The sequence below is a fragment of the Engystomops pustulosus genome, chromosome 8 (genome assembly GCF_040894005.1).
Source record: "Engystomops pustulosus chromosome 8, aEngPut4.maternal, whole genome shotgun sequence".
NCBI lineage: Eukaryota > Metazoa > Chordata > Amphibia > Anura > Leptodactylidae > Engystomops > Engystomops pustulosus.
The window spans coordinates 29,786,554-29,930,732 of NC_092418.1; the positions used below are offsets into that span (position 1 = coordinate 29,786,554).

Sequence of the window (144,179 nt, forward strand, 5' to 3'; positions counted from 1 at the left end):
CACACACCAATATGTCAGTGTGCTTGGTTTACCATCCTTCATCCTGGTGGTAGATTTCCTTAAGTCTTGCCAAACCGAACCAACATTTTTTTTTTCTGGGACAATACATTGGGCAATTGTAACAAACTAATAATTCCTGGATTCCACATCTGACTTTCCAGCTTAAGAGTACATTCACACGGAGTGCCATAGCCCGTCACTGCTCTACCCTCCTCTTTCCAAAGAGAAGCAAGCGGGCGGTGTCGTAACACGGCAAAATATAGGACATGTCCTAGATTTCGCTGTGTGCGGTCACAGTGAGGGGAGACATGTGCTATCCGCACAGGGACCCGGGCACTATAGATGGCCCGTATGCGATCATTACATTCCTGTGAATGAGCCCGTACTGTGTAGGCTGGAACAGAATCTGCTGAGCATGAAGATGTTAGGGGGGTTTTCCTGAGTTTCTGGGGAAAAAAAAAACTCTGGGGGCGGGGCAGAGTACTTACCTTGCTCACACTCTTGGGTCGGCCTGGTACTTCGGGTCTTCGGCCATGCACCTGCTTTGTCCAATGAGCGGCCACTGTGGACCACGGGACATCTCGTGTGACATAAAAGAAAGCGACTTTCTGTGGTGTGAGGAGGTCACTCATTGGTTCAGTGAATGCCAAGCCCTTCCTGGGTGATGTCAGAACTTCCAGTTCCGGGGCAAGCACAGGGCCGAGATCGCATGCCCTGCTCTGGCCAATGAGAGGCCTCCTTATATCATTTGAGTATAGGAAGACGTGATTGATCGACCAAGGAGATGGAATAGGGCAAATATTTTCCGTCTCCCCTGCTGCCAGTTTTCCATAACTTTATCAGTCCTGTTGGATACAGTAGAGATGCAGCACTACACAGAAAGTGCCTATGGGAGGGGCTCCCGTAGGCTACAGGAGGGGCTACTAGGACCATCAGTCAATCGAGTCCTCTTTATCTGTGTGAACAAAACCATAAACCACAAATAAAAAGTACAAAGAATCGGGAGAAATTTTTCAAAATATTTATTTTGAAAACAGATGTACAAATACTTGTAAGAACGAATTCTTGTAACACTGGGCATTTATAAAACAGCCGGTAGCCTAGGATGACAGAAGCGGAGCCAGGTCCATAAAAAGTACAAGTCGCCGTCAACATCGGTGCCGACAAATAATCCCCCCCGAACAGCAAATTATATTATTAATTAAAAAAAACATTGAAACCAGTAAAACAGGATCGGGCTCAGCATCGCGTAGGCCACTGCCTAGATACAATATACATTCACGTAACGAGTGGCTTGCAGAGCGCAATTCCAGGCTTGCAGAGCGCGACTTTGTGTAAGAACCTTATGTAACATGGAAAAAAAAAAAATCTATACATGATGCCTCATATTGTACAGCCCAATCACATGAACACTGCCTCCAGCATATGAAAGTACCGCGGCATTGTAGCCTCACCGCTATTAAAAAATATAAAATATTACAACTCCCTTGTATTTTTTTTTACCCCCCTCTTCTGCTTCGTGTATAGCAAGAACACAATAAGCGAAAAAAGTGGAGGAAAAAAATTCATTGTGTGTCTGTACAGGGTCCCCTTTGTGTTTTCCGTTCTCTATAGCTGCTATTTTCTAAGCTTTGAAATGTGTTTGAACTTGAAGAAAATCGATCTTCTCTTTGTTAAAAAAAAAATAATAAAAAAGCCTGGCGTTTAATGACACGAGAAAGAAGTGTTCAGTAAACATGATTAGCTTCCTTAGAGACCGCCACGTTGTCCCTAAAAAGCCCCTCGCATGTGCTGTAACGGTTGGATCGACCCCCCCAACCTTAGTGTTAGGTTTTTCGGGATGTGGCACAACCGGAAAAAAAAAAAAAAAAGTTGTACAAAAAGAAAAACATTTTTCACAGCTTTAAGCCCCTTTATTATCTAAAGGTTTTCTTGGTAGCTTAAGGGGTTAATTTAAAGGCATCAGATTCCACTTCAGAGCCAGGGATGCCACGCAGGGTCCATCCGGCACAAGTTATCCAGACTGTTGGCGGCGGCGACCAATGTGTTGACTTTGCTCTCCCCTCCATCGAACTGGGCCAGGTTGTGCAGCCGGGTGACGATGGCCGTGACGGCTTTCTGGACCAGTGACACCAGCTGCTGGCTGTCCATGTTCTCCGGCTGCCCGGCCGGCGATAGCGGAGAAGACGTGTCCTCCTGGGTCTTCTTGTGCCAGGCAATTATTTCATCCCGCAGAACGGTCTTCAGGATGCCGTCAACCTGAGCAAGACGGGGAAAAAAAAAATTTATATAATTTCATTTGAGCAAGAGGAGGAGACCGTATCCAATTCTGTTAACCCCTCCCTGACAAACACATATAAAAAGGGGGCAATAAATAGCCACAATACTCCCCCACTACAACTACTGGCTATCCCAAGCACATACCCGTTATAATACGGTCAATATTACTCCATTTGATCATTTATCCTGTGCCCCAAATTATGAGAAATCTTATGAAAATTAGGATATCAGTGCACTACGGGCGTGGCCATTAGAAAAAAATACCCCCTCAGCCAGACAATTTTTAAAGGAGGAGAAGGGCACTGTCAATCAAGACACTGGGCTGTATGAATATTATAGTCCCTACACTGGGCTGTATGAATATTATAGTCCCTACACTGGGCTGTATGAATATTATAGTCCCTACACTGGGCTGTATGAATATTATAGTCCCTACACTGGGCTGTATGAATATTATAGTCCCTACACTGGGCTGTATGAATATTATAGTCCCTACACTGGGCTGTATGAATATTACACTGGGCTGTATGAATATTATAGTACCTGGAATCACTTGCTACATCTGGTACATCTGGTACTAGAATCAGCTTCTGCTGCTTTCAATTTGTGGTTTCAGGACTTTTGGAAGAGCCTCAAAGGTCCTGAAATGTCTCTTGTGTACATACGTATTGTGAGCAGGAACAGATGTACAAGGATTTCAGGGGTGATGATCCTTCTCAGTATAAAATTTGGCTGGTGGTTTGGGTGGCCATGGCTTCCCCTAGAAGGTGTGGGCCCCGGACTACTGCCCAAACCGCACATATTATAATCCACTACTGATCCGAAAGCTGGGACCCCTTACGCTCCACCCATTAGAGAGTACGGGATCTCCGCTCTCCTAATCGATGGGACACCCCCACCAAGCATACTGATATTGCCATGGATTGGGGATAACTTCCAGAATTGGGACAATCCCTTTAATATGTGACCTGAATGCGGACAGTGAAATAAGGACTAATGGCAGATGTTAAATTGCATTTTTAAAAGGACAGTTACACGTTTTCCCAAGAATAATTTCAATACCATGTAAGCAACTATTGGTTTTATACATAAAATCTCAAAATAATGAGTAAAAGATGTCAGAGAAGAAGCGGGAACCGCTCTGCCAACCAATTATCTCCTAAAGGAATAGAAAATGGGCTCAGGGCACCTTTATGAAGGTCCGAGTGACTAGAACATGTAATATGAAGGCAGAGGGGCTCACGTGCAAGCAAAATCCACTTAGCAAAAAGCAGACGGGGAGCCCGTGCACAGCGAGCGCTAGCCTGCAGCTACTCCCAGCATGCAATAGTAATAGGAGCTTTGGGGTTTATTTCAGGCAGACATCTCCTGTGTGCACAGTCCGGCATCTTCTGTCCTACCCTTTGTAATAAAATCTATGAGCCAACGTTTCCCAATTGTCCGACCGGCTTCCACAGATTTGGCAGGAGACGTTAGCAGCTGCTATGTCTGGACGGTCCTACTAATCGGGCCAGAATTGTTCATACAGAGGATTTCAGCGGGAAGGAATTTGGGTGGAAATTAGATAATGTGCAAGAAAATGATTATGGCCTCCTCCCCTTGATACATTTCACCCTCCAGAAGATAGGGCTGCGCCCCACAACATATCCAGGAGAATTCCTGATTGATAAAAAGCAGTGGAGTCCTATCCCAGCAATGAGTTAAAGTAAAAATCTTCTACTTTTTAAGTTTTCTCTTTTTTTGTCCATAGGGGGCAGTGTTGCAAAATACGTCAGAAAATACGAGTGAAGCAAATCTCATAGAGGGACATTTACCTTGAAGTTTGGCTGTGCAAAGCAACGCGCCACAGCAATCATGGAGGCCGTCAGAGGACCGGACACGCCGATGGTTGTCAGAAACTCCGAAATGTTGGGGGTGAGACGGAACGGGACAGGGCGGTTAGCATCCAAGTCCCCAGTGGCGTCATTGATATCAAACCGAAAGTAGGCGACATTCAGCTTCCCAGTGTCCTGCAAAGGAGAAAGACATGAGTGAATATTTCCATGAGTCTTCAGGGCAGGGGCACAATTAAAGGGGTTTTGCCAAATGGATAGGAGTCTTGTCTGTGGGGTCATAATGGAGACGTGTATATGAACGGAGCACTTACAGTGCACCTGGTGAGTGATAGGTAATGAAGGGTGACTCCTACGACTTACCAATCTGCCAAGATTAACATTGCCAACATTTCGGATGCAGCGCTATCCTATCATTGTGTCATTCCAGCGCACTAAGCCTCCTGTATGTTCATCTCATGCCAGGACAAACATCAATATAATCCAGAGCACACAACAAACAACTGCTGATCCAGTCGGCAAGCAGCTGGCGCTGAAGGGGTGAGGCCTGGGGTAGGGGGGATTTGTACAGCCGCATTCACACACTCTACGCACCTGCGCTATCTGCAGCATCTCTGGATTCAGCCTGTTCAGATGAAAGACAAATTCTGCAAATCCGATGAGAGCCAGCTGGATGGTGAACATCTTGCGGAAGGTCCAGTAGTCGGTGGCGTTGGGGAAGGTATGAAGGGCCCATTCCTTCAGCATGCTGCGCGGCACCATGTTACCCTGCACCTCCTTCAGGATGTCTCGCAGGACCTGTAAGAGATCACATAGGAAGCCATCAGTGCAGGCCGCAGCCTCGGGTGTAATGTAGATGCTTCATCGGCACCGCCTCGAGAGTGAATGATGGAGATTGGTGATGTGTTGTGTTTGTGAGATGTGCCGGGTTATCGCTTTATGGCTTAGAGTGAAAGCTCTTGAGCTTCAGTTTTTTTTTTTACGGTTACAGCCTCTACACCCAAGACGTAGGAAATAAAAGGGACACATGGTAAGAAGATGCGGACAGAACAGATACTGAAAGAAATCAGACACAGACTACACACTGTGACATAAACCCTACAAGGTATGGTGGACTGTGATACTGGATGGATACTCAGTGCTGGCGAGGCTTCACTGGTTCAAGGGTTGCGCTAAGTTTTTTCACTGAAACCTCCACAGATGAGATAAATGGGGGATCTGTCCAATTCTATGCAAGTGTTGGAAAGGTAGTATCCAAATTTCAAAACTTGAATGGCCCCTTAAAGGTTCAAGGAAATTCAAGGAGCTCTGGATTTGGGACTGTATATGGAATATAGACACAGTGAAGGCTCCTTATCTTTATAGAAGGGACCTTCTGGTCCTCAGCCATGAAGTTTCTGTGTTATGATGACTGATGTAACGCTGCTCGATGCGATATCCCACTAGTACAATGCAGCGCAGTCTCTCCGGGCCGCCTGACACGTTATTATAGAGGGAGGGTAAACTGCAGGGGAATAATCTGCAGTATAAAAGTAGGTTATAGCTGAGGAGCGGGCGGCAGGACAACCTCTGCCGGATAATGAGAGAATAAAATCTTACGCACTGGAAGCCATTTTACACATTTTTTATTATACAATCCATTTGCTTCAATTAGAGAAATTGCTTTCTTTATTGGATATTAACATTTCTGTCATATTCCGACACAAGGTCTCATAACTCACAGGAGGCTGCGCATTAATCTGCTGCGTGTGTGGCGCTCACTCCAGGCCCGCTGCAGCATGGCAATACTTCACCCGCAGCCTGACCGGGGCCATATACGCTTACTGGGGTACACACAGGCCGGGCCACACAGGACACTTACTGGGGTACACACAGCTTACTGGGGTACACACAGGCCGGGGCCATACCCACTCACTGGGCTACACACAGGCCGGGGCCATACCCACTCACTGGGCTACACACAGGCCGGGGCCATACCCACTCACTGGGCTACACACAGGCCGGGGCCATACCCGCTTACTGTGGTACACACAGGCCGGGGCCATACCCGCTTACTGTGGTACACACAGGCCGGGGCCATACCCGCTTACTGTGGTACACACAGGCCGGGGCCATACCCGCTTACTGTGGTACACACAGGCCGGGGCCATACCCGCTTACTGTGGTACACACAGGCCGGGGCCATACCCGCTTACTGTGGTACACACAGGCCGGGGCCATACCCGCTTACTGTGGTACACACAGGCCGGGGCCATACCCACTCACTGGGGTACACACAGGCCGGGGCCATACCCACTCACTGGGGTACACACAGGCCGGGGCCATACCCGCTTACTGGGGTACACACAGGCCGTGGCCATACCCGCTTACTGGGGTACACACAGGCCGGGGCCATACCCGCTCACTGGGGTACACACAGGCCGGGGCCATACCCGCTCACTGGGGTACACACAGGCCGGGGCCATACCCGCTCACTGGGGTATACACAGGCCGGGGCTATACCCGCTCACTGGGGTACACACAGGCCGGGGCCATACCCGCTCACTGGTATGAGAAGTGGGCACCCACCCTGGCACAAGGGAATAACCAGTTCAGGGGAGGTTAAACAGATGAGGCCTATAGGGATGTATAATAATTTATACCCATATAAATAGGAAAGATGGACAGAAAATCATTAGATCAGTGATAGATACATTAGTCAGATATGATGGAGAAGAAGATAAGTTTGTAGATACACTGGTAGACGGATTACAGTATAAAGATCAGTGAGATGCAGCAGATTTGCAAGTTTTAAAAAAATACACGAAACCTTAAGAAATTCCCACTTCAAACTTTTGAAAATTTGGTGTAGGTGGGAAAAATATGCCAAATGTGTTATATATACAGGACATCTCTATCCATGTATACTGCTCTATGAATAGCGCTGGCACCTGTACACGTGTACGTAGTCACCGCTGACCATATGACCATCACTAGCGATGACTACTCTTATTATCGTCTTATGTTGAGCCGGTTTCCAGTGAAATGACACTGAAGTGACGCGGCGGCATGAACCGCGGGGCGATTAGGAGGTGGCGGGTGCCGGACACCTCCAGATTCATTAATCACAGATCTCGTACCTGATGACTGGCTTGGGTCCCTCGCGCTTGAACCGTGGCTAATCTGTCGTAGTAGCGTGAGATGGGGTTGTCGTGCTCGATGCCCTTCTTGGCGCAGCGCTGCTTGTAGATCTCCACCAAGGAGAGAGAGGAAGGATTGTCTTCTACCAGACGCATCTGCGGGGACACGGCCACCACACGCGGCACTGCAAGAGACAGAGAGGAGGGAAAGATTAATATACGTCATAGCCAAACAGAACCAAAGGAGACAAATTACCCCCGACATCAACAACACGGCGCGTGCTCAGCATCATTACTTTCTTTTTTTAGTTCTAACGAATCAAAAGGTGATTAACAAAAATGATCTGTAATAGAACTTATGTGAAATATCCCATCTACACTTGTATCCAGCCAGGTGATATCTGTCTTTTCTCTCTTCTAGATCCTCCTTTCTTAGGATTCTGAATTGACCCACTATTATTCCTCCTGGAAATGTATAACTGATAACCGGATATTGTAATTCGACTTGTCCAAAAGTACTAAGAGGTTATCCAAGGTAGTGAAAGCAAACGTTTCAGAGCAGGACTGAGGTCACTAGGTCACGTATCTGACCCTTTCACCCCCCCCCCCCCCCCCCGACCCCAATGTCTTGCTGTAGGAGGCTCCACTCTCTACAGGAGCTCAGGCTGCAACTTGTATGTCTATGCAACACTGGGGAACATAACCAGTCCCCCTAAATTGGTATAAATGTGGGAGCGTTGCATGGACAAGGGGGTCAGACATATGGTTTGCTTTTATAACCATCTCTGAAGCTGCCATTTCAATAACAGCGGGTCCGGATCTATAACACAAGTTCTCAAACCTTCCAAAATGGCCCCTTTAATAGCAAACACCATACTGGGAAGGAGAATACTAACAAGAACACTTCCAGGAAGAATAACAGAGAAACCCCACAATACAGAATTCACAAGGAACATAACTATGGCAGAGGTTTCCTGTTCTCATGGAGCGCTGGTTCTGTCCAGTGTGCCTTGCAGGGATGGCAGAAAATAAATTTTGCTTACTCAGCATGGCGCATACATCACATTACGGAGCGTCGCTACAGCAGAATAATTATGGAAACCAGTTCAAAAAGTAAGAAAAGGAGGTGGTAACATTTGTAAGCAGCAGAACATTTCCTGTGGTTAGGGGATAGGCCCTATAAATATCATTACTCTGATCCCCCACAAGACGCTCGGGTCGCCCTATAGACGAGGTGATGTTCCTCACATTGCAGAGAGACATCACTACCCCCCGCTGTATTACTGACTACTAAACAGGCTGGAAACTGCAGCAGGTACAGACTGTCATCCCGCGATTACCATCCGCATTATGGGATTAGCGCAACCGTTCCGTCCTCTCACATAATCCATAATAAATATTTACCTGCTCAGGATTACCGGACCGGACAAAACAATGTGCCGCATAGCGTCTCCCACTGAGCTCATGCTTAAAGGGACACTGCCAGGAGCGTGGGCCCTGCTCCCAAGAGCTTACAGTCTATATATGTATACTGCCCTAGGTGGTGGGCTGGTTCAGTATTACATACAATGGTAGGGATATTACATATATGCCCACTGTATGGTATATGTGATGATCCGTACTGCACAGTGTGTGGACACAGGGATAGGAAGGAGTTACAATCAAGGGCTGTAATCCAGGCAGATGAAATGGCTGGAGATGTGCTATCTTTCTGATAATTACAGGCTCATTAGCGCTCCGGGCGTCACGTGCCGTCTCTTCATTAGTCAGCCGGATCCGGAGCAGCGGGTAGAGAATACCCATCTCTGCAGACGCAAGGCTCCGGCTTATAATGGAATAAATAACCCCACATGAGCTCCGGCACCATCAATAATTTATTAACAATAAATACGGATAAAATGATCTCTGTAGAAGAGGCGGCTATCTGCATCTCCTGCTACAATCTGCATCCGATGCTGCAAGTACCTGGAGTGATGCCATCTATCAGTGGTAACCTGTGGCGTGTAGCGGGTGCTGATACCACTCATACACAGGTAGAGGTGTCACTGATGACACCAAGTATCCCATCCGGAGATGTGCGGCGCTACCAGTCTGACATCCACTTATCCCTCGGCTCTAATTATCAGCATGAAGGGACTGCTAGAGGAGACATTGCTCATGAATATGACCGGCTCTAATCATCACTAGCGTCCCATAAGGGAACATTTGTACCAGTCATATAATGGCGCTTACTCCGGTCACAAAAACAGTCCATGTAATAGGACCCTTGGGTTGTGAACGTATCACATACACTGCTTGATAGGCAGAAATTACCAGGCAGAATGCTCTAGAGCAGGAGGAGCTGAGCAGATTGTACAGTGTCCTATCTGCAGGCAGCATGTTCTAGAGCAGGAGGAGCTGAACACATTGTACAGTGTCCTATCTGCAGGCAGCATGTTCTAGAGCAGGAGGAGCTTAGCAGATTGTACATAGTGTCCCATCTTCAGGCAGCCTGTTATAGAGCAGGAGGATCTGAGCAGATTGTATATAGTGTCCTATCTCCAGGTAGTATGTTATAGAGCAGGAGGAGATGGGCAGATTGCACATAGTGTCCTATAAGCACGCAAAATGTTATAGAACAAGAGGAGCCAAGTAGACTGACATAGTGTGTTGTATTCGGAATAAGAATGAGCTACTCACCGGTAAAGAAAAGATGGCGCTTTGTGGTCTCCTTTCTCTTTTCTAGACATGGATTGAGGAGGCGCAGCAGCTGTAGGACCCGCTCCTCCCTCCGGGACTCGGTCAGGCAGGCGTCGTTCATGACCAGGTAAGGATAAATCTTTCCATTGTGGCCTCGGATGTAGAGTCTCCGGGCGGCCGTGTTGTGCTTCTGGACAATCTCCACTCTGGGCATAAACCTATAGGAAACGAGTAAATATCACCATGGATGAAGGGCATTAGCCAAGGTTTTTTTTTTAACCTGTTTGTCCTCAAATTACCATCACTACAAATGCTGTAAGTTAATCCACTATATAATGCGGTGGGGTTTCTTTTAGATGGATGGATAAGAACTCAGATCTGTATCTCTATGGGTTAAAGCGAGGGAGGGGGTATATGAAACAGCGGGGATGGCGGGTTTAGTCTTCTTGGTTTCGGAGTCCAATCAGCAGAATGAGGAGAAGCTCTTGTTCTTGGTGAAGGTGCTTGGAAGACTGACGCGCTGCCAAGTAGTAAATGTAATCAGCGAGATGGGAAAATGAGGCTCATACATGTTCCCACTTACATCTATTTCTTGGCCTCGGATGTATACGCCTTCAAAAATCTCTTATTTTACTTATCCGCAAGCGGAGGTACTGCAAGTGGCTACTACCTAGAAATACACTAAAAAGTCCTCCAGGAATGTACATATTAAAGAAGAAGGTACTGTTTGTAGGTTTGGGAGGTAAGGAGGTGGATCAGTTCCCTTTAAGATGTGTGGCAGAATAGTAAATGTCCATCGCACACGTTCTAATGACATTCTATGGAGTCGGTACATGTCTAGTGCCTATTCTTCTGCAGTATGTGTGTCCTGGTGAATAAGATTCATTTTCTCCAGCCTCCCTATAAAACATTCCTGTGCCCCGGCCTGCTGGTATCTGTCAAGGACTTCACTTGGGAAGCCATTAGTTGGCCGGTTTCAATTTTTCTTTGTATTCTAGCATTTTACTATCTAGAAAGGACAATGCCCCAGAACTGTCATAGCAACGAGAGAAATGAGAACACATTTCCAGAACAATCAGGTATGAAGGTAACGCTTAGAGTGGCACCCCAAATGGCCATGTTAATACACAATTCATCACGCTCTGACAGCCGGAAGGTCACAAAGTTACAAACACAAACTGGCTTCAAAGACATTATGACACGTGTGATCCGCATTGTGCGGGGACCGCGTTCTCTAGGTGACGGGTTTATTTTACCTGGCGATCTTGATGTAGTAATGTGTAGGCTTTGGCATGAGGAACTCTCCAGGAATCTCCACTTCTGCCGTCTGGGCGGAGAAATTACTGAGGAAGCGACATTTCTCCTCGATGAGGAAGAACTTGGGAAGCTGCTTGGTTTTGGCTTCCAGGATCTTAATCCACTTCTTGAGTTTGGAGATGAGATTGTGCAGTTTCATGGAGCCGGGGACACTGAAGTCAAAGTCTGAGGAAGAGAAAGGATATCGGGTGAGGATGATGACAAAGAGGAGACGTCATTTGCTTCCAAAGAGAAGATGGAAACATTACACCCTATATAGCTCAAATCCACATTGTTCTACATTGTATTCCTAGCTAGATAAAGCTTAAAGGGATTGTCTTAGTCTAGATACAGCTGCTATATACAATCATTGTCCAATCTGTAGAGGTCCGACTACTATGATCCTCCACGATCGCTACAGAAAGCAGAAGGTTTTGTATCTGCCAAGTGAAAATAAGAAATCCAACTTCCCGATCCTTCGTCTATCGGGCGGCCATGATTGTGCAAGATTTTATTCTCCTTAAGATGCAGTACCCCTTTAAATTCACATTTTACAAAGTCATCATCACCCTGTCCCCTGCAGGGATCGCTGGGAGCAGACGCCAAACCTGAACCCTCATGCCATGCATTTATAGGGAGTTATTCATCTGTTCCCGGTTTTAATGATGCCATCACTATGTGCGGCTGTGGCACGTATCAGAGCGGGTTTTATTAGGAAGGCTCCCGCACACAGCTGCACAACGCTCATTAAACCCGCCCGACGACGGACTTAAGATTATTAAGAAAAAAAACATCTGCTGCGATGTATCCTCCAGAGGAAAGCCGGTCCCCCGGAGCACCATGCCCACCCCTCCTCCGCTTCCACCAGTCCTGCAATATCTTCCAATATATAGATATAAATAGACCCTTAAAAGGTTAATCAAGCACGTCGTCCTCCGAAGGGTTCCTTCTATTCAAAACTGCATTTCCGGAAGCGCCGTAGACCCATTAAACAGAAGGCAGGCAACATTGCAGAGCATTAACCGCAATTGAATTTCTGATCGTGTGCAAACAATCCCCAGGACTGGAGGAGAAGACGCGGCTGCCTTTTAGCCTGCTGGCCTTCATCCATTAAATTTAATCACATGGTTCACGTCTTCCATTATCTACTGTCATGCAACTGTTGTGCCACACAGCCTGCATCATGAAAGGCTTAATGGGCTCCAGATATGTAGGTCATATTTAAAGCTGGAAGCGACTTTAAAGTGAATCCCATCAGCCAATTTCCATATCACAGCGACTATACAACGCCTGAGAAATCAGCGCGCCACCAGATGCCCTGCAAGTCAAAGGAGGGCTAAAGGTGCCGACCTAGGGTGCCCACAGTAATGCGAATGGACTGTGAAATGTACAGCAAGGTTATCCCAACATCTATTGAGAGCCCAGAGACCCACGTCTACTTTGGCTGTGGTTGGATACAGATCAAATCAAAACAAAGACGTTGAGGGAAGAAAATATTCGCACGTTACCTGTAGTAAACTGGCTTTTCAGCTTCTGGAAGACGGGGTCTTGCGCGGTGGCCTGAGCTCTTCGGGCCAAAGACTCGGAAGCTGCACTGGAGAACATGGTTGAGACGTTGGAGACGTTCTCCAAGCCCACACCAAAGGTACTGACCAGCTTCTTGACAAAGTTCAACGTGTGGGGGGTGATTTTAGCATCAGACACAGCTCCGCTTTTCTCAAAGGCCACGGAGTAGCATTTGGCCAGTCCTTGCTGTAACTGTCTGAGGACCTGAAAGAAGAAGAAAATCTAGTTGGACCAAAAACTCTTGGAGCCCAATATCCAATAGGTGGGTGCACTAGTTGTATAACCTCCAAAACCCATGACTCCATACACACCTCTTCATGCCAGTTCTCTCGGAACCAAACCATCTGGTCTACGATGCCTTCCAATGATGACAGCAGGGTGGGATGCAGCTCTCTCTGCATGTGCATAATGCGGCTGCATCTCCACATGGGTGCTGTGGCTCGGATGGGTCCTGGGTCGGAGGCAGAATGGGACTGGGTGCCTACAGAGCTTGGTTGGTGCTGTCCAGAGTCTGCAAAAGAATAATAAAGCATGATCACAGGTGCACTTGTAGTCACAATTCCCCCCCTGATGCAAATTTCAGGTTTTGCCTTTATGCAAATTAGCTGCTTAGTCTGTAAATATGTCAGATCACTAGGAAGCAGGAATGGTATATCAGAAGAGCATATAAAGTCCCTTTTTGGGCTGTTTGTTTGCTTGAACACTCCCTTTAATAATTTTTGGACTGGGCATTAAGATGTTAACAGAGAAAAATAGAATCTAGCCACTGATCTAGTCTTTTTGCTATGAAGAACTGAAGCAATTTTATAGGGCGACAGTATTATTGCAACCAGAAAATTTTATATACGCCTATAATGCTGCAAGAATAAGCACTGAAACAATAACTGGATGCTGTAAGTCACTGGGTGATCCGCGGGGACACATTAAAAGGCTTTCCTATTAAAAACTCTACACAGTCGCTTCACTTGTGTCTGTATTTGGGTAAGCAGGTTGTAAGGAGACCATTACAGCACCTTAAGGGGATGTCTCCTAGTTCTAACAGGGACTTAAATGTGCACAATAGAGGGAAGAGAATGACAATCTGGTTACCGTCAATGTAAACCATATTTTTGGTCCATTTTTAAAAATACAAAACCAGATATACGAAGCAAATAACCTATTAATTTAGAGTACAAAAAAAAAATCTGCCTGTCCGCAGTCTCCACTAGAGGGAGCTCTTTACATTACTGCTTTCTATTACACTAAAGCTGCAATATGCAGGAGGAAAGAAGCTTAGGTATTTAAACTTTGATTGTCCACAGGAGAGGGGATAGCAAACTGATCTATGGGGGTCTGACTGCCAGGACCCCACAATTACAAGAACGGACCCCTGCAGTTAACAAGTTAACCCCCGCTTTATCTAATTAGTGAGAACGAAACTCCATTCTTGTGATATACAGGGGGAGGGGGATCTATTTGAGTCATTGGTGGGGGATAATAAATAAAAGTTGGTACAATCCAGTTATCGGGTATTTTGGTTTTATAAAGTGACCCCAATTTTCGCAGGAGAGGGGAGATCTTGGTGATCAGCGGTGGGTCCAACAACTAAGACACTGTTCACAGTGAAGGGGTCCTTTAAACTCTAGTGTTAAAACTATTTGGGGTATAAAGGAGATTGGAACATTTGGAGGAATATAGTTCTGACCCCGCCAAAGACAGGCAGTGACCCTCATCTAAATGTACGACTGTCAGGATCCATCTTCAGCTCACTACTAGAACAGCCCCATAAAAGGAATATGGAATCAGTCTATGATATAAGAAAAAAGTAATGACACCTCAAATAAATCCCTGTCCGTAAGATTTAAGAGAAAACAACATTTAGCGAGAAGCAAAAATCCATTTTCCGTCCTTTTTGCCATCTTTACGCTGCGTCAGCACACAAATGGGAGGCGTGAAATGACTTCCTCTCCCCGTGTAATAGATGTGTAACATCAAGAGATTTGCTTCTCGGAAGTGGGAGACTCACCGCTTTTGTAACGCTCCCTCTGCTCGATCTTCAGGGTTAAATACAAAGTCCGGATGGGGAAATACACGGCTTGTGGATAGACTCTGCCGACCTGAGAATGGAAAAATCAGTTCAGACGTTATGGTCATTTTGATGGAGGGAAGAGGTGGAAACTGGCGGGGTAGGGGGTCGGGAAAGATCACAAAACAAAACCAATGGGATTATGTATATAGGCTGGAGATATAGGAGAGATGAAGAGAGACAGTACACAGAGAGACTAGACAGTCTTACATCAGACTGCTGGAGAGAGAATCTGGTGCAGCCTAAACTGATTGTTATCCCCCATTCCGATCGATGGGGGTCCCAATGCTGGGTCCCCACCCAATAAAGAGGATTCCATTCTTACTAACAGATGAGGTGGAAGGTTGATTATGTATCTTGCCCCTCCACTCAATACTATGGAAAATACGGAGAACAACCCTCTGTATCTCCACTACTTTATTAGACATGGAATGGGAGTGATGGAAATAACACAGTGCTGTCCTCTACCATTTACTAAACTCCCACAGTAATGACTGGAGCAGAAGGACACATACTCCAGTAGCCATCCCTTTAATTAGTGAGAATGGGAAACCCCTACTCACCAGATTTCTGGGGGTCCCGTCCCTGTGATCAGTGGGGGTCTCAGCTGCTTGGTGTAGTAGAGTATAAATTAGTAGACTATGATCAGGGCTGCTAGGTGTAGTAGTGTATAAATTAGTAGAATATGATCAGGGATGCTAGGTGTAGTAGTAGACTATAAAGTAGCAGAATATGATCAGGGCTACTAGGTGTAGTAGTGTATAAAGTAGTGGAATATGATCAGGGCTGCTAGGTGTAGTAGTGTATAAAGTAGTGGAATATGATCAGGGCTGCTAGGTGTAGTAGTGTATAAAGTAGTGGAACATGATCAGGGCTGCTAGGTGTAATAGAGTATAAAGTAGTAGAATATAACCAGGGCTGCTAGGTTTACTAGTATATAATGGAGTAGGATATGATGAGGGCTGCTAGGTGTAGTAGTATATAAAGAAGAAGAATATGATGAGGGCTGCTAGGTGTAGTAGTGTATAAAGTAGTAGAATATGATGAGGGCTGCTAGGTGTAGTAGCATATAATGGAGTAGAATAGGATCATGGCTGCTAGGTGTAGTAGTATATAAAGTAGTAGAATATGATGAGGGCTGCCAGGTGTGGTAGTATATAAAGTAGTAGAATATGATGAGGGCTGCTAGGTGTAGTAGTGTATAAAGTAGTAGAATATGATGAGGGCTGCTAGGTGTAGTAGTGTACAAAGTAGTAGAATATGATCAGGGCTGCTAGGTGTAGTAGTATATAACGGAGTAGAATATGATGAGGGCTGCTAGGTGTAGTAGTGTATAATGGAGTAGAATATGATCATGGCTGCTAGGTGTAGTAGTTTATAATGGAGTAGAATATGATCAGGGCTGCTAGGTGTAGTAGTGTATAATGTAGTAGAATATGATCAGGGCTGCTAGCTGTAGTAGTGTATAATGGAGTAGAATATGATCAGGGCTGCTAGGTGTAGTAGTGTATAACGTAGTAGAATATGATCAGGGCTGCTAGGTGTAGTAGTATATAATGGAGTAGAATATGATCAGGGCTGCTAGGTGTAGTAGTATATAATGGAGTAGAATATGATGAGGACTGCTAGCTGTAGTAGTGTATAACGGAGTAGAATATGATGAGGGCTGCTAGGTGTAGTAGTGTATAATGGAGTAGAATATGATGAGGACTGCTAGCTGTAGTAGTGTATAATGGAGTAGAATATGATGAGGACTGCTAGCTGTAGTAGTGTATAATGGAGTAGAATATGATCATGGCTGCTAGGTGTAGTAGTGTATAATGGAGTAGAATATGATCATGGCTGCTAGGTGTAGTAGTATATAATGGAGTAGAATATGATCAGGGCTGCTAGCTGTAGTAGTGTATAATGGAGTAGAATATGATCATGGCTGCTAGGTGTAGTAGTTTATAATGGAGTAGAATATGATGAGGACTGCTAGCTGTAGTAGTGTATAACGTAGTAGAATATGATCAGGGCTGCTAGATGTAGTAGTGTATAATGGAGTAGAATATGATCATGGCTGCTAGGTGTAGTAGTTTATAATGGAGTAGAATATGATGAGGGCTGCTAGGTGTAGTAGTGTATAATGGAGTAGAATATGATCAGGGCTGCTAGCTGTAGTAGTGTATAATGGAGTAGAATATGATCATGGCTGCTAGGTGTAGTAGTATATAATGGAGTAGAATATGATCAGGGCTGCTAGCTGTAGTAGTGTATAATGGAGTAGAATATGATCATGGCTGCTAGGTGTAGTAGTTTATAATGGAGTAGAATATGATGAGGACTGCTAGCTGTAGTAGTGTATAACGTAGTAGAATATGATCAGGGCTGCTAGATGTAGTAGTGTATAATGGAGTAGAATATGATCAGGGCTGCTAGGTGTAGTAGTGTATAACGTAGTAGAATATGATCAGGGCTGCTAGGTGTAGTAGTATATAATGGAGTAGAATATGATCAGGGCTGCTAGGTGTAGTAGTTTATAATGGAGTAGAATATGATCAGGGCTGCTAGGTGTAGTAGTGTATAACGTAGTAGAATATGATCAGGGCTGCTAGGTGTAGTAGTGTATAACGTAGTAGAATATGATCAGGGCTGCTAGGTGTAGTAGTATATAATGGAGTAGAATATGATCAGGGCTGCTAGATGTAGTAGTGTATAATGGAGTAGAATATGATCATGGCTGCTAGGTGTAGTAGTTTATAATGGAGTAGAATATGATCAGGGCTGCTAGGTGTAGTAGTGTATAACGTAGTAGAATATGATCAGGGCTGCTAGGTGTAGTAGTGTATAACGTAGTAGAATATGATCAGGGCTGCTAGGTGTAGTAGTATATAATGGAGTAGAATATGATCAGGGCTGCTAGGTGTAGTAGTATATAATGGAGTAGAATATGATCAGGGCTGCTAGATGTAGTAGTGTATAATGGAGTAGAATATGATCATGGCTGCTAGGTGTAGTAGTTTATAATGGAGTAGAATATGATCAGGGCTGCTAGGTGTAGTAGTGTATAACGTAGTAGAATATGATCAGGGCTGCTAGATGTAGTAGTATATAATGGAGTAGAATATGATCAGGGCTGCTAGGTGTAGTAGTGTATAACGTAGTAGAATATGATCAGGGCTGCTAGATGTAGTAGTATATAATGGAGTAGAATATGATCAGGGCTGCTAGGTGTAGTAGTGTATAACGTAGTAGAATATGATCAGGGCTGCTAGATGTAGTAGTAAATAATGGAGTAGAATATGATCATGGCTGCTAGGTGTAGTAGTATATAATGGAGTAGAATATGATCAGGGCTGCTAGATGTAGTAGTGTATAATGGAGTAGAATATGATCATGGCTGCTAGGTGTAGTAGTTTATAATGGAGTAGAATATGATCAGGGCTGCTAGGTGTAGTAGTGTATAACGTAGTAGAATATGATCAGGGCTGCTAGATGTAGTAGTATATAATGGAGTAGAATATGATCAGGGCTGCTAGATGTAGTAGTGTATAATGGAGTAGAATATGATCAGGGCTGCTAGGTGTAGTAGTGTATAACGTAGTAGAATATGATCAGGGCTGCTAGATGTAGTAGTATATAATGGAGTAGAATATGATCAGGGCTGCTAGATGTAGTAGTAAATAATGGAGTAGAATATGATCAGGGCTACTAGGTAATTTTACTTTACATAATGGAAGCTCAGAAGGAAAAAATATCTTTGTTAAAAGCAGGGCCTCGTCTACCCCGGAGAAGCTGCTTTAGGAAGGATTAGTAGATGGAGGGTTTCATCCGCTGCACATTACGTACTTCATTACATCTGGGCACAAACCACTTGAGTTTTATTAGCCGCCCTGTGACTACACTAGAGGCAGCCGTGGCTATGCGGGTTCCTGTGGTGGCAGCGAGAGGGTTAAGGAGCTTTGTCGGCATACTGATAAAGGTGAGCGCGCCGGTGCCGGAGCGTTTTGTCATAACCGCCGCTCTCCTAACAAGGCTTCATAAAATATGCACAAATTGTGTCACTCGTGAGGCAGGACGCGGGAATGTAATTTATAACGAGGACAGGGTTTCCATGGGAACCGGTCATATAATGAAAAGGGCAGGATTCTCACTCATCGCAACTTTTTCCTTTTTTTAACGTTTTTTCACTGTGGGGAAGTAACGAATAGTCGCCATAAAAATGGTAGATTCCTGGAATCTGGACTGGAAATGAAAAATAATTTGCTCTATTGAACACTCGCTATATAAGGCGACCAGCATTCAGGTCCGTTGTTTGCAGCCTGTAAGACACTGCCTCCGTTCTCGTGGCTATGACAGGAGAAAAGACCCATTATTTTTTTTATTTTTTTTTTTTACGGCTCAGGCAGTCGACTCACAGGGCCATGGAAACAATGGGGGAGATTTATCATCAGGTTTCTGAGGTAAAACTGTTCTAGTTTCCCATGGAAACCAATAAGAGCTCAGCTTTAATTTTATAAACAGCTGTGGGAAAATGAAAGCTGAGCTCTGATTGGTTGTCATGAGCAACTAGAACAGATCTGACTAAAAGACTAATGATAACTCTCCCCCAATGAATGTGTGAGTGAGCCCATAGAGATACATGGGGCTAAAACAATGGAGATCAATAATGGGTTCTACATGCTGTGAGGTAAAAGTATAAAAGGGGAGACTATAAGCATATGGGGCACCACTGATCACTAGACTGGGGGTACTGAGCGTCTGGTTACACCTCATTACATCCCCATGGTAAGAAGGATATGGCGGATATAGTTATGTGTAGAGTCACTCGGCGTCCTCACTGAGGCAATACAACGACTGGACCCTACTTCTATCGGTCATTGGGCCTCCATTTTGGCTGCGACTTTGGCATGACCAAAGCGGCTATGTTGTCCCCCAACTATTCCACAAGCGTGCGCCAATGAAATTGTTGCAACCGTATTGAGTATTGCACAGAAATGATAATGGGAGGTTCACACAGACTTTGCGCTTGGATTTTGTTGTGGTAAAAATTCGGCATAACACAGTAGCATCAAAGTGAACATGATTTGGTACAAGTCATGGGGACAACGTGTGGAAATTGTGGTGCTATCTTGATGTACTTTTTAGGGGAAAATTACCTCAGATCAGGTTAAATGACATGGTTAAAAAGTACAAGTGAATCCACATTTCTGTGTGTGCTTACTTCTATATATACACACATACTAATATATATACACACATACTAATATATTGTATAGGAATATAGACATTTATACATACATATATGTATTTATAGATCAGAAACCACAACACGTATCATTGGGGTCTATAATCAGACATACGCACACGTATACATTAACTCAATTGGCTTAATGGAATTTGAGCACTGATTTCCCGGCCTCCGTGAATCCGCACAATGCACAGAACAATTACTGTGAAACATGAGGCAATTTCTGCTCATTTCCATTCCCCTTTATAAAATAATTAGCGAGCACTTACATCCAATAATAAGGTATAACCTACCAGTTAACTCGATTTACAGTGGGCGTTCCAGGAAACTACCACTTTGGTTAATGCGAAATTTAAAAAAGATAAATAAAATCGCCCACCCGAATGTCTACACAAGAGTCAGACAAGGCTGGGGGGGGGGTATGGGGGGTTGGGTTCATTGGAAAATTTGCACCATAGAATATTAATTATAAGAGCCAAAAATAAAAGAATAATATGCAAGTTTTCCCCTACCACGTAGATAAGGAATATTACTGGTACATTATGTAGAGTCCAGACTTATAACCCGTCTCTACAGGATAGGGGTACATTTCTGATTCCGATAACTTGCTGATTGGTGAGGGTTTGATGTACCCCAAACGGAGTGGCAGGATGGACATGTGCGTTGCCGCTCCTTCTATGGTACTGATGGAAGTAGCGGAGTCCCAATGAGACGAGTAGAGAATAGGGCGCATGTTTGACCAGCTTCTTTATTCTTGAAGGGGTACAATGGACCCTCATTCCTTTTATCCCTCCACTGGGACCCTCAGCAATCATTAAAAGGGGTTGTCCGTGACAAGTTTTTCCCTTTAATGGTATTTTTAAATTTAGACAAATTTAAGATTTTGCATTTAACTGAACCAATACTGCATATGAATAACCTACATAAAAACACCCCAGGCAAAGTCCTGGATTATACACAGATAATAGTCCAGAAAATAAAGGAGAACCTACCTGGCTAATAAGATTCAGAAGGAGTTTTCCTTCGGAGCCCACCAAGCAGGTAAGTAGCTGCGGGATCCAGGCGAGCCACTGGATGGGGGGAACCCCGATACAGTATTTATCCACAGCGTCCGCCAGAGTGTTCTTCTCATCATCAAAGCTCAGGAGCCACAGGACCTATAACCACGGAGGTAAGAGAGGACGTTACTATTCTCTGTTGGGCCAGTTTGACCTTGTAGGGGAATCCGGAGTGGGGTATCTAAGGCACATGGCCTACTGGACTTGGACTAGCACTTACCTTTGCCAAATATTTCCTGGACTTGCTTTCATTCTGGTGACGGCAGGCATGCAGATAGCAGGTAATGGCAGACACCCCAAGATGAAGCTGACGCTCCTTGACAAAAATGGTTTCCAAGTAGTCTCCCCACATGGCCCAGGCCTTGACCAGCACATCATGCATCTGCACCGCAGCAGAGAAAGCCTTGTTCGCATCCTCCGACCTTGGAGGAATAAAATAATTTGTTATGGTCAGAGAGACAACTAAAAACATAATTATAAAAATCTGGTTATTATATCTTAAAACCCACACCAGCTCGGCGGAGGCCTAGCGGCTCATTTAAAGATCATTACAATGCTGCATTTACTAATTGGCTCCCGGCTACACATAGGGCCGGAGCCGCTCCAAAATCTTTTTTAATGTTCGTTGTGGTTTCACAGTGTTTCTGTCTGATTAATTGTACCATTACGAGCTCGTTTATGAATCCTGACTAATTATTTCCCCAAATATGTATTTGCATATAGGTTCACTAAATGAAGAATGGTTATGAGATGAATGGCAGTAAACAAATATGTCTGATGTCTTGTACGAGGAGAATTACCAATTATCACTTCTATGGGCCCCCAAATACATGGAGTCGATCAGCCTTATATATACCCTTCGATATACCCTTATGAGGCATTTACCAATTAAAATACATTATTAGAATAATTTCCATTATAAATGGGAGGGATAAACATTGGCTAAACACAGGATGCATCTCCAGGTACAAATTCCTTATTTAATTGCCAATGTGCTCCTGATCAATTTGGTGTTTTTGTTAAAATCTGACAACCCGTTTAAAAGATATGGCCACCCAAAACTTAGAATAGCCAAGTCGGAGGATATAAGTGTTACCAGTTGGGGTTGTTTGCTGCACCGTAAGTGTCGACAACATCAGACCATGCAGCAACACATAATAACATGAGTGTCAATACATATATTTCCGTACATATATCTAACTACTGGGAATTGTCCTGCCACTGCATTCAATACTAAGGGAGCGTTGGAAATTGCTGAGTACAGCGTGTGAGTATCTCCAACTCCTAATCACTGTCTATGCGGATGCTGGAGGGCTGCACTATAATACATATTTCCTGCATGGTTCCTTTAAACCAGATTGTAACGTAGAAGAATATCAGATCAATAAAGCATCAGAACCCCTGTCGTAGAGTCTGAGGCTTGGACTGTACAATATCGGAGGAGGAATACGGGACACAACCCTCTCTTCCCCTCTCCTCCAGTGCTAATACTTAAGAAAGCATGATGCATAAGCTAATAACTCCAAGTGACAGCCAGTCTATTAAAAAGCTAATTAGCCCTAATACAGCAGAACCAATTCTGCTGCTTCTATAGTGAGAGGGAGAAGTTAGAGAAGAAGCTGCACACACAGAGGCGCCTGGTCCGGTGCGCGGCGCAGCCATGAAGGCTATTACTGAGGGACCGCGCTGATAAATGACTCACTTTATCAACACTTTCTCTCACTAACCAGATTTGTCACAAGCCCTTCCTATTCTTTCTCCTCGCCTGGGCGATCTATCACGCTGACAACCTCTGATGACTTTCTTCATACTTGTGCTATCACCTTGTGCACGTACGAGGTGGCGGATAAGGATGTGTGGCCATGGGTGACCTCTATAGAGGACTGGCAGGTGGGCAGGGCCCCCCTCAATCTACTACTGGATGTAGAACCATGAAATTACTGCTAAATTATAAATCTTATCTTAAAAGGTGATCTTTCACCTCCTGCGCCAAATAATTTCATCTTGATCTTGAAGTGACCAGACAACCCTTAAACATGTGGTTGGAACCCCAAGTGGCAGGTGGGACATGTGTGCTGACGCTCTATTCACGGTCTATGACACCGACAGTGCTCCGCTATATCCATAAGCACCATAGAGATGAAGGCACAAGAGTGACCATGTCCACTATTCATTTGGGGTACAAAAGCCCCTATTTTCATGAGTAGTGGGCCCCCCACCAATCAGCAAGTTATCCCCTGTGGATAGTGAAAGACTTGGTTCCCTGGCAGTAATGGTAAATATGATGTCACGTACTTGTTTATCTGCGCGAGGAACATTCCCTTGAGAGCGTAGAATTCGGCTGTCATCTCTTTGGTGAAGTATTTCAAATTGGTGGATTCAATCACCTCCAGACCCTAAAGGAAGGAAAAAAAACTCAATCAATGAACTATTCTGGGAAGCCACTAAAAGAACGAACGGCCAAAGGCCATCAAGTGACTCCTGGTGACAAAACTTCCCTGCTGCAAAATCCCTCATATATCCCCATAACTTGTGTTAACTGCAATGGAAATATCTCCAAACTACAACGTACCAGGTATTAGGCACAAAAGGATTAGCAGTCCCAAATCAAGTCAGAATAATTTGTAAGCTTTTATCACATGTGGAATATCAACTCTGAAGCATATTTCTTGTAACACTATTGCATCTCTTTGTTGCTCTGTTATTTCCAACAAACGTCTAAAAAACAATGACAACTGGGTAATAGCATTCCACTTGTTAGGTTTGTGTGTGCCAACACCTAAGGCTTCATGCAGACAGCTGTGTGATCAACCAGGTGGTAACCTACCCCTCCCCGTAGGAATCTGGGGGGCCGTGACGTAAATCGGTCCATAGAGAGGACATGTCCAGCCAGTTTGCACATTCAGCAATGGGAAATATCGTTTCATTTATTTGAATGGTCGTATTTCCCATTAAAGTCACTAGGGCCGTGTGCAAGTCGTATTAATAGTATAGCTAGCACATACAAAAAAAAAAAATACATGTTTGTATGCAAGGGACTCAATACGGTCAACAGTGATTGGACAGTTTGAGTGTGCAGGGATTCACCACCAACTCGTAAAACCTAATTTTAAGGACATCTACCACCAGGAGGGTCGTCTGTATACAAATGAGCCTGAGGGGCTCCAGGCTCCATTAACACTTACAGAACCTGGAGCCCCTCGGGCTCATTTGCATACACTCTATCCTGGTGGTAAATGCCCATTAATTTCTGCCTTTCTATGAGGAATAATATAAGAATGGTATAAAGTGGATATTTATGAAAGTATACATTAAGGAGAGGTAGAGCTTGATTGTTGTCATCCCTCAGGAGAATGGAGGAGCCTTTACCAGTAACTGAATGAAGGGACAGGTCGATCATGTGTCTTTAGAGGCAAACTTCTTCAATCAATCACTGAAGCAACTATCATGCAGACATACAACATGGACATTGTACGACTGACCCCTCATTGCCATAAACATACACTGTTATGGTAGTATGCCCCGAGTGGCCAGACCAGACGTCCGCTACCATTTACAGGATGTAGTATAAACCTCCAAAGCTCCCAGGAAATATTACCATGAAATAGGACGGAGCGTCCTACAGAGATAACGCGCCCGCTAATGGCTCCCTGTACAAGGTTAAACCAGGCTCGTCCAATTAACACTTCAGGCTTCAGTAATTGGGATTTTTTTTCCAGAAAGTTCCCTACTGGTTCTTCATGCTCCGTCGTCTGACCCAGACCGGGCTATTGTCTAACTCTGGAATGGCTAAACTCCGGAGAGGTTTATCCACTTAAACTAATCTCATAATGGCAGGATATCAGAGCCGCGCCGCTGTGTTACTCGCTATTGTCTTTCAGGGATGATCAGGCGCAGACGACTTCTGCCAGAGTTCAAGATCATCTTATCGGTTACTTTACAGGTGTATAATAAATAATACCGCCACTGTTTACTTAGTGTATTTAAAGGCAGTCGTCTACCTGTACACAGACTCCCAAATTCTGGGAGCGATTGGCCTGGTGTATTGGCTTGTATAAATGTCCTACTGATCAGCCAACGATCCAGTTATTGGGGATCACAGGAGCAATGGACCCTCTCCCATGTACTGGACACTAGGTTGGGTAAAATGGCAACACAAATGAGTAGCGGTCAGTAAGTTCTATGGTTGATCAGCGCTTGCTAGTTCCTTGTTGGAAGCAGCAGTCGAACTGCGATTATGATGATAAAGCAGGGAACCGCTGGCTCCTAGCTCCACCATTGCGCCTTCGGCAGGTGCTAAGTGATATTATCGTACCTGCAAGCTTCATTGACACACAGTGCGGCACAAAATAGAAGCAACAAGCAAAGCTAAGAGGGTATGTGGAAAAGTGAGTATGTGTTTAGGAAAGAAGGACAATGGGGGATGTGTAACAGAAAAGTAAGGAGAGCACCCCCAGTAAGAAGGGTACCCTGGTGTAAGGAATTCAGAGATAGAAATATCTACATCTACTATGATTAGACGATCCAGACGGTGTAGGAGAATCCACATGACAGCCCAAGATCACTTACCTGCATGCATTCGTTCTTCCCCATGACTCCGGCCAGCTGCAGGTAGCACTTGACCTGTTGTCGGATTTTCTGGAAACAGTCCACAATGGGCACGGTAGGGATGGTGTGTATGCGGCTCAGGATGTCCAGGGCCACGTTGACCAGTCCTTGCTTTCTGGCGATCTTGCCGTACTGGATGATGGCGGAGGCTGAGGCGTGTACTCCCAGCATTGCATTGTTGGAGCTCGGGTCGTGTTGCGTGCTGTTATCGTAGGCATTCACTATAGCTATGAAGAGTACGAGTAGTGGTGAGCAGCTACTACTTATTGTAAGAGTATTACACCTTATACCTAACCAATGTAGAACCTCTGCACCCACCTTGGTAATGGTGCTGCCTCCACATGAAGATACTGCTCCAGTGTGACAGGTCATCGGACACTATGGGCAGCCGGTTCCTCCAGGTTTTCACCACGGTCTTCATGTCATGGAGGCTGTTGTTCCTTCCTAAATTGGTGGGCTGTAGTCCTGCATTTATCTGAGCAGCTTCTTGAAGTTCAATGATCTGCTGTGCGGCCTGAAACACACAGGTAATACAGATCTCAATATATACCTGGCAAATATTTTGGGGCGAATATCCTGTCTATCTGTGGCATTTTCTGAAGCAAAATCATCTTGCAGAGAGCATAGCTTGGGGAACGTTCACGCGTTTTGTAGCGCTCCAGCACAGGGAATGAGCTACTACTAGACGCAGATATGTTTGGATCTTAACACATGCGTTTAGGAACAAGCAACGTATGCAATCAATTGTTTACTGGCAAAACACGTGTGGCTTGTTCCTGAACGCAAATTTGTAGGTCTGAATGCATCAGAGGTAGTTCCTCCATACAGCACTTGAGTTATGTTACTAAATGCAACTCGTAAACACGGCCAAAATCTGCTACGTTTTCAGTCTAGGGGTGATGCCACACACTGCGTTTTTGCTCTGTTTTTTAAGCATGCGTTTTCAGTCCTTTTGAAAACGCATCAGTTTTTGACCGCTTGCCATGGGTATGGCTGCCTATAACCTGTTTATCTATTAAAATAATTGGGAACAACAGACAAAAATGGTCAAAAAACGGATGCGTTTTAAAAACGCATGCTTAAAAATGGACCAAAAACGCCATGTGTGGCATCACCCTTGAAAACAGGGCTATGCAATCTTTGAGACCCATTTCAGAAAAGTTTCCTAAAACCAGTCAGTCATTGGTTTGAAGTTGCAATACCAAATACAACCTCTAGATAAAGGGGGCACCGCTTGTAAAAAGAAAAAAAACAATTATTACGTGCACTCTCCGATTCTGCTTATAAAACACCTAAAATTTGTTAATTGAAATTGCACGACCATTAGACGACCACAAACTAAAGCGATTTCATAGTGACAAAGGATAGGGGGAAGGTTGTGGGCGCCGCTCTCCTGCGCATCCCATTAACATAACCATTAAATAAACCTCTCCGAGCGTCCGAGAGACAAGAGGGAGATAACAGTTGTATTTGCTGCTAATCAACTAAATAAGATAAATGCCCGAGGACTCGGCTCACATTTACAAAGTCAAATCTCCTGAAACAAAATAAATTAAAGCAAAGTAATATTTTTCACAATTATCGCAGTATCAGCGCACACAATACCTTAACCTCCTTTCTTCCACCATTCATCATGTAAATTTAATTTTCTTGCAGGTATTTAATCACACGCTATCAGATATTACAGGGGAAAAAAAAGTAATTACTGCAGCTGCAAACTCACGGCTCAGTTTGTACTTTTGTCATTCAATGTCTTTAATCGTTGCAACCTGAGTGAAGAGACTTCAGTGCATGTATTGCAGGGGGATGACCGTGTAATACAGACACTCCCCCTCCGCTTTCAAGAAGCCACGCACGGCAGACCCCTCCCCTTTCAAGAAGCCACGCACGGCAGACCCCTCCCCTTTCAAGAAGCCACGCACGGCAGACCCCTCCCCTTTCAAGAAGCCACGCACGGCAGACCCCTCCCCTTTCAAGAAGCCACGCACGGCAGACCCCTCCCCTTTCAAGAAGCCACACACGGCAGACCCCTCCCCTTTCAAGAAGCCACGCACGGCAGACCCCTCCCCTTTCAAGAAGCCACGCACGGCAGACCCCTCCCCTTTCAAGAAGCCACGCACGGCAGACCCCTCCCCTTTCAAGAAGCCACGCACGGCAGACCCCTCCCCTTTCAAGAAGCCACGCACGGCAGACCCCTCCCCTTTCAAGAAGCCACGCACGGCAGACCCACCTCTCTGACGAATCGATAGTATTTAGTCTACACTTAATCATTTAATCAGGGAGAGAATAATGATGATTATTATCAGGTTAAGTAGTTTAAAAGGCAAATACAGCCACTAGTAGATGGAGCTTCGACACTAAATGCATACTGTTCCGTGACTATCCGTTCCGTCGCTGGCTTATTACCTGTAATAACGGGGTGTGAACGTGAGACACGACGTACGGAAGCCTCCTCCATTCCCGGATGGCCAAGCTGCTGGCCATCTCTACCAGTCTTTCAATGAAGTTTAGCTGCTGTTCTTCTGGGTGGCAAATGGCCAAGTAGCCGCGATACATATTGACCTTCCATGCCATCTCCTTTGGACAACTCAGCTCCACCTATAAAAGAAAGACAAAAGTTGTGGAATTACTAATATTGTTAGATGTTGATTTGGGTAATCAATAAGGGGATGTTTTTACGATGGCTTATCCGTAGAATAGGTTGTTAATATGAGATTGGTGGGAATCTGACAACCAAGGACCCCCCCCCACTCATCTGCTGATTAAAGTCATGTGAGGAACCTAAGCCATTAAAGTAAATGGGATTGAGTGGGCAGTATTCCATGTATGGAGGTAGAGTGGAGTGAAGAGGCCGGATTCCTCAATCTGCAGACAAGTAGTTGGACCCTTATTGTTCTGATGAAGTTGACTTATCCTAAAAATATAAAATTTTCAGAATAACCCTTTAAATGAACTATCCGGTTACAGCCAATTCATTAAATTCTACTTTGTGGAGGGCCTGAAGGGAGGAGGACTCCCCCAATGCCTTCCTACTGCTTCTAATTTCCCTTTAAAGGAGAGCTGTACAAATCTGTACACAAAGAGCTCCACCTAGTGGTTGTTGCAGGCAGCAAGGATTGAATAACTAGGATTCTGTATATAACAACTAAGACAAAACAACAATAGTAGACGCATAAAACCTCCAGCCATCCATTACGAAGAAACTTCTAATACCCAACTATGTGCTGATGACACAATTTAACCTCTCCCAACCTCTGCCTTCACCGAGACCTAATAAAATATTAAAGACTGTTTCCATCTCTGAAGGTTTACACAGAATCAGGTAAACAGGCCGAACCTCGCTCCTTTAATGCAATCTATTTCAGGAAGCCGTGACATTGCTAAAGATCAAATGAAAGCGAAGCGGGGACGAGGCGCAGCGCAGGGTTACAGGCTACCGGTGCTTCTAAATGTCTATCCTGCTCGCTACACAATAGCCGTGGTTAGCGGAAAGAGGTGAAAAACAAAAATAAAAAACCCTGCCTGCCACCGACCTCCCTGAGGGGATGAGAATGACGTCCTCCGGCTACTGAGGAACGAGGCATAAAACAACCAAAGTCAAACAAATGCAGCGAAATACAAAGACTGAAGTCTTTATCACTGGACTGCTGGCGGGGAGAGCGGGAGATAGTCAGTAAGTGGTCACTGGTGTTAAAAATATCGTCTTAACCCCCCCCCCCCCCCCCCCCATCTAAAGTATAGGTGTCTGATACCTTACCCATTGTGATACTAACGATACAACTTGAACCACAAATACATTTAACCCCTTTGAGACAGACGGTCATTGGTGTCCGAATGCCCAGGACGATTTTTGACGTTGCGCTATCTGCACTTCTGGAAATGACAATGTACATTTTTTTCTTTGTTTTTTTTTCATGCCATGTCAGACTAACGTGATAGGATAGTTTATTTATGAAATATTTTTTTCTTTATAAAAATTGCCAATAATTGACAAATTTTTGTCTTTAATAAGTTGTAACTTACCCAAAATAGGTTATAAATATGTACAGAACCCCCCTTTCCCAGGTTAAGCTACAGATGCAGAGGGTGCATGTACTTCTACAAAATGAAAGTCTTTCCTGCAGCTTCTTCAGGAAAGGGGGGAGAGAGGGTCAAACACCTATATCTCCTGAACCCTGGCACCTAGAAACACGATTTTGGAACCCAAGATATTCAGAATCAGAAATAGAAATCTGTATATAATAATCAAACATTTTAGTACAACTTTAGGAGTGGATATCTCTGGTTCTGTGAAGCTCCCATACACAAACCATTTATCATATTAAAGGGGAGATTGTCCTTTTTAATATGACACAAATTGTGTTTCTAGGTGCCAGGGTTCAGGAGATATAGCCATTTGAAGTTGGTCACTTATCAGGTTTATAAAACTTCCTTTCTGCATGGGGTATTTGCGAATTGGACATATATAGCTGTATGGCAGTCGTGAAGGGATTAAAGAGGTATCCCTGTTATTTCAAGGTAGACCATATCCATGGCATAAGGGATAACCTGATGAATGGTTTGGTGTCCCAGATTATGAGAATTAGGATTCCATGCATTCTCTCAAATATATAAAGTGGCTGAGAATGAGTAACCTACCCCTCCACTCATTTAGTAATACTGTTTTTGCTGAAGGGTAGGGGGGGGCCTAGATGTCAGACCCCCAGTGATCAACAAACTATACTAAATCACATTTCGGAATATTTGCCCAAATAATTTTCTTTGTACAAGTGACATGTCTGAAGAAGTCGAATTGATGTGTGGGGTACCCACTCCCCATCCATCCCTGATTTGGGCATGCTCAGTTGGGGGCAGAGTCCTATCGGTTATCGGCACTCCCTACCTTGACCAGGCCAGAATCAAAAATTTCTACCACTCCATATCCCCAACAATCCACAAGAAGACTCATGAGGACGGCACATGCAACCCGCCAATAAGAAACTCTGAAACGTCACACTAGCTAGATTAAGGCTGTAATTTGTATATCCTGTATATAACACTATTCTAATATACAATCATTTTAACACTTAGTTGTCAGAATCACTTTTACCATGAAGTATAGAGCACATCAATTTGTCAATATCTAATTACTATTTTAGTAAAAGAGACCATTAAAAAGTGACAGATCCTCTTTTATATACTGTACGGAGGGGGGTAGGTTACAGTCAGACTGAGTTTCGGTCATATGATATCCCTGCGGCACTTCGTCCTCTGAAGAGAACAGCGCAGTCAGTGTTTATAAGGGTTGGGAGCTTTGACTTATTCCGGGAAAAAAAAAAAACTTGGTAAACTAATCCTATAAAGTCCAGGTGGGAAAGCGATGTACAGGGGAACAATGCCCTGATAGATCTGCACATTTAGCATTTTCCTTTAGTAAATTAGTGTTTAGTTTTCTTTCTGTAAGGAGGTAGGTACTATCTTTCTATCCAGGGATGAGCCCGCAGTCACCTGTCACCTCCTGTTACCTTTCCAGGCATCAAAACCGAGTCCTGTCAGACATGATCAATTCCCTGAGTTTCATCTTGGGGATTAAATACAGACTGTACAATGTACCGACTCCTAACCGAATGAGAAATGCGTCGGATAGAGGTGAAATCCACATAACTGGATCAACCTCAGGACCAACTTTAATATGTTTGGGAATTTATAGCAATTCCATCATAAACAGCCGGGAGTTGCCGCAGCTATGCCGCTGCTAATATCCTCCTGGTCTATCCTATTCTGTCTCATATTACATTCACAACTATATAAATGTCTCAGGGGATCAATCATTCTTTCCCATTTCTTGTGAACGCTCTATAGATAAGATCTGCTAGCCAGCAGCTCCAGCCCTTCCCCTCCTGACCAGTCTTCTGCTGTAGGAAAATCCCACCAATCATTAGGACCTTCTTTTAGAGAATCCAAGTATGATGAATGAGATATATACATACCTTCATGGTCATTTTATATAAAGACCCCCTCAGCCCCTATGGATTCATTAGACACATCCCCACCATGGATTCTTTATGTACTGCCTCATGTGGGCCCCAGGCACTTGCCCGGGTATGCCCAGTGCTGGCGCTGGCCCTGCCCCTGTCTCCAGTGTATAAACCTTTGTTGATGTGGTCTCTGACTGCTAGGACCCTCTGTGATCGGCACAACAACTCCTCTTTAATAACTCTGTATCGTGCCACCTCTTCAGAACTGTAATGAATATATCAGCAACTGGGCTTCGTCCAAAGGGTCATGACCCTACCATACGGCTAACTGGATACTGTCAGACTCTGCAGACACACCCAGTTGTCAATTTGCTCCAAATTTAAAGCAATGGGAGAGCAGGAAGCGCCAGACACTCTCTTACACCATTCAGAGAGAGGAGCTATAGATCAGGGGCCTCTAGATATTGAGGCCTCCAAATATTGATCTGAGCCTCAGAATACCAAATCCTGTCTACAAGTGGCGTCAATAGCAGGAACTATGGGTAAGATCAATGTCTGATCACTCCACGTACATGATCGAATCATGGTGAGGACCAATGTCATGTAGTGGGACACCCCACTGCTTCCTAGGTCTGTTCTGCCCATGTTACCCATGTATGGGAGGTCTTTATGGTGCTACTTTAACATCCCTGTGATAGCACCACATAAACCCTCATCGTATATCTGGCCCTTGATTTCCGAATATGATTTAGTGCTTTCACAGACAGATCCGGACTTGTCCATTAAATCACATGCGGTGTCATCGCCGCTCATTGAGCCTTCATATAAGGAAATTTGGTCAATTAATAGAAAATATGACCCCTGGCCATCGCTATATAAGATAACCGCGTCTCTGCAGCTTTCATGCCGGGGACCTTGCGGACCGTGTCATTTGTTTAAGATGGCTGTCACACGGCCGACCACCGGCTGCTCTCCATCACTCCGAGTCCTGGGAAGTGTTCATTTATCAGGAGGAGCCATTGTGCCGAGCCTGGATCCTACTGAGCGGAGATGTCACCAAGGACAGGATGAAGGTTAAGTGAATGACAAGGTCCGAGGTATCAGGATCCATTAGGAATGGATTTCTATAATGGATGGTCCTCTTCTTGTATATAAATAGAAGTGTATACAATGGGTAAGGGTGTATATATATATCCACACACAAATCACCACTGGGGTGTGAATCCTATGTAACCAGTTGACCTGTCATGTGTATTATCACCTGTTCTGCTTATCACAATATAGCTAGGAATATATTCACTTTCTATCCTATAGTAGTCCGAAATACTCAAAAACCTGGTCTGCATGTAGTATCACTTATGTACTGGTAGGCTGTAAGCCGGATGGAAATGTAATCTGATGGAGCTATGCTTAAAAGGAAGCTAGTAGCAGTTCTGACCATAGAATAACTAAATTCTGCTCCGCTTCGTAGTGATCTTCCCTTACATTACACAAAAAAAGTTGCTGCAGTTTCACCACGACTTCCATAGATTTTAACCGACACAAGTCCACCACGTTAAACTTTTAGGATCTGAAGCAGCAGATGTGAAATTTCTCCAAATTTGGACTTAGGCCCCTTTGTGATCAATAAAAGAGTTGGTCCGAGAATGTAGATAGAAGTTGAATTCCAGGTTCAGATATGGATGAAGGGAGCATAGCCAAGCACAAGTCATGTAAAAGCATCTCTGTATATGGCAACCACCCAAATACCAAAACTTCTCAAAACGGAAGCAACTCTTTCAAAATAACCAACATGTCCTGACCAAAAAAGGTTAATCATTTTCCACTAAAACAACATGGCTGCATTAAGAAAAACACACACAATCATTTCTCTGCAATATGCCAGAAGCCGCAGCTGTGCTCTAAATCACACACATTCCCTAAAGAGCCCTTTATTGCCTCCGTGAAATGAGCTGCGATGCTGACTATGTGCAAACATTGGAAGTAAGAACGAGGCGATGGATTATCAAAATCAGGAGTGAAAGGGGAAGGGGATCAAACCTGGACCAGGGCTTCCTTCATGGCTGTCCAATTAGAGACCCTCCAGGAACATTCCAGGACCAGGTACGGATTGATGTGGCCCTTTGATTGTCCGTAGTCCGTCAATGACTCCCACTGGTTGAGCTCTTTGGAGCATCTAGGAAATAATAATAATTCTTTATTTATATAGCGCACACAGATTACGCAGCGCTGCACAAAGCACGGCTAATCGGTCCCTGTCCCTATGGGGCTCACAATCTAAAACAACTTAACAGTATGTTTTTGGAGTGTGGGAGGAAACCGGAGGACCCGGAGGAAACCCACGGAAACATGGAGAGAACATACGAACTCTTTGCAGATGGTGACCTGGGTGGGATTCGAACCCAGGACCCCAGCACTGGGACGTTAAGGGACATAAATGAGCTATGAGCAAGAGGTGTTCTGTCTCTAAGGAAAAGTCTTTAGAATATGTGAAATATTAAAAAAAAAAAAAAACGAATAAGCCATTGCCATCTCAAATAGTAGGACACCCATTATGTATAAAAATCACTCACTCCCCAAACAGGATGGGTACTTACTGCTAGACACTCAACGTAAAGTGAATACACACCTTTGATTATATATCCCTAAACGGTGCTGAGCATGCATGTGCTCTCTATAGGGAGAGGGTAATAGACATGTGTTCTCGGCTGGTTTCTGATGCTTAGGGTAAAATCCTGCAACTATTCTGCAACATGTGCAGATACTCTAACACACTCCATCTTTCTTTATAAAAAATTTTTTAAAAAAAGGTTTGTTAAAAACTTGCAAGAAGTTCTTGAAAAAGAGACCACAAGGTGGCAGTGATCCATCAATAAAACAAGTAGAAGAATCACGTGTGTAAATTTCACGCTGGTTACATAGAAAGATCCCGGTTTTGTTAACATCAAAAAGTAAAAATAATTTAAAAATCATAAAATATGTATAGCAATAATAAGAAAATGAAGTTTCTCATACTATCTTGTAACGCGACTGTCCTGACTATTTTAACCATCCACATTTTTTTTTTTTTTTGTGAATAAGAATACACTAAACAAATATTATATATAAAAAAACCTTGTACATAAGAAAAGAGTTGGAAAAATAAGAAAAAGAGAATAGACATAATTCACACTCACCGAATCCAATGATCCTCCCACAACTGATATTCCGGAAAAACAGCTGGAGACGCGTTGCTTCTTTCATGTTCTTTTTTGGCTTTTTCCATTGCTTTTTCATATGTTTCTTGAGCCTAAAAAGAACAAAAGCTCAAAAGAATCAATAGCTTTTCATCTACAGGATCTGTACGTGTACATTCTGCACCCGGAGACAGATCAATACGTTCACACGTCTACTGACACGTGAAGAACAGAAGTGGAACTTGCAAAGTTTTTTTTTAAATTTTTTTTTTTTTTTTTTTTGAAAAGTAGTTCATGTTTGTCTGAGGATCCCTTGCTCCTGGACACATAGAGGTGAGTCAGCATTACACCCCCACTAGTAGAGCGCTTTATAAGTCTTCACGCAGGAAAGTTTTGGGCTCAGGATAACCCATCAGTCCACTTATGAGCATGGAGATCATTTAAAGGAACACTCCAGCCAAAAACTAGATATTCCTATGTGCTCTATTAGTGCATACTAATTAGTTTGTCTATCTCCAGTGTCCCCCTACATTCTCCCTATACTTCAGATCTATACCCCCCCCCCCCCACAGGCAATAGATCTTCCTTTATGATGCCCCTTTACACACAGTAGCTTCAATTCCATCAAAGCTACTTCTAATATTAAGGGTTTGAGTCAAAGAGTTAGAAAGTAAGAATCTAATAGCCTCCCTGACTGTATACCTATGGTATGGAGAATATAGGGGATAAAATCACAATGGTCCCCTGGCTAGTACAGATTGTTCATTTTCTAAATGGTCACAAGATGCTTGGCTGAGGCATCATGGGATTGATACTAAAGCAGTAATGAACTGTAGGAGATGTCTATCTACATAAATCACTTCTTTACATGTAGAGTGTGACATACAGGCAGGTGGGTGGATGGTTCAGGAATAGGAAGCGATGTGGGTGGATGGTTTAGGAAGCGTTTGTATGCTAAGAGAGTAAATAACTCACCTGATAAGAAATTAGAGTAACTATTTACAATAATTTTGGCTTTTTATATATAAAATGCATCAGGAAAAGTATTATTTTTAGTGTGATCCAACAACTGCAGCAGGGGGTGTGTGGCGCACCGAGGATACACAGAGGTGCTCAATATCACCCAAAAGAGATGTACAACGCTCATTCCTTTTCTCCCTGATAAGAGAATAGGGTGTCCTAGGGACAGGATAATTCCTACCAGGTCATCTGTGGACAGTGTAAAATAACTTACCTGTTCAAAAAATCCGTGCTGTTCATACGCGATGGCCGTGGCGGTCTCTGGGAACTTGCATCGCTTCTGCCACAAGCCTGCCCACATGTCTTCTTCTTGGAGAAGGGAATATAATTCTGCAAGGGAATCTAGAATCTCCTGGTGAGGGGATAAAAAGTAGGGATTAACACAGACTTGTTAAATTAGTTAAAACTTTATTGACTGAGGCATAATGTGGCGATTATATGCTGGACTTGTGTAACGACAGATTCCAGCATATCATTAAAGGGGTTGGACACTTTACCTCATGTATTTTGTTATGTGTGTGTAAGTGTGGGGGGGGGCAGGATGTGAGGTAATCTACCAATATACATCCATTAAGAGATTTGCATGGCTTTATTCATATATAAAGTGAAGCCTCCTTTTAACTCATCAGCCAGACATTCCTGTCCATAAAATGGCCGCAGATGGAGGGTCATGTGATCTCCAATTGTCCATGAGCAATCACCCTGCCAGGAACTTATGATAGTATTCATGAATATAAGATTGAGGTCCTGGCAGGATAGTACAGAGATCACATGACCCTCCATCTGTGGCCATTTTATGGATAGGATAGGCTGATGATGAGGTAAAATACAGGAGGCTTCACATATCAGGAAAGTGGAACAGAACTATTACTAGATGTATATTGGTAAATTACCTCATAATCTGCACACAATATCCTACACATATTACAAAAAACTTGAGGTAAAGTGGTCAACCCCTTTAAAGTGGTTGACTGGGTTTATGAAATTATACATATATATTCTATAAACATTATATATATTACATTCGCCCATTCCAGTCCTCCTGTTCGATTTTGCCACAGTCTATTACCCCTGGCCTCTCTATAAAGGGGTTCTAGGCCTTTACTTGTAGCCTGGGGACCAAGGATGAGAGTAATCAGGATGAATATGGCCCCTATTACAGGATACAGAGAAGAGCTGGGCACAGATGGCACTCTATGACCTTCGGCGGGTACAAGGGTTTCACCCCCTTCACCCCCCAACGGTCTGGCAGTGTATGCCCACGTCTGCAGCGCACTATCATCTAGATTTAATGGCCTGGTTCTGTGGGTTTTGATTTCTGCCTGATAAGCCGGCACATCTTCATGGCCCCCTCTTGTATTAGCGCTGAAATCTTGCGGCTCCTTATTAATTGCTCTTAAGAGCATCTTGTCGCCTGACTCATATTCTCTGAATGTCTCTATTCATGGGAAAAGAGCCGAAAAAGAAAAAAACTAAGCAAAGGGAATACGGGATGGAGTTATAAAGGTCGGGGATACATGTTCATAGTGCATTTGGCACAGAAAACAAAGAACGGGGAACATTATCAGCTCAGTAAAAGATTATTACTTTCCTTTTGTCTGCCGGCCAGAATCTATATAAAAACCCGGCTCCAGAACTGCTGAGGCAGAAGGCCCGACACTTACTTGCTGCGGTGGGGTGATGCTTTCCTGCTCGTAAAATTCGGTCGTCTGCTTGGGTTTGATCTGTAGACTGAGACCCTTCTCGAATGCCTGATGCTCCAGCATGAGCGTGGAGCGGAACCACAGATTGTGCGTCTTTCCCAGGTACTTGAGTACACAGGGCCGGATGGGGATTGGGGGGACGCACTGAGACATGGCCTCCACAAAGCAGTTTAAGGCACTGGGCTGGCAATCTCTCTGCACCTGGTGGCTCCCGCTGCACAGGAACGGGCTGATTTCCCCAGCCAGCGCCTGGGAACAAAAAAGAAATAGCAATGATTGCAAGCTCCAATGAAGCGGGATCTCCGGAGCACCTGTATCAGTACATAACTCATGTGAATGATACGACGGAGGCCGGGGGAATGATAAACAGCTGGGGCGGCGGTAACACAGCACATCCATCATCACGCTGCATCTCACCAATTGTCAGCAGCTATATACATACAATCTCATATAGAATAGAAGTATAATGCATGCACAATGGATCTGGCATAGGGGTTATACCAATCCTTCTTAACATCGGTGGAGGTCTGGCCTCCAGGACCCCCACTACCCCTATGGGTGACAGCCAAAGTGCTGATGTCCTCCTGACATCCAACAACTGAATGTGCACCATTAAAGAAATTTCAAGAGGAAATCACGACAAAGGAACACCCAAAAATCTTAAATCTGTGGGTATAAATCCTTCCTGTAATTTTAGTTGGGCTTTAAAAAAATTCTGCAGCTCAGTGCTTGACCCAGCAGATGACCACTACAGGACATGATATTGCTCCTCTTCCCCTATAGCTCTCACTCTTACACAAGATTTCTGTAGGGTTTTCTTTAACCATCTACCCGAATAATTAGATACATTGCACCTACCGGCTTCTTTTATTTCAAAAAATACTTGCAAAGCGCCACCAAAAGACGTGTCCAAGTTTAGATCCTGTTATTTCATTCCGACAATTAACTGCATAAATATTTTATCGCCTTTTTATTCCCCTAATGTTCAGGAGATCTGGAGTCTATCAGTTGAGCTGCACAATCCTGCCCCCTAGTGGCGGGAGCCCTACCCCGCTGACACATAACGCAACTTACATGTTGCTGCCGATCGGAAAGAATTTTCCACAATCTTGGGAAAAGCTGAATCCAAATCTTCTCGGCCAGAGGGGTGGAGATATGGCACAGCTGGACAAAGGCCATTAGGAGGGCTCCGGTCTGCGGGGACACAATCAATCAGAGATGAATAATAAAGCTTTCACCGGCGTCTTCTAATTTGCATTATCCGGCATCAGCACGCAGGGTCATGATTACAAGCACTGACCTTTACTTCACGTAGAGAGTCCAGAAATTTGTCATGTCTGTTGGTTAACATGTGAAGCTGATTACCGATGTCCTTTTCTGACTGCTCTTTCGTTTTGGGGTTGGTACTTTGGTCCCCCGGTGCGAGCTCTATATCAATTTCCACGTCCTGAATACAAAACAAATGGTTACAACAGTCTATTTTCTAAAACATTTAAAATTAACTGAAAAAAAAAAAAAGCTACTCGGAGGCGCCGTGCGGGGTATGCAGGACTCTACCTGTCAATCATCATGTGTAAATGGTGTAATCAGGCATCTCCCTGTCAATCACTGTGTGTGGGCAGAGTAATCAGGACTCACTGTCAGTCACTGGGTGGGCAGAGTAATCAGGACTCTCACTATCAATCACTGTGTGTGGGCAAAGTAATCAGGACTCTCACCAGGGACTGAAACATCAGTCATAAATTATTTTAGTGGATATTTTGGAAGGGACGACAAAGCTCTCTATTAAAAACCCATCAAAAGAATATTCTGTTCTGTTCACTATCAACACTTGTGATTGGTGGGATTCTGACAACTTAAAATATCTGAAGAACAGGGGTCCCTTAGCCCCGAAATGATTGGAGTGCCTGAGTTGTACATGAATGAAGCTGTTCTAGTTATTCTCTATGGGACAGTTGGAGGTGGCCAAGCACTAGCCATCTCTCCCAGTCCAATAGAAGTGAATGGGGTGCACACACAACTGCTCCATTCATATGGGGTGTAAGGGTTTTTATTTTAGAGGTCAAGTGTACAGGAAATAATTTGATTTAAATCAGAAAACCGGTGGATGAGATGGCTCCGAATCAGAACAGACATAGAAAATGTGGCTCCACTACTGAGCAATTAGAAGTAAATTTCTAAATCTGCAATAAAAGTCATTACCCACTATATAGTGAAATGTGGATATACCCTTTAAGGCACATACAGAAGGTTTAGCCCTGATGCCATGTCTTTTCTTGTAGCCTAGATTAGGATAGATCTGTTTTCTCACATGGAACAATGGAGCGACTGTTTGGAAAAGTTTCGCCGAGACGAAAGAACAAAAGTTTCAGTAGAGCTGGTAAAAGTGATCTCCTCCCATGAGAAAGCTGAAGCGTATCCGAGCCGTGTACATTCACATCCGATGACAAACCCAGGACACGGCTCTCACAAGTGCGTCCCCGAGGCTAATAGAAGCAGCGGCTCTGAAGGGTATTTGAATCCCTATAAAATAACAATACCTCTTCCTTGGATTCGCTGTTTTCTCTCTCCCTCGGCTCCTGCTTGACGTGGGTTACCATAGCGAAGGCTGCCCGATCGTGACTGTCGGCTAGATTGATGACATTAGTGATAGACGGGAGCATGGCGCCCTGGCAGCTCGTGCCAATTGTAGTGCTCTTCTCGCAGACGGCCAGCAGGAGCTACACGGATCAAAGTCAGGGGTTCACAGTGTTAATAAGACCAGGGTTTATCTATGTGTAACAAGCCATGTGCAGAATAGCAGCGGAAGGGGAAAAGTAATCAGAGCTGAAATCAGGGAAAATTCTATGAAAAAACGCTAAAATGTTACAAGTATATTTCTAACACTATAAAATACTAACATTATCCTTTACTAGTGGTCTTTATGGTAAATTTAAAAGGATACTCTGAGATTATGAACTGGAAAAAAAAAAAATCATCTTGTCTACAGCGCCACTATCATCCGGTGGTCAGAGAGTGGTACTGCACCCCAGCTTACCTCTATACACTGTTTAATCCAGAAATGATTGCCCATGGCTTCCCAGTTCTGAGAACACGTGACATAGAGCAGGCGGTCGTACACACGACGCTTCATGGATGTGTCAAAGACCTCAAAGAATTTAGCCCGGATGTGGGGCTGAGCGCAACGAAGTCCGGACAGGAAAGCTGGTTCCAGTTTGGCGGTCAACTCGCTTCCAGAGAGGTTATCGTCTCTGCAATGGGTAACGCACAAGTTATTCAGACAAATACAAAGGCGTTGGGTCATTAAAGGGGGATATCATAATTAAAGGGGGATATCATAATTAAAGGGGTGAGTGATGTGTGCTTTCGTACAGAATAGGAAAGTACACATTCAACATATGTCTCTACACGTGACACTTCTGTTCTCATAATTACCTGTACACGTAATTAACCAGCTCCAGAAACTGTGCATTTAACTCCAGGTCTTCGGGAAAGCGCTTCTCTATGTAGGTCATCATCTTCACCAGCAAAATGGATTTTTCCCGCAGTGTGGGAGTCTGTATGATAAGCAGCGAGCAATGTTACAGCACAATATCATATACATACTGTGCCGAAATCTACCACATGGATGCAGGGATTCTAAACCAAGTACAATTACATTGTGGGTGCCCCTCCTGAAACAGGATCGGTCGTTCTTTTTGAGGAAAAAGTCTTTTAAAATGATGCAAATTAGCCTCGGAGACTCCGGGCTATATATGAAAGAAGCCAGTCCTGTCTCCATGGTCGGCTTGTTATTTATGGCTCTGGCTGGGGAAGGAAGGACGCGGGCTGAAATGCTGAATGGAGGCGTGGATAATTAGACTATAGAGCCAAAAGGGACTTTGTTGATGTGGACAGGAGCCCCTGGGGCTCATTTTCATAATTATAAAGATGTTTTTCCTCAAAGACCGAGCTAGTGGAAGCAAAAAGAACAGATCCTGTTTCAGGAGGCACATGCCCACATGTACACTTGTGCTCAAAAAGTTTACATAGCCCTGCAGAATTTTGGCTTTCTTGGCCCTTTTTCCATTTATGGTTAGTGGTTGGGTTATGCCATCTGTGGCTACATACAACCACTAACCAGGAGTGGAAAAAAAGTTTTGGAGTTATCATTCACAGCCTTTAAAAAAAAAAAAAAAGGCCAAGAAAGACAAAATTCTGCAGAAGTATGTGAACTTTTGAGCAAAACTTGTACTTGGTTAACACTGAATGCTGGTTTAGTACTCACAGGACCTAAGCTGATAACCTACGGCTACAATGTGCCATCATGTATGATTGGTGGGGGTCTGCAGTGACCGCCGTATAGGGCTGTGCCCCCATCACTATTTATCACAGAGCCCCCGTCATACAGAGCCCCCGTCATCTGCTGTGCACAGAACCTCAGTCCAGCTCGGTTTCGGTGATTGTGATAGACTGCGGTTCCCTCACAGCCGGGTGTCATGGGGCCTCAGTACAACGATAAATTAGAAGGTAACGCAGGGTCGCGCACGTCCCAGAGGTCAGGCCAGCGCCCGTCATACAGTGATGCCACTTCCCAGCCATAGCAGCTCTTACAATTTAATTACCCCGTGCCCTCCTTCGACGATCTGCTCCCCACACCTTGACGTTAGAGACAGGATCATTGCGGGGAGACGGTGAAGAGCTCACACGGAGCCCAAGGCAGTCACAGGTTACTATGGCAACCAAAGCCACTCGAGACGACGGATCCGAAAAATCCTCGCCACAAAATTACCTGCTCATTGGTAAATTGCTGGAGAAAATTGGACCAGGTCTGAGATGATGGGCAGACACGTCGCTTTTAATGCATAGTATAGATCGGCTGTGTATGCTATGTGAGGATGTCGGAACATGATGGGAGTTGTAGTGCTGCACAGAGCACCATGAAAAAGCTCACCTGATTAGCTGCCATGGGCGTGTTATTTTTCAGCCACTCCTCGACTATTTTAACCACGGCGCGGAGGATTTTGGCATCGGTGGATTTTTCGATAAGGGACGTCAGGATGTTCTGAATGAAGTTCTTCCTCATCTCCATGCTCATCACCGCCAGGCGCGTCTTCACCAGGTCCAAACTGAGCATCACCAGCTCGCTGGTACCCGCTGGAGGGGAGAGACAAGTGCGATCAGTGTACACAAGGAATACCACACGCTGGCACACTGTAACATACCGAAATATTTAGGTCCGAGGCGGATGCTCCGTTGATTTCATACCTGGATTGGCTTCAGCCGTCCCTGCGGCGGCCTGAGGGTTCAGATGTTCCCTCACCATCTTATGGAGGGAGCGCATGAAGACGGATATGAGTCTGTCTATGTAGCTGGGGTTGTTGCTGCAGGCCGACTTCAGGATCATCAGGGTCCCTAAAAAACAAGCAAACAACTTATTAGCTGCCATTTCCTTTTTAGTTCTGGCCACACAAGGGGCATTCTATGTAGTAAATGCCATCTCTAGCCCTCAAAAATTGAATCCTCTGTATATTAAAAATGCACCTGGCTCCAGTACACGCTTTACTATACGACCTGATGGGTTTCCAGGCGATATTCCCAACCAGATTCTTTTATAGGTTATAGTGGTTCGTGCTGGTATTGCAGTTCTGCTGTACAGATGAGAATGAATCTGCAATACCATGCACTTACCGTGGTTAAATGTCACTATTCTTAAACCTCCAAACAACCCCTTTAACTCTATTATTATTGCAGCCTAGGTCTGATTCACCTAAATGTGATCCACGTTGAAGCTCCTCATTTTGGGACCTCTGCCTAAGGGAAATCTACCATGAAAATCCATCATGATAAACCAGGGACATTACTCATATATCCAGGCACAGGGACTGTGGAAATCTTCTTACATTACGTTATCCATGGCCTCCTTCTTTCTAAAATCAACTTCTAGGATCTGGGAGGAGTTACCAGAGCCCCTCCGTGCTATAGCTTCACAGGCTGGCTGTTACAGTCTTGCCCCCTCCCTCTGCATGCTGTAATCTCTCACAGTGGGGGAGACAATGTAACAGCCTGTGAAGCTTCAGCACTGAGGGGTTCTGGTAACGCCCATCAGAGCCTTGACCTGGCTCATTAGCATGATTCTAAAAGTTTATTTTAGAAGGAAGGAGGCAATAATAATAAGAAATCTAAGATGAATACCACAGTCACAGTGCCTGGATCTATGAGTAAGTGTCCCTGGTTTATCATGATGGATTTTGATGGTAGATTTCAATGAAGAAATTAGGAGGGACCCATGTAAACCACACATTTATCACTTATATATCATAGCTTGTTGTAGAACGTAGGTTTAAAATCCTTGTAAATAGCGGATACCCGCTCTTCCAATATCATCAATCTAGTATTAGTGACTGACCCGACAAGGCAGATGAAGGCAGACGCGGTGCCAGGCGTCTGCTGGGCATAACTACATTACCCCTTCATTGTCAGTGCACATTGTATTCCTTAGCTTTTGACCTTGAAGCACTTTGCAAGCGACTGATTAAATTAAACGCCCGTCTTCCTAAGTGTTCTACACAATGCGCCATGACACCTGACAAGCAGGCAATTCTTTAAGTAAAATTACACCCGTCTACAGAGATCACAGGGGAGGGCAGTGAGGGACAGCTAGCATTTACATTTTGGTTCTTTTACGGTATTATACCCGATTTACTGACAGAAGCAATTCACCGCAGCGGTCAGATAGAAAGGGTCTATTCCGGGGGGGGGGGATACTCCTCCCGAGGAGAGGAAAAGGGACATGTGCAATACATAAGACTATTCTATAGTACATTTTGCTTATATATAAAAGTATATGCAACAAACTCCTCAACTAAATGTGACCCTCGAAATCGTGTGACTGAGGCCTAATGTATTATTCATATATAGAAGGCAAAACTTCTCTATCTAATGACTCTGAAAGCCCTGCGTCTGAGGCAGGTCTACAGGACGCCATAATATTTACGGCGCCAGATTCGGAGAAAAAGGATGCGTCACGCTGTGGCATAATTGACCAGAAGCCGTGGGTGCATCACCACAGACAAATTTCAAAGAACGTCACAGCGTGTCCGGCACTGAATCCCGCACTTACCGAAGAGCTGAGACGGGTTGGCGTTGGTTGCTTTTTCATAATTAGTAAGACCTTCATAGATGACTTTGCCCACGGCTGCGTATAAGCATTCCAACTCCTCGTACTTGGAAGCAACACTGGAGGTGCCTAGGACGGAAGTTACAGAGAGTGAGGATCACAACGGAGCAGATCAGATACTGACATAAGATTACAAATAATAATACTGTAGTGCGCTATATCTAGGATCCAGAGGTAGTGGCACTTTTATGCACAATAAAGGGGAGCATGAGGGGTGCAAATGGTCAGTTTTCATTACTAAGAAGGGAGATGCGGCGGGCGTCACTGCATTACTGAGAAGGGGGACGCGGCGCGCATCACTGCATTCCGGAGGGGAATGGGGACGCGACGTGTGTCACTGTATTACGGAGGGGAAGGGGGACGTGGTGCGTACCTTAATTACCGGAAGTGGGGCACAGCGACCGTACCTGCATTACTGAGGGGAACACTGCGGCCCTCTGTGGTCATCACTGCATTACTTTTGAGAGGGATTCTGCAGTTTCACTGCATTACTCAGGGGGTCAGACATTGAGGGGGCGCTTTGGCTGTCACTGCATTATTGAGGGAGGAGGGGGGATTGTTACAACCGTCCCTGCATTACTCAGCGGGGCACTGTGTCTGCCTTTGTATTGCCAAGATAATCATACGATGCCTGGATGTATTACACATCCAACATTAGAGAAGACTTCTGACCAATAAAATTATATTTTTCACAATAAATCTTTATTGTAGTCATTATTTTAGGTTTCTACTAGTAATTTTACTTCTCCGCTTCTAGTACTTAACTCTGGAATCCATTAAACCTCCGCCCCAGCGGTAAGCTGTAAATATCCTCCAGCCAAAACAGAAAAATGATGTTGTTTTTAGGAAACGTAATTAAGGATAATGTATATTTCTAATGATCGGGTCCAGCAATGACCTCCAGCGAAAACCACATCCGGAGACAAAGCACTGCACGCGCTCCACTCCATCTCGCTCTCATTTAAGGTGAGCGGGGTTAACTATGTACAACAAATGTGGATTTTAGGGAAAAAAAAAAAAAAGATTCAGCGCAATCCGGCTAATTTTATCTACTGTGAGCGCGGCGTGCGGTCAGTGAAATCGCTGCCTATAAGCGGATTAGATGCAGAAAGAATGGGACTATAGAATAAAGAAGCGCAAGGGAGTATGTCTGAAAAGGGCGCTTGTCCTCTACCAACGAATATCGGATCCAATTCAGGGCAGACAATGAGGGTCTGTCTGTGAATTAACTGGGCACCCAAATGATAGTCGTCAGGGCCGGATTAATAAGTCAGGGATCAGGTGGTGTAAACTTGCAGGTTGTTACCAGATACCAAGTGGGACAATGTCCTGTATTGTATCTTCATCAACCTTTTGGCCGAGCCTTTTTAGAGAGGAGGGAAGGGTTAAATATTCTTAGGGGTTCTCTATCACATATTGGGTCTTACTTATACTTTTATATTAAACATAAAAGCATATATAAATAAAGTACATAAATAAAATGAAATAAATTAAAATACATAAAAGGAGGAGAAGAACAAACACATTGCCCCATGTGTGGTACTGCAGCTCAGCTCCATTACACTGAATAGAGCTGGAACACCACACAAGCAAACCATGAATCCTTAGAGGAAGCTACAGAGTTTCCATAACTCATATCTATGTGGGATACGGAGACTGGAGTTGTGGCACAGGCTACATACATGTCAGCAGCTAGGCCCAATGTGCGTACAAGTTCTGCAAGGATGTATACGTCCATGTCTCAGGCTGCTCCAACAACTTACTGGGCTCGGTGGGGAATATGCTCATGAGTCTGGAGAGCAGGCTATGAACAGCTCGGAGGACCTTGGTGTTACCGCACGTCATGCAGGCAGAGATTCCCCTTTGCAGAGGTTTGAAGCTGCTGAGGATAGCCGGATTCTGGAGCACGGTGAGAAGGAAACTCAGAACCTCCAGGCCCGTACAGATGTTGGCAAAGTTCGCTTGGGCAGGCTGCTCCTGCAAGGGGGGCAAAGAAAATGACAGAAAATTTAGGTTTTTAAAGCCTGGAAAATACAACAATATCTAACTTCTCTTGCTTATGAGTAAATATTGGGCTATAAAATCTTGCATCCAGTTATTCCAGCAATAAATAATCCACAGAGTCGTCAGCAATACCAATACTGCATTAATTCTTACCCACTAAAAAAAAAAAAACACACCAAAACTTTAAATAAACCACCAAATTATTGTGTTTGGCCATTATAATTTTTATAAATATTCCTCAATATTTCAAAATATTTTTCTTTATTTAGAGGGAACTTTTTTACTTAAAATTTTAATCTATGACGACTGCCGTGGTTTACAGTAAAGCCCATAGAGTGGAGCACGATTACAGGAAAGAAAGGAGGGCTCCACATATGCCATTTAATGTGGCGGGGGAGACTTTTTGGGAGTCTATAAAGTCACACTTGTCACTGTGTCAGTGATAGATGGAAAGAGCCAGTATGGGGCACATCTGCATAGACAGAGATGTCAAAACATCATCTTTTAATAGTCCTCGGCTCCTTCCCATGGCGAGCCCCCTGGATGGCCCGCTGAGATAAAAGCTCATTGCCTGGTTTCCAGGCTTCGAGAGCAGATTCGTGGCTATTAATGTATCAGGGTTTAATTAATCGGCGTCCATGAGTGGCATCTCGTAACTTTGATAAATGCCATCTGCAAGAAGGGTTGTTTTGTTGAGCGCTGCTATTATGACATACAATAATTTCCCCTGAAAGATTACATGAACTCCCCCAATTGTTCTGGGAGAACAGAACATCTCCCTATTAATAGATGCCAATTGCCGGCTAATTACAACGATCAATGGATGAGCGATGGAAGTTACCAAGATAAGGCTTCATTTTACTGCAGAATGGGTTGCCAAAAGCAAAAAAAAAAAAAAAGAGCTGGCAAAAGTTTCTGGATCTTATAGACCGGAGTGAGGGAAGTCCAGTGTCTCCGGACTCTTGTGTCCACTTCCCTAGCTCCTGGGTGAGATATGTGTGGTTGAGGAGTAATCCAACAGATCTCCCATTTCTGCATTACCCAGGTCCCCATCCTGGTCCCATCTAGGCCAATTCCATGGCTTAGTTACCAGACAAACCTCTCTTCATAAGTAAACTGCACACAAGGGGGTAGTACTCGATACAATCTATTAACCTGGACAAATGACGAGTCGTTTTATCCTCCAGCATCTTCTGCCTTTCATTGGTGAATAATATGTATAAGGAAGTCTAATGCATGTTAATGAATCATCAGAAGTAGGCGATCTGGCCCCAAAATTCTGCTTAGGAACACAGATGCACCCCATACCTTAAGATGATGTATTCAATTCTGGACCCACGATGGCAACATATCACAAGGGAAACTCACCACAGTCATGAGCAGCTTGTCAAACCACTGCAGCTTCAGCTCCGATTTGGGCCACATGTCCGAGCGCAGAGCGGTCTTGAGGAGGTTGACGCAACGGCGAGACAGCAGCTCTCCTGGAGACCCAGCCGTGTTGGAGTTGTCATTTACCTACACAACGGAAAACACACCAAAAAATTTTTTTTTTAAATAATCCCAGAATACATAGATAGGAATCTCCTCTATAACATTTTATAGACAAGTGAAGGACCAGAACTGCAGCCTGTTATTTACATGGTGCATTGGCTCTAGTGCCCATAGAAAATCAGCGCCCCCAACTCTCAGAATTATTGGGGGCTCCTTAAATGCCATATTTTATTAAAATGTTATCAATATGTTATACAAATAAACTTATGTGACATAAGAGGTAGCAACGTGTATCGATCCCCCTATAGGCGATGTTAAGCATTTGGGCAATGTAAGTACCTGGCAGGCGATCCGAATGAGGAAATTCACCACGGTGTCTGTGTGCTGCTTTTCAATGGGCTTTGTAATAACAGCGTCTGCCCCCGGGAGAGACTGGCTACGGCCGAAAACCTACAACAAATAAAATTAAAGTTCTGAGATCAGAGCCAGCGATATTTTGGTTGAATCTAAGCGGAGATGGCACAGCAATACAAGAAAGGACTGGCAGTAACAATCGTACCGTGCTGATCCCCCCTGTGGCAGTCCTGAAGCGCTTCACCTCCTGGCTGGCATCTACCGCCATGGTCCTCTTCACCCCGCCTGCGCCGGAGCTGCCAGCGTCACCGCTGCCATTTGCATCCATGTCAGAATCAGGCTGCGGGAAAAAGCGCAAGTAAGCGGTTAATTAAATTCTATATACTGAGAGCGGGACCCTCCTGATCATAGGATGGCGGCATTTACCTGGTCTTTTATTCTCTGCAGTTCCCATTTGATGACAACCTCTGCCAGGTCGACTGCCAACTTTCTCTGTTCTATGGTAACACTTGGGGTGAACCCCAGGCGCTGCATTGCGCTCACCATGTGTTGCACCAGATTATGCCGCACAGGGTAGTAGACCTGAAATCACGCACAAACAAAATTTATTGTTGAGGCTATAAGAAGGTAAAATTTTTTAGAAGATTTTCCAAGATCCCCGTTCATTTTCTATACAGATGACCCATCGCCAGTATAAGTCATTAAGATGATGCTATTGATCTGACGCTACACAGCAGAACCATCTCAATGAGTCTTGATCATGAAAAATAGCGCCAGATCCTGATGGACCCCCTGGGGATATCATACTGCTCAAGCAGGCAACATCAACCTGCTGACAGGTTCCTTTAAATACCATGTGTGACTAAAAACTTGCAAATCAGATGACCCACTGACCTTAAAATGCTGCACAATTAAGTGCAGGATATGGACAAGCTGCGGGACTGTGTGTCCTTCCTCCACAATTATTTTGCGTGTCCAGTGGGTCAGCATCTGGTGGCCGTCCTCCATACGAGCTGGCACAGCAGGAGTGAGGATAGCCATTGCTTGGCGGACGATGGCTCGGGCTTCCATGGCATGAGCTTTCAGGAGGCTGTGGAAGACCTAGTGAAGATATGAGGATAACATTTAACCAAATGACCTTTTGACCATAAAAGGAGTCAAGATGTGGTAAGGAGACTTACCTGGAGAACAATCTTCTTGTGTATAGCAAACTTAGAAATAATGTGAGCTAGAAGCAGATGCCCGCTGTACTTGCAGGCAGGGTCCACACAAGCTTTGGACAGCAGACACGGCCAGGCAAAGGTCATCAGACGTCTCAGTTTGCTGTTGCGGTTTTTGTTATTGTCGTGGATGTGATGTGGAGCGTGTTCTACCAGAAGGGTGGCAAACTGGAGGAGGTAAATCCTCAGCGAGTCCAACATATCCGTCTGTTTTTCAGGGTCTAACACCTATAAAGAGACATTACCAAAATGTAGGTGGGGTTGGATGAGGACCCTCATGTATAGAAATCAGCAGACAATACCTTAGTAATAAATACACTGGTGATGCTTTCTTGATTGTCTCCTTCCGGGTTTGGTGGTCCCAAGAGCTGCTCCCCTTCATTTTTCTCAAAGCTGTATAAAAAGGCTGGGTTCAGAATATGCTGTAAAACCTGGATAAAAAAATGGAAAATATTAATTAGAAAATCTAATAACATACAACTACAAAGCAGAAAACATATGTAGGATCGTACAACGGAAAGCTATGGACAGACGCAAGCTAGTCCTGCTCCGATATGCTGGATGACACCTTGACCGTCCAGTTCGGTTCAGTGATTCGGTCTGGGAAATCCCACACGTGCACGGAGTGAGATTCAGACAGAATTTGTTTGTGGGAAACAGGATTTACATCAACATCTGCCAAACCTTCTAATTTCAGAGGCACCAGAAAAGTTCTGTATATTGTGGGTATATTGTGGACTATCTCTAGAGGAAAAGATTGTACATGTTGACTATTACATGCCCTATCCTTTTGTTTTCAAGGGAAAAAGTCAGTGCCCGATGTGTCTATTAACCGATTACCCCCTTCTATACACTCTGCACTGCCAGGGCCTTCTTCAGTTATGCCCCTCCAAAAATGAAAGACCTTCATGTTAACCCCTGGAACAGGTGGCTCAAAAAGTAGGGTAAGGCTCTTTTAAAGGGGAAGTATGGCAGGAATAACACTAGAGAGACCAGGACACTATCCTTATAATAATCACCTTCGCCTTGAGTTCATCTCCAAAGTTAGAATCGCTAAATTCAACAAATCTGAAAAAAAGTGCTCTCTTCTGAGCGATACTATAGGTTTTCGGAATCTCTTCCTCCATGTACTCCTTTAAGAAAGTCATGTTGCATAAGAACCGGCCGGTAAAAGCACGAAGCAGCTGGAAGAGCAATTCAATGTCCCCGAAATTACGCCTGAGGATAGCAAAGAGAGAGATGATCAGAGCAATGCAAATAAGGCTACATGTACACGAATGCATAATCTTTTCCCGTTGTACAATACGGTGCCGCACACGTGTGACACCGTACCGCTGCAGGGTTGCCATAACCATCTATAAGTGATATTGTATCACTGTACCACTCACTTGCAGTAGTTGAGGAGGCAGAAGGCAAGCAGCTTGGGCTCTTTCCAGTTTGTGGCCACCATGTTGTCCTTCCGATGGCGCTCCTGGAAGGCATCGCTGACCCAGACGCGCCTTAGGTGGCTGACCAGGGAATGCTGATTGGCCAGCCAGTTCTCGTCATTCTTCACTATAATGCTGATTATCTAGATATAGCAGGGAGAGAAAATGGAATTTCAATGCATGTAATATATACTCATTGTGGCATGTCCATCAGATCATGATTCTGGGTGTAGCTGGACACAGTGCCCTAGGCCTCAAATAGTGTCAAATAAGCCCAAGATTTTATCGGCAATACTAAGTGCTACTAGGTGCAGCGTGTATATATAAAACAGACAATGTTACCTTAATGGCCTGGAACTGCAGATCAAGTCGCATGGTGGTGGTGCTGGTGCTGGGGGAGCCCGGCCGCACTGTGGTTTGGGCAACTCCGGGTAGCAGGAGTGTAATGAAGCGGTTCGGGTTAGCGGCCAAGACGTCTCGTAAAGGTTTGGCATCTTTGTGTTTTAAAAAGCTCTGAGAATACAAAAAATATACATGAATTATATTTAGACATTACAAAGAGCAACTATGTCCCGACTCCAAAGCTGGGGAACAGCGGCAATAACCTGCTCTGTGTTGCTGCTGGTCTCTATAGGGCCAAACCATAGACTGCTGGCAAAACACAAGTACAATAAAACTTACCATAAACATCCGGCTCCACTGCGGATCATTGAGTGTTGCTTCCATCATGAAAAGCTCCACGGTCTGAGACGGATGGCGGGTTAGAAATTTGATCAAAGGTTCTCTAAAGGGACTTCCAGCCTATTGAAAGTTGAACATAATCATTATTTCATACATAGAGTGAATAACATAGAGTGAATACAAGGATCACCTTGCCATCTTACGATATGACCTGTTTGTGTGTTAGTAGCAGCGGAACTGTTAAAACTGGATAGATATATATATATATATATATATGGATCACCATGTCATGTTACGGTCTGAACTTTGAGTATGTTGTTAATAGCAGCAGGACTGGGAAACATGGTTTTATATTCTAGGATTGTAGCAGAGCTTGGAACACTGGGAAAGTGTCCGAACACTTCTATGCCATTCGCTCTCTACGTTGAATTTTTCCACATCCCCTCTGAGCTAAGTGTCTGAATATTTAACCAGAAGCTGCTACAGCTTTAACTCAGAGCAGAGGGAAGGGAATGTGTAGCAAAGAGCACAGCAGTGTGAGGACATGTCCCCAGCGCACGATCCAGAGTTGCTTTAGCTTGGCATGCTTTATGCCCTTTAAAGTGGTTGTAAAATATTACAAAAACAGGGCTCTGACCCAGAAACAACGCTATATCAGTCCATGAGTCATGTCAAGTACTGCAAATCAGCAACATAATTGGGCCTGAGCTGCAATACCAAGCACCACCATTGCACAGGGGTGGCAGTATTTCTGGGAGAAATCATACATACTTCTCTAATCTACAGAACCCTTTGAATCGGCTGTACTTTTAGTCACGGATCAGATAGGAGTACAGTCGTACCTCTATGAGCATGGCTCGCTCGGTTTTCATCACCACCTCCAGTAAAGGCTTCACCAAGGTCTGAGGCGCCGCCGGAATCAGGTGAAAGAGATTAATTATTGCAGAACAAATCTTCATTTCCTATAAGAAAAGAGACGGGACACAAAGTCACAAGAGGAACCGCCAGGGATATGGAAAAGACCTTGCGTCCGCTCTGCTCATGCAAACCCCCTGGGCTGTGGATGTTCTATTCCTTCTACCAGATCTGCCCGATGAAGCTGGGATAACGGGATATAGATTTTCTACTGCCCGAAATTGGATTTTTCTAAATCGTCCCGGCACTAAGGGAGCTGGACATTATCCGAACACAATCAAAATGCATGACTGGAGACTGGAACGATGTACTGGGGGAAAGGGCGGATAATTGAGGTATTGAAAAAAAAATAACAAAATTAAAAATATTCCTTAAAGAGAACCTGTCAGAAGAAGATTCTACCCCATTAAACTACCAGCCCCCTCAAGTAGGGGATGAGATTCCCTTTCAAGAATTTCCTCTCTTATATGAAATCTAATCCATTTACCTATATAAAAAAATAATCTCCCCCAAACTCATGCAATGAGCAGAGGAGAGTCATATTTTGCCTGAGAGGAGTCAAGTTTCACGGCTGCCCAGGGAGAGTCACTTCAGACATCCCTATCTTAGGTTCTATAGTACCAGTTTTTGGCGTCATATTAAACAAGTTTTTTTCAGGACTTACATTTATAGGTCATCAATATCAGATAAATGGGGTCCGACACCCAGCACCCCTCAAAAGAACAGCTTTTAGCACTAGTGGCACGCTAGTGAGGGCTGTTTCCATTTTCCAGGCATGTGACACATATATACACACACACACACCAGTCACATAAGCTGCAATACCAAGTACAGCCACTATACAATGTATGGCGCTGTGACCGAGAACCCCAGTGCCCACACAGATAATGGATGGTGGTGCAGGTAATCGGACCCCCACAGACCTGATACGGATGTCTTATTATTCATTATGTTTATGTTAAGATCTCTGCTGACTGACAACGAGTCTACACCATCTCTGGCATCCCTGACCATACAGAAGCCATGCAGTACAGATACTGTCCCCACCACCGGTGCCACAAACAAACATAGAAATGACTGCACACAACACTGGAAATAACAAAAGCACAAGACCTCTTACACAATACAATATGTGGTGCCCCCCTGTCCTGAGCAGCCCCAGCAGAGCACAAGGGTCAGGGGTCAGAGGGCACACGCTCTGCTGGGGGGGCACGAGGACAGGTGGGGGGACGACAGGTTTTTAGGCAAAAGAAAAATATACGAGAGACCAGGACAACAACAACTTGTGGACAGCTCCAATTCTCACCTCTACCCCTTCCACGGCAGGCTGGACCAAAAAAAGAGGAGAGTAAGAATCTGAGGGGAGGGAGGACCAAGAGCCCAGGGGTCTACAATTCTGTACTGGGATACAAAGGGAACCTGCAATACTGTATACAGGGTCCGATAGGCAGGAAAAAGATTCTGCAAGACTTGTCATCTAAAACAATAGAGCTTGAGGTTTCTGGACTCAATCAGCACGGCTCCTCCTGCTCTATAGCATGCTGCCTGCAGACAGGACACTGTGTACAATCTGCTCAGCTCCTCCTGGTCTATAGCATGCTGCCTGCAGATAGGACACTATGCACAATGCACTCAGCTCCTAATGCTCTATAACATGCTGCCTGCTGAGAGGGGACTATGTACAATCTGCTCAGCTGCTCATGCTCTATAACATTTCCATGTATATCAGACACTATGTGCAATGCAACAGTTTCCCTTTAAAAGTCCTACAAAATTAAAAGGTCGGCTCCCCCCTCTCCACCAAGATATAGCACCACTTTTGTCTATAGGTCTTGTTTGGTATTGTAGGGAACCAGTTTATCTTACTGGAGCCAAGGTGCAATACATCTCACAGCCTCTACCCAAGAGGGTTTTTTATAGAATATAAATAGAAATAGAAAGAGACTCTGGTTATATATTTCTACTAAATGCCATTTTGCAGCAATTATAGCAGGTTAATGACTTGAGTGATGTTATATTACATATTAGTCTGTATACATAGGCTTTCCCTAATATAATGCCACTAGTGGGACAGCATCAGTCAGCACAGTCTGCTACTGGAGGGGATCTGCGTGCCCTCCTGACATCACCGGCACAGAAAATATTTGCATTCAGTTTTTATAATAGATAGGTTTAAAATTTTCCAATATAATTTCTGCATCACTTCCTCAGTTTTCTATATCTCTGCTTGCTGTCATTCTACAGGAAGCTTCATTGTTTACTTTCTGTGGATAAACACCAGTCCCTGGTCATGTGATGTCACGCATGGCTCATCCCTGATCATGTGATGTCACACAGGTGCACAGCTTTTTATATCCCTGATCATGTGATGTCACACAGGTGCACAGCTTATTATATCCCTGGCCATGTGATGTCACACAGGTGCACGGCTCATTATACCCCTGGTCATGTGATGTCACACAGGTGCACGGCTCATTATACCCCTGGTCATGTGATGTCACACAGGTGCACAGTTTGTTGTATAGGGATTGGTGTTTATCCACAGGTAGAGAACAAGGAAGCTTCCTATAGATTGACAGCAAGCAGAGATCTAGAAATCCATTAGGAATTGATACAGAAACAGTATCAATTATTTGCTTAAACTGGACAACACGTTAATGAATAATTTGCCCATTATATTGTCAGTAACTTACGACCTTACACTTTGTCGTTGTGTAGAAGAGGCAAAGATGTAAATGACCCTATAAAGAGGTGCACGGATCACACACACACGTGCAAATGGCAAAGAATGCAATTTACACATCAGACGTCTATGGTTATTTCTCCCCCTACTGGAAGTCCATCTAGAAGCAGGTATGTTACAGTATGTGTTGGAGGCTTAATCAGACTATATGTGAACACGGCCTTAGATCCAAAATTCACTTGCAAAAAGTCCCATAAAAAGTCTCATAGTCACTCCAGTCCCCGGCTGGTGTGTGTGCTGGGACTTTTTATGCATTTTAAGACTTTTGGAAAAAAAAAAACCCAAACAGAAAGTAGACCATAAGAACAGTTATTAAAGGGCCAAAGCCACTAAAATAAATCTGATGGGCAGCGAAGCTCCAAAAATGGACATGGAACAGTCTCAGGGAGCCGCCGAATGATAAATAACCCACATATGTTGCATGACTCCATAAGAGACCAGTACTTATGTATACAGAAGCCTGAGGAGGCAAACAGGACACTATTGGGGAGATTTAGGATTGGGAAATTTCCCACTGCGAGTCTTTGTCAGACGAATAGAGGACAATGTTTGGATCTGTAGCAGAGGCTTTCCTGATGTATACACAAGTCTGCAACTGCATAAAATACAAAGAGAAAAGGCAATACTACAATAAACATGATCGTACATAAAGACGGCTCAATGTCAAAGAGCACAGAATACAAGGGGATCAGAATACATACCCATAGTCAGTACATAGAAAACATGAGGGACACCCCATCGAAGGGCAGCAAATTATACAAGACACTGATCGTACAGCCAAAAACCCAACTCAATCGTCACAAAAGTCACACGTCTATTTTATTCATTTTTAGGAAATATTTACCCTGCTCAAGTTTGTTGAAAATTGTGAAAACTAAAATTAAAAGCAAGATATAAACGTCAGTGTGAACAGCACTTACATTCCCCTCGCTCCTCTGTCCTCCTTTGTGGGTGATGACTACAACTTCCATCCATTTCCGCAGGTGTTGCTGTAGGGACAATTTAATATATTAGGAGAATAGACAAAAATCAGAGGTAACAGGATTGAATTATAAATCAGGATTATTTGGGATCCATAGGATAGGTCAGCAATATCGGACTGATCTGGCAGCAGCGCTCTTCTCAGTGTAGTGGTCGAGCTGTGTTACAGCAGCACTGCTCCCATTCACCTGAAATGGATATGAGCTGGACTGCAGTTGACTGGTCTGGCCACTACACAGAGAAGGGAGCTGTTCTTCAACATCCTCTATGTTGGGGAAATCCAAGAGGGTCCAAAATTAATCACTAATCCTGTAAAAAGGCCACCAGCAAGATGGAAAATCCCTTCAAATGCCAAGCGAATGTGTTCACTCTGCGCTATTGGTCTCTTACCATCATCTGGTCGCAGAACTTATCATTGAAGGAATTGGGGAAGAGTCGGGTCACGGACGTCAGGCGATTGACTACATTGAGGGTCAGGCTGCGGTAGTCTCCGAGCATCATCAGAAGAGGCCTCATGTGTGTATGGATCTGGTCTACCTCTATAGTGGCCCCCTCCAAAAACTAGATGGGGAAATAAAATCATCAATTATAGGGTATACATTGTAAACGATGCCTAGTAATAGGGATTTTATTTTTACATGGCGGAATTGTAATGCATGTCCACACAGCTTCTCCTTCCATTACACGTTGTGATGACCCCGGTATGGCGGTATTATTCCTTTACTATGAGGAAGCCGGGATCACCAGGATAACCTGACGGCTCTGCAGCTATTGTTGGTGATGCCTCCGTACATGTCACATCTCTGCTTCCAATACTTTTATTTCCTATGGTCTTCTATGCAGCAGCCAGCCCGTCATTGGTGCGGTATAATAATCGTGTACTGTACGCCGTGGAATATGAATGCAGATGTATTAGAGCTCGTCTTACCTTCCTCATACAAGCTTCTCCCGCCTCTTGAAGCTCATTGTTTGTGGAGTTGAGAGCCTTAAACAGCGCAGCGATTATTTTCTCCCTGGACTGTGGCAAGTAGTTGCAGGCGGCCAAGGCATCTGTTGAGAGAAAAACATAAAATTAGCGTCAAGATCCCAAAAAGGCCTTGTGAGAAAGGGGTTTTTATTAACTTTCCACAGGGTATATCATAAAAACATGATAGATGCAGGTCCCACCTATTAACCCCTTTACCGCTGTGGGTCAATAGATCATTCTATTCCCAAAGATAAGACCCACATCAATAATGTATTTATGACATATCCTTTGGATATGTCACATATACACAAGATGGTAGAAACCTTTAAAAGGGAACCTGTCATCACCTTTTTCATAAAAACAGGTATTGATAGGTTCCCAAAGAGCCTTAATATAGCACATGGGTATCCTTTTTTGCCCTAAAAAAACCCTCAACTGAGAATGCGGTAAAATGAACTTGTATTCTCTAAGTGGTATCCAATCAGACGAGCCAGTGAGTCTGACCCGCGTGGCCTCCACCTCCGTGTCAAGAGTCTCCTACAGTTAGCTACCACCTCCTCAACAAAGTCTTCTGGCGGCTGGCCGAATTTCTGTGGTTGCGCTCCTATTATCTGTCATGCGGAGTGAGCTTTGGAGCAAGTTTGCATTCCGAATGCTTAGCAACGATGCGTTGAAAGCCACGCATGCGCTTTGAGTTGGCTGAGAACGCAAACCTGCTTGGACACTCACGGCATGACAGACAACAGAAGCGGAGTGTGCAAGCGCAGGAATTCAACCAGCCTTACTGTGGGAGGACAGCCGTGGGAACTATTAGGGCTATGAACCTTGTTTTTATGCAAAAGGTGGTGCCAGTTTCCCTTTAAGTTCAAAAGATTTCTCAATATTAAATTGACACGGAGATTAATTGTGACCCCGTTTGTATAATAGGTGAGGCCCCTGCAGTCACAAGCAGATGGATGACACCTATCCACTAGAGAGGGGACAAGAGCAACAAATTACTGTAGTGGGAAAACCCCTTTAAGACTGACACTGAGACAAACTTACTCAAAGCAGCAATTCTCAGCGGCACAAGGGAAGAAAGGCTTTTATAACAAGGCAGCTTCATAAGCGTCGCATCTTCCGCCTCACACAGGTTTAGGAGCTACAATGAAAGGAAAAAAAGTTTTGATAAGCACAGAAAAGTTTTGCAACTTTAGTATGAAGACGGCAAATGGAAACCATCTTGTTTAAAGGGTTTTCCCAAGGTTAAGAATATCATATCTGTGCGGCTCTGACCGTCAGGACGCAACTGATTCCAGGACTAAAACAGAAGACAGCTCCATCCTCTGTGTAGTGGCTGAGCAAAGCAACTGCGCTCAACTATTTTTGATGTACACAGGAGCTAAACTGCAGTTGCACAGCTCAGCCACAAAACTGGGCTCTCTCTAGCTCAGTGTCAATCAACTGATCAATGGGGCTCCCCAAGTGTCAGACATCCACTAATGACATACTGTGGAAAGGACCTCTATATATACACGAGCTGAAAGAACGCCTTAGCATCCAAGTGATGTTCGGTTATCAAATCATGGCATATCATGGAACTAGCACTACCAGCTATTAGTGAATACATTAACTTAAAGATAACAAAAGATATTGTACAAGGTGAAAAATTCTAGTAGTACCCGCATTTCTTTCACTTTATCCTTACCTCAGAGTAAAAGACTTTGTGCTCCACCACATTGAGATCCATGGTGAACAGCCTAGGCTGTAGCGTCGTACAGAAGGTGTTTCCCTCCATCAGACCGATCTGAGCATTCGCTGGCTGGTGGCGCAGGAGGTGCTTCTTAGGAGGAACCATATCTTGTAATACCTGTAGAATCAATAGGATTGTAAAAGGAATTTCTTTTCTGTGATAAAATCAGAATGCAAAGCTTATTCATTCAATGACCAAACCGTGTGTTCCCCCCCCCCCCCCACGTACCTCTTTATGGGGCTCCATGATCATGGTGACGCCTTTGCCGGTGACTTGGGCCAGGACTTGCAGGGAGTGCATGGCTTGTTTCCTTACGGTGGGGTTTGGGGATGTCACTTCTCGCACCAGGTCGTGCGTTACCAGGTGGAAGGACTTCTCTTGTGCGGTTACTATTTCTTCCATCTTCTCCTCGTCCTTCAGTGGGGTGGCGCATCTGATCAAAAGCTGCTCCAAAGTCGTCTTTGCCATAGCCACGGCTCCATTAGAGACCTTTGGAAAGGCATGTTAATTTATTTCAGAGGTAACATAAGAGCACTAGAGACATTTCAAAGAAACTCAGCCGCCATCTTGGATAAAGGGAACGTTTTTCTAATAGGAAGGTGGTCATGTGACATATGCAAGATCAGAATTATCACTGAAATTAATAACCACAGTCAGATCTCTTTACAAGTTATCAACACGAAGAATCTCTATAGATTTATATGGATTTATTGGATCCAGCGTCTTCAGCACAATGCGACACATGTCTGTGCTCCACAGGGAAGGTGCCACATTGTTATTGCAACTTTTTGTGTTATTGCACAAATAATATATTGAAAATCTGCTTGCAGCAAGTCATGTTTCTGTGATTTTAGAGCAGAGAGAAGCCATTCTAGTACCCAAATTCATACAATAAACCTGTGATAGGACTCTCCAGGTCACTAAAAGCTTGTTCACGCTTGTCACAATGAATAATGTAAACTGCAGCTACTACAGGAAAATGCTCCCAGCGTTCCCTGAGCAGAGGGATTACCATTGTCTCGGGGGGCGCCCTGACCTGAAATCTGCACATAATAAATACCTCTCCAGTCAGGTCCATCATGACGAAGAGAAGGGCTTTCAGAAAGGTCTGCTGATTCTGAAGCACCCAAATCAGAGGAAGGCGTTCCATGAGGAATTTAATGGAGACCACTCCGCCCAGCTTTGCGTACCAGGCTTGTTCATAGCAGCATGCACACAGACGTTCCACAATATAGGAGAACAATGGGAGCTGGCAAGCCTGGAAAAGGGGTAAAAAACGGATTACACGTCAAATCAGCCATATAGCAAGCCATATACTACAACCGTACACACCTATAGGACTACAGCGCCATCTAATGAAAGCTAAACTAATATCCAACGTAATAATGTGTATACGTGATAAGGCAAGTACAAACGTAAAAGTGGCGTTACCCTTTCTTTGGATCCCAGGATGATGCTGGCCACATCGAATATCACGGCCAGAGCGACCTCTCCGATCTTACACAGCTCCTTCTCCTCATAGGCCATGCAGATGGCGATGGCGTCAATCAGCACCAGTGGGTCCATGCCTTTCGAACCGTTCTCTTCGCTGTGAAACATGGCCGTGCTGGGCTGACTGCCGACCTGGTAGCACTGTAATAGGAAGGGGCCTGGGTAAAGAGGAGGAGAATTATACATTACACTTGGAAGATACAAGAGCCATCATTTAAGGTTCCTCAAAATTACAAATAAAGGGAACCTGTCAGCAAGATCGCCCTCACCATGAAGCAAATTATTTTCCGACAGAGGTCCCTGTTTAGTAAAACCAGCTTTCATCCTAAAGTGTAAAAGGGGTTGTCCTAAAATGCAATGACTTCTCAATGTCTGGCATAATCACTGATCACCAGAAGAGGGGTCTCAGTGGTCAAGTGTTGTGTCTCTCATGAGGCCAGTATGACAGTCTAAGAGACCCATAGACATACATGCTCAACCTTCTCCAAACTTTTGGGCATTGAGGAGGTCGTTTGGAAAACTAATAGGTTTAGTGCAAAATATCGGCAAATTGAAATTTTTTTTAGGGTAAATTTTTCCAGGACATAATTACTTACACATCTATCCTAACATGTAACAATAAAGTGTTATAAGACACCTAAGTGTTCAGCCTCTTCACTCCTTAAAGGAAACCTACCACTTAGAATGGTAGGGGTAAGCTGTAAGTACCGAGCACCAGCTTAGGGTGAGCTGGTGCCGGTACTTACTTTCGTTAATGTTATAAACCGCGGTATCGCGGTTTTAACACTTTTTAAATTTTAGAGCAGAAGGGGCTTCGGCGCTGCGCGCGACCGTGCTGTCTTCTGCTCCAAAGTTTAAAAAGTGTTAAAACAGCGATACCGCGGTTTATAACACTAACGAAAGTAAGTACCGGCACCAGCTCACCCTGAGCTGGTGCTCGGTACTTACAGCTTACCCCTGCCATTCTAAGTGGTAGGTTTCCTTTAACAAGCACAGCGCTGTATACCATCTATTGGCCATGCTGGGTACAGCAGTCCTGTTTATTTAAATGGGATTGAACTGCAAAAAGGCACCTGACCAAATGGACAGGACTTGACTGGCCTGTCAGATGGAAGAAGCTCTTACCATGGTCTGGCAGACTAACCTGGATTATGTAATACGGATGACCTGATCTATCCAGAAAGAAAAGGTCATCAATATGTATATCCTGGAACAACCAGACTCAGAAAGACTATTCGGACAGCTTCCCCCACCCAAGCACTTGAAAAGACCCCTCTGGTGCAGAACATAAGGACATAAAATCCCAACTCACCGCACTGCTGGGCAACGGCTACCATGGTGTAATGGCGGATGAGGCTGGCGACAAAGGGGAGGGCGCTGGGCCTCAGGTCCTTGATGACGGCGGACATGAAGGCTCCGGTCAGGGCCTGCTCAAAGGTCTTGCGGGCCGGAGTGTCCTGCGCTTTGTACCGATGTGAGATGATAATGTTGGGGATGGATTTTTCAGTAAAGCTGTGAGGGAAAAGCAGGAGAAAACATCCATTAACGGTGGCGCTGGAAGCCATAAATTCTATTTATCACCGGGCTTTGCGACGCATACATCATCCACGACTGTTTATAATATAACTAGATCTAAGTATATCTATATTATAATATATATATAAATATATATATTATCCGCCTATATTATAATCCACTGATCCTATTCACGGCACTGAAGACTGGTGGAAGTCAGAACTGCTGGGTCATGAGAATAGGGGTCCATACATGAACAGGTGCAGTACATGTCCTATCTTCTCCCGGAATACAGCGCCATGCCCAATCGCATTTTCGTTTTGTCACCTATTAGGCTAAAACATGACGGATGGCTCCATCTGGCAGAATTTAAAGGCAATGGCACAGCGAGGCCAATGCACATCCCCTGAAGGAAAGCGATTAGCACCTGCACTTTTAGAGGGGGAGGTTCGCTATCGATTGCGGATCAGTAGGATGTGATCATCACAAGCGTTAGCACGGGCAAACTGCTTGTTCTCATGTTCGCTTGACCTTTCTCAGCTAGCGGCATTACACAATGGACCTGGTAATTATCCTGCAATGAACTTCTTATAGATTTCATTAAATATTTCTGACTAAACCACACAAAACATTGCAGGCAGGCAGAAAGGCACAATGTAGGTGGTCAACACAGGGGTGGCCTCATCAGAGACACCCACTTTCAATAAATGGCCCCGGGGGCGACTGGCTGATTTTCGTAGAGAAATTAGCGGCGTCCTACAAATATTCCCTACGGCAGCCATTGTGTGGAAATGTAGTATCACACAGCGGCCAGATAGATGAATACAAGGACATCCACGCCTATCAGTGCCCGCAGGAGACTTCCCCTTTAACTGGAGGGTTTTCAAGTTTGCTTGTTATCATTGAATGTGTGATCTAAGCCAACTGGATAAATTTACTGTATAAGTCTATAAAGACGTCCTGCCCGTTCTACTGACATAAGCCAAAACTGAGGTTACCTATAAATAAATTATTGTATTCCTCCTGGAAATAACATCGGGAGGGACAATTCCTGCAGTCAGTAAGGTTTCTTCCCATACAGTGCGACACTAACTAAAGAATGGTGAGGCCCAGTAACTGTATACGTTACATTTCCAGGAAGAACAACAGAGGGAAAATACTGATTTGTAAATTCAAGAATAAAAGTATTTACTAAAACAGACATGACAGCGATGGTGACAGACCCTTGTTAGAGTGACTTGATTCTCTATAACATTTCCACCTCCGGAATATTATATTGTATTACAATGTGATGTTCTCCCCTCTGGCAGTGAAGAGATTATGGATAGACATCCCTCCACCTCTGCACACACAGTACTAGCTTAAAATCCAGGCAGAGCAATGCTAACCTACATTTATCGAAGTCACCCCCTGGAAAAATCTTCCAATTCAAGGAGTTACCTAAAGACATAACAAAATCCCCTATCCAGGGCGGACTAAGACTGCCATGGGCCCTGGGCTGTAGGAATATTATGGCCCCTACAAGTCTGGAATCACTTCCTACATCTGGTACTAGAATCAGCTTCTTGGGGAATGGAGGATGTGTCCCTTCTGCTGCTTTCAATCTGCGGTTTCAGGAACTTTGGAGGACCTTCAAAAGGTCCCGAAATGGCTCTTGTGTACATGTGTATTGAGAGCAGGAACAGATGTACAAGGATTTCATGGGTGAAGGCCCTTTTCAGTATAAAATTTGGTGGGTGGTTTTGGTGGCAATGGGCCCCATAGAAGGCTTGGACCCTGGAGCCATCACCTAAAACGCCTATATTATAATCCACTACATATATATTATAATATATCTATTATAATATATCTATATCTATTATAATATAACTAGATCTAAGTATATCTATATTATAATATATATATATATATAAATATATATATTATCCGCCTATATTATAATCCACTGATCCTATTCACGGCACTGAAGACTGGTGGAAGTCAGAACTGCTGGGTCATGAGAATAGGGGTCCATACATGAACAGGTGCAGTACATGTCCTATCTTCTCCCGGAATACAGCGCCATGCCCAATGTTTCTCTATGGAGAGGGGTGGGGGTGAGCGGCTATCACCCCCTCCCTCTCTCTCCGGCAGCCTTACGTTGTAGATAAAACCCAAATATACTTGTGGAAAAGCAAAGTGAACCCCCAAAAAGAGCAGGATCCTTACTTGGGGTGTGCCAGCAGCTGGTACAGGGCGTGTTTGTTATCATCCAGGCTCATCATAGCCACCAGGAAGCATTTGATGACTTCCCAGGCCTGTCTGCGATAGTACGGCTCAGTGTTTGCGCTCTTCAAACAATCCAATGCGGTCTCGATGGCCTAAAAGAGCAAACAAGTGATTAAACCTCTTACAAAACACACACCGTGCCGCCGGCGTCTCCTAGGAAATCTGCTGATTAAAAGACTGCGCAAAACTTCCACAAAGAGAACATTCTACTTCTCTGCATAACTTATGTTATGTTTGGGTTATAGGTTTGGGGCACCCATATTATGAGCATGTGCATTTATGCATCTTTGGTTTAGAATCCCAAACCTGTGTACCGTACCCTTAACTATGTTGCAGCTTTGGAGGTCCAGTGTCTACTAAGGACCCCAAGCAAACGTGCCCTGTGCATTGTAAAGCAGAGTACAGTAAACCTTGCTTCACAGCGCATCCACCTGACGTCCACGGCAGTGCACATGCACCCTAAAATTTTGGGAATATGGCCAGGTACATCAATTAGTAGGTTTGGGGCACCTGAAAAGGATACCTACCATCAAAATCCAGATAAACCATGGACACTTAGATCCAGGCAATGCGACTCTACAAGTCTTCTTATATGTATTATCCATGGCCTCCTTCCTTCTAAAATTATGCTTACTAACCAAAATGGCTACGGGGTGTGTTACTAGAGCTCCTCCGTGCTGCAGCTTCACAGGCTGTAACACTGTGCAGGAACAATTCCCCCTCCCAGTGTGCGACAAAACCTCCGCTTCCTTTGCTTCCTGCGAGATTACATTGGGCAGCGGGAGCAGATGGGGGGGGACATAGTAAAAGCCTGTGAAGCCACAACATTGAGAGGCTCCGGTAATCCCCCCAAGGAGCCCTTTAGACTAATTAGCATCATTTTAAAAGTGGAAATGAGAAGGAAGGAGGCCATGGATAACAAGATCACCACAGTTATGGTGCCTGGATCGATGAGTAAGTGTCCCAGGTTAATCATCATGGATATTGATAGTAGATTAGGGACCCCAAACCTACTAACAAGTTCCCTGCAGCTCCTTGGTTGAAGATGATCTATTCCATTCTAATCTAATATTGATGACCTATTCTGACAACCCCAATGATCCAGAACTTGTGCTGTGGTGAGTAACTATATGAGGTTGAGCTGCAATAGCAATTACAACCACTATACGACATATGGTGCACTGTTTGTTGAGCAGTGAAGTGACTGCCAGTGCTTCTGACCATGGGAGTATCCAATATGGATGACCTATACTAAAGACACAGCTCCCTACTCTGTGTAGTGGATGGACAAGGTAATTACATGGTAAAAGCAGCAGACCAGCAGTGCAACAGCTCGGCCACTACACAGAGCATGGAGTGGTATGCAACTCCTTTCTCCATGTTGTATCTGCCGTCAGCTGATCAGCCGGGGTCCCAAGTGTGAGACACCCCGCCCCCCGCAAAATGTAAAAAGCTGCAGAGGTCAGCAATACACAATAATTTGGAAAACCCCTTTGAAATAGAATACAGAAAAAATTTGGGGGCGTACTGCCCGATCACAATGACTTTAGTGTTTTGACATTAACTACAATCCCTCAACCGGAAAGGCTGCAAAATAAACCGGGAGGCCCCGGAATAAGACATTTGCCGGCTCACCTGATGGTAACATGAATTTCATACCCGATTAAACCTTAATTAATAAGAAATTGAAAGTGACCTTTAAAGATCACAAGTCAAAATATCACAGCGTGCCCCAGGAGGGGGGAGACACAAACAACCATCTAACAGAAATACAAAGAAACTTTCCATTTTCACAAAAATTGACATTTGTTCATTATTAATAGGGGGGGGGGGGTCCAAACTAAGCAGCTCCAATACCACAGGTATTATAATGGTTTGACTTTAAATAGAACATTTAAAGGGGTATTCCCTGTAATAGCAGTACACCAGCTGATGAAATGCAGTTATGTGACCCCGGCAGCCAATCACAGGGGGGCAGGATTGGTGAGTTCACATGTGATCACCACCGATCCCTCTCTTGTAGGAGGAGTAGACCACGGCAGCCAATCACAGGGGGCAGGATTGGTGAGGTCACATGTGATCACAACCGATCCCTCTCTTGTAGGAGGAGTAGACCACGGCAGCCAATCACATGAGGCAGGATTGGTGAGGTCACCTCCGATCCCTCTCTTGTAGGAGGAGTAGACCACAGCAGCCAATCACAGGGGACAGGATTGGTGAGGTCACATGTGATCACAACCAATCCCTCTCTTGTAGGAGGAGTAGACCACGGCAGCCAATCACATGGGGCAGGATTGGTGAGGTCACATCTGATCACCTCCGAGCCCTCTCTTGTAGGAGGAGTAGGCCGTGGTCATGCAGCAGCTATGTAGTTACCTTCTCCATGGGGAGCTGAAGAGACGCCTTGCAATCTGCAAACTCCACGGTGATGCTCGGCCCTAGGATTTCCGTCACGATGTACTGAAGTTTTTGGGATTCTTTCAGCATTTTTCGATTGCTTCCTCCAAATTTACCAAGGACTCTATAGGCCACGTGGGAGATGCTGTCTGCTGGATTACGCAGGGTCCTCCACAAGGCCTGGAACATGGACTAGGTTTAGTACAGAGAGCGGCAGACAGTAACAGAGATATTCATATACTACAAGGCATGCATGTCTATTCTACTATTGGACCTCTACAAGGGTCCACTGTTTGTGGCACATTTCAATTCTTTGGGCACAACTATGTAGTTCAGCTTCAAGATGTTCTACAGTCTCAGCATGTATGTCTGTCCTTCCACCATCCTCTACACTGAAGCTCTGCCAGTGAGCTTGTACATGTATACACCCTGATTATACAGCACAAGTAAGTTTAAGGGAACCTGTCAGCAGTAATTGACCTAATAAACCACTATCAGTAGGTCATGCAGATAATCAACTTCCAGCTTATGTTTCTTTCATTGCCCAGTGTGTTTGCATCACCCAGAAAATTAACTTCGGAATGAGATGCAAATTGGTTGTATAAAGATGGACAGTTTAGCGCTGAAGTCCAGCTCTCTCCATCTGAGAACACCACCTCTGTTGCAATGGACATCATACTCCAGACATCAGGAGAGCCAGGTAGCGATATCCCAGGACACAGGACGATCTATTACAGTGAAGGGGGCTAATTGGGGAAGGGAGAGCTTGAATTTGTTCACCGGGGGTCCCAGTAGTTGGACCCTCAGCACTCAGACACTTATACTTAATACAGAGGATAAGGGATTAATGTACTATAGATTTTAAAAATTGGGTATTTTGTGGTAAAACCTAATTTGATGCAAAATGGTCATGTGTGCTAACCCATGAATAGGAAGCACAACTGGATCGGTTCTGTCGGTCCTGTCAGTGGATTACAAGTCATCATTCAGAGGTAATTCCCATGGGTAGATGGCTCCTGGGGAAGTCTAGATTCCCCCAGGCAACTGAATGTAGAAACTATGTAGAAAATGTCTAGAATGACCCTCCAAGCTACAAATACATATAACATCCCATCACTGGCAGCCAGTAACCAGAGGAAACAGAGAAGAACTTCATCTAGTCACACATCTCTATAGAAGTCATGTTCTGGAAGATCTACAGCTATTCAAGGTCAATTCCAGACAGCACGTTTCCCATTAGAAAAAAAATTTGGGTAAAGTTTACTTTTCTCAAGCCGCCTCTCTAAATATTTTACACAGTGATTACGCGAAATGGAAAACAAGGGCACAACAAAATGCCATCAAAGTCACCGGGGAGACAGAGTCTGAAATATCGCTACACTCGGGAAAAAAAACGTTTGCTATGAATCACCGGTATCTGCTGCCCCCTAGTGACAGAGGAGGAGATTACCTGCATGAGCTCGGCACGGACAGGCTGGATGTGATCGTAGAGGAAGTCGGGCTGTAGATTATCCACGCACAGCTCCAGCGTGCGCAGACCTTGGCTTACTAACGTCTGGGAGCCGTTCAGCGCGGACACCAATGGATCCATTAACATGGGGAGATAAGGCAGCAGGGAGCTGAGGCGGACGGGCACCGTCAGGCACAGCTCCACAAACAGATCCTTCATGTGTTGTTTGTGCAGGCCGCTTTGTAACATGTTCAGACCTGGAACAAGACAATAATATTCTGATATTCCAGGAGTAAGATAAGATTACCAGGACCTGTCATGGATGGTCACTGACCTTGTAGAAGATTTGGTAGCAGAGGTAGAAACTCCTGGTACAGTAGGTCATGGCTGCCTCCCCCGATAGACCTGAAGAGCGCCCGCAGCAGCAGGAAGTAGTTGTACGGCTCCTTGGCCGTCTGGGCCAGCTCCATCGAACTGTTCACTATTTTATGTAAATGGGGCTGAGGAAAAGAAAAAAAAAAGGAAAATATGAATAAAATAGTAAATATCCACATTAGCAATATACAAGGCGTGACCAGGAGAAGAGGCCATTTTTGCTGCTACAGCTTACACTGGTATGATATTATTTCTAATTCCCATCGATTGCATAAGCTTGCTGTCAGTGAATGGAATTCTACCGAGCATGCATATGTATATAGGGGAAAGGGATCAAGGCTGTGCATTAAATAATCATTAGATTAGGCTCTCGGTGCAGTCCTCTTTGCTGGGGTCTTTTGCTAAAGGTCAATGACAAGCACAGAAACAATACAATGTCCAGTGACTTTTTGCACTTTGTGACCAGATAACGGAGGAGTTGGGTGTCAGAACACCGGATAATAAGATACAGATCAGCTTTTATACATTTAAAAGAGGTTTTGGTAAACTATTTAGTTTACCAACTTTTCCACTTCAAACTACCAGGCCCCTCAGGTAGGGTGTGAAATGTTGTTTCTAGAACGCCCTCTTTTATGTGAAATCTCACCCATCTACCTATAAAAATTAAATCTCCTCCAAAGTCATGTAAAAATGAGCAAAGAAGAGGAATATTTTGCTTGAGATAAGACAAGTATAGTGGCTTCAGGGGGAGAGTTACTTCATATGCCCCTATCTTCAGTTCTATAGGATCATGTCATATGGTGTCGTATTAAAGATAAGAATCTCATCTTTCTGATTGCATCAAGCTAGCAGCTCTGTAACCTGCATAATGGGAGATACCGGTTACCTCTAAAAAGATGAGTCAAGTTAGAAGCCCGCCCCCATCTTTGGTTCTACAGCACCTATAAACATGCTATTGAGGTTATAGGAAAGATAAGAATCTCATCTTTCAGATCGCATAAGGATTGAGCTACAGAAACGAAGATGCAGGCGGAAATTATGTAGATCATAGATTTGGAAGCCTGATTGGATTGGAGAAGATTCTAGAAAGGTAAATGGGTGACATTTCACATGGAAGAGGGAATTCTAGAAAGGACATTTCATACCCTATCTGAGGGGACTGGTAGTTTAATGGGGGTAAAATATACTGACAGGTTCCCTATAAGAGAATCAGAATAATAATAATAATAATAATATGGGCTTTAGAACAGATTTTGGGCTTAGATCCGTTCAATAGGGCAATATGCCATCACTTTATATGGCAGGAATAACCCTTTAACCTTGACAAATATTACTCATCACTGCATCCGTGTGTTCGGAAACGTGATTTTTTTTTTTCTCCAAATCTCTCAACCTGCTTTGTATCCATCGTCTTCCCTGAAGGCTAGCTCCTTCCAAGTAAACATAATCACTATTCAGAACAGGCCTGACGCGGGTAACAGGATTCTTAATTAAAGGGCCGCTCCGCTCGGAGATTCATCTCTTCACCTTAAGCATTTGTTCGTTATCTGCCGCAAACAAGGAAACCGAGCCAAACACTAGCTTGAACAGCTTGAGGTACAAGTTGGACAGCTCCACGTTGGAACCCATCTCCGGAAGCCTTTCCAGCAAATACTCCACCAGGATGGTAGCGAAGAGAGCCGATGTGGTGGGGTTCGCCAAGAAGGAGTTGGCAACGATCTGAGAAAACAAGACATTCATTCAGATTGAACATTCCTGAACATAGACGTGTTTCCCTGGTGTCCGATGATTACTGCGGCGACAACCCTTGTAAAATGGAGAAAGAGCAAAAGATAATGGTTTCAAGGGAACAAAATCAAACGCTGATTACTGTCACAAAGTGTGATTTGCTCCCTGGAAACTGATCTAAAAACTAACAAAGAAAATACATAAAAGTAGATGTTTGTTATTCAGAAATTGCAGTCAAAGACTCAGACCAACTATAAGAGTACAGAAGTAGGTGCTGTGGGTACCGGTTTCTGTATACAGTTTCAGATGAGATCTAGAACTCTCTGTGTCTACAAAGTTTAAAGGGAGCATGTCATAAAATTTTACACCATTAAAATCATTAGCCGCCTCAGGCGGAATATGAACTGTCCTGTCTAGAATTCCGTCTTATGTGAAGAAGAGGAGTCAAGTTTAGAGGCTGCACAAGGAGCAATCAGAAACCATGTGTCTGGTGTTATATAAAAGAATCTCAGACTTCAGATCACAAGTTTGTGGTTCTGTGAGCTACAGAACAAGGAGATACAAAGTGGGAATTAGATTTTTATCTGCAGTTTACATTTCCAACTATGTATGCAACGGTTTGTATCTCTGGTTCTGTAGCTCCCAGAACATCAACCCTGATGTGACCTGAAAGATGAGATTTTTATCTTTAATATGACACCTGAAACATGTTTCTGCGTTCGATAGAACAGAAGTGCGGCCTTTAGACTGGACTCATTTCAGGTAGAATATAACTCTATATAACTTTTTATAGATATATAGGGTGAAATTTCACATAAAAGAGGGAATTCTTGAAAGGGAATTTCATCCCCTATCTGAGGGGACTAATAGTTTCATGGGGTATATCCTGGCAAGTCACTTTAAAAATAACGTCTTCTAATTCAGAACGCGCAGTCAACGACTCCGAGCAACTATATAGCAGTATATGTAGTACCGCTTTGTGTATACAGCTCCTAATCAGATCTGTGTGTCTCCATGTCTCTAAAGATTAATGTGAAAATTTTCAAATTGGCCAAAATTAATGGGGAGCAGATTCACAGAATCCTAGACTGCACATTCCTTTCAGAAATCAGTTTTGGATCTGAATTTTTAACAGAGTGGATATACCCGTATAATACAACAGTTAAAGGAGTTAACCTAGTCACACACCTGGAGTGCATAGTTTTTGGAGATCCTCTCCACCATATAAGGAACAGTAGTCTGAAAAATCTCCTTAAATGTCAAAGGATTCATCATGGTAAAAACACCAGCGAAATGCTCCAAGACCTCCTTCTCCTCCTTCATCCGCACGGTCTGACAATTGGCTACGCGGATGTAGGTCTGCCCGTTCCCCGCTATCTGGACCTGGAAGAGAAAGATATTCATGAAGCGCAGGTTATTCCCAGAGCAGTGGATCACAGCTTCAGATGTCTGGCATCTCAACTAGAAATGGGAGCCTCGAATCGACTCCTGTGTGTGAGAGAAAGCATCGAGAGTGAGGACATTACTAATGAGAGATGCAGCACAAAAACATCAGGCAGAATACTAAAAACTACCCCTTTATATGATAACAAGAGGATTGGTGAGAACCCAACTGCTAGGGTACCCCCCAGCAATTACTATATATATTCTATGACCAGTGTACCATTTGGCTCTCACATACACAGAGAAAACATGCCCAACCTGCCGCTCCACCCATCAGTGAGAATCGGATGAACCCCCTCTCCAGATTGATAAAAGCTCCCTTACTTCACTTAACAGTGGGGGTCCCCGCAGTTGGACTCTCTCTGTTCTGCTTGTTATCCCATTTTTTGTGGATAGGGAATAACTTGCCAAGTCTGTACAACCTCTTTAGGGTTGCCAAACATTTTCAACATCTGACCCAGAATTACAAATTTCTGATTAGTTTGGCTGAGCATGCATGTGTTCCCAATCTGAACAAAGGGTGAACAGATCTGTAGAGAGTGCACATGAGATACACATTTGCTGTAATATGGTATATACGCCAGTCTGCAGGTTAACTTTAGGAGATCTCTCATAACGTTAACAAACTTAATAAAAGGCTAGCCACTGAATGGCTGACCACATGTGCGGTAAAAGATACAGGGGAATATTAAAGGGGTCTCATGTAGGTTCCGGTCTATATTAAATACAAAACACATCCAATCCCAAGGAGATCTAGATGGACAAATGAACGCTACAACTATATACATGCATAAAGTCACGTAGGAATGGCCATTCATTCGGGAAGATTATCCCACCATTGTGCATATGAAGATGGATGTGAGTTACCTGGTAGATGTCCAGTGCCTGCATGGCATACTTCACCAGCTTGATATAAATCTGAGTCTCTTTAGGTTGAAGTTGCTTATTGGGCACAAATTGCGCTTCTGAAAAGGAAAGGACATAAAAAAAAAACAACAATGAATACATGTAAAGTCTGAAAGCCCTTAGGGTACGGACACATGTACCACTAGTGTTGCATTTACAAGTGCAGTGCTATTAGAATGGCCCCCCATTTGCGTTTCCAGTGAAACGCATGCAATCGGTAAACGCCAAGGCAAGTCCGCCGTGCACTAGCGGCACATGTGACCGTACCCTCAACCTAATACATGTGTTAGGAACCCCATCTTACCTCCAGGTGCTTTGCATGATGTAATTCCCCAGGTAATGGTCTTCACCCCACACACCAATGTCTTAACCAGGCTACGGCAGTCTGTCACTTGGAAGGTCTGCTTGTCTTCCTTGTCTTTCTCACCTTGCTTATCAAAGACTAGAAGAGGGACCTGGGTGAGGGGAGTAGAAGGAGCAGCAGGCAAAGCATTGGCAGGGGCAGCTGCTGGGACACTGGCCAGAATGGCATCAGCAGCGCAGAGCTCAGATTGGGGTTTGCACTTCTTGAAAATGGCAGATAACTGATAGCGGGCAATGGTGTGGAACTTCAGAACAAATACCTAAGAGGGGGAAAGCAAGGTCAAGTGTTAAAAAAAGCTCAAGAATAAAGAAAAAAAATTGAATATTTTAGGAAAATACAATATGGGTTTTATTTAGGGAATTCTGGGCAGATATGTGTCATCAATCTGAGAGCCTGTGGGAGACTTATGTGATGTACATGTAGATCTTCTAAGTATTAGAATATTCTCTACCTCCAGCATCCTCATCAGGATATCTCGCCCGTTGCCATTCTCCTGTTCACTTTTGGAGCGGATGCAGTCTACCAGGTTGAGAAGCAACTTGCAGGACATGGTCTGGATGCTGCTGGGGATTGACTCGTCGTCAATGTTTTTTGCAAAGAGCTGAACTGCGAGGGACAGGTCGTTCAGTGGAAGATGCTGACGGACGTGATGTACGAGGTCGGCTAATGTGCTGTACGCCAGAGGCCTGCAGAACAATACAAGTTTTATACATGTATATTACAATTCTGTAAAATTTAGCATTTGCAACTAAAACCTGGCAGATACCGGGTAATCAAATGGTGCATGAGGACAACTTTGCAGAAGTATCATTTTTGCATATCTAGATTTTTATCAAGTCTGCTTTATTTGCTAAAAACTTGGGGTGCCTTATTTGGCACAAAGGAAAAACAGTTCCCGTCTTCCAGGTTGGGTAAAAGAAGGACATGCCCTAATATCGCAACTCTAGTTTTAAAGGAATATTTCCTACTCCAAATCCAAATTCTGATGGAGCAATAATAGATGTCACGATAAATGACGATACATTTGCACATGTAACTGAAAGTAATAGCAGTAGATTCATACCGGAGTGTCTCGCGGGCTGTGTATCCAGAGCCAATGAGGATAGATTCATCAAACAACTTGTCCATGCACGGGATGAACTCTGAAAATTAAAAAGTGCAATAAATCATCCAGTACTGGAGCAGAGGCCTTCTATAAGTCACACAGCTGTGTTTGGTAAGCAGATATGGGAAATAAGACGGCCATATTTCCAGGACTCAACACCGTTTATGAAGTCGGACTCCCATCATCCTCAAGGTTTATTTACATGAATCTGTTCAGTCAGTGATGGCTGCATTTCACACACAAAACACTCCTCCGGGGGCAAAATCCAAGCATCATAGTTATACATAATGCAAGGAGTCCCTGCATCCCAAAGCGACCACTGCGCCATACTAAATACATGCCCACAGTATAAGGGAACTCCTCGTTCCATGTCTTTTCGGCCATGAATAAGCTCCTGTGGTGTGTGATTGCCTCCCTGTAGGCTACTGTCCTTATGTTTCAAGAGTTTAGTTCCAGAAATATGGCCAACATATATTACAGGACAATCCCCGGGTTACATACAAGATAGGGTCCACAGGTTTGTTCTTAAGTTGAATTTGTATGAAAGTCGAAACTGTATATTTTAGAATTGTAGCACCAGACAAAAATTTTTTTTGCCCCCAGTGACAATTGTAGTTTCCAAGTCTTTTGCTGTAATGGGACCAAAGATTATCAATAAAGCTTCATTACAGACACCTTACAGCTGATCACTGCAGCCTGGGACTATAGTAACATCCAGAGACTTCACTGGAGGTCACAGTGGGCAAAGGAGTCCGTCTTTAACTAGGGGTTGTCTGTAACTTGGGTGTCCTTAAGTAGGGGACCACCTGTATTATATAATCCATAATAAATATGGTAATGGTTTTCTGTCTTGAAAATCCCGTCCCCATTGTAGTCAATATAGGATGCTGAGCGACATGCTGTAAGTTTCAAGCGAAATAGAGGTCGATGCCACTGAAAATATAAGGCTTGTTTAGCCATTCTCCATTCAGGGCTATGGGTGTACTCTGAAAGTAGTCAGGTCTATGAGCTTGGCAATTTTTGCCTCCTTTACAGACTTGAATGGAGAGTGGCTGCTGCAAAGGGCCATAGGACTTTGGAGAAATCATGTATGTATGACATATACTGTGGATAAGCGTTAGCCTAGGTATGAGGTACTTACGGCTTCTTAAGTCGGTGCTGAGAATATGCTTGGCGGCGATCAGCAGCTCTTTCCGTAGATGGGCAGTCTCAGGCGGGCAGTTGGTTAGGAGCTGCAGCATGCCCTTCACCATTTGCTGGGAGTGTTTTGCTACGGTGTCCTATATACGACAAAGGTTAACGTCACAAATGTTCATGCTAAATATGCCATCAATAACAGAGATCTCAAGGTGACGTAACCTACCTGATAGATCCGAATGATATAAGCCAGAAAGGACAATGTTTTAATCTGGGCTGCAATAAAGTCAGCATAAAGTTCTTTGTTGTACAACTTGTGCTGCCTGAAGGATAAAAATAACACACTATTAAAATAGTTTTCCCATCAAGTGGGATCTCCAGCTGACATGACAAGAAATTAGTGACCACAAATGCAATACCATTAACAGCCACTATACAGCAGGGCTGCTCCGAACAAATAACAATAGTCAACTCACCATAAGAGGGACCTAAATCAATTTAATACTCATGGCCAAACCATAAGGAGAGGCAAATCAATATTATAGTCCTAAATAAATCTTCATGAAATAAACTACCACTTACCTGGCATTGGTAGAAACCTGGGTGACAATCGTGTTCATGATCAACGGTACAAATTCAGAGACCATGTTGTGAATGTTTAATTTGTAGAGCTGTAGGAAAAAAAAACAAAAAAAAACCAGACAATTTTTGTGAAAACTTTTCTGAGCAGGTCACAAAGTGAAAGAAAGATGCATTTTAACTTATTGGGTACCATAAAATTAGAGGATACGTAGCAAGACATATGCCCTTTAACAGACTTGACCAGGAATTGGGATATGAAATAAAACTTCAAAAATTATAAAGAAAGCTAAAAAATAATAATGCATTTTTTTTTACATCAGATTACATTCAATTAAAAAATTCTGTTCCTTCTCATGGTCCTTACCTGGTACATTAAAACAACTATTATTGGCAGCTCGGCCAGAACCTTCAAGGAGAGGGACCCTTTTGGGATGATGGTATGCTGCAAGAAGAAAATATACAGCATTGGGTTACACAAACAGATAAATTGTATAACTTAAAATTAAAATAATTTTTCAAACACAATCTGTTGGCCATAAATAGCCTACTTATCTTACACTAACTGTCCTGAAGACACCCAATGAAGATAAAATAATAACACATTTTAATCGATACTTCTCATATACAAGGAAATACGTACTTTTACAGTGTTGGTGTGTCTTTAGAACTTTAATATGTATTTAATAAAGTGAATTTTTATATTAATATTTTTCTTAAGTCTGGATGCTGGAGTTCCTATGGAATGTGACTGGTGGCCACCACAAATCTCTCCATGAATAGAAATCCTATACCATCATTTAGAGGGATAAAGGTAGGTGAGTAAATATGAAAGGCTGTCCTGCTTACCGTTCTAGTCTCACTGTCGTCTCTCTCTGGATTTACTTTGACCACGATAGATGAAATCATGCCAACCATCTCTGGAGCTGGAACTGTGTTTTCTGGGATCACTGGAGGATTCTCAAAGTAGCGATTCTACAATGTAATGAGACATAATGAGAAAATGATATTTACAGTGACATTGAGTTAAATGCAAATATAAGGGTTTATATGCTGCATCCCCAACATAGTGTACAGCAGCATATCTTACACAAAGTGGATACTGTTTTCAGCCATATATTGAAATTATTTTTTTTAGCAGTGACCCATAGATATCAGCAAATATTTCTGCATTACTTATATGCATCTGAATCATGGTGAGTGGATACATTTCTGCAAAAACGCTTACCACAACTTTCGGAAGCTCTTTGTAGATCTGTCTCACAAAGTCGAGAAAGTGATGAATCTGAAACAAATTTAAAACAACATGAATTAAGATAAAGACATGTAATCTAAGGAATGCAATAATTCTCCAAGCAATAGTGAGAACACAGCTAACAGCAAACACTGAGAAGTAGAGTGCCAGGACATGCTGGGAGTTGTACTGCCACAATCCACATTTCTATTACCTCTTGAGTGATAGGTGGTCGGAACTGCTTGTGCAGCTCAATGATGATTCTTAAACAGATCAGGACGTTCTCCTCGTTCTCAGTCTGAAAGTAAAAACAGATGATGTATATGAAACACCAAGCACCCAGCCTCAGCATACACATCATAAGAGAAGGAGATCAATGCTTCATGTTACCTCCAGGAAACGGAACATGACAGACAGGATGTTTTTGGTGTGGGGTCGCAGGTGCTCATTGGTAGGGATCCGGTGGATGATTTCCAGGACCAGTTTCCGTAATTGCTATTGAAGAAAAAAAAAAAAAAAAGATTCCTTTTTTAATAATTTCCTTTAAATATTAGACAGAAAAAGGGTGGTATACACAACCCTAAAAAATGCCACTGGATAAGAGTGAGCAAAGATTCCCTAGAACAGTAAGCGCAATCAGATCTTATCAGTTTTACTCTCAGGGCCCGATGTGAAGTATATGGTATATACGTTCATTCATATACACACATACATGCATCCACACTTCCAGACATCACATCTTAGTGGCTCAAGCCTGATAATTTCATCATTTCGCTGATCAGATCTTATCAGTTTTACTCTCAGTGCCTGATGTGAGATTATCCACATACACACAGATACACACAGTGATCACACAGACATACATATACACACGGTGATCACCCAGACACTCATCATACAGACACACATACACACACACTCCACATCTTATGGGCTCAAGAATGATACTCTCATCATCTTGCAATTCTGTTCATTTGGAAGTCAAATAATAATAGCATTCTGTGGCAGACCACATACATATCAATGGTCTTTATAAAGACAACATTGTTTACCTGCAGTCTAATTTACTATTTAAACTATAAGAAAAGATAAAATGCCTCTACAGCACAAGTATAAAATAATGTGTGTTCTTCAAACATAACATTTTTGCCATGGACTGAAACTTATCCTATCCCACAATATCTATCACTCCATAGACAAACAGTTCCCAAAATACCTGCGCTGGTTTCTCCTGAAGGAACTGCACTTCTCCGTCTTGTAGGAAGGTCAGAAATCGTGGGATGATGTGCTCCAGGAACGTGGAATACTGGGCAGAAGTGGTGACATTCTAAAGGGAAATGAAATTTAATAAACTGTACACAATCCAAAACACTTTGCATGATTGGTTGTCAGGTGGTTATAGGTTATGAATATCCAGAATCTATAGGAATAGAGGGTGATATTCATTGTTTTAAGTAATCCATGCATTCAATTTGGAACCACACATCTGTAACACCTACCTCAAAGTTCTCGCTGACTTCCTGCATCATCTTCAACTTGGTTTCATCAGCTAAAATATATAAATAGATAATTGAAAATTAGGAATTAAATTTGACTCCTGGTAGGGTCATGGATGTAGGGCCATCTATGCCTGCAATAAATGTAGCGAACACCCTATGGATTGATTGAATTTTTCCTCTCATACGGTCAGCGGTTACACAGATTACCACCAGGATGAAGGGTTAAACACCAGGTACACTAACATATTGGTGTGTGGCCCCTCAGGCAGGATCCGCTCTCTCTTTTTTTTTTTTTTTTAACTACTGATGCCATTTTTTTTAACAGAAAAAAAGGCTTGAACAATTATGCAAAGGAGCTGTTAGGTATTAAGCTCTGAGCCCCTCATTTGCATAATTTTTTTAATCCTTAAAAAAAGGGGGCATAAGAAGAAGAGCGGAACCTGAGCCTAATTAAACCTGGAGCCCCTCAGTTCATTTGCATAATTTCTTTAAAGCATATTTTTGTAAAAAAAAAAAAAAGGCATAAGGAAATGAAAGAGTAGCAGATCCTGCCAGAGGGAGCACACACTACCATGTAAGTGTGCTTGGTTTACAATCCTTCATCCTGGTTGTAGATTTCTATCTTTCCATGATGGGATCAAATAATATCAGGATTGGTTGTTCTACAAAATTAGCATCGCCCAAAGTATGAAGGACACGTACGCGTGTTGACATCCGTAAGAGCAGCCACAAACTGGAGGTATTTCTTCATTAGAGTGGTCTGGTCCACCACAGTGGGCCCCGACGGAGGTACAAACGCCATTCTTCCTAGTCTTCTTGAGGTTCAGCTTACAGTGAGAATAGTTGTATCATCCCACCTATGAGAAAGATATAGGAAGTGGTGAGAAATCATCCAAACATGTGTATCCTTAAGTGTACAGAAAAATTCTCAATAAAATTGAAGGGGAACTTTTTTTTTTTTTTTAATTTGTTGCCTCAGGTAATATCAAAAACAAAAGAACTAGTACTGAGCACACAATAGTTATATACTAGAGACCCTAGATACCAAAATGAATAAGCCTATATCCCACAATACAAAATACATGTTTACCTACATCTAAAATAAGGTATAGGTAATACAATAACTCAAAATGAATTTTTGGAAAAAATTTATATTTATTAAATCATATCATTAAAAATTGGCAGTCACCAGGACCTAAAATCAAATCAAAAAGCAAAACTACTACCATATGGGACAGATATCATGTATCATGCGCCCTTCATCACCTCAATATAAAAAGGCAAATACACCCGTTATCATAATAATCCACATCAACAATACAAGCAGTCCCCGGGTTACGTACAAAATAGGCTCTGTAGGTTTGTTCTTAAGTTGAATTTGTATGCAAGTGGGAACTGTATATTTTATAATTGTAATCCTCAACCCAATTTTCTTGGTCTCTGACAATTGGATTTTAAATATGTTGGGTTGTCGTAAGAACCAGGATTAACAATAAATCTTAACTACAGACACATTTAATAACTGTATAGCTGCTTATTGTAGCCTAAGGCTAAAGTACAGTAAATTACCAACATCCAGAGGTCCGTTTGTAACTAGGGATCGTCTGTAAGTAGGGTGTTCTTAAGTCGGGGACAGCCTTTACTGGCACAAAAGGTCCCAAACAGTAATAACACAGATCATAATAACATAGGGACCCGTTAAAAGTATAAAACTTGAGGTTTAATGACATGAAAGTATAGAAATATCTCCCATCCAGTTGCATAGAGCAGACATGTTGGAGACTGGTTGCACCCCAGAGGTCTAATATTTATCAGCCTGATTGCAGAAACCATTCACGGTGAGGTCACAGTCATGCGTGTCGCTAGCGTTGTGTTTCTCAGTGAAACACATGCGATTGTTAACCTGACCCCAGTGCCTTGCTAGATGGACAATCACTTTAAACAGCCGAACATGAAACCAATATGAGTATAAGTCTCTGTATACTCCTCAGTCATGAATTTTGACATCAAAATTAATGGTCACGCTCCGAAATTAATGGTCAGAAGTAGCACTACCCTTGTACGCAGGTTGTCGTAGGTACTGCAGCTCAGCTGCGCGGTACCAAATCCTGCAATCTGTGGATATGTTTCCGAACAAAATCAACCTTGTCTTTTAAACAATGGAGTACAAACAGCTACAAAACCAGCCTGATTACCATCTACAAAAGACAACGTATGATTCGTAACAGTGTTTTGGGCCTAAAGTGAACAAGAGTTGCCCATAGCAACCAATCAGGTCACTGCATTACTTTTCTAAAGGGTCCAAGTAAAATGTAAGCTGGAACGCGATTGGTTCTTTCCGCTGGGTTAGGGCCTACACTTCATTTCCAACAACCTGTGGTAACAAAAGTGGAAAATGTGATAATTGTGCAATTATACCACATAGTAGAAGAGAGTCACTACACTTATCTTTCCCCATGAAGCAACGTGACAATGTTTAGCAGACAGGGTCACCTATAGAGGAATAAAATAAAACCGTATATTTGGCAATGGGGTCCCACAGACGCAGTTGATTTCTGTCGTATGACACACCCAGCGTTATGATAATACTACATTTTTACCACTGGCACCTGACAGACATCACAGACTGGTAACAGGTGCACTCATAGTTCCTCTGTGGTGTCCATAATTCTCACAGGATGAATTGCACAACGTTGAGTGTTATCTATGACATCAAATCTAACAGGATTTGAAATGGTTACCTCACTACAGACAAATGAGGTCAGTGCCATAGACCCAATGTTTTTTATGCAATTACCGCAAGCAACCGTTGTAATTTCCGCAAACACTGAAACGCATTACCGATCTATGGCTGTGCCTCTAACTTATGTTATCTTTTATCAAGTCTCTCATCATTGGGGGTCTCATCTCCTAGCCCTCATATTTTAGCTTCCGCCTTATGGGGATTAGACAATCTATGGCTCTCAATATACCGACAAGGACTGAATGGTGCCCGCTCCTACGAAGATCACAATTTCTTACACGTTCCAAGACTTCATTTATCTTTGCAGTACAATGGTCAGCAAAACAATTACAGGCGGACCCCTACTTAAGAACACTCAACTTACAGACGACCCCTAGTTACAAACGGACCTCTGGATGTTGGTAATTTACTGTACTTTAGCCTTAGGCTACAATAAACAGCTATAACAGTTATCACAGGTGTCTGTAATGAAGCTTTATAGTTAATCCTGGTTCTGATGACAATACAACATTTTTAAAATCCAATTGTCACAGAGACAAAAAAATTATTTGTCTGGGGTTACAATTATATAATATACAGTTCTGCTTTACATACAAATTCAACTTAAGAACAAACCTACAGAACCTATCTTGTATGTAACCCAGGGACTGTTTGTACAAGACATCAATATCACTACCCAGAATGCAACTTGGAAATACCCCAGATCTAAGATGATGTGGCATCACGCCCTCCTAAAATCCATGCAAAAGAAATTCAAATCAAGAAAAAATATCATGTTAAGCAGCAAGTCAATTCCATGTATTTACAATCACAATTTGGATGTATTTCTGTAGTATGGTATGAATACAGGCCTATGGTTACATCACTAAAGGGGGCTTAAATTTAAACTAGAATCACACAGTGTACGGCTAATGGATGTATAATACAGACCCCAACTATAAGATGTATTATGGTCGTCCTTGGAATTTTTCGAAGGATATTATCCATCAGAGGAAGACATTTTTTATGAAGCCTTTCTAAATGGCAGCTCTGAACACCTCCAAGTATGTTGCATCACAGATGACCCATATTTGAAAGGATCTGCTAAGGTTGGTCTGGATTCAATCAATACTAAATTTTACTTCATAAGTCTTAGTGCTTATTTTGAGACTAGCTCTATGGAGGGAGACCCCAGCACCCACAATATTAGGGTTAGGGATGTTTCCCATCAAATACAAGCCACCAGTATCTCTACATTCCATGTACCCAGGAGAAGGTAATCACTTGTTCCTAGGATAGGGACAAGTCAACAGTATAGACTAGGGGGTACAGCAATAATTGGTATTTAAAGGGATTCTCCAGATTATTTTTTACCTAGCGTCTAGATAAATGATCAACCGGTTATTGGCCCAAAATCCACAACATCCTTGAAAAAAAAAAAAAAATCCTAGAGAACCCATTTAATGACCACAGATCTACAGTTACTTACAGCAATAATTGGGACGGTTTCTGTCTGAAGGAAGAGTAGTGAGATTTTCTCATCACATATAGTTTCACTTTTGTCAACATTACCCTGTTTACATAAGCGATCAGCTTTATAGGTTTTCTACCAGCCGATTTGCCCCTACATAACCTCAGGTGGTATTAGGTGCTGTCCTGGAGATCTGGATAAACATACCTTTGTGGGTGGCGTTAGTTAGCAGCAGTATTGTGAACAATGCATTTATATTCCAGGATTATAGCTGGACTATCCGCACACGCATAGCATTGAGAAGACACTCCCCGATGCACCAAGTGCCGCAATAATCCAGGAATAGCATAACCATAACATTATACTGCACACAGGTATGGTTACACAGATCTCCAGGGACAATACTTGACAGTTCTGTATAGGCAAAACCTAACGATGAAACCACCTGGCTAAAATGCATGTTTTGCATCTATCAGCTGGATCTGGACTGTATGCACTCAAGGCATTTAGGCATTCTTGCAAACTGAGCATCAGAAAAAGTGTGCGCAGTGCTCTTTCCATTTATACAGAAGCTCCAAATCTGTTATACAACAGACTCAACCAACTTACACAAAGGAGTCCACTGGAAAGAACAGAAAGCCTTTACATAGAACCCTGCCCCTAGATATACATTATGGACTTCCTTATAATATATAAGTAAGCTATAAGCAACACCTGCCATATTTTTGCCATAACACTGTATTTCTATAAGTAAACACAATCACATTTCAAAATATAACTATTACACATCATATATCAGTATCGCCAGAAGCGGACTGTTGTGTGTGGTGTTGGTAGCAGCAGGATTGTGACATTGCATTAGTATAGTCCAGGATTGTAGCTGGACTAGGTGCACACACATAGGAGTGTAAGGACACTCCCCGATGCACCAGCTATAATCCAGGAATACCATAACATCGTACTGCTATAAGAAGACATAATCACATCATAATATATGTAACTACATCACATTCTATACCAGTACTGCCATAAGCGGATTGTACATACTGTGCACACCATACCGCCACCATTCATACAACCCATAACCAGTGTAACCAATACAGTATTTCAGCACCAGCCATATGGTGCTCTGGGTATCCAGATCTTATAGTAATGCCCCCTTTATGCTCACACCTCGCCCAGCAGATGCGGGGCAGGTCCTGTATTGTGCTGCAGCTGTACCCCTGCCCGTGTTGAATAGAGATCAGGCCTCACAGCTCCTCCTGCTCCGCACACTTATCGGCCGATCTGCTCCATACAACCCCCCTGATCCTAGCAAAACCCAATAAGATCTACCATCCAGTCTCACCCTGGCGATCTCCTCGTCGTTACCGGCCCGGCATACTGCCCCAGCACCAACCACGGCCACTCGCTTCCTCCGCCGACTCCCGCTCAGCACACGACCAGCATCCCGTCCCAGCAGCCTTTGCGCCAGTGATGCGGCCTTCCCTACATCTCAAATAAAAACCTTTTCATCTAATAATTTTTAATTACAAACCAACTCAGTTCATGTATTATAATCGTCATCATCTATTTTATTCGCCCAAGGAACGGTTCTGATACAACGATTTAAACCGAAAGGAACTATATTATGGAGCGGAGGGATAATTTCTGTAAGACCGTTGATTTAGAAGGTCTTCTTACGTCATCAGCGCTCGCCCGTAGCGTGAGATATACGTTCTTTTATCTGATTCGTCCTCACTGTCACAACCCTACATAAGCTCTTCACCTGGCAAAGCTTGGTTGCAGAGTGGCCTATTCTTGCTCAGTAAAAAAATAAAATTACTATAATATATATTTATATATAATCTCATATCTAATATGTATCCCTTATCAATCTAATATCTCATAGCTCTCTATCTCATATGTATCTCTCTCTATATATATCATATCTATCTATTAATTATATCTATCTCGTACCCATCAATCTCATATATATTTATATTTTTGCTCAATAATTGAGAAATGCTGCAGTTTCATGTGCAGAATATGTTTTTTGACATTTCCTTTGTATTACAAGGCATACCTGTCTTTACTTTTCAGTATACCTATAACCCTACCTATAAGTATGATGAAAGTGAACACATTTGGTATATTTTGGGCCAGTATTGACCCAAAATTTTGAGACTCCAAATGTGGGACAAAAGTTAGTGCTCTACAAAAAATTTTAAGTTCACAAGCTTCACCTTACCTGCCCCCTAGTGTACCTACAAAAGTAAATTACTGGCCTTCATATAAAAAATTGTCCTACCAAATGTCCGCCACTTAGTATAGTGCCCCCTTCCTGTGCCCCCACACTATATAATGACCCTTTTTGTAGGCCCTCCTTATAATACCTCCTTTTCTGCAGCCCCTCATTATAATGCCTCCTTTTCTGTAGCCCACTAACTATAATGCCCCCTTTTCTGTAACCCACTAACTATAATGCCCCCTTTTCTGTAGCCCACTAACTATAATGCCCCCTTTTCTGTAGCCCACTAACTATAATGCCCCCTTTTCTAACTATAATGCCCACTTTTTGTAGCCCCCTCCTGCCTGTGCCTCCTGTAGCCCCTTCCTGCCTGTGCCCCTTAAACTATATAATACCCCCTTTTCTGCAGCCCCCTCACTATAATGCCCCCTTTTCTGCAGCCCCTTCACTATAATGCCCCCTTTTCTGTAGCCCCCTCACTAAAATGCCCCCTTTTCTATAGCCCCCTCACTAAAATGCCCACTTTTTCTGTAGCCACCTTCCTTTAATGCCCACTTTTCTGTAGCCCCCTTTATATAATATCCACTCTTGTCTAGCCTCTGAATTCTGAAGCTTCCTGATTTATGCATCATTCATAGAACCCACTAAACAAAAAAGCAGATTTGTATAGAAAGAAAATATTTTATTTATACATCACAGCACAGAATTAAAATATCTTAAATAGGTAGCCAAACTAACACACTCCTAAATACCCCGATACGGCGCATAGTAAACGTAAGTGATTCATAATGACCTCATTTTTTAGCCATCATGTTTATAACACTCATTTTAATGTTTTCCTTTCCTCTTTTTGGTTCTGTAAATAACATACATCAGATACTGACCTTCCCCATTCCCTGCAGCAGTCTTTTTTCTCAATTGTTTTCCATGTGACTGCTAGCCTAAAGATGGGTCCAATGAGGTTCATAACGATTCATCTTTGGTTCTCCCCGTGCCTGTGCAGCGATCCAATGAAGCTGGAGCAGTACACCCCGGCTTCCTTGCACTGTGCGACTGCACTGAGGGGTCCTTTTTAAAGGCTGGTCCTTACAAAACACATAAGGCTATATATAAATCTGCAGTGGAGGATCAGTACTCATACATACTCACATTGAGGATCTTGGCAGTGATAAATTATAAAAGGGGGAGACTTCACAAAAGGGAGGATTTATCAAAACTTGTATGCCTGAAAACATGTGTACAAGGCGTGACTTTATTGCACAAGTGACTAATCCACCCTCTACACCAGTTGAAAGGAGGTGCGCCTAGCGCCCAACCAGGGCCGGCGCCAAGACTGGGAATACTTGGGCAAGCGCCAGGACCCAGAGCTGCTGGGGGGGCCCACATAAGGCTGTACGTAGGGAATCCATGGGATTGAGGAGGCTATATCTAATAATCCATAGGGGGTGACGGGGACTGCGCATAAAATAACCATGAGGGGGCTCTATATAAAATAACCCTGGGTTGGCTGCTTGGGGTGATAAACTTGGGAATATTTTAGAAAACAGGAGACTGTTTTAGTTTCTGAATTTTTAATGCCGCCATGTAAGTTCACTGCAAAGGGGCCCACTGAAACCTGAAGTCTGCTCCCAACCATCACAGATTTGGCAGGACAATCCCGTTTTTTAGGCACTGTCCCACTGCTGGGCCAGTTTCCTTTGGTGTCCAGGAGCTTAGATAAGCAGTGTTTCTTCTCAGACATGTGTGGAGGTAGCTCCTCCCCTGGCTGGCCCTGTCCCCCACTCCGAGTCATCTCAGAGCCCGGGCATAAGGAGAACTGCCAAAAGGAATGGTGGAAAGGTAAGTAATACATTTTCACAGCTCCTAACCATCCCAATTTTGCTGGGAAAGTCTCATTTTTCTTACCTCTGCCCCACATCACAGGCAGCTGTCACAGCTCTGTGTCCCACATAGTAAATGGCTGCTACAGACATCAGGCAAGGAATCCTTTTGAGAGAAGTGTCAGGTTAGCAGAGAGCAGGGACCACATCATCAGGTTCAGATCTCTATCCATATATGGTCACTACATCTCCTAGGGTTCCCCAGAGCAGACATCTGGCAGGGAATCCTTTTGAGAGATGTGTCAGGTAAGTGGAGAGCAGGGACCACATCATTAGGTTCAGATCAGCATCTGTCCATATATGGTCTCCTAGGGCTTCCCCAGACACAAGCTGGGGAAGCCAGCCTGGGGTTTGAACTCTAGACCCTCTGCATTAGAGATAGGAGCCTTAATCAACTGAGCTATAAGCAACTATTATGCAACTAAGAATTTTTGGTAACTAAGAAGTGTTATCTGCTACTGTTACACTGTGACACAGACTTAATGCCCTGATATATAGAGAGGGATATTCTCAGAGGTTATTATTGTAATTATTGAGACAATTATTATTATTATAAATTTTATTATTTTTATTATTATGGAGACGATTATTAATAATAGTAAAAATAATAATAATAATCATCTCCATAATAATAATTGTCTCAATAATTACAACAATCTCAGAGAAGATCCCTCTCTATATACCAAGACATTAAATCTGTGTCACAGTGTAACAGTAGTAGTGACAGTTCTTAGTTACCAAAATTCCTCAACTAGAGATTCACTGAGACCATAGCTCAGTTAGTAGAGGTGCTGTCTAGAGGTCATTATTGTTCATGGACACTGCAGGTTCTGGGTTCAAATCCTAGTCAGGATAAAAAAAAAAAAAAATTTATTGAGATGATTTTTATTATTATAATATGGCTAAAATTTGGGGCGTGGACTGGGAGTCATACGTATGAGGGGAGTGATATAATACGTATAAGGGTAGAGTGTCCACAATATAAGACAGGATAGAGGACAAAGGCCACAATATGAGGAATGATGGAGGACAGGGGGTCACAATATGAGGGAATATGGAGGACAGGGGGTCACAATATGAGGAAAGATGGAGTACAGGGGGCCACAATATGAGAGAGAATGGGGACAGGGGGTCACAATATGAGGAAGAATGGAGGACAGGAGGGCACAATATAAGAGAGAATGGGGACAGGGGGTCACAATATGAGGAAGAATGGAGGACAGGAGGGCACAATATGAGGGGGATGGAGGGCAGGAGGCCATAATGGGAAGGGGAGGAATAGAGGGGCCACAATATGAGGAGACAAGGGAGGGGATAAGAGTACTGTAAGTATTATATATAAGTAAAGGAAAGGTAATGGGGATTGGTAAAATGGGCATGTTGTAGGAATAACGGAGGGCCTTTTTGTGCTTTTTCTAGCCCAAAAGTTTGGAAGTGTAGCCCATAAAACCAGAAAACAGGGGTATCATCATCTCTAGATCCCTGCCTCACAAACACAGCTAAACTGTGCACATACACCTGTGTATCACACTACTACACAGCAACTATAGGGTTAACTAAACAAAGCTGCTGTAGTGACATCACACAATATTGTTACATTTGTAGTAGTGCAGAGCAGGCCCAGTGTCTGAGTGGTAGTGCAGAGCAGGTCCAGTGTCTGAGTTGTGGTAGTGCAGAGCAGGTCCAGTGTCTGTTTGGTAGTGCAGAGCAGGTCCAGTGTCTGAGTTGTGGTAGTGCAGAGCAAGTCCAGTGTCTGTTTGGTAGTGCAGAGCAGGTCCAGTGTCTGAGTTGTGGTAGTGCAGAGCAGGTCCAGTGTCTGGGTGGTAGTGCAGAGCAGGTCCAGTGTCTGAGTTGTGGTAGTGCAGAGCAGGCCCAGTGTCTGGGTGGTAGTGCAGAGCAGGTCCAGTGTCTGAGTTGTGGTAGTGCAGAGCAGGTCCAGTGTCTGGGTGGTAGTGCAGAGCAGGTCCAGTGTCTGAGTTGTGGTAGTGCAGAGCAGGCCCAGTGTCTGGGTGGTAGTGCAGAGCAGGTCCAGTGTCTGAGTTGTGGTAGTGCAGAGCAGGTCCAGTGTCTGGGTGGTAGTGCAGAGCAGGTCCAGTGTCTGAGTTGTGGTAGTGCAGAGCAGGTCCAGTGTCTGTGTGGTAGTGCAGAGCAGGTCCAGTGTCTGTGTGGTAGTGCAGAGCAGGTCCAGTGTCTGTGTGGTAGTGCAGAGCAGGTCCAGTGTCTGTGTGGCAGTAAAGAGCAGGTCCAGTGTCTGTGTGGCAGTAAAGAGCAGGTCCAGTGTCTGTGTGGTAGTGCAGAGCAGGTCCAGTGTCTGAGTTGTGGTAGTGCAGAGCAGGTCCAGTGTCTGTGTGGTAGTGCAGAGCAGGTCCAGTGTCTGTGTGGTAGTGCAGAGCAGGTCCAGTGTCTGTGTGGTAGTGCAGAGCAGGTCCAGTGTCTGGGTGGTAGAGCAGAGCAGGTCTAGTGTCTGAGTTGTGGTAGTGCAGAGCAGGCCCAGTGTCTGAGTTGTGGTACTGCAGAGCAGGTCCAGTGTCTGGGTGGTAGTGCAGAGCAGGTCCAGTGTCTGTGTGGTAGTGCAGAGCAGGTCCAGTGTCTGGGTGGTAGTGCAGAGCAGGCCCAGTGTCTGAGTTGTGGTAGTGCAGAGCAGGTCCAGTGTCTGGGTGGTAGTGCAGAGCAGGTCCAGTGTCTGTGTGGTAGTGCAGAGCAGGTGCAACACCCTCGCCGATGCAATGGCGAGGGAGGGTTTGCGAATACGTCCCACCTGCATGTAATCCCATTACATTACATGGTCCTTATAGGACATAGCGGTATTGCAGTGGTGAATCCTGCCTGGCAAGGCAGAGGTTAAGTATTTTGTATGATGCAAGATGCTGTTGTCCAATGATATGTGTTACATCCTGTGCTCTGTAAGCTGAGATGTGATTGGAGGAGCAGCCACCACCTGACCAAAGGGAGGTAATAAAACCCCCTGGCCAGGAATGTTCTGGAGATATAGAAGATTCAGAGGACTTTTGAGATCTTTCTAGGGAGATTCTAGTGTGGAATCCTAGAGATCAGTGAGTGAGTGAGAAATCTCAGTCTAGCCCATACCAGAGCAGGAAGAGCCTAGCCCCTGCCTCTGAAGAGTGGAGTATTAGACTAGAGTTAGTGTAGTGAGGAAAAGGGGTGTCATCTTGCCTTTGGAGGTGATACCTGAAACCCTACAGGACAAGCTGAAGCTTCCTACCAGGACACAGCTGCCTCCCAGCCTGCGCTCTACATCCAGGCTGGTGAACTATCTCCTGAGGCTCCCTCCAACTCACATCTCAGCACTCCATCTACCTGTTAAAGGCACGTTGCTGCGGTTCCTGCCGGTTCAAATAAAGAACTGTAAGTTGTTTTCTTCAACTTCTGTCTCCGTCTGGTCCCTGCTAATACGGCTGCCTTCATCACCGGCACCCTGTCCATCACACAGAGACTCACACTCGGGACATTAAGGGGTTGCCCCAGGGAGATCCGCTATAACAGCCTCTCCCTCATCTTTTCTTGCCAACACCTCCCTGCTGGAGACCTGCCAGGCTGTAGGACAGCCCTCCGGTTCCCCTGTACCAAGCACCGTGACAATAGCGTGCTTAGGCCGCAACCGCCAGCCACTCCGGTACTGCGGGCCCCGGCTGACTCCAGGCCTCACCTCAAAGGGCTAGGCCCCGGTGGGGGATGTTGCAAGTGGCGTCACGAATCACAGGATATATACTTCTGTGCCTTATCCTGGCACTAAAGACTGTACTTTATTAAGAAAAAGACTGTGCTGCCTAACCCTGCTGCCATCCGGGTTTAGGCCCAAGTATTTGTGTGTTTCTACATTGAACTTTATACTGCTGCCACGTGCTGTCGAGCGCCGCTCCAGCACTCAAGAGGTTAATTCCTGCAAGGACTGTGTCAGCCTGCTACATCCAGCGCTGCTGCGCCTGAAGCATTTACCTCAGAGGCGTGTGGCGCAGCAAGTATTTCCAGCCCGCCAAATCCTCACTGGCGGGAACTCCAGAGGCGTCACTAGGCTCCGCCCCCTGCGCGAGTGGCGCGAAGTACCGTAGAGGAGGAGCTGGAGCGTGTGCGGCCAGCAACGAAGAGGGTTAATCGGCCATCTTGGATTTCGGCGCAGGCCGTGCCTGAAGCCTGCCAGCAGTGTGCGCCTCATCCGGAGGTCCGGCGTACGTGTCCTGCAACCGGAGAACACCGCGGAGCATCACTGAGCCCTGCTGCCTGCCGGACATCGGGAACGGAGACTTTCGTGCACCGGAGCTGTCCTGTCACCGCGGCTGATCCTGAGTGAGTACCGCTGGGGAAGTTAAAGGGGGGTAGAGATTGTTTCCGACGCTAGGTTATTGGCTCACCTCCCAGGGAATAGTGACTGTGTCTTAAAGTGCCCACGTCCCATTCTAGCCATCGCCCATAGCAACGGACATTGTGTAACCCTACAGACTTCCCTCAGCTAGGCCAGTCATGTCCGCCCAGGACGAAGATACGGGACTGGCGCAAGTCCCGTCCCCTGGTCCCTCCTCAGGGTACCGGAGCATGTTAAGTCCTCCAGAGAGTCCCTTCAGCCCTGCTACAGCTAGTGCCCCTGGGACTCCCACCATGATGCCGCTGACTATGCCCTACTATCTGGGGGCCCCCTGGTTACCCTACTACGAGGGAGAAGCACATACTCTCCCTGAATTCAGGGACAAGTTGTTAGCCACCTTCGCCTTGCTCCCGTTCACAGAGGAACAGAAAGTGGGCATCCTCATCGGGCAGTTGAAAGGACCCGCTCTCCGGGAAGTCAAGTCTTGGCCCCGAGAACAGTGTCAGAACGTGGTCCGGATTCTTGATAGGCTACGCAACACCTTTGACAAGTGTACTGTCTCCGAGTTGAAGCAGAAATTCTTCGGGAAAAGACAGACGCCCCAAGAGTCCCTCCGAGACTTTGCCCTCTCCCTACAGGAGACATGGAAGGCCATCACCTGCCTTGAGCCCAAAGACGCTGAAACCTCTGATCAAACCTTAAGGGAACAATTTATTAATGGACTTGTTGATAGAAATCAAAGATGTCAACTAAAGATCATCTCTTCTCAACATGCCCAGGCCTCCTTCCTTGAGTTTAAAGGGAACCTACCACCACAAATCTACCTATAAAGGTAGATTGGGTGGTAGGTGGATCAATGGGACGTGAGGAGAGCCCTTTTAAGGGCTAATCCTCACGTCCCTGCACTTTTTTAATAACTTTAATTTGGTATTTATTCAAATTTACTTATGCGGCTACCGGGGCGTGGAGTAGCCGCATATGAGATTACTTCGAGATTGTTTCGGAGTTGTGACCGCGCAGGCGCGGGCCTGCTCTTCTGCGCATGCGCAGACGGCAGGATCGCCGGACGAGGGCGCGCAGCTACGCGGAGCTGCGCGCCGAAGATGGGTGAGTAGGAGGGGTAAAATGGCTACCGGGGCGTGGAGTAGCCGCCTCGTGTAATCTCATATGCGGCTACTCCACGCCCCGGTAGCCGCATAAGTAAATTTGAATAAATACCAAATTAAAGTTATTAAAAAAGTGCAGGGACGTGAGGATTAGCCCTTAAAAGGGCTATCCTCATGTCCCATTAATCCACCTACCACCCAATCTACCTTTATAGGTAGATTTGTGGTGGTAGGTGCCCTTTAAGGAAATTGCCATTGACATATTAGGGGACCGACTGCCTACTGGACCGCAGAAAGAGCCTGAATCCGTGGAAATGGAGGAATCTGCTCTAGCTTGCTATCCAATGCAGTCGACATCACCTACTCCTGCGGCTACGGAAGTTGCTGACTTAGCAGGACAGGTCTCTAATCTGGCGGACACCCTGCATCAAATCCTCGATCGGTTGACCCAGTTGGAAGTAACTGTCTCCGCTATGAGGAGGAAACCTCCAGAGAACCCGGTACGGTCAGCTACTCCTCGTGAATCTCCGACTAAACAGCGCCCAAAAGAAGCGAAGTCGTTAAGCACCTGGAGTCAGAAGAAACCCCGTCAGCGGTGCAGCTACTGCCATAAATATGGGCATGAAGAGAATGACTGTCGTCAGTTAAACGACAAACCCTTGGAGCTAAGGGACGATCTCCAAGGGAAGAACTTGTAAGTCCCCGAGATGCTAACTGGATGCCCAGGTTCGTGGGGACTCGCCCCATGGTTCATGTAACCATCAATGGAGTTACCCTACCGGCCTTAATTGATACCGGCTCTCAAGTGACCACCCTCCGGAGTGCTGCCTTCGAGAAATGCCGAGGAAAAGCATCCTTAGTCCAGCCTCCAAAGGCTTACTTGAACATTATTGCTACGAACGGAAAACCCGTACCCATCCGCGGCTACTGGGAGCCCACGCTAACCATTGGAGACACTGAGTTAACCAGACAGGGCGTAGTGGTGACACGTGTGCCCGAAAACGGTAACTTCTCCCTGGTACTGGGTACCAATGTCCTCCGCAACTGCTACCCTGAAGTGCTGAAGGCTCTCCACGACTCCCTGCCAACAGTGCCCAACGGTTCCCGGAAGGTAATTCAGGAGACTATGCAGGTTCTAGCGGCGCAACAGAAGTTTGCTGGCCCTAATGGAGAAATCTGCAGAGCCCGGATCAAGGATTCCCAACCTGTCCGCCTTCAACCTGGGACTGAGACGTTAGTATGGTGTCGAGCCTGCATGGGCGTCCAAGGTCAAGACTACCAGGCGATAGTAGAACCTCTACCAGCTGATGAAGACCTGCCCATTCTAGCCGCCAGGAGCCTAGTCACTGTATCCCGAGGACAAGTACCCATTCGATTACTAAATGTGGGAGACTCCCCAGTGGATCTGAGGAAGTACCAAGCCGTAGCCACTCTCTTCAGCGTGCATCCTGAAGACTTGGTGGAAACCTCTCTGTCTGCCTCCCAACAGTTGGAACTGAAGCAAAGTGCTGGAGGTGAGCCTGCCGAGCAATCCTGGTGGCTTGAGCTCAATATTGGAGACGACGATTTTACTCCTGCAGACCAAGTACAAGGTGTCCTGGATGTCGTTATGAAGCACCACCAGGCCTTCAGCAAACACTCACTGGATTTTGGGCAGACTACTCTGATCCAACACACCATCCCTACTGGCTCTCATCCTCCTATCAAGGAACGATATCGGCCCATACCTCCAGCCCGTTACCAAGAGGTGAAGAAGCTGGTACAAGAGATGAAGACAGCCAACGTTATCCGGGAGAGTCGCAGCCCATGGGCTGCCCCGCTGGTCCTTGTGAAGAAGAAGGATGGAACCCTTCGATTCTGTGTTGACTATAGGAAGATCAACAATATCACCCACAAGGACGCCTATCCTCTGCCTCGAATCGAGGAATCCCTCGCAGCCCTAGGGTCAGCTGCCTACTTCTCTACCCTGGACCTGACCAGTGGCTACTGGCAAGTGGCCATGGCGCCAGAAGACAGAGAGAAGACGGCTTTCACCACCCCAATGGGCTTGTTCGAGTTCAACAACATGCCGTTTGGGCTATGCAACGCCCCAGGCACATTTCAACGGCTGATGGCGAGATGTTTGGGTCATCGCAACTTCGAGACCGTCCTGCTATATTTGGACGACATTATCATCTACTCCAAGACTTATGAAGACCACCTCCACCATCTGGCTGAAGTCTTCCAAATCCTGACCCAACATGGGTTGAAGGTCAAGCCATCCAAGTGCCACCTGCTACAACCTAGTGTCAAGTACCTGGGACATGTGGTGAGCGCTCATGGAATTGAGCCAGATCCAGAGAAGATTGCAGCTGTCCACGACTAGCCTACCCCATCAACCGTACGGGACATCAAAAGCTTCCTGGGATTTGCCAGTTATTACAGGCGTTTCATCCCTAAGTTTGCCCAGCTGGCGGCTCCCCTGCAAGAGCTTCTAAGGGGCCTGCCAAAAGAGAGCCAACGTTCCCGAGTATCCATTGAGTGGACGGCCGAACGAGAAGCTGCCTTCCAGATGCTCAAGCAACGGCTGACTGAACCTCCGGTGTTGGGATATCCAGACTACAGTCTGCCTTTCACCCTATACACTGATGCCAGCAAGCAAGGTCTAGGGGCGGTATTATCCCAGCTCCAAAACGGAACTGAAAGGGTCATAGCCTACGCCAGCCGTTCCCTCCGAGAACCGGAGCAAAACGACCAGAACTACAGTTCCTTCAAGTTGGAGTTTCTGGCGTTAGTCTGGGCTGTGACCGAAAAGTTCAAGGACTACCTAGCTGCATCATCTTTCACTGTCTTCACAGACAATAATCCTTTGGCGCATCTGAACACCGCACGTCTTGGAGCACTGGAACAACGGTGGGCCTCCAGACTTGCCAATTTCAGCTTTACCATCAAGTACCGGGCTGGTAAGACCAATGACAACGCCGACGCTCTGTCCCGTCTCCCTGACCAGTGGGAGGGACCCTCCACGGATGCTCAGTGGGAAGATGTGGAGATGCCAGCGTTCTATGCCCGGTTTGTGCGTCAAGATGCCCAGAGAGTTTACTCCCTACCGACAGAGGCAGCGCCAGCTACTCCTCAAGAAGAGTCAGAGCCCCCTGCGGAAAAGGACCTCTGGATGAGTTTTCAGGCTGATAGCCGTGCCATAGGAGAAGTAATGGACTATCTCTCTAGTGGGCGAGTGCCTGAAAGAATCCGGCGCAGAAGAGCTGATGGAGAACTGTCTCAATTGTGGCGCCAGAGAAAGACTCTGAGCATGCACCAGGGTCTGCTAAAGAGAAGAACTCTGGACCCTATCACTTATGACCGGCTGTACCAGATTGTGATTCCCAGGAGGGACGCCAAGATAGTACTGGAAATGTACCATGACCAGTCCGGACACTTTGGCGCTCAGAAGACTGAAGCCACCCTCCGAAGGCGATTCTTCTGGGTCAACATGAAGTCCGACATTGAAGCCTGGTGTCGAGAATGCCCAGCCTGCGCCATCGCTCGAGGAGAGCGACACAATCAAAGGGCCCCTCTACGTCCCATTGTGAGCCAACGGCCCTTGGAGATCCTGGCATTGGACCACGTGAAGTTGGAGCCCAGCAGATCCGGTCACAGTTATGCTCTTACGATCATCGACCACTATACCAAATTTGTGGTTGCAGTACCTGTCAGAGATCTGTCTGCAAGGACTACCGCAGCGGCCCTGTGGAAAAGCTTCATCCTCCCCTATGGCTGTCCGGACCAGATCCTTACAGACCAAGGAACAGCATTTGAGTCCCAAGTCTTCCAGGAGCTGTGCACTCTATATGGCTGCAAGAAGCTGAGGACCACAGCTTATCATCCCCAAGGCAACGGGCTGTGTGAAAAGATGAATCAGACTCTAATCAATATGCTGAGGACTCTGACCCCTGCAAAAAGGGCTGACTGGCCAAAACTATTGCCCGAATTAGTGTACCTGTACAACAATACCACTCATTGCTCCACAGGATACACCCCGTATTATCTGATGTTCGGGAGACACGGCCATCTCCCTGCTGATATGACCTGGGACATGGAGTCCCCTGATTCCCAGTCTTTACTCCCTCAGACTGACTGGGTTCACGAACACCAGAGGCGCCTGGCAGATGCCAGAGAAGTTGTGGATCTGCGGTTGGAAGAGGCCCGAGAGAAACAAAAAAGGGACTTCGATCGTAATGCCTGTGCTGAGCCTTTTGCCCCAGGAGATCGAGTGTGGCTGCGCAACAACCATCCTACCAGTAAGCTAGATGGGCGTTGGGAGCGTGAGCCATACCTAGTTAGGGACAGTCTCTCCCCTGAAGTCTACGAGATTTCAAGAGGAGACCGTCCACCACTCCGGGTACATAGGAACCGGCTGAAGAGATGTCTTCGTCCTTTTGCCCCTATGTCTACACCTCTCACCTCGACCCCCGACTTACAGACCTCCTCGTGTTCGCCTACCCCCAGTTTCTTGGAACTTGTGACTGTGCCTCAATTCTGTTTTGTTTCCACTCCAGTAAGAGGTACCTCGGAGAGACCATCATCCCCACCGCAGTCTCCAATACTGCTGCCTGTGGAGGATGATCCGGCTCCAGTGTCTGCAACCCCTGAAGCATCAGAGGCAGCTGAGACTCCGACTCCAGCGCTTGACTCAGAGGAGGACGATGAGGAGGTTGTTATCTTCTCCAGGCCGGAACTTCGAAGGTCTCAAAGGGAAACAAAAGGTAAAGCTCCTGCGTACCTGCAGGAGTACCAGCTGGTGTCACGCAGAAGCAGGAGGCAGGTACGCTTTTCTGACACCGAAGTACTTACCACCGAAGAAGATGCAGAGTAACCCCTGAAGGGCTGTAGCCCACTTCAGGTACTGTACTGTGTACATATTGTGTATATTTTTGTCCTTTCCCCAAAGAGCCAGAGACTTTCCTGAGACTCTTACCCTTATTTATCTCAGTCAAGAGATTATACATTGTCATGTGCTATGATAGCACCCTCCCTCTGCCACAGCAGAGATTTCTTCAAAGGACTCTGTCCCTCTACAATAGAGGAGACCCTTTGCTTCTCAGTGCACTTTTCCCCACCTCAAGGGCTGTACCCAGAAGAGGGACTTTGTCACTAGAGACCTTCTGAGAGACTTTTGCCAGATACTACCAGGGAAAAGTTGCTATGTCTATTGACTATTATATTGCACTTAATGCTTTCCTTCTAGGTATGGACATTATGCATGCATTTTTCTGCCTTTCCTTTTTAGGAAAAGAGACATTGGCTATCGTGCTACCCTGAGTAGCCTATCTACCTCTGTAACGTTTGTAACGTTCAAGATGTGTACCCATTGGGCTCCTAAGCCAATGTGAATTTATCACCTGTTTGCACACTGTCAGAAGATATGCCAGTAGTCTGCATTAACCCTTTCATAGGCTTTTCAGGTTGTAGTGTGGCTGTGTCGGACCGTCTTTTTGTAAAACACTGACCGCTACCTGATCCCTCAAACTGAGGTTTGCACATGGGGGTAGTCCGTAAACTGCGGGTCCTACGGGGACCGGGGGTGTTACAGAGTTAGCACCTGGATGCCACTCATACATGGGTAAGGATACCAGTCAGGAGGTACTTGTGTCGCATATGCTAACGCAATGCAGATAGACACCCTATATAATTGCCGCCAGGGAAGAAGTGTTGATATAGCAAATATACAGGCCTTGGTGCAAGGAGTGGATTACAGGACATGACACCACACCTTTCCTACTGTACAGTTCGGTTTAATGGCGTCAGCGACCAACTGTCATACAGCTACATGTTTTGTCTTAGTCCGACACCAACCCAGGTGCCTGTCTCCAGGACCATGGGCGGTTTGTCCCTACACCTCACATAGCCTGCACTTCCCAGAAGTGCCCTTAGCCCCCTCTGTGCCCCAAACCATCTGTAGTCGAGCCGAGGGCGGCTCTTTCAATTGCCCCCGGGGTATGCAACACCCTCGCCGATGCAATGGCGAGGGAGGGTTTGCGAATACGTCCCACCTGCATGTAATCCCATTACATGGTCCTTATAGGACATAGCGGTATTGCAGTGGTGAATCCTGCCTGGCAAGGCAGAGGTTAAGTATTTTGTATGATGCAAGATGCTGTTGTCCAATGATATGTGTTACATCCTGTGCTCTGTAAGCTGAGATGTGATTGGAGGAGCAGCCACCACCTGACCAAAGGGAGGTAATAAAACCCCCTGGCCAGGAATGTTCTGGAGATATAGAAGATTCAGAGGACTTTTGAGATCTTTCTAGGGAGATTCTAGTGTGGAATCCTAGAGATCAGTGAGTGAGTGAGAAATCTCAGTCTAGCCCATACCAGAGCAGGAAGAGCCTAGCCCCTGCCTCTGAAGAGTGGAGTATTAGACTAGAGTTAGTGTAGTGAGGAAAAGGGGTGTCATCTTGCCTTTGGAGGTGATACCTGAAACCCTACAGGACAAGCTGAAGCTTCCTACCAGGACACAGCTGCCTCCCAGCCTGCGCTCTACATCCAGGCTGGTGAACTATCTCCTGAGGCTCCCTCCAACTCACATCTCAGCACTCCATCTACCTGTTAAAGGCACGTTGCTGCGGTTCCTGCCGGTTCAAATAAAGAACTGTAAGTTGTTTTCTTCAACTTCTGTCTCCGTCTGGTCCCTGCTAATACGGCTGCCTTCATCACCGGCACCCTGTCCATCACACAGAGACTCACACTCGGGACATTAAGGGGTTGCCCCAGGGAGATCCGCTATAACAGCCTCTCCCTCATCTTTTCTTGCCAACACCTCCCTGCTGGAGACCTGCCAGGCTGTAGGACAGCCCTCCGGTTCCCCTGTACCAAGCACCGTGACAATAGCGTGCTTAGGCCGCAACCGCCAGCCACTCCGGTACTGCGGGCCCCGGCTGACTCCAGGCCTCACCTCAAAGGGCTAGGCCCCGGTGGGGGATGTTGCACAGGTCCAGTGTCTGTGTGGTAGAGCAGAGCAGGTCCAGTGTCTGGGTGGTAGTGCAGAGCAGGTCCAGTGTCTGGGTGGTAGTGCAGAGCAGGTCCAGTGTCTGGGTGGTAGTGCAGAGCAGGTCCAGTGTCTGGGTGGTAGTGCAGAGCAGGTCCAGTGTCTGTGTGGTAGTGCAGAGCAGGTCCAGTGTCTGAGTTGTGGTAGTGCAGAGCAGGTCCAGTGTCTGTGTAGTAGTGCAGAGCAGGTCCAGTGTCTGTGTAGTAGTGCAGAGCAGGCCCAGTGTCTGGGTGGTAGTGCAGAGCAGGTCCAGTGTCTGAGTTGTGGTAGTGCAGAGCAGGCCCAGTGTCTGAGTTGTGGTAGTGCAGAGCAGGTCCAGTGTCTGGGTGGTAGTGCAGAGCAGGTCCAGTGTCTGTGTGGTAGTGCAGAGCAGGTCCAGTGTCTGTGTGGTAGAGCAGAGCAGGTCCAGTGTCTGGGTGGTAGTGCAGAGCAGGTCCAGTGTCTGGGTGGTAGTGCAGAGCAGGTCCAGTGTCTGGGTGGTAGTGCAGAGCAGGTCCAGTGTCTGTGTGGTAGTGCAGAGCAGGTCCAGTGTCTGTGTGGTAGTGCAGAGCAGGTCCAGTGTCTGGGTGGTAGTGCAGAGCAGGTCCAGTGTCTGGGTGGTAGTGCAGAGCAGGTCAAGTGTCTGTGTGGTAGTGCAGAGCAGGTCCAGTGTCTGTGTGGTAGTGCAGAGCAGGTCCAGTGTCTGAGTTGTGGTAGTGCAGAGCAGGTCCAGTGTCTGTGTAGTAGTGCAGAGCAGGTCCAGTGTCTGGGTGGCAGTGCAGAGCAGGTCCAGTGTCTGAGTTGTGGTAGTGCAGAGCAGGTCCAGTGTCTGGGTGGTAGTGCAGAGCAGGTCCAGTGTCTGGGTGGTAGTGCAGAGCAGGTCCAGTGTCTGAGTTGTGGTAGTGCAGAGCAGGTCCAGTGTCTGGGTGGTAGTGCAGAGCAGGTCCAGTGTCTGGGTGGTAGTGCAGAGCAGGTCCAGTGTCTGAGTTGTGGTAGTGCAGAGCAGGTCCAGTGTCTGGGTGGTAGTGCAGAGCAGGTCCAGTGTCTGAGTTGTGGTAGTGCAGAGCAGATCCAGTGTCTGGGTGGTAGTGCAGAGCAGGTCCAGTGTCTGAGTTGTGGTAGTGCAGAGCAGGTCCAGTGTCTGAGTTGTGGTAGTGCAGAGCAGGTCCAGTGGCTGTGTGGTAGAGCAGAGCAGGCCCAGTGTCTGTGTGGTAGTGTAGAGCAGGTCCAGTGTCTGAGTGGTAGTGCAGAGCAGGTCCAGTGTCTGAGTTGTGGTAGTGCAGAGCAGGTCCAGTGTCTGGGTGGTAGTGCAGAGCAGATCCAGTGTCTGGGTGGTAGTGCAGAGCAGGTCCAGTGTCTGGGTGGTAGTGCAGAGCAGATCCAGTGTCTGGGTGGTAGTGCAGAGCAGGTCCAGTGTCTGAGTTGTGGTAGTGCAGAGCAGGTCCAGTGGCTGTGTGGTAGAGCAGAGCAGGCCCAGTGTCTGTGTGGTAGAGCAGAGCAGGCCCAGTGTCTGTGTGGTAGTGTAGAGCAGGTCCAGTGTCTGGGTAATAGTGCAGCAACCTGTAGCAGCAGAAGCACCTCAGCAAAGCTGGGAAGAGATTGCACATTAGTTGCACATAAGAAAGAGCTGGAAGGACAAGATATTTCTGTACAGGACAGAAAATGAGTATATGTAACTGCAGAAGCTACAGAGGATCCAGAGACATGTGCAGAGGGAGGACACTGGAGCACAGAGACACCTCAGCCTCACACATCAGGTACTGAAGTCACTGCCCCTAGAACTTGTCTTGGATTATTATTACTGTGATTGCTGACTGAAGTGTTCAGACTGCTGAGAATAAACTGTTCAAAGAGACTGTGGAACATGTGCTTATCTATCTGGGCCTTATATCCCCTAAACTACACACCCTCAGAATCCTAAAAGAACTCGCCCCTGCTAGCCCATCGTGGTCTGGCGTGTGTGGCTGTTACAGAAGTATGGCACCCAGTGGCGCTGGGCCGTGAAGTGGGCCGGCACGGGGCGTTCCTGCCTGCTCACTGCCTATAGCCTGTGCCCGTCCAGTTTATGCCAGGGTATGCTAAATTCACCCTCAGGATAGAAATAAAGAGAGAGAAAGAAATAAAAGAAAATAAATAACTTTAATAGATATTCATATCATTTTGGGATGCACTTCTGACTATGACCACTAGAGGGCCACAAATCCCTGGTACAGAGGAGGAAGATGATGCTGTCATATTATGTGACCGCACAAAGCTGCTCCAGATCTTACACAGAGGTGTCATGGCCTCCTCCAGCTGCACCCTTGTGATCCTCCACCTTCTCCTCCTGGCAGCTGCTGTGAGCTCCATATCTGGATGTAAGTAACCGAATGATAGCATGAGGGCGGATGGCTGCATGTCAGGTCTCGGGAAGGGGCTGTCACCTGGGATCTGGGTATCTCTGGAATCTAATAATGTCTCTTTTATACAATTGGAATAGTAACGTATTGAAAGTCAAAATTATGCAAAAATTTGGGGAGTTATTTATGGGCATGGTGGCCCTGTGTGCGCTCAGTGTATTGATACAATGTAACATAAATATATTCTAAATGTGATTCATTGTGCCACTAAAAGATCGCATTGAAGATTCTGAAGGTTTTATTGTAATATGATTTTATTATAATAATTATTATAAACATTTTATAAAGCACCCTCCTACCCCCCCCCCCCCCCCCGCTGTGACTGTTCTTCTATTCACCAGATTATAGAAATATTGAAAAACTATCTTACTCTATAGACTACAGAACTAGGACAAATCAGATATTGTGTCATTGTCCATTTAATTGAATCAGGGGCTTCTTTTGTTACTATGTTTCCCGTTCACAGACACCAGTTCTTCAGACCATTGATAAAATGTAACATAATGGACCACATTTACTTACATGTCCGACAGAGTTCACCTTCTTCTTCCTGGTGTAGTAAGTGCATTGTCTTGCGACACAATTTGAAAGTTAAATCCCGCGCTCAGTCCGAATCAGTCGGATCGTCCGAAGAAACGCCCCCCCCCCTCCCAATTTGTGCCACATGGAACAGACCCCTGTTAAATCCCTGTGCAAGCCGTGAAATCCCCCCAAAAAAGTGCAAAGTCCGATGAAAGTGCAAAGTGCGACCCTTTGTAAATGAGCCCCACTTTCTACCCAGATGGCACGTCCCTTTAAATGCTGGAGCTGAAGCCTTTGTAATATCTCACTGCCCACCTTGAAATCTTACATGGCTGTGCCTGCTTTCATTGGATATATGCCATTCATGTAGAATTAGGAGACCCCCAAACACATTAGATGGTTAACAGGGCTGGATTATGATAAAATAAAAAATGATATTCCTAAAGCAAGAGGAGCAACTGGCAAGTGGTTTCACTCTCAAGAACCAAAAGTACATTCATACAGTTAATTTCGTCAGCGCTCACTCCTATCAAGTTCTTGAAGGAAGTTCTTTCAAAGTAACATGTCCCAACACTTTACACTTGTTGAGAGAAGATGATTTCAGTCCAAAAGTAAATCCATGCACATTGTAAGGTAGTCTGGTTCTAGTAGTACGGCACCACCACCGAGGCCAATCCCCTCCTGCAATGGGTCCTAACAGGAATCGAGAAAAAGAAAAAGTACAGATCATTTTGGTACAAAATTAAAAAATATTTAAATATTCTACACAAATAAAAACTTAAAACTGCACATATAAAAATACAAAACCTTCAGACGCCCCAGGTGCACCATATGCTCGCCCCAAGTGCACCATGTGCTTGCTGTGCCCCCCAAATAGCTTTATGCAAACTGCAAATGGGACCTGCTTTCAAAAATATCTTACTTCTTTCCAAAAACAGAGTTGAGTATTACACGACTAATCGTTGTCCTGACCTCTCTCCTCATTGTCTTCCAGATGAATCCTACTTCCTGATGGTTTCCTCCGATGGCCCCATAACATCTGGTGCGCAGGCGACGGTGAATGCCAGTTTACTGATAGCAAACGATAGCACGACTCTCATAGCAGACCCCGGACTGTATCACTTCCATTGGATCTACACCCCTTTGCTGCCCATCCACCACTCGCAGAAAAACTCCAGCGCTTCCATTACACTGCAGTGTGAATCTCCGGGGTACTACCCCATATCAGTCTGGGTGACAGAAAGACGCTGCTCTGCGTGCGAACCCATCGCTAGAAACACTACAGAGCTCCAGGTTACAAGTAGGCACAGTTTCTATAATGTACTATGCATCTTTTCCAGGGATTTCTATACTACACGTATGATTTACATATCATGTGTCGGCATATGATATTACCCCTGCCCTCTGTGCGCTGCCACGGTGGATACAGCATGAAACTTAGACCTCATGGTGTATTCTCCGGCCAGCCCCGTGCCAGCTGTGCCATTTCATGCGCCCTAGACACCCACATGGAATGATAAGGGAATAATAATTATTGGGGTCACCCTCTTATTGTGGCTCCTCCCTAATAGCATGGCCCATCTCATTTCACTTTCATCTTGTGGGCTCCCCATCATCTACCACTCATCTGTGGTAGTATCTATCCATGCAGCTTTATGGGAGATTTGAAGGTGACTCATTGGATAAAGTGAGTTTTGTGACCCCCTTTCCCCCTCCCCCAGAATTTCACGCTGGGTTTTGGGGCAAAAAAAGCTATGGAAATACCAAGAGAGAGACATGAGAACCAAGAGTCAGAGAGGGTTAAATATGCGCTCTTATTTCACCTGGCCCATAGGTGTTTTCCAAATTTCTGGAAACAATACTTTAAGTATCCATTACCGTATTTTTCGGACTATAAGGCACACAAAAAAACCTTTGATTTTCTCAGAAATCAAAGGTGCGCCTTATAGTCCAGTGCGTCTTATATATGAACTGTTCTTACAGACAACAGCTGCCTTGAACTGTGCACAGGTCTGCCACCTGCTGGTCATTCATCCTTATAATCCGGTGCGCCTTATATATGAACCTAGACATTTTAACAGGCATTTATTGATGGTGCGCCTTATAGTCCGAAAAATACGGTATGTTTTTTTGCTTGTATTCTGCCAGTATTTTAAACAGTCCAAAGAAACGACCTCATTTGTCGGATGAATGGGAGCAGATCTTTCAGGAAAGAACATTGCTACGGGTGCGTCCATGTGATTAGGGCCTTTAACCTTTGGGAGGGAGTTGGTGGACCCTGTATACAGCCACTTTCCTTCTATATGATTGTTAGGTTAAGATACATGTATGCTAAAACGAGGAGAAAAGGAGGTTTATTCACTAACAACAAGCAGAGATCTTGAAAATGGTGGAAGCCTCTAATGATTTTCAATGTATTATTATCAGTCTAATAATTGACTCTCTATCTGCAGGGGGGATCGTGGGACATCTCACAGCATCACAAGACTATACTAATGACGCTCGCTGGAGGGACGGCTACTTCTTGGCCACGAACAGGAGTGTGACGTTATCTTTCCTCATTCATGACCCCAGTAACTTCTTTAAGTCAGCCACATTCACCTATAAATGGATCCTGGATAACAGGTTTGTTAGAACATAACAAGAAGTTGTCATGTTACCTGTGCAACATCCCCCACCGGGGCCTAGCCCTTGAGGTGAGGCCTGGATACAGCCGGGGCCCGCGGTACCGGAGTGGCTGGCGGTTGCGGCCTAAGCACGCTATCGTCACGGTGCTTGGTACGGGGGAACCGGAGGGCTGTCCTACAGCCTGGCAGGTCTCCAGCAGGGTGGTGTTGGCAAGAAAATGATATGGGAGAGGCTGCTATAGCGGATCTCCCCGGGGCAACCCCTTAATGTCCCGAGTGTGAGTCTCTGGGTGATGGACAGGGTGCCGGTGATGAAGGCAGGGGTAGTAGCAGGGACCAGACGGAGGCAGAAGTTGAAGAAAACAACTTACAGTTCTTTATTTGAACCGCAGGAACCGCAGCAAACGTGCCTTTAACAGGTAGATGGGGTGCCGAGATGTGAGTTGGAGGGAGCCTCAGGAGATAGTTCACCAGCCTGGAAGTAGAGGGCAGGCTGAGAGGCAGCTGTGTCCTGGTAGGAAGCTTCAGCTTGTCCTGTAGGGCTTCAGGTATCACCTTCAAAGGTAAGATGATACCCCTTTTCCTCACTACACTAACTCTAATCTAATGCTCCACTCTTCAGAGGCAGGGGCTAAGCTCTTCCTGCTCTGGTATGGGCCAGACAGAGATTTCTCACTCACTCACTGATTCTCCTAGGATTCCACACTAGAATAATCATCCAGAACATTCCTGGCCAGAGGTTTTATTACCTCCCTTTGGTCAGGTGGTGGCTGCTCCTCCAATCACATCTCAGCTTACAGAGCACAGGATGTAACACATATCATTGGATGACAGCATCCTGCATTATACAAAATACTTAACCTCTGCCTTGCCAGGCAGGATTCACCACTGCAATATCCCTATGTCCTATCAGAACCATGTTGTGTAATGGGATTACATGCAGGTGGGACGTATTCGCAAACCCTACCTCGCCATTGCATCGGCGAGGGTGTTGCATACCCCGGGGGCAATTGAAAGAGCCGCCCTCGGCTCGACTACAGATGGTTTGGGGCACAGAGGGGGCTAAGGGCACTTCTAGGAAGTGCAGGCTATGTGAGGTGTAGGGACAAACCGCCCATGGTCCTGGAGACAGGCACCTGGGTTGGTGTCGGACTAAGACAAACATGTAGCTGTATGACAGTTGGTCGCTGACGCCATTAAACCGAACTGTACAGTAGGAAAGGTGTGGTGTCATGTCCTGTAATCCACTCCTTGCACCAAGGCCTGTATATTTGTTTTATCAACGCTTCTTCCCTGGCGGCAATTATATAGTGTATATATGCATACATTGGCATATGTGACACAATAAAACATTGTACTACATAGAGACGGTCCGACACAGCCACACTACAACCTGAAAAGCCTATAAAAGGGTTAATGCAGACTACTGGCATATCTTCTGACAGTGTGCAAACAGGTAAATTCACATTGGCTTAGGAGCCCAATGGGTACACATCTTGAACGTTACAAACGTTACAGAGGTGGATAGGCTACTCAGGGTAGCATGATAGTAAATGTCTCTTTCCTGCAAAGAAAAGGCATAAAAAGTGCAAACAGAATGTCCATACCTAAAAAGGAAGGCATTAAGTGCAAAATAATAGTCAATAGCAACTTTTCCCTGGAGTATCTGGCAAAAGTCTCTCAGAAGGTCTATTCTGACAAAGTCCATCTTCTGGGTACAGCCCTTGATGTGGGGGGAAAAGTGCAGTAGAAGCAAAGGGTCTCCTCTATGTGTAGAGGGACAGAGTCCTTTGAAGAAATCTCTGCTGTGGCAGAGGAAGGGTGCTATCATAGCACATGACAATAATCAGTTCAAGGTATGTCTCTTGACTGAGATAAATAGGGATAAGAGTCTCAGGAAAGTCTCTGGCTCTTTTGGGGTAAGGAGAGAAGGGAATATACAATATGTACACAGTACCTGAAGTGGGCTACAGCCCTTCAGGGGTTACTCTGCATCTTCTTCGGTGGTAAGTACTTCGGTGTCAGAAAAACGTACCTGCCTCCTCCTTCTGCGTGTCACCAGCTGGTACTCCTGCAGGTACGCAGGAGCTTTACCTTTTGTCTCCCTTTGAGACCTTCGAAGTTCCGGCCTGGAGAAGATAACAACCTCCTCATCGTCCTCCTCTGAGTCAAGCGCTGGAGTCGGAGTCTCAGCTGCCTCTGATGCTTCAGGGGTTGCAGACACTGGAGCCGGATCATCCTCCACAGGCAGCAGTATTGGAGACTGCGGTGGGGATGATGGTCTCTCCGAGGTACCTCTTACTGGAGTGGAAACAAAACAGAATTGAGGCACAGTCACAAGTTCCAAGAAACTGGGGGTAGGTGAACACAAGGAGGTCTGTAAGTTGGGAGTCGAGGTGAGAGGTGTAGACATAGGGGCAAAAGGACGAAGACATCTCTTCAGCCGGTTCCTATGTACCCGGAGTGGTGGACGGTCTCCTCTTGAAATCTCGTAGACTTCAGGGGAGAGACTGTCCCTAACTAGGTATGGCTCACGCTCCCAACGCCCATCTAGCTTACTGGTAGGATGGTTGTTGCGCAGCCACACTCGATCTCCTGGGGCAAAAGGCTCAGCACAGGCATTACGATCGAAGTCCCTTTTTTGTTTCTCTCGGGCCTCTTCCAACCGCAGATCCACAACTTCTCTGGCATCCGCCAGGCGCCTCTGGTGTTCGTGAACCCAGTCAGTCTGGGGGAGTAAAGACTGGGAATCAGGGGACTCCATGTCCCAGGTCATATCAGCAGGGAGATGACCGTGTCTCCCGAACATCAGATAATACGGGGTGTATCCTGTGGAGCAATGAGTGGTATTGTTGTACAGGTACACTAATTCGGGCAATAGTTTTGGCCAGTCAGCCCTTTTTGCAGGGGTCAGAGTCCTCAGCATATTGATTAGAGTCTGGTTCATCTTTTCACACAGCCCGTTGCCTTGGGGATGATAGGCTGTGGTCCTCAGCTTCTTGCAGCCATATAGAGTGCACAGCTCCTGGAAGACTTGGGACTCAAATGCTGTCCCTTGGTCTGTAAGGATCTGGTCCGGACAGCCATAGGGGAGGATGAAGCTCTTCCACAGGGCCGCTGCGGTGGTCCTTGCAGACAGATCTCTGACAGGTACTGCAACCACAAATTTGGTATAGTGGTCGATGATCGTAAGGGCATAACTGTGACCGGATCTGCTGGGCTCCAACTTCACGTGGTCCAATGCCAGGATCTCCAAGGGCCGTTGGCTCACAATGGGACGTAGAGGGGCCCTTTGATTGTGTCGCTCTCCTAGAGCGATGGCGCAGGCTGGGCATTCTCGACACCAGGCTTCAATGTCGGACTTCATGTTGACCCAGAAGAATCGCCTTCGGAGGGTGGCTTCAGTCTTCTGAGCGCCAAAGTGTCCGGACTGGTCATGGTACATTTCCAGTACTATTTTGGCATCCCTCCTGGGAATCACAATCTGGTATAGCCGGTCATAAGTGATAGGGTCCAGAGTTCTTCTCTTTAGCAGACCCTGGTGCATGCTCAGAGTCTTTCTCTGGCGCCACAATTGAGACAGTTCTCCATCAGCTCTTCTGCGCCGGATTCTTTCAGGCACTCGCCCACTAGAGAGATAGTCCATTACTTCTCCTATGGCACGGCTATCAGCCTGAAGACTCATCCAGAGGTCCTTTTCCGCAGGGGGCTCTGACTCTTCTTGGGGAGTAGCTGGCTCTGCTTCTGTCGGTAGGGAGAAAACTCTCTGGGCATCTTGACGCACAAACCGGGCATAGAACGCTGGCATCTCCACATCTTCCCACTGAGCATCCGTGGAGGGTCCCTCCCACTGGTCAGGGAGACGGGACAGAGCGTCGGCGTTGTCATTGGTCTTACCAGCCCGGTACTTGATGGTAAAGCTGAAATTGGCAAGTCTGGAGGCCCACCGTTGTTCCAGTGCTCCAAGACGTGCGGTGTTCAGATGCGCCAAAGGATTATTGTCTGTGAAGACAGTGAAAGATGATGCAGCTAGGTAGTCCTTGAACTTTTCGGTCACAGCCCAGACTAACGCCAGAAACTCCAACTTGAAGGAACTATAGTTCTGGTCGTTTTGCTCCGGTTCTCGGAGGGAACGGCTGGCGTAGGCTATGACCCTTTCAGTTCCGTTTTGGAGCTGGGATAATACCGCCCCTAGACCTTGCTTGCTGGCATCAGTGTATAGGGTGAAAGGCAGACTATAGTCTGGATATCCCAACACCGGAGGTTCAGTCAGCCGTTGCTTGAGCATCTGGAAGGCAGCTTCTCGTTCGGCCGTCCACTCAATGGATACTCGGGAACGTTGGCTCTCTTTTGGCAGGCCCCTTAGAAGCTCTTGCAGGGGAGCCACCAGCTGGGCAAACTTCGGGATGAAACGCCTGTAATAACTGGCAAATCCCAGGAAGCTTTTGATGTCCCGTACGGTTGATGGGGTAGGCCAGTCGTGAACAGCTGCAATCTTCTCTGGATCTGGCTCAATTCCATGAGCGCTCACCACATGTCCCAGGTACTTGACGCTAGGTTGTAGCAGGTGGCACTTGGATGGCTTGACCTTCAACCCATGTTGGGTCAGGATTTGGAAGACTTCAGCCAGATGGTGGAGGTGGTCTTCATAAGTCTTGGAGTAGATGATAATGTCGTCCAAATATAGCAGGACGGTCTCGAAGTTGCGATGACCCAAACATCTCTCCATCAGCCGTTGAAATGTGCCTGGGGCGTTGCATAGCCCAAACGGCATGTTGTTGAACTCGAACAAGCCCATTGGGGTGGTGAAAGCCGTCTTCTCTCTGTCTTCCGGCGCCATGGCTACTTGCCAGTAGCCACTGGTCAGGTCCAGGGTAGAGAAGTAGGCAGCTGACCCTAGGGCTGCGAGGGATTCCTCGATTCGAGGCAGAGGATAGGCGTCCTTGTGGGTGATATTGTTGATCTTCCTATAGTCAACACAGAATCGAAGGGTTCCATCCTTCTTCTTCACAAGGACCAGCGGGGCAGCCCATGGGCTGTGACTCTCCCGGATAACGTTGGCTGTCTTCATCTCTTGTACCAGCTTCTTCACCTCTTGGTAGCGGGCTGGAGGGATGGGCCGGTACCGTTCCTTGATAGGAGGATGAGAGCCAGTAGGGATGGTGTGTTGGATCAGAGTAGTCTGCCCAAAATCCAGTGGGTGTTTGCTGAAGGCCTGGTGGTGCTTCATAACGATATCCAGGACACCTTGTACTTGGTCTGCAGGAGTAAAATCGTCGTCTCCAATATTGAGCTCAAGCCACCAGGATTGCTCGGCAGGCTCACCTTCAGCACTTTGCTTCACTTCCAACTGTTGGGAGGCAGACAGAGCGGTTTCCACCAAGTCTTCAGGATGCACGCTGAATAGAGTGGCTACGGCTTGGTACTTTCTCAGATCCACTGGGGAGTCTCCCACATTTAGTAGTCGAATGGGTACTTGTCCTCGGGATACAGTGACTAGGCTCCTGGCGGCTAGAATGGGCAGGTCTTCATCAGCTGGTAGAGGTTCTACTATCGCCTGGTAGTCTTGACCTTGGACGCCCATGCAGGCTCGACACCATACTAACGTCTCAGTCCCAGGTTGAAGGCGGACAGGTTGGGGATCCTTGATCCGGGCTCTGCAGATTTCACCATTAGGGCCAGCAAACTTCTGTTGCGCCGCTAGAACCTGCATAGTCTCCTGAATTACCTTCCGGGAACCGTTGGGCACTGTTGGCAGGGAGTCGTGGAGAGCCTTCAGCACTTCAGGGTAGCAGTTGCGGAGGACATTGGTACCCAGTACCAGGGAGAAGTTACCGTTTTCGGGCACACGTGTCACCACTACGCCCTGTCTGGTTAACTCAGTGTCTCCAATGGTTAGCGTGGGCTCCCAGTAGCCGCGGATGGGTACGGGTTTTCCGTTCGTAGCAATGATGTTCAAGTAAGCCTTGGGAGGCTGGATTAAGGATGCTCTTCCTCGGCATTTCTCGAAGGCAGCACTCCGGAGGGTGGTCACTTGAGAGCCGGTATCAATTAAGGCCGGTAGGGTAACTCCGTTGATGGTTACATGAACCATGGGGCGAGTCCCCACGAACCTGGGCATCCAGTTAGCATCTCTGGGACTTACAAGTTCTTCCCTTGGAGGTCGTCCCTTAGCTCCAAGGGTTTGTCGTTTAACTGACGACAGTCATTCTCTTCATGCCCATATTTATGGCAGTAGCTGCACCGCTGACGGGGTTTCTTCTGACTCCAGGTGCTTAACGACTTCGCTTCTTTTGGGCGCTGTTTAGTCGGAGATTCACGAGGAGTAGCTGACCGTACCGGGTTCTCTGGAGGTTTCCTCCTCATAGCAGAGACAGTTACTTCCAACTGGGTCAACCGATCAAGGATTTGATGCAGGGTGTCCGCCAGATTAGGGACCGGTCCTGTTATGCCAGTAACTTCCATAGCCACAGGATTAGGTGATGCTGCCTGCATAGGATGGCAAGCGAGAGCAGATTCTTCCATTTCCACAGATTCAGGCTCTTTCTGCGGTCCAGTAGGCGGTCGGTCCCCTAATATGTCAATGGCAATTTCCTTAAACTCAAGGAAGGAGGCCTGGGCATGTTGAGAAGAGATGATCTTTAGTTGACACCTTTGATTTCTATCAACAAGTCCATTAATAAATTGTTCCCTTAAGGTTTGATCAGAGGTTTCAGCGTCTTTGGGCTCAAGGCAGGTGATGGCCTTCCATGTCTCCTGTAGGGAGAGGGCAAAGTCTCGGAGGGACTCTTGGGGCTTCTGTCTTTTCCCGAAGAATTTCTGCTTCAACTCGGAGACAGTACACTTATCAAAGGTGTTGCGTAGCCTATCAAGAATCTGGACCACATTCTGACACTGTTCTCGGGGCCAAGACTTGACTTCCCGGAGAGCGGGTCCTTTCAACTGCCCGGTTAGGATGCCCACTTTCTGTTCCTCTGTGAACGGGAGCAAGGCGAAGGTGGCTAACAACTTGTCCCTGAATTCAGGGAGAGTATGTGCTTCTCCCTCGTAGTAGGGTAACCAGGGGGCCCCCAGATAGTAGGGCATAGTCAGAGGCATCATGGTGGGAGTCCCAGGGACACTAGCCGTAGCAGGGCTGAAGGGACTCTCTGGAGGACTTAACATGCTCCGGTACCCTGAGGAGGAACCAGGGGACGGGACTTGCTCCAGTCCCGTATCTTCGTCCTGGGCGGACATGACTGGTCTAGCTGAGGGAAGTCTGTAGGGTTACACAATGTCCGTTGCTATGGGCGATGGCTGGAATGGGACGTGGGCACTTTAAGACACAGTCACTATTCCCTGGGAGGTGAGCCAATAACCTAGCATCGGAAACAATCTCTACCCCCCTTTAACTTCCCCAGCGGTACTCACTCAGGATCAGCCGCGGTGACAGGACAGCTCCGGTGCACGAAGGTCTCCGTTCCCGATGTCCGGCAGGCAGCAGGGCTCGGTGATGCTCAGCGGTGTTCTCCTCCAGTCGCAGGACACGTGCGCCGGATCTCCGGATGATGCGCACACTGCTGGCAGGCTTCAGGCGCGGCCTGCGCCGAAATCCAAGATGGCCGATTAACCCTCTTCGTTGCCGGCCGCACTCGCTCCAGCTCCTCCTCCACGGTAGTTCGCGCCACTCGCGCAGGGGGCGGAGCCTAGTGACGCCTCTGGAGTTCCCGCCAGTGAGGATTTGGCGAGCTTGGAATACTTGCTGCGCCACACGCCTCTGAGGTAAATGCTTCAGGCGCAGTAGCGCCGGATGTAGCAGAGCTGACACAGTCCTTGCAGGAATTAACCTCTTGAGCGCTGGAGCGGCGCTCGACAGCACGTGGCAGCAGTATAAAGTTCAATGTAGAAACACACAAATACTTGGGCCTAAACCCGGATGGCAGCAGGGTTAGGCAGCACAGTCTTTTTCTTAATAAAGTACAGTCTTTAGTGCCAGGATAAGGCACAGAAGTATATATCCTGTTCGTGACGCCACTTGCAACATCCCCCACCGGGGCCTAGCCCTTGAGGTGAGGCCTGGATACAGCCGGGGCCCGCGGTACCGGAGTGGCTGGCGGTTGCGGCCTAAGCACGCTATCGTCACGGTGCTTGGTACGGGGGAACCGGAGGGCTGTCCTACAGCCTGGCAGGTCTCCAGCAGGGTGGTGTTGGCAAGAAAATGATATGGGAGAGGCTGCTATAGCGGATCTCCCCGGGGCAACCCCTTAATGTCCCGAGTGTGAGTCTCTGGGTGAGGGACAGGGTGCCGGTGATGAAGGCAGGGGTAGTAGCAGGGACCAGACGGAGGCAGAAGTTGAAGAAAACAACTTACAGTTCTTTATTTGAACCGCAGGAACCGCAGCAAACGTGCCTTTAACAGGTAGATGGGGTGCCGAGATGTGAGTTGGAGGGAGCCTCAGGAGATAGTTCACCAGCCTGGAAGTAGAGGGCAGGCTGAGAGGCAGCTGTGTCCTGGTAGGAAGCTTCAGCTTGTCCTGTAGGGCTTCAGGTATCACCTTCAAAGGTAAGATGATACCCCTTTTCCTCACTACACTAACTCTAATCTAATGCTCCACTCTTCAGAGGCAGGGGCTAGGCTCTTCCTGCTCTGGTATGGGCTAGACAGAGATTACTCACTCACTCACTGATTCTCCTAGGATTCCACACTAGAATAATCATCCAGAACATTCCTGGCCAGAGGTTTTATTACCTCCCTTTGGTCAGGTGGTGGCTGCTCCTCCAATCACATCTCAGCTTACAGAGCACAGGATGTAACACATATCATTGGATGACAGCATCCTGCATTATACAAAATACTTAACCTCTGCCTTGCCAGGCAGGATTCACCACTGCAATATCCCTATGTCCTATCAGAACCATGTTGTGTAATGGGATTACATGCAGGTGGGACGTATTCGCAAACCCTACCTCGCCATTGCATCGGCGAGGGTGTTGCACCTGTATCCATCGGGGGCGCTAGAGTGATGCCCCTGATGGATATGCTTCCAGCATGGAGACTAGTGTGTATGAGATATTACAGATCAGGGTATAGCAATGTGAATAACCCCTTAATAACGCTAACATTGCTTATCTTAACCGAGAATGACTTGTATGTACAGGCCAGTGTACATTATGTTGTGTCTCTGTTATTCCTCCTGATAATTGATAGATACATTGACAAGTGGGTGTTACTATTCTCATTATAGTAAGAGATATGTTCTGTATTTCTTTACCAGGACAACAGTTTTTACAACAGATCCTATTGTACATCACAACTATTCTTCAGCAGGAAAGTACAGGATTTCCCTTCACGTTACCGCTCATCTTCATGACGCCGAATACCAAAGGCATTCTGGGAAAAAAACTGGGAACGTCACCGTCATGCTGACATTACAAGGTATACGCGCACCATCATACTGAGGGTTACATTACAAGAGTCTTCATCATTCCAACCGTGCGCATTATTTGTAGATTTACTATGGATCATAAAATGCACCCTCCTTACAAACATCAGAATTAGATATTAAAGGGGGTTTTTTTTGGAACAAAAAGTAATGATATCCCATCCTGAGGATAGATCATCATTGTCGCATTGTTAGGGATCAGGAACCCAGCATCCTCACAGATTATGCTGGTAACAATCAGCTCCGTGATCTATGAAGTGGTCAAACCAGGTTACTGCACATTTTGTGAATGGGAGCTGAAGGGCAGTCACTCAGTGGAGCCATTACACTGAAAACGGCGCTATCTGTGCCCTGTTTTATTACCTTTTTTAAAGGACATCTACTACCAGGATGCAGGATTGTAAAACAAGCACACTGACATACTGGTGTGTGCCCCCTCTGGCAGGATCTGCTCTTCTCTTAGCTTCTTATGCATAATTTTTAAAGCCTTTTTTCTTAAAAACAGAGACATTAAAGCTTAAAGAAGAGCAGAACCACACACCAGTATGTCAGTGTGCTTGGTTTACAATTCTTCATCCTGGTGGTAGATGTCCTTTAAATTACTGAGAAGAGATAATCTGTAGGAATGCTGGAAATCAGTCGCCCCATATATACAATATTGATAACCGGTCCTATCGATTTGTTATAAAAATTATGGGGGGGATTTATCATAAGTCTCTTAGAGCAGAACTGTTCTAGTTACCCCTGACATCCAATCAGAGCTCAGCTTTCATTTTCCCACAGCTGTTTATAAAATTAAAGCTGAGCTCCCCCTATGAGCCTGAGTAATGTGTCACATCGGGAGTCATTTATCATTTTGTTTTCCCCTGCCGTTGGTGTTTTTGTGCCTCTTTTCTGCGTTATGGCTGTTTTGCGCCTATTTTGTGTTTTTTTTGGCTACGCCTCAATTCGCAGTGTGTCATTACGCCCTATTTGACATTACATTGCTCCTCTTTCCAGATGTTTGTGCCCAATTTATTATACTATTACGCCTACATGGGCGCAAGTAATTGCACAATAACACGTCAGTCCTGACCATGGTTAGGAAAGGCAATGGTGTCATTTGTGAACAAATTGCGCCTTTTTTTAAATTTGCGCCTAATAAGGCAATAAAAAAACCTGCATTTGACAAAGACCCAAAACAACAAAGACAAATCGGGTGCAGAAAATAGACGCAAAACGAGCGCAGAGAAGTGGGAAATACGATAAATGACCCCCATAGAGTCACATTGATAAGAAAAGGCTCATTAGATACTTCTGTCTAAATGTATTAATTATTGATTAAGATGATTACTATATAAAATCATGTTCCTTATTGTCAGGGATAGTAACCAGACTTATCTTCTTGTTTCCAGATGTTATCAGTAATATCAGCATCGCTGTCCCTGGAGAGGCCTCTGCCGGACAGACAGTCAACATGTCCCTGCATATATTAGGAAGGTGAGAGAAAACCCCATAATGTGACCCGTCCTGTGGATATAATATACTGCATACACTGTAGGGCCATATCCAGACTCTCTTCTAGTTGCTGGGTTTCCATGCAGTGTCCGCTCATATATCTCCAGCGCTCACATTGACTGTCTATCAGAGCGCTGGAGATACAGAGCGCTGTGCTTAAAGGGGATGTCCACTTTCAGCAAATAATTTATATGGTTTGTAAGGAAAAGATAAGGGCAGGTGGTCAGGCGCAGCCTATAACGGAGGTTAGCCAGCCGGAGGTTAGGGAGGTGGGAGGTGTAATGGAACAGGCCAGGGAGGTGGTCGGAAGGGGAGTGAGGTCACAAAGTGGGTGGTCCGGCTTACATTAAAAGAAGGGGTTTCACCTTTCCATGCCCTCTTTGGACTTCCGCCGAGGATGAAGAAATGCCCGCCTTTAGTGGTGAAAGTTTTTGTCACGCAGCCGCGGGTTAAGGCATTCGAGGTGGGAAATTCTCGCAAAGGGGAAATGGAGGATGATGATTTGGTAGCCGGCCCACCCGGAGGTGGGTACAGGTGGTTGTGGTTACCTGCGACATATTTGAAGAGTGTTGTTAGCTTCAGGGTGTAAGTTAGAGATATTGATGCCCTAATGAACAAGACACAATCTGACATGTGACCCCTTTGTATATTCCTATATTCCATCAGACATGGATAATCCGGGTGCAGCAATCTCTAAGTTCATCAACTTTGGGAAAATATGAACTTTAGGTTGTTTATAGCCTTGGCATTAATGGAGTTTTCAAAACCCTATTCACATGTACTTTACTGTGCAAAACCTGTGCAGAAAATGTGTGAAATCCTCCATGTCCTCACTGTACACAAGGATGTAGATGGACCGGAGCTACTGGTTTTATCCTTGTGATGTAAACAATCTAAGGAACATCATCCGCTCCTAGTGTCATCTACAGCAACAAAAAGTACATGGAATAAGAACAAAATGGGTAAAAATACAGACGGTCCCCTATTTAATGACACCGACTTACAGACAACCCCTAGTTAAAGACAGACCCCACTGTGACCTCTGGTAAAGATCTCTGATTGCTTTACTATAGTCCCAGACTGCAATGATCAGCTGTAAAGTGTCTGTAATGAAGCTTTATTGATAATCTTTGGTCCCATTACAGCAAAACATTTTGAAGCTACAATTGTCACTGGGGCCAAAAAAATTTGTCTGGATCTACAATTATAAAATATACAGTTTCAACTGACATACAAATTCAACTTAAGAACAAACCTATGGAACCTATCTTGTTTGTAACCCAGGGACGGCCTGTGTGTATATTCATATCATAATAGTTTCTGGGATAACTAGTAGGGTTAACAGATCCTTAAGGAGATAACAATTCTTTATTTATATAGCGCACACAGATTACGCAGCGCTGCACAAAGCATGTCAAATTGGTCCCTGTCCCCATGGGGCTCACAATCTAAACAACCTACCAGTATGTTTTGGAGTGTGGGAGGAAACCAGAGGACCCGGAGGAAACCCATGCAAACACAGAGAGAAAATACAAACTCTGTGCAGATGTTGACCTGGGTGGATTAGAACCCAGGACCCCAGCGCTGCAAGGCAGAAGTGCTACTCACTCAGCCACAGTGCCGCCATATTTCCATTTCAGACATGGGATTTGCCATAAATACGTGATAAATATTCTGATACATCTGAGATTCTTGGATAGTGTCTCCCTGTAACAGCCCCCATGCAGTATAGTCTTTGCCCCATATATTCCTAATATAGATGGTAATATCCAGCATAAGACATGAGACCATCGCTGGCATCACATGTCCGGGCTCTGATATGTGACACAAGAGGAAGAAGAAGTAAAGGGCAGGGACTGTCATACTTCCGCATGAGATCCGCTGACACAGATCTTGTGTTATACATAACCATATGTGCTCGGGTCTGAATAATGGCAGAAGCTCCTGTATAGTAATGGAAGATGCTCTCTTCTTCCAGGGAAATGCATTTGATTGATAAGCAAATGCATCCGTTTCTCTGGAAACGCATGCGTGTCCGGGCCGAGGACGCCAAGCGGTACGTGTGACCGCGGCCTAAATATTCCGTATGGTGGCCCAATCCCACCGGCTGCACACAGAGCAGAGGACGGGATATAATGTAATGGCGTTTCCTCTGCTGACAACCGAACAACCGCGCCAGAACCGCGCCAGAACTGTATTACATATAATACAGGGTCTCCCGTCCACTATGTGCAGTCCGTGGGATCGTGCCACTGTGCCACAGTACAGAACATTTACCTTATTTTTCGGACTATAAGGCGACCGGATTATAAGGCGCACCATCAATAAATTCCTGCTAAAACATCTAGGTTCATATATAAGGCGCACTGTATTATAAGGCGCACCTGATTATAAGGATGAATGACCAGCAGGGGGCAGACCTGTGCACAGTTCAAGACAGCTGTTGTCTGTAAGTACGGTTCATATATAAGGCGCACTGGACTATAAGGCGCACCTTTGATTTCTGAGAAAATCAAAGGATTTTTTGTGCGCCTTTTAGTGCGGTACACGGACTGCACAAAGTCATGTGTCATCGCCTAAGGGTGTGGTCACACCTTGTGTTCTTGGACTGGTTTTGGTGCGTTTTTAAACGTGCTGAAAACGTATGCGTTTTTGCATGTTTACTATGTGTTTGGCTGCTTTGAACCTTTGTTTCTTCATTGCTGGAAGTGTAAGCAGCTATGTTAACATTTTCAGAGCTGCTTACACTTCCAGAATGTAAGAAAAACAGATACAAACCAGCTACACGCACTGTAAACATGCAAAAACCCGTGCATTTTTCAAAACGCATCGCAACAGCTGAAGAGAGATTTGCCAAATTCTATCGCTGTTAACATTTGCATTTACAAAGTGCAGAATGTTAACACACATGTTATAATCATGTTTAAGTAAAAAAGTGTTTGTTAACACAATGTTTACACGAGCGTTTGTTATCACAATGTTTGCACACGTGTTAGTGGATGTGTTTGTAAAAACAAATGTTTTTGCCCAATGAGACAAACTTTTTACACATCTTTCATGTGAAAATTTAGAAGATCCCTAAATCAGCGCCCCTTTAATTCTCACGATTCTTGTGTTGTAAGAAGTGAAGCAATTATACTTAATTTTACCACTGGGGTTTCAGAGATGCGCCATTTATAATAACCTGTCAGATATATCTAAGATATCCAAAATGTATGGAGACTGGTAAAGACATGTTGAGATGTAAGACGTGATCCTTCATCTTCCAGTCCCCCGCTGACAGTCTGCTGGCTCATCAAGTCTGACTGTGTGTCATTGGATGGAGAAGACTGCCACCCAGTGGTGATACAGGATACTACCAGCGTGATCAGACATCACTTCAGATCTGCAGGACGTTACTGCCTGAGCGTCAAAGCCCAGAATGAAGTCAGCGAATTGTTAGGACATCAGAGCCTCAGCGTCACTTCTACAGGTAACAAGGAATGGACGGATAGGGATCTGCATCCGTAAATGCATCTATGCCGTCTACTAATAATGTGATTGTTGTATATATTTTTTTTGGAAAAAAAAAAAATAAGAGGCCCCCTTGTCCCAGGACTTGTGCTCCAAAATATCCAGTCCTGTAATACACAATAATGAATATGAAAGCTGAGCAAATCACTGGACTCAAAGGCTCAGAACCGCTGAACCAAGAAATTGGCTCAGGTGTCACATGCAAAATGAACTTGATGTCATGATCGGTTGTTCTGACATAGTGAAAAAAATATTGTGCTGCTTGGCTAGTGGTTATGAGTCCTGTGTATTCACAAGCAAGCCTTTAACTCTTTTCCTTTATGATAGTAATTGATTGGCTGCTTTATGGGGAGATGCACAACAATCAGTGACTGAGAGTGGACTTGAAAGGCAGAGAGAGAGAGAGACAAAGGGAATGCTCGGAAATACATTAGACTCATAACTAACATTAGCCAAACAACACAATAATTTTGTATCCTATCCCTGTAATACTATCTTTTTACAGCATACTTGGGTAACATCATGTTCTGGATGGACTCCCTAAGATGACATTGAGCTTGAGCCTGGAGATACACTATGGCCTCATAGACATATCATTTTCTGTCCTAACCCCCAGCTTTATCTTACAGGTGTGCACCCAGTCTGGTTTGTGCTCCCCTGCTGCACGTTCATTGCCATTGCCATAGGCTTTATCTTCTACACTTTATTCAAAGCCGGCAGCCACAGCCCTCATCAGAAGTCACTGGTGGAGGTAGGTGACCTTATTATCTGCAACTCAGTATAGAGAGAATTGGATCTGACATATTTCACATACAGCAGATCTATGAACGGAAAAAATTGTGCATTGGCCACCAAACAATGGGGCAGATTTACTTACCCGGTCCATTCACGATCCAGCGGCGCGTTCTCTGCGGTGGATTCGGGTCCGGCCGGGATTCACAAAAGTAGTTCCTCCGACGTCCACCAGGTGGCGCTGCTGCGCTGAAGTTCCCCGAAGCCCGCCGGAATGCCCAGAAGTTCACCGGCCTATACCTGGTGAAGGTAAGCGCGAGTCCCGCGACACTTTTTTTAAAAAAATGCGGCGGTTTTTCCGAATCCGTCGGGTTTTCGTTCGGAAACGCCCCTCCGATTTCCGTCGCGTGCATGCCAGCGCCGATGCTCCACAATCCGATCGCGTGCGCCACAATCCCGGGGCGATTCAGGGAAAAACGGCAAAAAACGGAAATATTCGGGTAACACGTCAGGAAAACGCGAATCGGGCCCTTAGTAAATGACCTCCAATATCTGGGTCCTGGTTCATGACAACATCCATCTTCAGGAGGACACAACCTGCTCTATAACATGCTGCCTGCAGATAGGACACTATGTACAATGTACTCAGATCCTCCTGCTCTATAACATGCTGTCTGCAGATAAGACATTGGGGGTCATTTACTAAGGGCCTGATTCGTGTTTTCCTGACGTGTTACTCGAATGTTTCCGATTTTCCCTGTATTGCCCCGGGATTTTGGCGCACGTGATCGGATTTTGGCGCATCGGCGCTGGCATGCACTCGACGGAAATCGGGGGACGTGGCCGAACGAAAACCCGACGGATTCTGAAAAACCGCCGCATTTACAAAAAAAAAAAAAGGTTGCGGAATTGCACTTACCTTCACTCAGCCCGGCTCGGTGAACTCCAGTGCGCTCCGATGCTCTTCAGCACAGCAGCGCCACCTGGTGGACGTCGGAGGAACTGCCTTAGTGAATCCAGCGCAGAGGACGCGCCGCTGGATCGCAAATGGGCCGGGTAAGTAAATCTGCCCCATTATGTACAATCTGCTCAGCTCCTCCTGCTTTATAACATGCTGCCTGCAGATATTACACTATGTACAATTTAGTCAGATTCTCCTGCTCTATAACCTTTCTGCCTGCAGATAGGACACTATGTACAATCTGCTCAGCTCCTCCTGCTCTATAACATGCTGCCTGCAGATAGGACACCATGTACCATCTTCTCAGCTCCTCCTGCTCTACAACATGCTACCAGCAGATAGAACACTATGTACAATCTGCTTAGCTCCTCCTGTTCTTCAACCTACTGCCTGCATAAAGGACACTATGTACAATCTCCTCAGCTCCTCTTGCTCTATAACATGCTGCCTGCAGATATGACAGTCTGTACAATTTACACAGATTCTCCTGCTCTATAACCTGATGCCTGCAGATAGGACACTCTGTACAATCTGATCAGCTCCTCCTGCCTTATAACATGCTGCCTGCAGATAGGACACTATGTACAATCTGCTCAGCTCCTCCTGCTCTATAACATACTGCCTGCAGATAGGACACCATGTATAATTTGCTCAGCTCCTCCTGCTCTATAACATGCTGCCTGCAGATAGGACACTATGGGGCGCATTTACTTACCTGGTCCCGCAGAGTTCACGAAAGTGCGTCGTCCCAAGATAATGCCCTGTGCCACGATTCCCTAAGAGCCGGTCCGACAGAGTTCACCTTCTTCTTCCTGGGGCATGTAAGTGCTTGGGCTTGCGGCACAATTTGAAAGTTAAATTTAGCGCTCAGTCCAAATCAGTCGTATTTTAGGGCAGGCCGATCTCTCTTGCATGGAAGCCGGCACCGCTGTGCCACAATCCGATTGCGTGCGACACAATCCCAACGCAAACCCCTGTTGAATGCCTGTCAAAGCTGCGCAAATCCCGAAAACTGTGAACAGTCCGGCGAAAGTGCGATCTGCGACCCTAAGTAAATAAGCCCCTATGTACAATCTGCTAAGCTCCTTCTGCTCTATAAGATGCTTACTGCATATAGGACATTATGTGCAATCTGCTCAGCTTCTCTTGCTCTATAACATGCTACCTGCAGATAGGTTAATATATACAATCTGCGCAGCTCCTTCTCTATATCATGCCGCCTTCAGATAGGACACTATGTACAATCTGCTCAGCTCCTCCTGCTCTTTAACATGCACCCTGCAGATAGGACACTATGTACAATCTGCTCAGCTCCTCCTGCTCTATATCATGCTGCCTGCAGATAGGACACTATGTACAATCTGCTCGGCTCCTCCTGCTCTATAACATGCTGCCTGCAGATAGGACACTATGTACAATCTGCTCAGCTCCTCCTGCTCTATAACATGCTGCCTGCAGATAGGACACTATGTACAATGTGCTCAGCTCCTCCTGCTTTATAACATTCTTCCTGCAGATTACACTGCATTTAATGATAAGTTCACTTCCGTGTTGTTATTCTTTATTCTCTGTAATTCCAAGTGTTCCCTCGCTATTCCTTTTATTTATGGACAGAAGAACATTTATGGATTTGTTTCCAGCCTCTTTACATTACAGAGATCATATTACTTCATCCTCCTATAGCCATTTAATGGAAAACTTAGAAAATAATGAATGTAGTGCAGAGTGATTGTCCTGCGCCGTCCTGCCTGCACATGATGTACTTACACTCATACGTGACACGTAAATTACCAATGACCTCCGTACATTGAATCCAGAAGACGTCATCCCCCGTTATATCGCGTCTATTTTTTTCATGAAAGAAAACGTCTCATTATGTGTAACGCAATGGATGACAATGTGGGAGAATAGGGTATTAGTCCCGAAGCGCGTTGTGTTTACTCCCTACACTCATCAGCCACTGCCGGTCTTGGCCCCAATTTGCGGCTATGACTCACCATCACCTGTAAAACCTCTTAGCTTTGTCTCCCCGTGCGTCCGCGCCATTCATCAATCAGAACGGCCATTGACTACAGGAAATAATCCCGTATTATCTACCGTAGCCGCATCTTGCGGACACATTGGCAGGATGACTCGCGCAGGATACGGTTTGATTGCTTGTTTTGCGTCCCCGTCCTTTGTCGCGCCCCACAGATCTTCCAGGACGTGTTGTGTCGGGTGAGAACATTCTAGATTTGCTGATAATTACATCCGATGTTTCATGAGACGGCGTCCTGATACTCCTGGCCGCAGATGAAGGCAGGTACAATAGGCGGCGCCGCACGGGGAAATGAATGAGAACGATATCTCACAGTGGCAGAAGCTAATTTACACTCGTCGTGTGATGTACAGAAGGGACGGGGGGCTGCGGAGAAGGGGCTTTTGTATGTACGTATAGAAAGCTGCAGGTAGGAAAACAAACTACCATGACGTCAGCCTCCCCTGGGTCATATCACTACAAAGGAAGCAAAAGAAGATGAAATGTACAGCTAGAAAATCAAAGCCGGGTAATGCAAGTGCTGGCGGCATAGGGAGGGGGGAAATGCTGCGGGGGTTATGCTGTATAGCCAATGTATAGCTATACAAGAGTATTGAGACAATTATATTGTGTGTGTAGTTATATAGGTATCACACATACTACATACATATATTACAGTATATACACAGCACCCCTAATACATACATAAATATTATATATACACATCATTCATACTATTCACATACACTATATATACATAATTCATACTACACATACATATACACTATATAGGCTCACGCATGACCATGTCTTTCTGCGGCCTTGTGTATGAGCCGGGTGCATGGGCCTCAAATAATGGAGCAGGTGGTCCGGGAAAAGCATGTTCAAGTAGACTATCAGAGCAGAGGAGCTACAAAGCAGTTCAATGCAGAGAACTAAGTGCACAGCAGTGTGAGGACACACCTCAAACCTGGTGTTACGGCCGCACCCGCAATCCTCGTTGATCCATGTGGCGCGGCAACCCCCTGGCCCGGACTCAACGCTCCACGCTCCTGACCGACTAGGCCGTGCGCGTCCCTGCTCTTTAGGGCGACCATGCGCCGGCTCTCTGGGATTTAAAGGGCCAGTGTCCTCCTGATTGGTGCTGGAATTTCCGGCTCTGCTATATAACCAAGCGGCTCCCAGCATTCCGCGCTGGATCTTCTCCTAAGACCTTCCAGGGTTTTCAAACCTAGCTTTCTAAAGCTGCTCCTAAAGAAGAGAATGCATTGTCTCCAGCGTTCCTACGCTTCCAGTGTCTCCTGCGTTCCTGTGTCTCTGGCGTTCCAGTTACTCCAGCGTTCCTGTGTCTCCAAGAGTTCCGGTGTGTTCCCGTGATCCTGCTCCTGCGTTCCTGTTCCGTGTACCAGCTCCTGTGTTCCTGACATGAGTTCCAGTGTTCCTTCCTGTGCTGTTCTCCCACTGTCTTCCCGGGTACAGACCTTATTGCTACCTTGGCCTCCACCGTGGGCTAGTCGCACCTGTGGAACGACCTGGTGGCACCCTGCCGCAACAAGACCTTTGTGGCAGGCTCTGGTGAAGACCAGGTGCCACTTAGACTCCAGACCCAGGTGTCGGCTAGTACCATCTCCAGAGGGTCCACAGACTCAGAACCCTGGCACCTGATATAAAATTGCCTGCTTCCGAGAAGGAAACATAGCTACTGCAAGGAAACCCGGAAAGTTGAGTACAATGGCAGTGGAAGGGGGTAATTTTACAGGGGTATTACTAGAGGGTGGTGACAGTAAGGGAAGGGTTGATAGTGGGGGCTTAATTAAATCTACCATCAAAATCCATCATGAGAAACCAGAGACACTTATAGATGCAAACACCGTGACATCAGTAATCTTGTATTTGTTATCCATGACCTCCGTCCTTCTAAAACTAACTATTAAATTTATGGTAATGAGTCTGTAGGGCTACATGGGGGTGTTACCATTGCCCCTCCGTGCTGCAGCTTCACAGGCTGTTCAGAGATTACTTCAGACAAAGGGATAGGGGAGAGGGGTGAGTGCTAAGGGAGCAGAGGGGGTACACTAAGAGGGGAGGAGGTACAGCTGCCACAGCTTTTGTGATAGTTGGGAGTCATGGTGTAGAGCGGAATGATTTATAGACTAGAGTCACCTATCGGCATTATAGATGACCTACCCGAGATGCTGGGGAATAGTCATCACAGATCACATGCTGACATGACAGAGGAGGATTATGGCGTCTTCGCACAAGCTGTGACTGCAATGTCTTCATTATCTGTGAGGAACGGTTTATTCCTAAATCCCAGACATCGTTTCCCGCTAGGTTCAAAGACATTTCACGTCAAGCCACTTTATCCATCCCCGTACAGTATAACCTAGCGACCTGGGTAAGTAGATAACTGTATATATACTTTATGTAATGTGAGCAGCGGGATGAAGGCTCTAGCCATATGATATAGTGTAATACACACAGCAGCCACAATACAATATGGGATGTAAAGGGGAGGTGACATCTCTCCTGACACGCGGAATATGATTGCTGGCCGATGCTTTTCTCCACATGCCGTCATATCTCCATTACAGCTCCTCAAAATGTGCACATAAATGGGGAAGTGGGTGTTAATATTTTTAAAAGGGTGTAATCCTATATCATCTGTGTACCATCTGGGCTTCAGTATCATCCTCTGACCTTAAAGTATGGCAGAAGATGCGCTGCTGACTATAAATTTGTACTTAGTTTGCATTCTGTCTTGCAGCAGTCTGAACGCTGCCCTCACTCAATCCTATTTGTATTAATTGGATTCCACCACACACATCTGTCTCCTGTTGACTTGCTTCTGGGCTGAAGACGGTTAAGCTGTCTGTAAAGGACAGATGTATTGTCCATTCACAATCCTTTCCTGCTAGACTATTTTCTCTTTGATCTGGATGTCCAGGGAACGGTCCAATCACTTTCTTGACCTGGAATCCCATAAGAGGATTGTTTGTGCACTTCCTAGTGCTTGCTATAAGTCTTTCTTGCTAGAATTTGTCTACTTGCCTTCCGACCTTCTTACTCTGTACTTAGTAGTCCTCTTTGTTTTCTCCCATATTTGTATGACCTTCATTCTATATTTTGTTTTTTCCTGTTTTTGACTCTCTTTCAAGAAGGGATCATCTACCAGTTGTCACCTACCGTCTAGGTTAGGATTGACAAATAGGTATGGATATTTGGGTGGACCTAATGTAAGGGCTTACTGTCCAAGTCTACCCTTATCTTTCCTCTTGGCTGTATATACCCAATCAACAGCATTACTGACTGGCACTGCCATCAATCATTGGACTATCTCACAAATGTTAAGGGTATACAGAACCCGCAAAATCCAACTAATACTCTACCCAGAGTGCAAAATTTGACTATACCTAGACACGAATAGTCAGGCTTCCCGTTCCCCTATAGAATTTAGGATACAGTGCTATAGGCTCTCTGGAGGGAAGCTTCTTGTATGACGCTCCCTCTTCATTGTCCTGGGTTGTAGCAGTTATAGGGGACTTACAGAAACCTCCTCAAAGGGAACCTGTCACCAGATTTTAGTTTAATAAACTACCAGGCTCCTCACTGAGGTTATGAAATGTCCTTTTTATAACTCCCTCTTTTATTTGAAATCTGACCTATTCACCTATAAAAAAAACCCTTCCAAAATCATATGCAAATGAGTCGAGATGTCACTTTTTCCCCTAAAATTAATAAAATTTAGAAATTAGATGGGGTGCGTCAATGTAGAAGCTCCTATTTTTGGTTCTATACTACCTAGAAACATGCTTCTGGTGTCATATTAAAGATAAGAATCACACCTTTTAGACCATAACCATAAGGCTTGTGGTTCTGTGAGCTATGGAACTGGAGATACAGCTAAATTAATAGTTGGAAATGCAGGTTTTGTCAGATACAACTGAATGTACAGGTATTGAGAGATGCTGGGAATGCACCAAGACGAGAGAATGGGGCACATTTACTTACCCGTCCCATCGAGATCCCTGCCGTGCGTTGTCCGACGAGGATTCGGGTCTGCCCGCGATTCACTACGATCGTGCTTCCAATTTCCTGCATGTGTCGCTTCCCCGCTCAGGTCCTCTGGAGTTCACCTTCTTCTTCCCGATGCATGTGAGTGTTGATATTGCGACACAATTTGCTTTTTAAATTCTGCGGTTTGTCTAAATCAGTCGGGTTGTCCGACGTCCATGCCCCCTGATTTTTGTTGCATGCAAGCCGGCGCTGATGCGACATAATCCGATCACGTGTGCCAAAAACCTGGGGCAATTCAGCGCAAAAAGGAAAAATTGCGGAACCCAATGAAAATGCGTCGTTCGGACCCTTAGTAAATGTGCCACAATGGGGCTCATTTACTAAGGGTCCGAATTGCGCATTTCCGTCCAGTTTCCCGAATTTTTCTGTTTTGCGGCAAATTCCGCCTGGATATTGGCGCACGCGATCGAATTTCGGCATAATCGCGCCAGCTTTCACGCGACTGAAATCAGGGGGGTGGCCGTCGGACAACCCGACGAATTCGGAAAAACAGCGGAATTTAAAAAGTGATTTGTGTCGCAAGATCAAGCACTTACATGCACCAGGAAGAAGAAGGTGAACTCCGGCGGACCTCGGCGCAGCAGCGACAGATGCAGGAACTTGGGCGCATGATCTTAGTGAATGCTGGCAGACCCGAATCCTCGTCGGAGAACACGCTGCTGGATCGCAACTGGATCGAGTAAGTAAATGAGCCCCAATATCTTCTACATGTCTTCCAGTCCAGAAATATGGGAACAGATGTGTCCAACCTCACCTAAAGTGCCCATAAGTTATAAGGGCACTATAACTATAAATTATAATGTGGGTCCTTTACAGAAGCCACCACTCACCTCCTCCCTCTTGCATTGTTCTCAGCCTTGTAAATAGAAGGTTTCACAAAGAATTTTCCCAGAACTCCTCATTTTCTAGCCCTTGTTATTTCCTATTGTGACAGATTATGGGGTGACACAGCTGCTGCCCGCTCTCCACCTCCCTGAGCGTCAGCTCTGCTACACTGATAATCCATATCCTTCTCGTATGACTGTAAGTCTGCTGGCAGCATGGAGATGGATTGTTAGTATCTGTGAAGGCGTACAATGGAGAAGCAATATGTCAGATTTTGCTAAAATAACAAAACTCCCAGCTGCCTGCTTGGACCTCTTGTACTATAATGAGCACAGGCAGTTCCAAACTTCATCCCTGCAGGATGGTGGAAGCTTGGGGGAGGTGTTTGTATATTCTCCCCGTTTTGTCCTGGATCTGTTGGAGGTGACAATTTATGTGGGTGGCAATAAAGATGGTATTTTATGGAAAATGATTCCTTTTTTTGCTCCTTTTTCTGCCTCGGTTCCAGTAGTCCAGAAATAAAATTTTACTGTAATAATATGTAAACCGTCATAGTACTGAAAAATTGGTCCAGTAAAGGGGGTCCACGTGTGCCCTTCTGAATGGGTTATGGGGGTAGGTTCATGGGACTTCCTTCATTGTCTTGTTCCTGAATTTATCCAGAACATCTATAATCCAGCATTATGTCCCTGCTGAGATGTCATGTCCCACCCCCTCGGAGCATGTAATTTGCATAACACCTTTTTCTGGGATGTCCCTTTAGGGTTGTCTTTGACCCCCATTAAAGGGGGTCCACGTGTGCCCTTATGAATGAGGTATGGGGGTAGGTGCGTAGGACTTCCTTTATTGTCTTGTTCCTGAATTTATCCAGAACATCTATAATCCAACATTATGTCCCTGCCGAGATGTCATGTCCCACCCCCTCGGAGCATGTAATTTGCATAACACCTTTTTCTGGGATGTCCCTTTAGGATTGTCTTTGATTCTGAAGATTAATACAGTTATAAGTGAATGTTATATACATAGTTGTCCAATAATCCATTGAGTCAAGAGCAGAGGTTATGTATAATGATGAACTGATTTCCCTTTTTCCAGGTGGCGGACTTTGATTTCTCTCCAGTCAGTGATAAATATGAAGCTCTTCCAGAGTACCAAGAAATCCCTCGAAGAAGCCTATGCTGCTCGCACTGCACAGCTGACAGCACTGCAGAGGATGGAGAGCAGAGCAGAGAAACCCAGCCCCTCCTACATGCCCCACCCACGAGGAGCTACACTCTCTGATCTGAGTCTAATTATATGCTGCCTATAGTGTTGCCTTAAAAAAAAAAAAGCTTGGTTCTTGCTGTACAGCTCAGTATTGTACCCATGGAACCAGATGTTTTGAATGCATTAAATAGGACATACATGGGAGAGTTATCAAAACTAGTATCAACGAATCTCCCCCAAGTGCGATGAACGCGAAAACTACATTGCCCATGCTTGACTGCGACAGAAAACACATCCAAAAATTCTCATAAACCCACTGTTTTGATAATTGTAGAACTAAAATGGGGAGATGTTTCACCTCCTAGGAGTGCGATGAAGCCATGTGATACTGAATGTTGGGTTTGCTGACACACGTCACCATGTAAAGAATCCCACCTGCATTCCATGTCACACCGTGTCACACACCGACGCAGTGTAAATATTGCAACTATGTGTGACATTCCTACCATAGCCCAAATACTGCCCCATGAGGAAGAGCACAGAAAAAAATTGAAAGCAGAACTTCAATAATTGGGCATTGTACTAGTTATATAGTCAATGTTACTCCCACACTACATGTCTGATAAGTCCAGGCATATACTCCACCAGCCCTGGGCATTCTGAACTACCAATCCCAACATGTCAATCGTCACAGATCAATTTCTTAGATACATTTTTACTTAAAGGAACACTCCATTATACCATCTGCAGGAGCTGAAGGGAGGAGCAGGACTCCAGGTTCTAGGAATACAATTAAAATGAGTCCTGCTTCTCCCTTCAGGCCCTGCACCAGGAATACGAAAAGAAATTAGCTCTGACTTTAATCCATTATACTATGGGTTATCTGTTCCACTTGCAGTAGGACATACAGGGGCAGATTTACTTACCCGGTCCGTTCGCGATCCAGCGGCGCGTTCTCTGCGCTGGATTCAGGTCCGGCCGGGATTCACTAAGGCAGTTCCTCTGACGTCCACCAGGTGGCGCTGCTGCGCTGAAGTTCCCCGGAGGCGCGCTGGAATGCCCTGAAATTCACCGGCCTATACCTGGTGAAGGTAAGTGTAATATTCTCGACACATTTTTTGTCTTAAATGCGGCGGTTTTTCCGAATCCATCGGGTTTTCGTTCGGCCACGAACCCGGATTTCCGTCGCGTGCATGCCAGCGCCGATGCGCCACAATCCGATCGCGTGCGCCAAAATCCCGGGGCAATTCAGGCACAATCGGCGCAAATCGGAAATATTCGAGTAACACGTCAGGAAAAACGCGAATCGGGCCCTTAGTAAATGACCCCCACAGACTTCATGAAGATGTCACTGTGGTCAGATTTAAAGGACATCTACCACCAGGATGAAGGATTGTAAACCAAGCAGAGGCAGGATCTGCTCTTTTTTTTGCTTCTTATGCCCTGTTTTTTTTTACAAAAAAGGCTTTTAACATGATGTAAATGAGCCTGAGGGGCTCTGGGTTCCATAGGTGTTAATGGAACCTGGAGCCCCTCAGGTTAATTTGCATAATGTATAAAAAAAAATTTTTTAATGACAAGGGTATAGGAAGTTTAAAGAAGAGTAGATCCTGGCAGAGGAGGCATACACCAACATATAAGTGTGTTTGGTTTCCAATCCCCGATCCTGGTGGTAGATGTCCATCAAACCCAGGTCACCTTACCCAGATCCACCATGCTGGCCTCTACGTCAGTTTTGGGAATCACCGTTACTCACATGTAGCTTCTCTTTGGACTTAAATTTACCAAAGCTTAATGGGAGGGGGGAGGGGAACTATACATATCATTTATTTGCTGCTAATAAGGGAATCTGAGATGATCCATTAGAACCGTAATAATGTGAAACTCTATTATTTTTTCTCATGTTGTGGATATTGTACATGGAATATACAATACGATGCTGAAATTATGTATCATTTAATTTAAAATGGCCATAAATTAATAAATAAGTAAAATGGAAAAAAAATTTAATCCAGTATTACTCATTTTAAAATGTGCAAATGTGTGCACTACCCATTTCAACCAGCAGATGGCGCTGTGTGCACTGGTAACTGTCAGTTCTTCATGTGATACTTTGTGATACTTGCAACTTTTTAATCTTATTCTTTCTATTTTTTTTGTTTGGCTCTTTCTTCGGGCTCCGGTGGTTGACTGATGTTTTTTCATTAAAAAGTTTCAAATTTATTGATAAAGTACATGCACATGTTTCCAGATTCTCGAGAAAATCATGCTAAAAAATGGTGCCAAGCCCTCACGCACTTTTTTTTTCAGCTTGTTTTCCATAGGAGCAAAGTGGTTTTGTAAAATTTACACTGTTACCTGGCGGTTATCTAGGACAGAGGGTCTCGCATTTGGCGTTAAAGGGAATTTGCCATCCATATCCATTGTGATAAACCAAAGGCACTTATTCATAGATGTCGGTACTGTGACTGGGGTAGCAGGAGGGGGGAAGAGCTTATTACGCACTGTAACAGTGTATGATAATATAGAAGTATAGGACACCCCAGGGGTACTCCATGCAGGGTCTCACACCCGTGCTGACATCAGGTGTGACAAGACACTACTTTAAAGAGCACCTACCACCCCGATTCTACCTTTTTCATACACACGGCACACAATGGGGGTAATTTACTAAGGGCCCGAATCACGTTTTTATGGTGGGTTACCAAAATATTTCCGATTTGCGCCGATTTTCCCTGAATTGCCCTGGGTTTTTGGCACATGATCGGATTGTGGCGCATCGGCGCTGGCATGCACGCGATGGAAATTCGAGGGGGGGGGGTGGCCGAACGAAAACCTGACGGATTCGGAGAAACCGCTGCATTTAAAATAAACAAAGAGTCGCTGGACACGCGCTTACCTGCACCCAGCAACGGATTGTGAACTCCGGCGGATCTCGGCGGACTTCAGCGCAGCAGCGACACCTGGTGGACGTCGGAGGAACTGCCTTAGTGAATCGCCGGAAGACCCGAATCCACCGCAGAGAACGCGCCGCTGGATCGCGAATGGACCGGGTAAGTAAATCTGCCCCAATAAGTCTCCCCTCTGTGTCTGCAGCTTTTGAGGTAGCAACTAATAGCACATTTTGAGCGCTTAAAAGGAGGACTGAGCGCGACTGGCGAGTACATGTAGCGTAACCACAATCCCTTTTCACATACTCTACAAACACGCCTGTATAAGACTATCCTTGTTTTCAGTATCAACAAATTTGCCAATATCTGAGATTTCTTCCTGACTTTTGGTTGATAACAGTCTCTTCCATTCTACAAGCCGAGAGGATGAAAGTGTGCGATCTGTCACATCAATAGCGTCTAGACACAGTTTAATTGCACCTAATCACCATGAGCTATTAGCAGATGTCACATCACCGACTGACAAATGCAATAACTATATCAGATATATATATATAACAGATATTAACGCCATTTGTGACTGACATTAATAGAATACGAGAATTTAAGAAACAATGTTCAAAGGAATCTGATAACATGGATATTCTGGAAGGGACACGGAGCCTCAGTCCATCCAATCTCTAGTTACTATGCAGTTGAATGTCATTCATATAGAACATCAATTTTGGGCTGCATAAAAAAACTACATTACTAAAGGAAGACTCCAGCCAAAGCTAATTCTGTGAATTATACCTTGTGCAGGGCCTAAAGATAGGCGCATGACTCCAGGTTCTAGAGTCAGCTAAACCAGTTCCATACACTGTAATGAAGAGACGCAACCACATAGATACAGCTCTGTCTACTGTTGGGGATCTGTTCCTTCTGGAAAAGATATACTGCTTTGGCTTTAATCCTGCATCATGTCTTTAGGCTTCCTGAAAGTCATGCTTGATGTTATGGGGACTTCTATACAAGGAGACATTGGGGGTCATTCACTAAGGGCCCGATTCGCGGTTTCCCGACGTGTTACCCGAATATTTCCAATTTGCACCGATTTTCCCTGTATTGCCCAGGGATTTTGGCGCACGCGATCGTATTTTGGCGCATCGGCACCGGCATGTACGCGACAGAAATCGGGGTGAGTGGCCGAACGAAAACCCGACGGATTCGGGAAAAACCGCCGCATATAAAAAAAAATGTGTTGCAAAACTTGCACTTACCTTTCACCAGGTATAGGCCGGTGAATTTCAGGGCATTCCAGCGGACCTCGGCTGGCTTCAGCGCAGCAGCGCCACCTGAGGAACTACCTTAGTGAATCACCGGAAGACCCGAATCCACCGCAGAGAACGCTGGATCGCCGGGTAAGTAAATCTGCCCCATTGTTTTCTTTGTCCCGTCCTGGAAAACGTATTTGCATATTTCCCAGCAATGTTCTAGGAATACAAAGAAAATAAGTTCTGCTCCTCCTTCCAGGCCCTGCACCAGGCATCATTCAATAAATTAGCTTTGACTTCAGTGTTCGTTTAATCATCCATCTACCATCCTTCCTTGAGGCTTCCTCAAAACTTACCATCTCTGTTTCACCATCCACAATCTTCTTTTCTCGATTTTACCCCAAAGCCCAACACTTAACCTTTCCAATACTCTCCATTTAACTTTACAACTTAACCTTCTAGAGTTCTTTGATTAAATTTCTCCAACCTTCTCTACTCTTCCATCTTCAATGCTCTTCAGTCAACTTTCCTCAATCCGGTGGCCCTGCCCTTTCTCAGCCTTAGCCAAATCCCCTCCACTTAACCTTCTCCACCCCCTTGTGGGCCATTCATTATTTTTGCCACCAGATGTTCTTTTCCACATTCATGAAGGGGTTTAGAAATTGGTAGATTTACTCTGTTGATTTAAATATGTGCCACAAATGCTTCAAAACAAAGGGGCAGATTTATCAAGTGTCTGAAAGTCAGAATATTTCCAATTGCCCATGGCAACCAATCACAGCTCCCCTTTAAAATATTCATGAGCACTGGTGAAATGAAAGCTGAGCTGTGATTGGTTGCCATGGGCAACTGGAAATATTCTGACTTTCAGACTGCTTGATAAATCTGCCCCTAAGTGTCAGGACAGTAGAGGGCATAAAAAGTATTGTGAGTGACAAAAAATTGTGATGTGGATATGTAATAAATACAGGGGGTATGAAAAGTATTCAGACACCTTTACATTTCTCACTCTTTTTTCTTTATTTGCTCATTAATGTACACTCTGCATCTTATATTGACAGAAAAAAACAGAAATGTAGATATTTTCCTAATTTATTCAACAAGAAAACTGAAATATCACATCGTCATAAATATTCAGACCCTTTACTGTGACATTCATATTTACATCACATGCGGTCCATTTCCTTCTGATTCTCCTTGAGATGGTTCTATTCTTTCAATGTAGTCCAGCTGTGCTTAATTAAACTGATTGGACTTGATTAGGAAAGACACACACCCGTCTACTTTATATAGGCACACACGTGTGCATGTCATTGCAAATGAGAATCATGAAGTCTAGGGAATTGCCCAAGAAGCTCAGAGACAGAATTGTGGCAAGGCACAGATCTGGCCATGGTTGCAAAAGAATTTCTGCAGCACTTGAGGTTCCTTAGAGCACAGTGGCCTCCATAATCCTTAAATGGAAGAAGTTTGAGATAATCACAAATCTTCCTTGACCTGGCCATCCAGCAAAACTAAGGTATCATGGGAGAAGAGCCTTGGTGAGAGAGGTAAAGAATAACCCCAAGATCACTGTGGCTAAGCTCCAGAGATGCAGTAGAAGATGGGAGAAAGTTCCAAAAAGTCTCCTATACTGCAGCCTCCACCAGTCGGGGCTTTATGGCAGAGTGTGAAGACGGAAGCCTCTCCTCAGTGCAAGACAAATGAAAGCCGCATACAGTGTGCAAAACACATGAAGGATTCCCAGACTATGAGAAATAAGATTCTCTGATTCGTGAAAAGAAAGATTGAACTTTTTTTGTATTAATTCTAACTGGTATGTGTGCAGTAAACTGGGTGCTGCTCATCACCTGCCATATACAATACCAGCAGTGGTGGCAGCATCATGCTATGGGGGTGGGGTGGGGGGCATGACCACTGGTTGTAATTAAAGGAAAGACAAAAGGGGCCAAGTACAGAGATATCCTGGATGAAAACCTCTTCCAGAATGCTCTGGACCTCAGACTGGCCAGAAGCTTCACCTTCCAACAAGACAATGATCCTAAGCACCCAGCTAAATAACACAGCAGAGGCTTCAGAACATCTCTGTGACCAATCCTGACTGGTCCAGCCAGAGCCCGGACCTAAACCCAACTGAGCATCTCTGGAGAGACATGAAAATGGTTTCCACCAATATTCACCATCCAACCTGAGGGAACTGGAGAGGATCTGCAAGGAAGAGGCAGAGAATGTGCAACATCCCCCACTGGGGCCTAGCTTTTTCTTGGGGCCGGGAGGCAGCCGGGGCCCAGAATACCGGAGTGGCTGGCAGATGCGGCCTAGGCACGCTAGTGTCACTGTGCTTGGTATGGGGAGCAGAGGGCTGTCCTACAGCCTGGCAGGTCTTCAGCAGTGGGTGAACACAAGAAATTAGATGAGGGAGAGGCTGTAGTACTGGTTCTCCCTGGGGCATCCCTTAAAGTCTGTAGTATGTGTCCCTGGTAGATAGATGGGACTCCCTTGATGGTGATACAGCTGTAGCAGGGACCAGACGGAGACAGTGGGGCAGATTTACTTACCCGGCCCATTCGCAATACAGCAGCGCGTTCTCTGCGGTGGATTCGGGTCCGGCAGGGATTTATTAAGGCAGTTCCTCCGACGTCCACCAGGTGGCGCTGCTGCGCTGAAGAGCATCGGAACGCACTGGAGTACACCGAGCCGGGCTGAGTGAAGGTAAGTGTAATTTTCGCGACACATTTTTTTTTTACTATGCGGCGGTTTTTCCGAATTCGTCAGGTTTTCGTTCGGCCATGTCCCCGATTTCCGTCGCCTGTATGCCAGCGCCGATGCGCCACAATCCGATCGCGTGCGCCAAAGTCCCGGGGCAATACAGGGAAAATCGGCGCAAATCGGAAATATTCGGGTAACACGTGCATAAAAGTAACTTACAGTTTTTTATTTGAACCAACAGCAACAACAGGCCAAACAATTCTGTACAAAGGCAGATTACTGGAGTGATCTTGGAGAGGAACCTCAGGAGTTGGGTCACCAGCCTGGATGCAGGGGCAGGCTGGGATAAGCTGTGTCTAATGCTGGAAGCTGCAGCTTTGTCCTGGTTGTCCTGTGTCACTCAGTGTAGAGTTGCTGAGGCCTAGGAGCTCCTTATGTGGTGAGAGCTGGGCCTGAAGACATCTGTCTTCTCTGAAGTTTCTGGAACTCTTCCCAACTCCTCCCCTGACCAAGGGTTTAGCTAATCCCTGGTCAGGTGATCTCCTTCTCCAATCACACTCCAGATAGTTGAACATCATTGGTTGATAAACATTCAACATTCTTAACCCTTGCCTGTCCAGGCAGTTTCTACTGCTGCACAATTACCTCTTTATCTACTGTATGGTACAAGGGGCTTATTCACAACAACTCCTCTGCCCATGCATTGGCAGGGACGTTGCAAATTTCCAAATCTGGGTCTGCAAAACTTGTTCCATTATTCCCAAGAAGACTCCGGGCTGCACCAGCTCCAAAGCTGCTTCTACTCAATACTCAGCAAAGGGGCTGAATACTTATGAACATGCTATATTTCAATTTTCTTGTTTAATAAATTAGCAAAAATGTCTACATTTTTGTTTTTTTCTATCAAGATGGAGGCAGATTGCACAATAATGAGCAAAAAAAGTGAAAAATGTAAAGTGGTCTGAATACTTTCTGTACCCACTGTACAAGGTGCAGCAGCAAAAAAAAATGGCTGCCAAAACACTGGTGCAAAGCCAATAATAAATTGCTCTTAGCTATTCTCATTTCTCTCCATTCAACCTTTTCTCATTCTTCTCTATTTGTCCTTCCCTGATCTTCTGCGCTCAACTTTCCAAAACTTTCTCCATTGTTACATGACTGTTTAATCACTAAACCTTATCATATCCTTCCTACTTGGTCCTAGCCAATGTTCTCTCAATTTAACTAAACTTTCTACTAAACTTCTCTACTCAAACTTATCCAGTGACGTCTATTCAACCTTCTCAGCTACATCCATTCAACGTAGCTCAATCCTTATCACTCAACCTTCTCCAGTCCTCTCTACTCAGCCCTCCCCAATCCTCTCCATTTAGCCTTTCCCTAATCTTCTCAATTGAGCCCTCCCTATGCACTCACTAGTTTTCATCCAATTGTCTCCATTCAACCTTCCATTCTCTCAACTCAACCAATAATAACAGAAGAACAGCACAAGGTACAGTTCTAAGAATAGATGGTCCAGAATTGGGACATGCTTGGGACTGTAGGAAAGCAGTGAACCTGATAAGTCAAAAGACTGAACAGATCCAGTCCAAGATCCAAAAATTCATTCTTAAAGTCATTTATGCAACCAAATGCTGGTGGAACAAACAACATCCTACTGTAGATACAAAAAGTCCAAGGCTCTTGGTACCCAAACCTTCTTTGAAGGCAACATACTATATACATTACGATATTACATATTGAAGACGTTTGTCCTTTGTCCTCATCCACAAGTATGGATAAAAGTTAATGGATCAGACAATAGAGGATACAAAACCTTGATGACAAAAACATTTTACCAACTTTTACGAGAAACTTCCTGTGATTCCACCTCGTAGGTTAAGTTCATAAAGATGTTTGCGTCCAATATGTGTAATGATTGCGTCCTACTTTCACTATGTGTCACGGTCTATTTCTTTCAAACATATAATAATGCCATAAACACAAATAGCAGTTTTATATCTCTCAAGGTTTAGCACAAGAGCTGCCATAGTAACAGAGCGCATCCCTGTAGAAGCATTGAGCCCAGCTTCAAAGGTTGTGTCTGAGTGTTTCCAGCTACAACGTCTATTGAATGCCGTTACCGAAATATTGTCATAGACCTTCCCATGTGCTGCTCTCACATCTCATGAAAGTGCTTTGTGTACTGAAAACAAAAGCAAACCTGAGGAAAAAAAGGACAGATGTGAGGTTACCATTGGAAACCATGTGCAGAAAAGTAGATATGAAAAATATGTATTGTATGGCATGAGTGGCTACAGAAAATGGCCAAAAATTCATTGTACGGAATCTGCCATCGAAATCCATCCAGAGACACTTACTCATAGATCCAGGCACCATGACTGTGGTAATCTCCTTTTATTTGTTTTCCAAGGCCTCCTTCCTTCTAAAATAAATGTTTAAAATTATGCTAATGAGCCAAAATGGCTGGAACCTGTCTTAAGAAATCAGAATTAGAAAATATTACCAGTACGTTGTCAAGCAGCTGAACAGCTTCTAGATGATGTTACTTTCATGATCCACTGCGGTGACATCATCCAGAAAATTCTATTTGAAGTGAGAGATAAATTGGTTGTATCGAGTCAGGGATGTGGGTAGTTTAACACTGAAGTCAAGCTCTCCCACCACTGAACACCTTCTCCCCTGTGATTGACATCATGCACCAAACTTCAGGAGACCTGGACAATGATCTTGCTTGATGCAGGACCATCAATTACAGGGAAGGGGGCTTTCTGGGAAAGAGAGAGCTTGACTTTAGTTTTAAACACTCCACCTCCTTGACTTCATACAACCCAAATTACATCTCACTTCAAAGTTGATTTTCTGGATGATATTACCACAACAGGACAGTAAAGAAACAAGATCTCGAAGCTGCTCAGCTGCTTGACCACATACTGCTAGCGGTTTATTAGGCCATTTTTTTTATGACATATTCCCTTTAAAGACTGAAGACAGTATACAGTATAATCTGAAGATTGATCATATTAAAGTAATGTCTTATCATACCAACCAATCCCTCAACGTTGTTCGGATGCATCCCAGTTCCACTGCTGGTCATGACTGCCTGATTCCTAATGTACACAGGAAACTGCCCAGCCAATCACAGGCTGGATTGGCTGGATAGGGTGGATAGGTTGGATAGGCTGGAGAGGCTGGAGAGGCTGGATAGGTTGGATAGGCTGGATGGTCTGGATAGGCTGGATAAGCTGGTTAGGTTGGATAGGCGGGATAGGTGGGATAGGTTGTGCAACATCCCCCACCGGGGCCTAGCCCTTGAGGTGAGGCCTGGAGACAGCCGGGGCCCGCGGTACCGGATTGGCTGGCGGTTGCGGCCTAAGCACGCTATTGTCACGGTGCTTGGTACGGGGGGAACCGGAGGGCTGTCCTACAGCCTGGCAGGTCTCCAGCAGGGTGGTGTTGGCAAGAAACGAGGAGGGAGAGGCTGCTATAGCGGATCTCCCTGGGGCAACCCCTTAATGTCCCGAGTGTGAGTCTCTGTGGGATGGACAGGGTGCCTGCGATGAAGGCAGTCGTATTAGCAGGGACCAGACGGAGACAGAAGTTGAAGAAAACAACTTACAGTTCTTTATTTGAACCGGCAGGAACCGCAGCAACGTGCCTTTAACAGGTAGATGGAGTGCTGAGATGCAAGTTGGAGGGAGCCTCAGGAGATAGTTCACCAGCCTGGATGTAGAGGGCAGGCTGGGAGGCAGCTGTGTCCTGGTAGGAAGCTTCAGCTTGTCCTGTAGGGCTTCAGGTATCACCTTTAAAGGTAAGATGATACCCCTTTTCCTCACTACACTAACTCTAGTCTTAGACTCCACTCTTCAGAGGCAGGGGCTAGGCTCTTCCTGCTCTGGTATGGGCTAGACTGAGATTACTCACTCACCCACTGAGCTATAAGTCTTCCTGATCTGAGCTGAGCTCAGACTAAACTGATCTGATCCCTCTCCTGAGAGAGACTGCTCTGAGATCTGAGACTTCTCTCTAGAACATTCCTGGCCAGAGGTTTTATTACCTTCCCCTGGTCAGGTGGTGGCTGCTCCTCCAATCACATCTCAGCTTACAAAGGACAGGATGTAACACAGATCATTGGACAATAGCATCTTGCATCATACAAAATACTTAACTTCTGCCTTGCCAGGCAGGATTCACCACTGCAATACCCCTATGTCCTATCAGGACCATGTAGTGTAATGTAATTACATGCAGGTGGGACGTATTCGCAAACACTCCCTCGCCATTGCATCGGCGAGGGTGTTGCATACCCCGGGGGCAATTGAAAGAGCCGCCCTCGGCTCGACTACAGATGGTTTGAGGGGGCAGAGGTGGATAAGGGCACTTCTGGGAAGTGCAGGCTATGTGAGGTGTAGGGACAAACCGCCCATGGTCCTGGAGACAGGCACCTGGGTTGGTGTCGGACTAAGACAAAAACATGTAGCTGTATGACAGTTGGTCGCTGACGCCATTAAACCGAACTGTACAGTAGGAAAGGTGTGGTGTCATGTCCTGTAATCCACTCCTTGCACCAAGGCCTGTATATTTGTTATATCAACGCTTCTTCCCTGGCGGCAATTATATAGTGTGTATATCTGCATTGCGTTAGCATATGCGACACGAGTACCTCCTGACTGGTATCCTTACCCATGTATGGGTGGCATCCAGGTGCTAACTCTGTAACACCCCCGGTCCCTGTAGGACCCGCAGTTTATGGACTACCCCCATGTGCAAACCTCGGTCAGTGTTTTACAAATAGACGGTCCGACACAGCCACACTACAACCTGAAAAGCCTATGAAAGGGTTAATGCAGACTACTGGCATAAATGACAGTGTGCAAACAGGTGGTAAATTCACATTGGCTTAGGAGCCCAATGGGTACACATCTTGAACGTTACAAACGTTACAGAGGTAGATAGGCTACGCAGGGTAGCACGATAGTAAATGTCTCTTTTCCTGCAAAGAAAAGGCATAAAGAGTGCAAGCAGAATGTCCATACCTAAAAAGGAAGGCATTAAGTGCAAAATGATAATAAATTAAGTAGCAACTTTTCCTTGAGGTTGGCAAAAGTCTCTCAGAAGGTCTCTAGTAACAAAGTCCATCTTCTGGGTACAGCCCTTGATGTGGGGAAAAGTGCACTAAAGAAAACAAAGGGTCTCCTCTTTGTGTAGAGGGACAGAGTCCTTTGGGTAAGAATCTCTGCTGTGGCAGAGGAAGGGGTGCTATCATAGCACAGGACAATAATCAGTTCAAGGTATGTCTCTTGACTGAGATAAATAGGGAGAGGGCAAAGTCTCGGAGGGACTCTTGGGGCTTCTGTCTTTTCCCGAAGAATTTCTGCTTCAACTCGGAGACAGTACACTTGTCAAAGGTGTTGCGTAGCCTATCAAGAATCTGGACCACATTCTGACACTGTTCTCGGGGCCAAGCAGTGGCGTAACTACCGCCGTAGCAGCCGTAGCAGCTGCTACGGGGCCCATGAGGTTCAGGGGCCCGGGGATGCACGGACCCTGTGTGCAGTGCTTTGCCAAGTGGTCCGGGAATGCACTGCCGGGTCCCTGACAGATAGTGTCCCCAGGCCCCGCCCTCTGTGTCTAGGCTACTGACCTCTCTCCTGGCCAGTGGCGTAACTACCGCCGTAGCAGCCGTAGCAGCTGCTACGGGGCCCATGAGGTTCAGGGGCCCGGGGATGCACGGACCCTGTGTGCAGTGCTTTGCCAAGTGGTCCGGGAATGCACTGCCGGGTCCCTGACAGATAGTGTCCCCAGGCCCCTCCCTCTGTGTCTAGGCTACTGCCCTCTCTCCTGGCCCACCCACCACCACCCTGACCCGCCCGTCCGCTAGCCACCCCCCTTAGCCAGCACAGGTGACCGCAGCCCGCCTAACACGATGGCCGCTGACACATTCCACCGACTGCACAGTTGACGCCACGCCCCCCGTCCCGGCGAACGCGCCCTCCCACCCAGCGAACGTACCCTCTGCCCTCCCGCCCGGCGAACGCACCCTCTGCCGTCCCGCCCTGCGAACGCACCCTCTGCCCTCGCCCCCGTCCCCATCCCGGACGTGCAACCACACCAACCCCCCCTCCGTCCTGCCCGAACACCCACCGGAACACCCGCCCGAACAACCACCGGAAACACCCGCCTGATGCCACGGCCGGGTGGTCATCCAAACATCTTAAAAGGTATGTATATGCTGTGTATATTGTGTATATATGTATATTGTGTATATATGTATATACTGTGTGTATATATGTATATACTGTGTGTATATGTGTATATACTGTGTGTATATGTGTATATACTGTGTGTATATGTGTATATACGTGTATATACTGTGTATATATGTGTATATACATGTATATACTGTGTATATATGTGTATATACATGTATATACTGTGTATATATGTGTATATACATGTATATACTGTGTATATACGTGTATATACTGTGTATATACGTGTATATACTGTGTATATATGTGTATATACTGTGTATATATGTGTATATACATGTATATACTGTGTATATACGTGTATATACATGTATATACTGTGTATATACATGTATATACATGTATATACTGTGTATATATGTGTATATACTGTGTATATACGTGTATATATGTGTATATACATGTATATACTGTGTATACTGTGTATATACTGTGTATATGTATATTCTGTGTATATTGTGTATATATGCATATACTGTGTATATTGTGTATATATGCATATACTGTGTATATAGTGTATATATGCATATACTGTGTATATAGTGTATAGATGCATATACTGTGTATATAGTGTATAGATGCATATACTGTGTATATAGTGTATAGATGCATATACTGTGTATATAGTGTATAGATGCATATACTGTGTATATAGTGTATAGATGCATATACTGTGTATATAGTGTATAGATGCATATACTGTGTATATAGTATGTGTGTGTATATATATATATATGCTCTATATACTGAATGTGTGTATTCCCCGTATGTGTGTATATGCTGTATATACTGAATGTGTGTGTGTGTATTTGCTGTATGTGTGTTTATTCTGTATGTATATGCAGTATGTGTGTATTTGGTCTTTTTATACTGTATGTATGTGTATATTTGGTCACTGTATATACTGTGTGAGTTTGTATACACTCTGTATTAGTGAATAAATGTATATGAGTGCATAAATGTGTGTGTGTGTGTGTGTATAAGTGTATACTTGTATGTATATGGGTGCAACTATATACGTGTAGAACTTTATGTGTATATAAGTATATAAAGGTGTGTATGTATAAGTATATAAATTTGTGTACTTGTATAAATATGTCCATGTAGGGGTACATTCACAAGAACGTATGGAGAGGGGAGGGGTGAGCCGCGATCACCTTTCCTCCTCTCCGATGCGCGCCGATGTGCGCCTGCCAGGCTATAGCCGGACGGGCACACATTTATGTATATATTTTTTTTAAGTGGAAGGGGGGCCCCATGCAGAAATCTGCTATGGGGCCCAGCCTCTCCTAGTTACGCCACTGGGGCCAAGACTTGACTTCCCGGAGAGCGGGTCCTTTCAACTGCCCGGTTAGGATGCCCACTTTCTGTTCCTCTGTAAACGGGCACAGGGCGAAGGTGGCTAACAATTTGTCTCTGAATTCAGAGAGAGTGTGTGATTCTCCCTCGTAGTGGGGTAACCAGGGGGCCCCCGGATAGTAGGGCATAGTCAGAGGCATCATGGTGGGAGTCCCAGGGACACTAGCTGTAGCAGGGCTGAAGGGACTCTCTGGAGGACTTAACATACTCCGGTACCCTGAGGAGGGACCAGGGGACGGGACTTGCTCCAGTCCCGTATCTTCGTCCTTGGCGGACATGACTGGCCTAGCTGAGGGAAGTCTGTAGGGTTACACAATGTCCGTTGCTATGGGCGAGGGCTAGAATGGGACGTGGGCACTTTAAGACACAGTCACTATTCCCTGGGAGGTGAGCCAATAACCT

General features: G+C 45.3%; 2 protein-coding genes across 4 annotated transcripts; one reads left to right on the top strand and one right to left on the bottom strand.

Moving 5' to 3' along the window:
* Positions 1-1,676: 1,676 nt before the first annotated feature.
* Positions 1,677-84,463, bottom strand: TRRAP (transformation/transcription domain associated protein). Of its 3 annotated transcripts, none has more exons than XM_072120480.1 (72): positions 84,299-84,463; positions 79,460-79,614; positions 78,758-78,807; positions 78,475-78,585; positions 77,649-77,753; positions 77,473-77,556; positions 77,253-77,309; positions 76,874-76,999; positions 76,392-76,469; positions 76,028-76,116; positions 75,672-75,768; positions 75,450-75,588; positions 74,267-74,345; positions 73,655-73,889; positions 73,144-73,462; positions 72,801-72,898; positions 71,679-71,873; positions 70,290-70,481; positions 68,722-68,887; positions 68,388-68,644; positions 66,917-67,117; positions 64,481-64,632; positions 62,070-62,269; positions 60,698-60,915; positions 60,327-60,524; positions 59,495-59,755; positions 59,222-59,383; positions 58,579-58,675; positions 57,496-57,617; positions 56,958-57,128; positions 56,507-56,575; positions 54,150-54,170; positions 52,771-52,890; positions 51,929-52,048; positions 51,590-51,760; positions 51,209-51,390; positions 50,840-51,038; positions 50,123-50,251; positions 49,782-50,048; positions 49,495-49,701; positions 49,027-49,182; positions 48,806-48,940; positions 48,586-48,696; positions 48,124-48,270; positions 46,515-46,728; positions 44,695-44,820; positions 42,840-42,986; positions 42,526-42,728; positions 41,028-41,149; positions 40,630-40,843; positions 40,133-40,312; positions 38,893-39,039; positions 38,667-38,786; positions 37,554-37,841; positions 36,104-36,241; positions 34,870-34,982; positions 33,734-33,869; positions 28,143-28,334; positions 26,055-26,250; positions 25,698-25,963; positions 23,424-23,524; positions 21,349-21,550; positions 21,063-21,227; positions 14,778-14,868; positions 13,084-13,283; positions 12,715-12,976; positions 11,167-11,392; positions 9,911-10,128; positions 7,232-7,416; positions 4,707-4,910; positions 4,095-4,289; positions 1,677-2,259 (listed from the first exon to the last, which is right to left on the bottom strand). In XM_072120480.1, exons 2-72 carry the CDS (start codon positions 79,557-79,559, stop codon positions 1,975-1,977), a joined length of 11,529 nt encoding a protein of 3,842 aa, XP_071976581.1. In that variant the 5' UTR covers positions 79,560-79,614; positions 84,299-84,463; the 3' UTR covers positions 1,677-1,974. The 3 variants fall into 3 exon arrangements, with proteins under 3 accessions (XP_071976581.1, XP_071976582.1, XP_071976583.1); XM_072120481.1 differs by lacking the exon at positions 84,299-84,463 and adding an exon at positions 84,124-84,141; XM_072120482.1 differs by lacking the exon at positions 54,150-54,170.
* A 17,245-nt stretch (positions 84,464-101,708) lies between these two features.
* On the top strand, positions 101,709-129,483 carry TMEM130 (transmembrane protein 130). The gene is made up of 8 exons (XM_072120484.1): positions 101,709-101,852; positions 103,411-103,716; positions 104,870-105,041; positions 114,298-114,458; positions 115,860-115,944; positions 119,232-119,434; positions 120,105-120,226; positions 129,183-129,483. The coding sequence occupies exons 1-8, from the start codon at positions 101,777-101,779 to the stop codon at positions 129,366-129,368; spliced, it is 1,311 nt and encodes a 436-aa protein (XP_071976585.1). The 5' UTR covers positions 101,709-101,776; the 3' UTR covers positions 129,369-129,483.
* The last annotated feature ends 14,696 nt before the right edge of the window (positions 129,484-144,179 follow it).

Excerpts from the sequence above, each read along its gene's own strand:
- TRRAP (XM_072120480.1), bottom strand. The coding sequence starts at position 79,559 with ATGGCGTTTGTACCTCCGTCGGGGCCCACTGTGGTGGACCAGACCACT. Across the intron at positions 78,808-79,459 it reads TCTTACGGATGTCAACACGC|CTGATGAAACCAAGTTGAAG; the intron begins GTACGTGTCCTT and ends TATATATTTTAG. Across the intron at positions 10,129-11,166 it reads TACTACATCAAGATCGCCAG|GTTTATGCCCAGAGTGGAGA; the intron begins GTAAAATAAACC and ends CGTTTCCTATAG.
- TMEM130 (XM_072120484.1), top strand. The coding sequence starts at position 101,777 with ATGGCCTCCTCCAGCTGCACCCTTGTGATCCTCCACCTTCTCCTCCTG. Across the intron at positions 103,717-104,869 it reads TACAGAGCTCCAGGTTACAA|GGGGGATCGTGGGACATCTC; the intron begins GTAGGCACAGTT and ends CTCTATCTGCAG. Across the intron at positions 114,459-115,859 it reads CGTCATGCTGACATTACAAG|ATGTTATCAGTAATATCAGC; the intron begins GTATACGCGCAC and ends TCTTGTTTCCAG.